This window comes from Eschrichtius robustus, chromosome 9, assembly GCF_028021215.1.
Source record: "Eschrichtius robustus isolate mEscRob2 chromosome 9, mEscRob2.pri, whole genome shotgun sequence".
NCBI lineage: Eukaryota > Metazoa > Chordata > Mammalia > Artiodactyla > Eschrichtiidae > Eschrichtius > Eschrichtius robustus.
The window spans coordinates 43,862,005-43,995,278 of NC_090832.1; the positions used below are offsets into that span (position 1 = coordinate 43,862,005).

The following is a 133,274-nucleotide window of genomic DNA, read 5'->3' on the forward strand; positions in this document are numbered from 1 at the left end:
TATTTCAGAAAATTGAGTTATGAACATTTAGAAGTATTTATTTTTTTGTCATTGAGTAACTTTGATTTAGTCCTAATACAATATGCTGTGTATCAGCTTCCAATTCACCAAGCAATTTGGAAAAGTCTTTTCCCCAGAATTCACCCACATAGGATATTGTTCTGTTTATTAAATTAAAAAGATTATTTTATTTAAGGGATTTTATAATTAACCTTTTTAAAAAAATTTTAGCTGAAAGGTATTATTGCAAATTACCATGTGCTGTTGGTGCTAAATATTTGTCTGATCACAAATCTTTTTCAGGTGTATTTTGAGAGCTACAGTCATGGTCGTGGCAGCCAGGAGAATGCACCCCTCAGCTCTCCAGCAGGAAGGAACATAAGGGACTGAAGGCCCTCCAGCCTCTGCACTCTGGTCATCCCCACATTAACGCACAGGCTGTGCCTCACGCTGCTGCCAGCCAGGGACTGAGCATGGCAGAGAGTTGACTCCTTCACTTTGGCTTGAAGACTACCTGACGGTCTTGCCAGACTCCTTTAGGATTGCGTTATCGTCTCTAGGTCACTTTCACCCATCCTTCCTTTTTTCATTTACCTGGGGTCATGCCTGCATCAGGGGCTGGTTGCCTTCCAGCCTCCCACCAACCCCAGCTCCCACCCTCTTTTTCCTCACCAGCACTGCCCCTAGTAAGTCGGTTCTATAGCTGATCCGTTTTTGGTCTTGGTGTCTGCTTCTTGGAGGACCCAGACTAACACAAGTGGACCAGGAGTGAGATCTGAGAAAACAGGTTAATAGCAGATTAGAAGCTGGTTCATCTCCCTGAAGAGGATGACATCCTGGCCGGTAAGTGGTGTACATATAGGCCTTGGCACAAGGTTATGGCTCAGTTACTAGATATTTCACAGATGGTGTGCAGAAAAGAGTTATCAAAGCAGGCCTGAACCTGTTATCCTTAGAAAGGCCTGCTTTTGAGGTTCACCTGTGGCTAGTGTCCAGCAGTTTGGACTTCACGGGTGTTCCCCCATTCCCTAATTGATAAGAGTGGTTTACTGTGCCTGAAATGTTTGTGCAGACAATAGGGTTTATGCTGAACACCTGCTTTCCTTTTGGGAATCATGGATTTTGGTACATGCTAGGCAAAGAGTGCCTACTTGACTGGGCACAATAAAAACCCTGGACTCCTATGCCCAGGCTCAGGCCAGCTTCCTGGTGGACAGTACTTTATACATATTATACATCATTGCTGGAGGAATTAAGCTCATCCTGTGTGACTCCATTGGGAGAAGACTCTTGGAGCTCGTGCTCATTTCATCTGCACTTTGTTCACGTGCCTTCTCCCTTTGCTGATTTTGCTTGGTGTTCTTTCTCTGTAATAAATCACAGTTGTGAGTACAGGTCTATGCTTAGTCCTGTGGGCCCTTCTAGCAAGTCGCTCAACCCGGGGGTGGTCTTAGAGACCCCAGAAACAGGTGGTAACTTAGGCAAATATCCCCATGGAGAGGAATTCTCTAGAAGTTCAGTGAGGCAGGCGTTTGATAAATATGGAAAGGACAGTGTCTACAAAAACAGCAGAATTGGCTGGTTACTGCTTGGTTGTATTGATGACCTATAGAAGGATAATGAGAGACTGAGGGATGTTACCAAGCTGTTAATACTGAAATGTGAGAGCCAAAGGACCTCTGGGGAGCTCATAAGGAGGCCTTTTCTCCTGCAATGGAAGGATTGAAACAGCCGAGATTCAGGCTGAACATCTAATTGTTACAGTCACAAAGCTTCAGAGACTTGACTTAAATGTTCAGCCACATTATATTTTGTGAAATTCAAGGTGCTGGTAGGGAAAACCTAGAACCTTGAAACATGCCATGGGGACACCTGGATGGATGCCCCTGAAGATGTTGACTCTGCAGTCCCTACTGCATCCTATAGTCTTGCAGAAGCAGCCCAGCCTTCCCTAATAAGTCACCTCTGCTTATGCTGGAAGATGCTGCGGAGGCTGCTACCCACCACTCCTCCTCCCACCCTTTTCCCCCTCTCCCCCGCAGCCCAAGACAGTAACTGCCACTCTCCTCTCTCTTTGCTGATAGGCCTATAACTAGGGTTAAATCCTAGCAAATCCTGGCTGCAGATGTGCTGGGCCTGGTAAGGGAGAAGAAAGACCACACATCAAAAAAGGTAAGATTTGGCTAGTGTATGCTGGCAGAAGCCAAGGAAGTGCTACTGGGATTAGATTTTTGACAGTGCTTGATAAAGGGCTAAACTCTCCAGTTGAAAGAAAGGATTCAAATTGGAAAAAATCCAGCAAAAAGTTCTTTATGAGGAACATACCTAAGGATACAGAAAGTTTGAAAGTGAAAAGATAAAGAAGATACACTAGGCATATATTCTCCAAAGGCAAGCTGAGATAGTTACATTCATATCAGAGAGAATAGACTTCAAGGAAAAAAAAAGCATTATCAGGCATGGAGAAAGCTACTTATATATATATATATTTTTTTTTTTTAATTATAGTAGGTTTACAATATTGTTTTAGTTTCAGGTGTACAACAAAGTGATTCAGTTACATATATTTTTTCTTCAGATTATTTCCTATTACAGGTTGTTACAAGATATTGAATATAGTTCCCTCTGCTATACAATAAATCCTTGTTGTTTATCTGTTTTATGTATAGTAACTTGTATCTGTTAATTCCATACTTCTAATTTATCCCTCCCCACTCCTTTCCCCTTTGATTTACCATAAGTTTGTTTTCTGTGTCTTTGAGTCTGTTTCTGTTTTGTAGATAGATTCATTTGTATTATTTTTTAGATTTCATATTTAAGTGATATCATATAATGTTTATCTTTCTATGTCTGACTTCACTTAATATAATATTCTCTAGGTTGTTTCATGTTGTTGCAAGTAGCAATAATTCATTCTTTTTTATGGCTGGGTAGTATTCCATTGTATACATATACCACATCTTCTTAAACCAGTCGTCTATTGATGGGCCTTGGGTTGTTTCCATGTCTTGGCTATTGTAAATAATGCCGCTATGAACATTGGGGTGCATGTATCTTTTCAGATTAGAGTTTTCATCTTTTCTGGATACATGCCCAGGAGTGGGATTGCTGGATCATATGGTAGCTCTACTTTCAGTTTTTTAAGGAACCTCCATACAGTTTTCCATAGTGACTGCACCAATTTACATTTCTACCAAGAGTGTAGGAGGGTTTCCTTTTCTCCACGCCCTCCAGCATTTATTATTTGTACACTTTTTGATGACATCCATTCCGACTGGTGTGAAGTGATACCTCATTGTGGTTTTAATTTGCATTTCTCTAATAATTAGCAAAGTTGAGCATCTTTTCATGTGCCTGTTGGCCATCTGAATGTCTTCCTTGGGGAACTGTCTATATCTTCTTTGGAGCAATGTCTACTTAGGTCTTCTGTGCATTTTCTGATTAGGTTGTTCGTTGTTTTGATATTGAGTTGTATGAGCTGTTTGTATATATTTTGGATACTAATGTCAGTCGGATTGTTTGCAAATATTTTCTCCCATTCCATATGTTGTCTTTTTCTTTTGTTAATGGTTTCCTTTGCTGTGCAAAAGCTTTTAAGTTTGATTAGGTCCAATTTGCTTATTTTTGCTTTTATTTCTTTTGCCTTGGGAAACTGATCTAAGAAAATACAGCTACAATTTATGTCCAAGAATGTTTTGTCTATATTCTCTTCTAGGAGTTTTATGGTGTCATGACAAACCATTTTAAGTTTAGTTTTGCATGTGGTGTGATGAGAGGTTCTAATTTCACTGATTTACATGTAGCTGTCCAGCTTGCCTAGCACCACGTGTTGAAGAGACTGTCTTTTCTTCATTGTATATTCTTGCCTCATTTGTTGTAGATTAATTGACCATAGGTGTGTGGGTTTATTTCTGGGCTCTGTGTTCTTTTCCATTGATCTATATGTCTGTTTTTGTACCAACACCACGCTGTTTTGATTACTGTAGCTTTGTAGTATTGTCTGAAGTCTGGAATGATTATGCCTCCAGCTTTGTTCTTTTTCCTCACAGTTGTTTTTTTTTTTAAATTTTATTTATTTATTTATTTATTTATGGCTGTGTTGGGTCTTCATTTCTGTGCAAAGGCTTTCTCCAGTTGCGGCAAGTGGGGGCCACTCTTCATCGCGGTGTGCAGGCCTCTCACCATCGCGGCCTCTCTTGTTGCGGGGCACAGCCTCCAGACGCGCAGGCTCAGCAATTGTGGCTCACGGGCCTAGTCACTCCGCGGCATGTGGGATCTTCCCAGACCAGGGCTCGAACCCGTGTCCCCCGCATTGGCAGGCAGATTCTCAACCACTGTGCCACCAGGGAAGCCCCTCACAGTTGTTTTGACATTTCTGGGCCTTTTGTGGTTCTGTATAAATTTTATTATTATTTATTCCAGTTCTTTGAGAAATGTCATGGGTATTTTGATAGGGATCCCATTAAATCTGTAGATTGACTCCCTCTTGCAAGAGCACGGGAATCACAATTAACTGCTGAACAATCATGTCAGGAAGACACTGGAGCTCAGCAAAAAAGATACCCCACATACAAAGATAAAGGAAAAGCCACAATGAGACAGTAGGAGGGGTGCAATCACAATAAAATCAAATCCCATAATCGCTGGGTGGGTGACTCACAAACTGGAGAACAATTATACCACAGACGTCCACCCACTGGAGTGAAGGTTCTGAGCCCCATGTCAGGCTTCCCAACCTGGGTGTCTGGCAACGGGAGGAGGAATTCCCAGAGAATCAGACTTTGAAGGCTAGCGGGATTTGATTGCAGGACTTCGACAGGACTGGGAGAAACAGAGACTCCACTCTTGAAGGGCACACACAGGGTAGTGTGCACATTGAGACCCAGGGGGAAGGAGCACTGACCCCATAGGAGACTGAGCCAGGCCTGCCTGTTGGTGTTGGAGGGCCTCTTGCAGAGGCGGGGGCAGCTCTGGCTCACTGTGAGGACAAGGACACTCACTGGCAGCAGAAGTTCTGGGAAGTACTCCTTAGGATGAGCCCTCCTGGAGTCCACCATTAGCCCCACCAAAGAGCCTGCAGGTTCCAGTGCTGGGTTGCCTCAGGCCGAACAACCAACAGGGAGGGAACGCAGTCCCACCCATCAGCAGAGAATCGGATTAAAGTTTTAGTGAGATCTGCCCACCAGAGCAACACCTAGCTCTACCCACCACCAGTCCCTCCCATCAGGAAGCTGGCACAAGCCTCTTAGATAGCCTCATCCACCAGAGGGCAGACAGCAGAAGCAAGAAGAACTACAGTCCTGCAGCCTGTGGAACGAAAACCACATTCACAGAAAGACAAAATGAAAAGGCAGAGGACTATGTATCAGATGAAGGAACAAGATAAAACCTCAGAAAAACAACTAAATGAAGTGGACATAGGCAACCTCCCAGAAAAAGAATTCAGAATAATGATAGTGAAGATGATCCAGGACCAAAGAAAAAGAAAGGAGGCAAAGATGGAGAAGATGCAAGAAATGTTTAACAAAGACCTAGAAGAATTAAAGAATAAACAGAGATGAACAATACAATAACTGAAATGAAAAATGCAATAGAAGGAATCAATAGCGGAATAACTGAGGCAGAAGAATGGATAAGTGACCTGGAAGACAGAATGGTGGAATTCACTGCCACGGAACAGAATAAAGAAAAAAGAATGAAAAGAAATGAACACAGCCTAAGAGACCTCTGGGACAACATTAAACACGCCAAGGTTCACATTATAGGGGTCCCAGAAGGAGAAGAGAGAGAGAAAGGACCTGAGAAAATATTGGAAGAGATTATAGTCGAAAACTTCCCTAACATGGGAAAGGAAATAGCCACCCAAGTTCAGGAAGCACAGAGAGTCCGAGGAACGATAAACCCAAGGAGAAACACACCAAGACACATAGTAATCAAATTGACAAAAATTAAAGACAAAGAAAAATTACTGAAAGCAGCAAGGGAAAAATGACAAATAACATACAAGGGAACTCCCGTAACGTTAACAGCTGATTGCTCAGCAGAAACTCTACAAGCCAGAAGGGCGTGCCATGATATATTTAAAGTGGTAAAAGGAAAGAAACTACGACCAAGATTACTCTACACAGCAAGGATCTCATTCAGATTTGATGGAGAAATCAAAAGCTTTACACACAAACAAAAGCTAAGAGAATTCAGCACCACCAAACCAGCTCTACAACAAATGCTAAAGGAACTTCTCTAAGTGGGAAACACAAGAGAAGAAAAGGACCTACAAAAACAAACCCAAAACAATTAAGAAAATGGTCATAGGAACATACATATCGATAATTACCTTAAATGTAAATGGACTAAATGCTCCAACCAAAAGACACAGGCTCACTGAATGGATACAAAAACAAGACCCATATATATGCTGTCTACAAGAGACCCACTTTAGACCTAGGGACACTTACAGACTGAAAGTGAGGGGATGGAAAAAGATATTCCATGCAAATGGAAATCAAAAGAAAGTTGGAGTAACACTACTCATATCAGATAAAATAGACTTTAAAATAAAGAATGTTGCAAGAGACAAGAAAGGACACTTCATAATGATCAAGGGATCAATCCAAGAAGAAGATATAACACTTACATATGCACCCAACATAGGAGCACCTAAGGCAAATGCTAACAGCTATAAAAGAGGAAATTGGCAGTAACAATAATAGTGGGGTACTTTAACACCTCACTTACACCAATGGACAGATCATCCAAAGTGAAAATAAATAAGGAAACAGAAGCTTTAAATGACACAATAGACCAGATAGATTTAATTGATATTTTTAGGACATTCCATCTGAAAATAGCAGATTACACTTTCTTCTCAAGTGCACATGGAACATTCTCCAGGATAGATCATATCTTGGGTCACAAATCAAGCCTTGGTAAATTTAAGGAAATTGAAATCATATCAAGCGTGTTTTCCGACCACAACGCTATAAGATTAGAAATAAATTACGGGAAAAAAACCGTAAAAAACGCAAACACATGGAGGCTAAACAATACATTACTAAATAACCAAGAGATCACTGAAGAAATTAAAGAGGAAATCAAAAAATACTTAGAGACAAATGACAACGAAAACACGACCATCCAAAACCTATGGGATGCAGCAATAGCAGTTCTAAGAGAGAAGTTTATAGCAATACAATCCTACCTCAAGAAACAAGAAAAATCTCAAATAAACAATCTAACCTTACACCTAAAGGAACTAGAGAAAGAAGAACAAACAAAACTGAAAGTTAGTAGAAGGAAAGAAATCATAAAAGTCAGAGCAGAAATAAATGAAATAGAAATAAATAAAACAATAGCAAAAATCAATAAAACTAAAAGCAGGTTCTTTGAGAAGATAAACAAAATTGATAAACCTTTAGCCAGACTCATCAAGAAAAAGAGGGAGAGGACTCAAATCAATAAAATTAGAAATGAAAAAGGAGAAGTTACAATGGACACAACAGAAATACGAAGCATCACGAGACTACTACAAGCAACTCTATGCCAATAAAATGGACAACCTGGAAGAAATGGACAAATTTTAGAAAGGTATAACCTTCCAAGACTGAACCAGGAAGAAATAAAAAATATGAACAGACCAATCACAAGTAATGAAATTGAAACTGTGATTAAAAATCTTACAACAAGGGCTTCCCTGGTGGCGCAGTGGTTGAGAATCTGCCTGCCAATGCAGGGGACACGGGTTCGAGCCCTGGTCTGGGAAGATCCCACGTGCCATGGAGCAACTGGGCCCGTGAGCCACAACTACTGAACCTGCACGTCTGGAGCCTGTGCTCCGCAACAAGAGAGGCCGCGACAGTGAGAGGCCTGCGCACCGCAATGAAGAGTGGCCCCCGCTCGCCGCAACTAGAGAAAGCCCTCGCACAGAAACAAAGACCCATCACAGCCAAAAAAAAAAAAAAAATCTTCCAACAAACAAAAGTCCAGGACCAGATGGCTTCACAGGTAAATTCTATCAAACATTTAGAGAAGAGCTAACACCCATCCTTCTCAAACTCTTCCGAAAAATTGCAAGGGAAGGAACACTCCCAAACTCATTCTATGAGGCCACCATCACCCTGATACCAAAACCAGACAAAGATACTACAAAAAAAGAAAATTACAGACCAATATCACTGATGAATATAGATGCAAAAGTCCTGAACAAAATACTAGCAAACAGAATCCAACAACACATTAAAAGGATCATACACCCTGATCAAGTGAGATGTATCCCAGGGATGCGAGGATTCTTCAATATACGCAAATCAATGAATGTGATACACCATATTAACAAATTGAAGAAGAAAAACCATATGATCATCTCAATAGATGCAGAAAAAGCTTTTGACAAAATTCAACACCAATTTATGATAAAAACTCTCCAGAAAGTGGGCATAGAGGGAACCTTCCTCAGCCTAATAAAGGCCATATACGACAAACCCACAGCAAACATCATTCTCAATGGTGAAAAACTGAAACCATTTCCACTAAGATCAGGAACAAGACAAGGATGTCCACTCTTGCCACTATTATTCAACGTAGTTTTGGAAGTCCTAGCCACAACAATCAGAGAAGAAAAAAAAATAAAAGGAATACAAATTGGAAAAGAAGAAGTAAAACTGTCACTGTTTGCAGATGACATGATACTATACATAGAGAATCCTAAAGATGCCACCAGAAAACTACTAGATCAGTGAATTTGGTAAAGTTGCAGGATACAAAATTAATGCATAGAAATCTCTTGCATTCCTATACACTAACAACAAAAGATCAGAAAGAGAAGTTAAGGAAACAATCCCATTTACCACTGCAACAAAAAGAATGAAATACCTAGGAATAAACCTACCTAAGGAGGTAAAAGACGTGTACTCAGAAAACTATACGACACTGATGAAAGAGATCAAAGATGACACAAACAGATGGAGAGATATACCATGTTCTTGGATTGGAAGAATCAATATTGTGAAAATGAATATACTACCCAAAGCAATCCACAGATTCAGTACAATCCCTATCAAATTACCAATGGCATTTTTCACAGAACGAGAACAAAAAATCTTAAAATTTGTATGGAAACACAAAAGACCCTGAATAGCCAAAGCAATCTTGAGGGAAAAAAACAGAACTAGAGCAATCAGCCTCCCTGACTTCAGACTATACTACAAAGCTACAGTAATCAAAACTATATGGTACTGGCACAAAAACGGAAATATAGATCAATGGAACAGGATAGAAAGCCCAGAGGTAAAGCCACACACCTATGGTCAACTAATGACAAAGGAGGCAAGGATATACAATGGAGAAAAGACAGTCTCTTCAATAAGTAGTGCTGAGAAAACTGGACAGCTACATGTAAAAGAATGAAATTAGAACACTGCCTAACATCATACAGAAAAATAAACTCAAAATGGATTGAAGACCTAAATGTAAGACCAGACACTATAAAACTCTTAGAGGAAAACATAGGAGGAACACTCTTTGACATAAATCACAATGAGATCTTTTTTGACCCACCTCCTAGAGTAATGGAAATAAAAACAAAAATAAACAAATGGGACCTAATGAAACTTAAAAGCTTTTGCACAGTGAAGGAAACTATAAACAAGACAAAAAGACACCCCTCAGAATGGGAGAAAATATTTGCACACGAATCAGCAAAGGAGTAATCTCCAAAATATAAAAACAGCTCATGCAGCTCAATATTAAAAAAACAACCCAATCAAAAAATGGGCAGAAGACCTAAATAGACATTTCTCCATAGAAGACATACAAATGGCCAAGATGCACATGAAAAGTTGCTCAACATCACTAATTGTTAGAGAAATGCAAATCAAAACTACAATGAGGTATCACTTCACACTGGTTAGAATAGTCATCATTAGAAAATCTACAAACAGCAAATGCTGCAGAGGGTGTGGAGAAAAGGGAACCCTCTTGCACTGTTGGTGGGAATGTAAATTGATACAGCCACTATGGAGAACAGTATGTAGGTTCCTTAAGAAACTAAAAATAGAATTACCATATGACCCAGCAATTCCACTACTGGGCATATACACAGAGAAAACCATAATTCAGAAAGACACATGCACCCCATTGTTCATTGCAGCACTGTAGCCAGGTCCTGGAAGCAGCCTAAATGCCCATTGACAGACAGATGGATAGAGAAGATGTGTTACATATATACAATGGAATATTACTCAGCCATAAAAAGAAATGATATTGGGTCATTTGTAGAGACGTGGATGGACCTAGAGCCTGTCATACGGAGTGAAGTAAGTCAGAAAGAGAAAAACAAATATCGTATATTAATGCATATATGTGGAACCTAGAAAATGGTACAGATGAACCGGTTTGCAGGGCAGAAATTGAGACACAGATGTAGAGAACAAACGTATGGACACCAAGGAGGGAAAGTAGAGTGGGGGGCTGGGGGGATGAATTGGGAGATTGGGGTTGACATGTATACACTGATGTGTATAAAATAGATAGTTAATAAGAACCTACTGTATAATAAAATAAGTAAGTAAATCTGTAGATTACTTTGGGTAGTATAGCCATTTTAGCAATATTAATTATTCCAATCCAAGAGCATGGGATATCTTCCCATTTCTTTGAATCATCTTCAGTTTCCTTTATAAATGTTTTCTAGTTTTCTGCTTATAGGTCTTTCACCTGCTTGGTTAAATTTATTCCTAGGTTTTGGGTTTTTTGTTTTTTTGGGTTTTTTGATGTGATTTAAATGGGATTTTTTTTTTACTTCCTCTTTCTGATATTTCATTGTTCGTGTAAAGAAATACAACAGATTTCTGTATATTAATTTTGTATCCTGCTACCTTCACATTCCAATGTGAAAATAATTCTAATCTTGTATATGCCAATTTAAACTAGCTTCAAAATTTATAAAGTAAAAATAGAACCATAAGAAAATTATAAAAGTCCCTCACAATAGTGGAGATTGCAAGAAAACTTTCAAAGAAACTAGGAGAGAAGGAAGATTTAAACAGCAAAAGTAACAAGATTGTTTTAAAGTTCAAGTTAAGAGGGTATTTGGTTATAAAAGAAAGCCTTAGCCTTTAAGTAGGATGATAGATGAATGGACTTTAAGAAGGAAAATTAGATACACAAAATGTAAAACAGACAACTAAAACTTAGACTCTATGCTTTGGAAAGGTAAAATTTGCAATTTGCTAAAATGCCAGCAGGGGGCAGAAGATTCCAAATGTGATATTTTACTGCCACCTATTGTTAGAGCTGGAAGGCTTTATAAAGATTATCAAATAAAATACTCTTTATTATGAGGATGAACAAACTGAGGACTAGGAAAGATGTTACTTTCCAGGGTCACACAGCTAGTAAGTGTCAGAGGCAGAACTCAAATCCATCTCTTGGTTCATCTTTAATAGGCCATATTCAAAGAGGGAAAAAGAAAATACAGATGAAATTGTTGGTTTTTCAGTCTTGCTCTCCCAATAATTATTTTTATTTTTCTTAAATGGTGCAAGGTTTGATGAAGCCTAGGATTGATTCTGTTTTGATTTTTTTTTTAATTAATTAATTAATTTATTTTTTGGCTGTGTTGGGTCTTCATTGCTGCACGTGGGCTTTCTCTAGTTGTGGCCAGCAGGGGCTACTCTTTGTTGTGGTGCACGGGCTTTTCATTGCGGTGGCTTCTCTTGTTGTGGAGCACGGGCTCTAGGCGCGCAGGCTTCAGTAGTTGTGGCATGTGGGCTCAGTAGTTGTGGCTCTCGGGCTCTAGAGCGCAGGCTCAGTAGTTGTGGCACACGGGCTTAGTTGCTCCGCGGCATGTGGGACCTTCCCGGACCAGGGCTCGAACCCGTGTCCGCTGCATTGGCAGGTGGATTCTTAACCACTGCGCCACCAGGGAAGTCTAACTGTTTTGATTTTTTTAAATGATGGTTGAGCTGGATCTGGATTTCAATAGAAATAGTTTCTTCGTAGTTGAGTGACTGTTAGAATGCAAGAACTTCTCAAGTTACAAGTAGAGTCCTCGATCCTTGAGACTGTAGCATTCCCCCTCCCCATACACACAAATGTTCTGTGTGTGTGTGTGTGTGTGTGTGTGCCTACGGTCCCCAATTCTTCAGTAAGCAATGTTTGTGACATTCAGGGAAGTGTCATTGTCACTAGGTGCCTTCCTATTGTCATCCTCACCATTGTTAAGGGCATTTTTACCTCTGCCTATGGCTATAACAAGTGGATTATCACCTTCTGAAAGTGGGAAAATAGTAGAACTAAAAAAAAATTAAAAACTGATTTTTCAGGGGAAAAAGACAAACTGTTGGCTATACCAGTCATGAAAAGGAGAGTACTAAAGGCAAATGCACAAAATAGGAAATAAGGGAGAAATAGCCATAAAAGCAGGGGGAAGTAAAAGGATAATGAAAGACTGTTTTGTTCAATTCCATATGAATAAGTTTGAAAACTTTTCTAAGAGAATACAGTCGACCAAAACTGAAGTTTTAAAATCTAAACAGATTTCCCTAGGAAAAAAATAGAAAAAAATTGTCAGATTGCTGCCAACCCTGACAAATTACTCCAGTATATAGTTTCACAGGGCAATACTACTAAACCTTTAAAGGGCAGATAATTCTAATGCCTAGCAAGCAAAGAACCCAGGAAGAGAAGAAAACTTCTAAATTGTTTTTGTCAAGCTAAAAAAAACCTGATAAGGATTGACACAAAGAACAAAATGAAAGGGTATCTTGAAAAAGAATATTAATGGAAAAATTCTAAATAAAATGTTATCACGTGAATTCAGCAGCACTTTAATAGACTCATACACCATAACCAAATGTTTAACGTTAGGGCATCTAATGGTATAATTAATCATTTGGCTGGGTCTAGAGAGGGATCCTAGGGAAGAAAATCATTTGCTTCTAATTCCATAGATGCTGAAAAGGCATTGGTCAAATTCAATACCCATTCTTGGTGAGGGGAAAAAAGGGACATAACCTAATAACATATACCCCAACATAATCTATGCCCCAAAGCCAGCATCATGTTTAGTAGGGAGATACTAGAAGCATTTAATATGGCACTGGAGGAATTAAATGTACATATAAGTATTATAAAGGAGGTTGCATCAGCACTATTTGCAGACATTATGATCACATTCCCAAAAAACTAAATCAACTAAAAACTACTAGAAGTAAGGAATTTAGTAAAGGAGCAGTATGTAAACAAATCAATCAGGACAAAAAATTAATTATATATTAAAATATATATGTCTGTAACTGCTAATACCAACATAGTGCTTATCATGGGTCAGGCACTGTTCTAAAGGTTTTACATGTATTATTAACTCTTGCAATGTTCACCATAACCCCATGAGGTATATATTATTATGATCTTCATTTAGAAATAAGGAAATGGAGTCAGAGAGAGGTAAAATAACATTTTCTTGGTCACACAACTAGAGCAGAATTTGAACCCAGGCAGGCTAGTCCCAGAATTCATGCTTTTTTCCACTAGGGCCATAGTGGTTCTTGATATATAAAAGGAGGGGTGTGGGATCATTTACAATGACAACAAAAAACACCTAAGCATAAATTAAACCAAAAATGTGTATTATTACATGAAGACCATTTAAAATGCCCTGAAAGGATGCAAAAGAAGGCTTGAACAAATGGAAAGGGTTATTATAGAAAATAAAAATTCCATTAGAAAAAAGAATGGGAGATAAAGCATATGAAAATTCTAGGCTTAGATCGTTCTTGGAAGAAAGAGGACAGGTAATTAGAAGGGCTTGGGATATTAAGGGAGAATTCTTTACATTTGTGAGAGATTTGAACAAGTTTATAGGTCGAGAGGAAGATACCAGTTCAGAGGGAGAAGTTGAAGATAAGGAAATGGAAATAATTGGAGGGAAATCAGAGGTGAGGGAGAGGCAGTGGGCGAAGGTTTCAAACACCTTTTCCATCGACACAGGACGGAAGGACTGGAGTAGATACAGCTTTTCGTGGGAAAAGGGATGGGCAGGTGGTTGTAGGATCTGGTTTTAGTGACTTTCTAGGTGAAGCAGGTGGCAAGATCTCAGAGCAAAGGGAAACTGCAGAGTGGCATTGCTTTGGAATAGCTGCTGAGAGAGATGGAAAAAGAAGTGGATCCAAGATAAGTGAAAGGGTTGAGGAGTAATGAGCCCCAGGTAAACTGGAAACTGGGAGTTGGTAAGATCCCCTGTGTGAATAGTTACGCAGTGTTTTTCTGCTGCAGTGATGGAGATGTGAAGATGGTTTCCTGAAGGGCGCTTACGTTGTCGGGGCCTCAGGTTTGGCAGTCCAGGAGAGACCATAGAATGAAAATGCTCAGACAAAACAGTTCAAGTGATGGATGGGGAAGAAGAGGCAACTGAAAAAGCTTAGCAGCCAGAGGAAAATGATGGGATCTAGGCATTAAAGAAATTAAGTTAAATCTCTTAATGAGATCAATGAATAAGTAGGATAAAAGGTGAGGAATCAGAAGAATTGGAGGTTTTGAGCAGAGACAGAATTATTATTAAGATTTCAAAGCTGGAGTTCTTGCTGATAACAAGTGTGGACGTGTGTGGAGGTGGTTTAAGTGAACTGCAGGTTTCTAGAGTAAATGTCAAAAAATCATAAAAGTGACCATGTTGGACACTGAACTGTTCAACATGATTAATAGAGGAAAAATGGAGAAGAATTGAGCTAGGTGACAGTCCTCAGTCAATGGGGAAAATGGCTTGGAAGATATTAGGTGACACACGGAGAAGAAAAGGTGGTAGAGCTAGCTGGCACGAGTATCATAAAGGCAGAGAGTTTCGCATGGGGCTGAAGGAGAGAGTGGATGGGGAAGTGGGAATCAGGAAGGTGTGCATTGTGGGATGGTTGAAGAGAAAAGGCAGCCTCCACTTGAAAAGGACTAAAAGAAATGGTGTTGCAAGACAATTTAGACTTCACATTGGGCAGAAAGAAAAGGAGGCAGTATTTATTGATCACCTCTTTATGCAAAACACTGATATAATTAGTCTTCACAACAGCCCTTTTATAATCCTTTCCACTTTAGGGATTAAGAAGTGGGTTTAGAACTCACCAGTGTTAAAAGATACACTGAGGCATATTAAAATTTTAAAGAGTTTATTTGAGCATTTATGGATTCTAATTGGGTAGAGACAAACTGGAAGTAGTTAGGAGCACTCCACCAAAAGAGCCAGAAGAAAGACTTAGAGAAAGTATGGAAAGTATGGAAGCAAAGAAAGGAAATTATTTGATTGGCTAGAGCGTAAAGACTAGTTCGCTATTTGTGATTGGTTGTCCTTAGGTTTCCATTTCATAACCTTGAGTTATTTACTTTGCTTACCTAGGCTGCCATGGCATTAGAGCCACATCAGTCTCATGTCCTCCTTGTTTAACTAATTTAACACCTGTATAATGTGCCTGAAATCATGTATTTAAAAAGATTAGGGGCTTCCCTGGTGGCGCAGTGGTTGGGAATCTGCCTGCCAATGCAGGGGACACGGGTTCGAGCCCTGGTCTGGGAAGATCCCACATGCCGCGGAGCAACTAAGCCCGGGAGCCACAACTACTGAGCCTGCGCGTCTGGAGCCTGTGCTTTGCAACGGGAGAGGCCGGGACAGTGAGAGGCCCGCGCACCGCGATGAAGAGTGGCCCCCGCTTGCCGCAACTAGAGAAAGCCCTGGCACAGAAACGAAGACCCAACACAGCCAAAAATAAATATTAATTAATTAGTTAATTAAAGAAACGTTTAAAAAAAAAAAGATTAAATCCCAGGTTAAACCTGAGTTCTATATGGTTCTAAAGCCTGTGCTATTTGCAATAAATATGATATCTTCTGTCTGTTGGGGAGGTATCATTCCAAGATGGCAGACTAGATAAGAAAAACTGTCTGAATTCCTGGGTAAAATAAAATCAGAATTCTTTAAAAGGCCCAGCTAATCTTAAGAAATAAAGGGAAATACCCAGGTATCAGAATCAAAGAAGAAACTGACAAGTAGAGTGCCAAGCACTGACTGGAGCTGAGGCTCTGGGCATCCTGGGGTTGGGGAGGGTTTCAGTTCCTTAGACACTGGGTATTTAACCTACAGGAAGGGATAGGAGACAAGATTTGCGGTTAGGCATGGCAGGAACAGTGAAAGAGTGAACCTGAAAAAATCTGCCCAATAAGACAACGAAGGATGAATGAATGACCCTGGGTGACAAGGGCAGTCTCCCCTGAGGAATTAAAACCAGAGGGCTGTGCTGCACACAGGCTTGGGTCTAAACTTTAAGTGTAGTCTAGGAACCACCAATCCAAAAGTTAAAATACAAACCGATGCTGGGTGGGTGATACTCCTGGTATTAGGGTTGCCAGATTTAGCAAATAAAAATTATAGGACATGAATAATTTTTTAGTATAAATCTGTCCCATTGCACAGAACATACTTGAACTAAAGAATTATTTGTTTTTTATCTGAAATTCAAACTTAACTGGGTATCCTGTATTTTATCTGGCAGACCCACCTGGTGTACCTGACAGATACAAATTCGAAACCCCTCAGAAAGGACATTATCATGAAGTTTTCACAAGGAGGAAAAAGCCCTGCTGAGGGATGGCTCACAATCAAAAGTCTGAGACCACACAAAGACACAAACCATCACAAACAAGAGTCGGTAGAAACAACAAACAGGACAGAGCCTCAAGAACTTCTACTTGTTCCTTCACTGAGCAAATACTTCTTGAACACTGTCCTAAGTGCTGGGAATATGCAGGGAATAAAACAGACAAAAGTCATTCCCCTCATGGGATATGGCTAGTGGGAGAGTCAGATAATAAGCAAGAAAATAAAACTGTGCCGGATTAGCGACACACATTAAGGAGAAAAGTAAAGTAGGAAAGGAGATAGAAAATGTGTTAGAGGAGAAATGTGCAGTTTTCTGACAGGGAGAGGAAGGAAGAGGTCATGGAGGTTTCAGTGGAGTACAGACTTGACAGAGGTAAAAGAACAAGCCGTGCAGCTCTCCAGGGGAAGAGCTTTCCAGGAAGAGAACAGCAAGTGCAGAGTGTGTCCCTGGCACATGTAGGTGACAGCCAGAGGGCCCACGTGGCTGGCATGGGGTAAACAAGGTGGGAGAAGTGGGAGATGAGGTCAGAGAGGTGACAGCACGATGAGGGGTGCAGATCACAGATTTGTCCTGTCCAACACAGTAGCTACATGTGGCCATCTACATTTAAATAAATGAAAATTCAAAAAAATTAAAAATTTATTCCTCAGCCACCCCAGCCACATTTCCAGTGCTCCACAGCCACACGTGGCTGGTGGCTACCCTACTGAGCAGCTCAGAGCGTATTTCCATTCTTGCAAAAGTTTTACTGGACAGCGTTGACAGAGCCTTATAAATCACTGCACAGACTTTGGCTTTTACTCTAAATGAGATGAAGATAACAGAAAAATCAAAGAGAATGTAAAATTAGTAGGTTTCAAATGATTAAAAGAAGGAATCAAAGCCAAAGAAAATACCAAGACAGTGTAGAAAAGGGAAGACTTGAAAAAGAATCAGTAGACCCTCCAGAAATTTTTTTATAATTGACATTAAAACCTCAATGAGGGGCTTCCCTGGTGGCGCAGTGGTTGACAGTCTGCCTGCCAATGCAGGGGACACGGGTTCGAGCCCTGGTCCATGAATATCCTACATGCCGCGGAGCAAATGGGCCCGTGGGCCACAATTACTGAGCCTGCACGTCTGGAGCCTGTGCTCCGCGACAGGAGAGGCCACGATAGTGAGAGGCCCGCGCACCACGATGAGGAGCGGCCCCCACTTGCCACAACTGGAGAAAGCCCTCGCGCAGAAACAAAGATCCAAAACAGCCATAAATAAATAAATAAATAAATAAATAAATAAATAAATAAATAAATAAAACTAAAAAAAAAAGTTTAAAAAACTGGAGTGTAATATGTAATCTTATACAGTGCATCATGTGGGCCAGACGGTGCTCTGAAAGCTTCATTTAATCTTCGTAACAGCCATAGGTAGGGGGAGAGTATTTTTTTTCCCCCAGGTAACAAGCAAGGAAACAGGTGCAGAGAAGTTCTGGTGCCTTGTCCACCATGCACTCAACAACTGTGCCATGTTGTCTTTCAGGAATTTACCTAGAACGCAGCACAGAACGATAAAGAGATGGAAAATAAGAGGGATGAAGAGACATGGGGGATAGAATGAGAAGGTCCAATGAGCATTCAGCAGGAATTCCAGGACTGAATAAAGACAACAGCAAAGAGGCAAGTAGTATTGGAAAAAAGGGGCTGAGACTTTTTCACAGTTGATAAAGATGAATGAATCCTAAGATTCTAGAAGCACAAGTCCCAAGTGAATACAAATGAATTTATAGCCCAACACAAAGTGGTAAAATTGCAGAATACCAAAAAGCAGAGTGAAAAATCTTTAAAGCCTCTAGGGGAATTTATTCCCAGAATAGGGAGAGGCTGGGTGAGAGACCCGTAGTGGGAGATGAGAGATCTGTAGCGGGCCATGAACGCAGCAGTGTGGCTTTGAGAAGGGCACTGGGTGACTGGATGGGCTGTTTTGGGGCAGGGACTGCTAGCTGGGCTGTATTCAACCCTAGCTTCTCATGAGTGGGACTCAGCTCCTCCCAGTTCCTGGCAAGAGCCTAGGCATGTGCTCTCTCTTAACTCAGGTAAGTACAGGGTGAGCACTGCTCTCAGAACCTTAGTAAATATTTGGTGCATGAATGAATGCAAGAGAAGCATTTTGAGAATAGTGAGGCCAAGCTGGTGGCTATACTTGGATTGCTGAACTGATGATGTATGTATTTATGAAAGGCCTTGTGGTGATGTTTTTTGGTTTTTTTTTTTTTTTAATTTATTTATTTATTTTTGGCTGTGTTGGGTCTTCGTTTCTGTGCAAGGGCTTTCTCTAGTTGTGGCGAGTAGGGGGCCACTCCTCATCGCAGCCTCTCTTGTTGCGGAGCACAGGCTCCAGATGCACAGGCTCAGTAGCTGTGGCTCACGGGCCCAGTTGCTCCGCGGCATGTGGGAGCCTCTCAGACCAGGGCTCGAACCCGTGTCTCCTGCATTGGCAGGCAGACTCTCAACCACTGCGCCACCAGGGAAGCCCTGTGGTGATGTTTTTATGAAAGGCTATTCATGGTGTCTATAGTTGTGCATATAATATAAATTTGATTTCAGTTTCTGCTAAGAATCTAAAGCAGTGTAAGATAAACACAGAAAGATCTCTAGCATCCTTTCTAGAGGTTTTCTAGGCTGATTATAAATATTGGTGCAAGTGTAAATCATAGTAGAACCCAGAGCACAGTTTCGGCAGCCTCTGTGGACAGCATAGTCTTGTCTGTCAGAGCAGATGTGTTTCCACCACAATTGTAAAAAGTGACAGAATGCAATCTTTGCCTCCCAATAGGATTTGATAACAGAAAAAAACCAGACAATTGCCTTATCTTATGTGCTAATGTTGCAAAACAATGGAAAAGAAAAACATAGTATTTTCCTGCTCTTATCCTCTAGTTTAGGCTTGGCTGTGTTGGGTGTATCAGACAGACTTTTCCACTGCCCATCCTGGGCTACACAGTAGGCCATTCTGAGGAAGCGGTGTTCCAAAACAAAGTCCTGTTCTCCCACTTTCTGTCATGATTAGATCATGTATACAGGGAAGAAATGTGATAGATGGACACAGCCCCACCGTAAAGAAGTCTGTTTTTATGGACTAATATTTTAATGTTAAAAATATATACAGCCCAAATGTTGTCACAATTAATTCTTATCTGTAAGCCTTGGAGGAAGGCACATTCACATCCTTGTTACACATGAGGAAACTGAGGCTCAGGGTTATGTAATGACCAACTGAATATACAAAGGGATCATGGCCATACCATAAGTAAAAACAGAACTCTGGCTGGCAGTGCACAGCAATAAGCCTAGGAAACCAACTCATTATCCATAGTCACCAGCCTAGAACCCGGACTGCTGTAAGTCAGACTTGTAGGAAGTCTACAAGTTGTAGACTGGATTGTTACTTTTTGTAACAATCCAGGAAGCCAAACTAAAATGCATGAAACAATCGACCCCAAATTGCTAAGATTTTATTAATAACTGACAGCTTCCATAATTTTTGTCCCCAGTTCCAACTTAGGACCAACCAGAGGAAGCCAGATATGCTCCTTCCACTGCACCACTTGCACTTTTACGGAGGCTGAGCCTCAAGTGCCTTCAGTAGCCCAGCAAGCAGGACACCAGTGAGAGACAGTGGTACGTACGTTGGTTTGGCATAGTTTATTGCAATTAGTATTCGTAGAAAACCATGTAAACTCACAAGGTAAATGGTTTAACCTCCACAATAACCACAGATAGTCTGCTGTGACCTTCCAGCACCTCAGTATTCTAAAATTTATGTTTCACAGAAAGTCAGTCATGCAAATAGGATTATAATACATTTTTAGGGAAAGGATCTTTTTGGTCCACATTTTCTATTAAAACAAACAAACATACACTTTCCTCTTTGGCAAAAGAGGTTAAATCCCCCCACAGTGAACTCACAAAGCAAACTCAGGTAAAAACCACTGAACATGAGGTACAGCTGAAGTCTGGGCTAATCTGGAATTACAGACACATACTCGAGGGGAAATTTTTTCTTACAAAATTAGTTCAGTTTCCAACCATCTCAGTAGAAAAGCCCTATGTAGATTGGGCCTCAGTCACTTTTGTAAGAACACATGTCAAGTAACTTTTTTGTGTTTCAGAGTACGATGTGCTATTTCTGAAGAAAGTCATGAAAGTGTGGGTGTCTGACCTCAGCAATATTTTTAACCTGAGGTACAAAAGCATCTGACACAGTAATTTACAGCGTAATTGCTGTGCTACCTTCATTCAGTTTGTTGAGAGAGCAGTTTTGGTTGCCTGTTAAGTCTCCGCATTTGGCTTTGCAGACAGTTTGAAAAGGCAGATTTGCATGTGAAAGCAAATGTCTGCCAGGCCTGAGGTGAGCAAGAAGCAAAGTGTGAAGGCCAGCTGCTCAGGAGCCAGGTCCCACAGGCTGCGGGCAGTGAGGCCCCCTGCAGGCTCCAGAGACCTCCTGCTCCTTGCACGCCTTGACAGGCCGCGGCACACCCCCACCTGAAGTGGAGCCTAAGGAACTGGCAGCTGCCGAGGTGGTGGATTTTGTTTGTTTGTTCTTTTTAATCTACAGTCATAATTGCAAACAAACAACCACCCTGGTGTGCTTTTCTTGCTTCAAGTAATTTCATTCCTTCCAGGAGAAGAATGTTAACAATGCTTTTAGTTCTCGATATCAAAGGAAAGGAAATGAGCCATAATAAGAACAAGATTAAGTTTAAACAGACCTGCTGCTAACACGCTATCAGATAAAATATCTTTAAAAAGTGAACATACTATTATATACGTTTTTGCAACAGCTGCATTCTCCTACATAGCCTCCGTGTAGAACCAAAATCTGCGCAAGCAAACTTAAGTTACTTTTATTCTTGTTAAATACAACTCTGTACAGATTGCACATTTTACACCGAAGCAGCTCGGTATCACAGTTAGAGGAATGAAAAAATGCCATCTGAAAACTTTCATTTCTCTAGCCCCACAAAACCCAACAGACGCTCGCCCTAAGGGTCAGAACAAAACCAGCTGCACAATTCTGTAAACAAACAGTGAGGGGGGGGAGTGCCTCTACGACTCCACCGCAGGATCCTGTTAAACCACACACGCGCGCGCGCACACACACGCGCGCGCACACACACGCTCAGTCTCTCGCGCGCGCATCTCGCCGCTTCCAGGGCCGCGCACAGCCCGGCGCTCAGTACCACAGCAGCTTTCATTCACAGTGTGTTCACAGAAGAGCGGTCACGGCCGTCTGGTTGAGGGGTCTGAGGCAGTCTCGGGGGGCCAAGTAGGCAGCGTTGGTCGCGGGGTTGACCTGCGGCTTCTGACAGGCGGGATCGGCGCGCCCCGCGGCTGAGCCGCCGCCGCCGCCCTTGGGCTTGTCGTAGCCCGGGTCCGCGGGCGCGGGGCTCTGCGGCAGCTGGTAGCCGGCGGCCGGGGAGAAGGCGCCGGAGGAGAGGGAGTGCTTGTGCGTCGGCCCGGGCCCCGGCACGCGGTAGCCGCTCCGCGCCGAGAAGGCCGAGAAGGTGTGCGCGCGGGCCAGGTGCCGCTCCACGATGGGCGTGGCGTACTCGGGCTCGGGGTTGGTCAAGGGCAGGGCGTACTCGTGGCGGCCGGCCGGGAGGGGGCAGTCGTAGTGGCCGCCAGCCTCGGCGGCCGGCCCCGCCTCGTCGGCCTCGGTGTCCATCGGCCGGAAGGTAGAGCCCTTCCTGGCGACCGTTCCGGTGCCAATCATGAGAGGCTGCTGGTAATCTGAAACCCAAAGGACAGACGTTTGTGCACCACCCCCCATACACCCACAAACCGGCTGTCTGTAGAGGGGGTGCTCTGCTGAGGGCCTGACGTGTACCGGGCAGGAAGAGAAAGATTAAGCTGTGAAAGGCACAGACGCCACACTTAGGGGTTTACATAACTACACACGTGCTTTAGGAAGCCTCAAGGCTCCCAGGAACCTAGCGAGGCGGAGCTAACCTCTAACCACACCTAGGGGTAGGAGGGAACAACTTCACGGGGAGCTCTTAGGCTGACTCCTGAAAGGCCACGTTTTGGAGGTGGAGGTAACACTGTCAGGAAAGGGAAAAGTGATTGAACAACCTGATAAACAGCCATGAACATAGAGTGTGATGTGGCCAGGGCATGAGGGACATGGAGGAATTTAATAGGATATGAAGACCAAAGTAATAGCTTGAGGGCTAATGATAACGATAAAGCTCAAATAAAGCTTTATTGAGTCCTTACTTGGTGCCAGGCACTATTCTATGACATTAAGATATCAATTAGTTAAATCCTCTGGAAAAAAAGTACTATGAGGTAGGGACTATTATTCCCTTTTACAAATGGAAAACTGAAGCAGAGAGAGATTAATTTTTCCAAGATTACACAGGTGGCAGCCAGTGGGGCAAGAAGTTGAACACGTGTCCCAAGTGTGAGCTGTTATCCATGTACTAGATCATGGAGGGCACTGAGTGCCTGGCTAGGAAGTTTGGTTTAACGCTGTAGAAACCTACAAAGTTTCTAAATTTAGAGACTGGCAGAAGAGGTAACTGTGGAGGGAGACTGAAGAGGGAAAGATAAAAAAACCCAAAAAGCAAAAAGCAGAGAAATGAGACCTGTAAGTCATAAATTAGGGGACTGGCGGCAGCTCTGGAAAGGCCACACCTTGGGGACAGGTATCAGAGGAATGTGTCACCAGTGATGTAGGGAGGGTATGACCAAAGAGGACACCGCCCAGATACTAAGCCCTGAAAACTGGGATGCCCATTCAGAAGCCACTTAGAAGAGGAATGCACAGAGCACACAGGTTAAGGTTCAGTTCTGGACCCCCTGAGGAACTGGTGACACTTGCAGGAGATGATGTCCAGCAGGCAAGAACTACTGACTTACTGGGGACCGGGAGGGAAGTCTGGGTGTGAGCTGCAGAGCAGATAAAAAGGAAAGGAAGGGCTCTGCCGGGAGCTCTGGAGTGTAGTGGGTGAGACTGCAGATGACTGGGGGCGAGAGTGGGACCCGGGGCCTTGCATGTTTCAGGTGCCCAGAAGGACCACGCAGTGAGGAAGGAGAAGAGGCTGGACCAGGAGCTGAAGGAGAATGAAGGGAGCGGGGCTCTCCACTCTCCTCGCCTTACCCCCAAGGCAGAGCTTGAACTGTCCGAGGAGAGGAACAAGACGACGGATTCTGAGTGGAGAATTGCTCCCTTTGCCCCTGAAGCAGGTCAAGCAACCTTTCCACTGGTAGCTTTCTGACTTTCATATATACACACACCACCTGGGAACTTCCGGTTCAGCAGCCCTGGGGCACGGCCTGGAAGCCCCCATTTCTAGCAAGCTCCCAGATGCCGCTGCTGGCCCTCAGAACACACTCTGAGTGGCAGAAAGCTAGAGCGGCGCTACTCGCAGTGGTCTGTGGATGCCTACCTGTCTGAGAACTGTTTGTGACAGATCTGTAGAGAGGGAAGTGCACAAACTGATAGAAAGTGTTCAGATCTTGCAGCAGTTTGAGAGTGATTTTATGTCCCTTGAATCTAATTAAAAAATTAGAGCTTTGTATTTTATGTCTTTTTAAACATTTCATTTACTAATTTATACTGTATTTTACAAAAATTTTAGTCCTTGATGGATTAAAGAAATAAAAGGCAAAAAATGGATCCTTCCTCACAAATCGTTTGAGAAGCTTGGCTCTCAGCAATGGTTTGTCAGGGACCTTGAGGCCATTCTAACAGATTCCTTCATCTCCCACCTCCAATTCGTCAAGGGCAGGAGCTATGCTCAATTCATCTTTCTAGTCCCTTTCTCCTAGTGCCTTAATCAAAACCTTAGTAACAAAAACATTAGTTAAGGGCTTCCAGATTTCATTGGTACTTCAGGACCATTGCTCTGGGTGTCATTAGAGGCCCTGCAGGTGTAAGAGCCTTGGCTGAATGGGGCTTTTGGGAAATATGTCAGTGTCACTCTGTAACTCTGTGCAGAGCACAGAGAGAAAATGTCACACATTACTGATTTACTAGACCCCATCTAAACAAAAGATTTTGGTCTTATTTCTCTCCCTGGTCTCCCCTCTCCCATAAGCAGCACCTCCTGGCTAACAGCATGGTCACAGAGACTTGGTACCTACCTGCCATATCACTTGTGATGAGATCCAACTTTTGTGTCATCTCCTTTTCATTATCGTAGCTGATGGTAAACTCAGCTGACTGATGCCTGGCAAAGGGATATTTGATCTGCTTCCAACAGTCTGGAATAAAGATAACATGAAACAAACTAATCTCTCAAAAGTGTAACACATTTACTACACCACAGGTTCCTGGTTAAGTCAGAGGTCAGGCTGCCTTTTGCCAGCTGACTGTGACAGATGCACAACCACAGCTCTCCAGGTGTGTGTGGTGGAAACAGCATGAGGAGGTCATAACACCACCAGCACACACCATCCCAACCATGCTTTCTACTCTGCGGGTAAAATGTATTTGTGTACCCATCAGGTCCCAGATTATCCCTAGGTTAGACCACCTGGGCATGGTTTTCCCTAATCTGCACTGACATGGTGTTTGTGACCTTGAGGAGTCAATGCAGCTGGCTGTTTAGAGCCTATGGAGGTGGAGTCCTAGGTTGTCCTTGAGATTCTCAGGGGTCCTGCCCTGCTGCTCTCGCTCTTTCTCTCTCCTCTCTCTCTCTTGCTCTCTCAACTGCAGCTGACTCATTGCTTGGGCATCCTGTGTCCTAAGGATTTTCTGAAACCCGCCCTGCCTAGTCCTTCCCTAGAGTGAAAAATACAATGGAGGCCTGAAGATGCTGGGAGTGCTGGGCAATGTCCAGTTCACAGATGGGGATTTTATAACTTCTCCCTGGTGACAGGCAGCGTGGTGACGTAAATTCCAGTTGCCAAAAGAAAATAATTAATTTTGATAAATGATGGGATGATGTTGAACAAACGTAAAAATAAACTGGCTATGAAGATTCTGAATTAAGAGACAGGATACAATATATTCCTTCCTGGTAGATTTGCTAACTTAAAGCTATTAGATCTTATTTCTTAAACCATGTAAGTGTGGGTTTTAATCAGGATCTGCTGATTAAAAGCGCCTAATCATGCTTTTAATCAGCAGATCCTGTCCCTTCCTCAAGGACAGAATAAAACTGTAGATAGTTTTTTCAACCAACCTGTTTTCTGAGCCTTAGCTGATCCATAAGGATTTCCTTTCTTCTTCCTCCTATCAAGACAAAAAATCCCACTGAAAAGATTTCTAAATGGTAAGTACTGTTCATAAAATAATACATGATATTTTCTACCTCTATCCAACTTGTTTTAAAAATATAAGTTAACATTTTATCTTGGCAGAAGTAATGCTGCTTTCTACACATGAACATACGAAGAGTAAACTTTTGTGATTGTTTACATAATTAGAGAAAAAAATTTTTTAAATGTGAAGTCACATACTTTCTAAGGACTACAAAGATTCCCACTCCAGCAACCAGCAGGACGAGGAGCACCAGGGGAGTGACAACAGTTATGACGTTTAATCCTAAGAAGGGGAAAAGACATCATATTACAACAGAAATGAACAGCCACCAAATTTCATGATCTAAAACTGAATTCTGATTTGAAAGGTCCTCAATGGTTTCACATGTGGGGGACAAGAATACATGCTAGGCATTTACTGATATTGGAAAGCAAAAAGGGAGGATTCAAAATCCCAGCTAAAGTTTAGGAAAATAAAATTTATCTTCTTTTTTTTTCTCCCAAAGGCACTTTCCAATGTTCCTCAGTTTTAACATTTACTCCAAGTTTGTCGCTTGGACCATATTGGACTCTAAAAATCAAAATTAATGGGGAGGTTTATAGCTGGCCCACCCAGCCAGGAGCTATTCAGGAAGGTAGACGATGTAAGCACAGTGTAGAACTCTCAGCTTGGCTCAGGCAACCATTTTCCCGAGATGGTGGGCGGGTTTGGACCTGTACAGTAACAGAGACCCCGGGAACCAGAGCCTTATAACTGTGGACTGAAAGGAAATGCAGCCTGAAGATCTCAACAGCAGATCCATTCTGCTGCATGACACATCAGACCATGTCTTCCCACAACTGTCTCTTTTAAGGAAGGAGGTCACTTTAACAGCCACTGAGGAGGCCCTCAGCTTGTGATACTATGAAAACTAAAGGAGAAATGTTTGTTCTTAACCCTTCTTTTTTCTGTGTTCCCTGGGAAGAAAATAAAGGAATGATCAGGAGTGGAAATGTTTAGTTCATGAAAGGGAGGACAAGGAACTTAGAAGGGAAAAAATTTTTTGTAAATAACAGTGGTGTTATTTATAAGAGTGGAAATTTGGGAAAAATCTAACAATTTAAACATCCAATAATAGGGGAACGGTTAACTAAATGATGGTATGTCCGTATGAAAAAAATACTATAAAGATATTAATAATTGTGTTTTTCAACTATTTAATAGCACTGGAAAATGCTCATAATATAATGTCAAGTGAAAAATATATGCTACAGAACAAAATATATGGTATGCTGCCACTTTGTCTCAGTTATAAATATAGTTGACTAGATACAGTGGAATATGGTGACCATGGATGCTGATTTATGCATGATTTTTTAAAAAATAAATTTATTTATTTATTTTGGCTGCGTTGGGTCTTCGTTGCTGCACGCGGGCTTTCTCTGGTTGTGGGGAGCGGGGGCTACTCTTCATTGCGGTGTGCGGGCTTCTCATTGCGGTGGCTTCTCTTGTTGTGGAGCACAGGCTGTAGGCTCGTGGGCTTCAGTAGTTGCAGCACGCAGGCTCAGTAGTTGTGGCTCGTGGGCTCTAGAGCGCAGGCTCAGTAGTTGTGGCGCACGGGCTTAGTTGCTCTGCGGCATGTGGGATCTTCCTGGACCAGGGCTCAAACCCGTGTCCCCTGCATTGGCAGGCGGATTCTTAACCACTGTGCCACCAGGGAAGTCCCTATGGATGATTTTTATTTTCTTATTTATATATCTCTAATCTTTCCAAATTTTGTAAAATTAATATGCAAATTATTTTATATTCTGAAAAAATAAATGTAGTTTTAATGTTTATTATTTGAATAGATTATATACATTTACATGTTTAAAATTCAAAAAGTATAAAAAGGTATGGAATGGAATGTCTCCCTTCCACCTCTGTTCTTCCTCTATGTGAAATTATGTTTCTTGACATTTTTCCAGATATACTGGGATGAATATACATATATATATTGATGCTGTATCACCCCCCCACCTTTTACACACATGGTCGAGTGCTATGTAAACTGTTCTGTACCATGCTTACTTTTTTAAGTTGTCAGCGTGTCTCAGAGAACTTTCTTTATTACTAACATTCCTTTTTTTATGGCTGTAGAGTATTCCATGGTATGGATGTGCTATTGTTTTATATTTCTATAAAAGACTTACATAGTGTGTGAAGGGTGCATATGTTTGTTTCCAGTCTTTTTCTATTTACAATAGTGTAATGAAAAGTGTGGACATATATTATTTTACACATGTGCAGATATCTCTGGACCATCTGCCCCCAGACACTTATATGACACAGAAAAAAAGAATGTTGTTGAAGCTACCGTATTATTGGCTGGAGTACAAGTTATATTCCTTAAGAAACCACAAAACGATAACTGCCCTACCTTTGGGCATTTCTTCAGAGGGGATGGGTTTTAAGATTGTCTCATCTTCTCTGTTAGTTGAACCAATAGTATTTAGACTTGTTTTGCTCCACACCAATGAGTCATTACCTGAGCGAGAAGAGATGTTAGAGAAACCACATTAATAACAACAATTTGTGAAAGGTGACGACCAGAATCCAGGAACTCACTGACTCACCCTGAGTCCTACTTGGTGCAATCTGGCAGCCAAGGAGCTCCACTTTCAAGGCTATCCTCTGGTGCCACGTCTGGGGGATAACACGCACATATCTGGCCACAATGGGAGGGATGAAATTGTTCCGCACAGGGTCCCGAAAATTAGAGTTGCCCTGAAACACCTGTAGGAACAGGTAACATTTACCTGAAGATTCTATTAGTTTCTAGGTCTTTATCAATCCACTCACACCTGGTTATATGAAATCAAAGCGAGGATTCTCTGTTGCTTTTTTATAGATATGCTTGATATTGAAGATACAAGGCTTTGCACTCAAAGGCTAAGTAATCTGGTGCTGTGCATCTGTTTTTGGAAACACACTGACGAACTGATGAAAATATTTGGAGGCCCACTCTCCTACTCAGTTCCTTCCTCCAGAGTGTCTCTTACCTTTTCTTCATTATTCACAATTCCTTTATAGGTCTCCCACTTGGAGTTGTTGTTTCTGAAGTTCATTACAAAACTCTTTACATAAAAGTTGAAATTTGACTGTGTGGATCCAGTGGTCCTAATTCCTTGTAAGAAAATATTATTTATGGGTTAGTTTTAAAAATATGTTATACAACATGTATTATAACTTCAGGTTTCTTTTCTTTTTTTCCCTCTCATTTGAAATTGCAAATCATTTTACAGGCCTGCTTTTCTTATCTGCATTTAGAAACGTGATGACAGATGAGTGTTTTCACACTGACAATATGCCATAAAAAGGTTTCAGCACGGAGATATCAGCTCTCTCACCCACACATCCATCCTTACCCCCTGCATACAGGTTCTTCCCACAGAGACAATGTGAAGATTTGTTACTTTTAAAAAAGACATGGCAACTGACAAAGGATTAATCTCCAAAATATACAAGCAGCTCATGCAGCTCAATATCAAAAAAACAAACAACCCAATTCAAAAATGGGCAAAAGACCTAAACAGACATTTCTCCAAAGAAGATATACAGATGGGCAACAAACACATGAAAAGATGTTCAACATCACTAATCATTAGAGAAATGCAAATCAAAACCACAATGAGGTATCACCTCACACTGGTCAGAATGGCCATCATCAAAAACTCTAGAAACAATAAATGCTGGAGAGCGTGTGGAGAAAAGGGAACCCTCCTGCCCTGTTGGTGGGAATGTAAATTGATACAGCCACTATGGAGAACAGTATGGAGGTTCCTTAAAAAACTAAAAATTGAACTACCATACGACCCAGCAATCCCACTACTGGGCATATACCCTGAGAAAACCATAATTCGAAAAGATATATGCACCCCAATGTTCAGTGCAGCACTATTTACAATAGCCAGGACATGGAAGCAACCTAAATGTCCATCAACAGATGAATAGATAAAGAAGATGTGGCACATATATACAATGGAATATTACTTAGCCATAAAAAGGAACGAAATTGATTTATTTGTAGGGAGGTGGATGGACCTAGAGTCTGTCATACAGAGTGAAGTAAGTCAGAAGGAGAAAAACAAATACCATATACTAACACATATATATGGAATCTAAACAAATGGTACTGATGAACTTAGTGTGCAGGGCAGGGATAAAGACGCAGATGTAGAGAACGGACTTGAGGACACAGGGTGGGAAGGGTAAGCTGGGACGAAGTGAGAGTGGCACTGACAATATACACACTACCAAATGTAAAATAGCTAGCTAGTGGGAAGCAGCCGCATAGCACAGGGAGATCAGCTCGGTGCTTTGTGACCACCTAGAGGGGTGGGATAGGGAGGGTGGGAGGGAGACGCAAGAGGGAGGGGATATGGGGATATATGTATGCATATAGCTAATTCACTTTGTTGTACAGCAGAAACTAACACAACACTCTAAAGCAATTATATGCCAAGAAAGATTAAAAAAAAAAGACATGGAGTACTCTGAGGTGGGGGCACCTGTGCAAATTCAAAACATAATTTCAACTGCAAGTCATCTTGTTTTGTGAAACTGCACTCGTTTCAGTACCTGTTATTTTCTTTTTCTCTCCCAAATCTATCCTCAGCCACTCTCGTTTGTGGTTCTTGCTCCTGTCCCCCGAAGCCCATGATGGGCCTTGGTCCTGAAGTCGGGCTTGGCCAGGAGACCAACGGACCTGACCTCCAGTCTCATTGATCCACTCCCAAGAAGAAGAAGCTCTGATTTGCCAGTCAGGTTCCAAACTCAAGGATCTGCTGCAACCTAGAAAAAAAGGGCAGGGAAATATTTCAGATATAGACACAAAATGAAAACTAAAAAAAAAAAAAAAGCAGCCCGTTTCACCTAGAATTATTCGGTTGATTTACTTCCATTCTGATATTGATTCAACTGTTTAATTACTAGTTTTTTAATGATTCAGACTTGCATTTGACTTGCTGGTGCTGTGGTATCTTGATACTGTTGCTGCTTTTCTTCTTAATGGACCTTATGTCCCCTATAAGTGACATCTCTGTCCCCACTGTAGATTTTCCTTTCTAATCTAAATTCACCATGATTTCAACGAAGTACAAGGTGTCCTAAAAGCTGAAAATGCTGAGGTTCTTCTCACTTGATCAGAGGGAGGACTCCACGCTCTCTACCCTTGAAGAGCAGGTACGTCAGGTGCTCTGAAGATCAGTTAATTGTACCCAACATCACCCCTGGGAGCTTAACTATACCATGTCCAAGACAATGTGGAGGTTGCAGATAAAGGCCAGTCCTCCTCCTGGGCAGAGAAGACATGTTTGTATTGTTCTCCTCAAAATATGTTATTTTATGTGAGGGAGAATATTTCCCCAGAACATATTCCATGACAGAGGGGCTAAAAAGCCTTTATGCTATTCATTTTCAATAACTTCATTCCAGATACACACAAATCAAATTGCACTGCTCAAAAGGTTTTTCTGTTAAAATCTAACATAAAGGAATTTATCTTAACTGTCATTTCAAATTTTCATTTTTTCTGGCAAAAGTTTTAGAGAGATTATAAAGAAAAATATTTTTTTCCTAATGTTAACTGGGTTTATTGTCTGATGTATTTTTAAGTCACAGCATACTTGGTGCTACATGACCTGAGGGGAAAAGAAAAAATTAATCTTTTAAACTATATCATCTGAGGGGTATGGAAGAATAAACTACCCCTGAAGATTTTAAAATATCAAATTCTTAAGGAAAGCATGATCCTTACCATTGGAGGTAAACAGAAATCGCTTGTCTGACAGGGAACCACTGAAATAATAAACACAAAGATGAGGAGGTGAGTTGCTTAACTGGATCTTAATGACTGGTACAGCGCTATAGGATGGGGCTCAGAGCCTTCCCACACCTCACGTGGTCCTCAGAGCACCCGGCAAGGCTACTGTTATTATCTCTGTCATTGGTATTTCATAGACCAAGAAACTCAGGCCCTTCGAAGGTAAGCAGCTTTCCTAAATTCATACAGGTGACAAGCAGCCAGGACTCTTGAGGTACTGCTTTTGAATAACAATCCTGTGCTGTTTCCATCACGCCACATTGTATTGGGAAGGAACAGGCACATATACAGTCTCCAGGACACCCTTAAATCCCAATTAATGAATACGTAGTGATGGAGACAGAAAGGATGACTGCCCTGAACACTCCCTTTGCTTCAGAAGGCACCCCTCCAGCGCCCCATTCGCTTCAACAATCAAGGACCACTGAGACATGAAGATGTCTGATCACTTTCAGAAGAACGAGCATGTCATTTGCTAGCTGCCTTCCCTACAGACTTCTCCGCTCCTTGCCTGAGGGGTCCTGCCCCAGCAGCGCGGCTCCGCGGAGAGCCTCCGCCCGGGTCTCTCTCTCTCTCCAGTCACACTCCTACCTACTGCAGCAAGGACACCAAACCATGAACCAGCTCCTGCTTCTGGATGACAAGGTGCAGCTGGAGAAAACTCAGAGCACCTCACTGACAGGTCCTGAACCGCTGCAAGACAGTCCTGCACATCTGGCATTGATCCCTGGGCCTCTGGACCCCCCAGTTCTGTACCTTGTATTACTCTCCTGGTGAACTTATCAAATCAGCCTTGCTCGGCAGTTGTCTCCTTCTGCAGAAAAGAGGTTCCTAAGGCCTAAGATCACATGTATCTTTTTGTAAATCCCTCACCAACTCAATGCTGTAACAATATGTAGAATGAATAGAAAACTTGGAAGTCTCAAGATTAATCTATGCATCGTACTTACTATATTAGATACTACAGGTAAACAAAAAAAGGTAGATGTCGCTGTCATGTTCAGTTATTTTACAGTCTGAGAGTACTCCTATTTTAAATGTTTAACTCTGAATTATTGTGGCAATAATGGACAGAGAGGGTACTGAAATGTGAAACCCACAGAGAACCCAAAACTAGTCTGGACAGAAGCATCTTCACAGCAACATTTTGTTTTTGTTTTAAGTAACAGGTTTTTCTTTCATATTCTTTGTCCACTCTCAGGCAGAGACTCTGTAAGCCCTGGTTTTCCACATAAAGATTCTGTTATAATCTGTGCTGAATATAACGCAGGCACCAATCATTTCGTACAGGAGAAAATGCAGACCCACTTGGGTCATGGGACCTTCTTCAGTTCACAGTTAGTGGCCAAGCAGGGGTAAGGACCCAGCTCTCCTAAGCGTTAAAGAAAGGTGCACACTGTTGCAATTTGTATTTAAATTTGTTAAGATTTTAGAGCCTCTCTTTGACTGATTTTTGCATTTTCTCTAATGTTCCTGCACAAAGTATTACACTTGAAGTTTGGCCCAGATAAGCCCAAATAATACTGCTGCAACCCTGATCGCCTAAACGCACTCCCACTGCCATGAAACATTAAAATATTTACTTTATTGTTGTTGAAAAAGAGAAGTTAAGGAAAGAAGGTTAGCTTTGGAGTTCATCCTGAGAAGAAAATGCTAGGTAAGGTTCTGCTTCTAAGATCTCTCTGCCTGGCTTTCCTGTATTATCAGCTGGAATATGTTTTTCCATTTCACCCAATTAAGCTAATTAAATACAACCACTAGAGAATTCTATAGGTAAATAAGCTTCCTCTTTGAAATCCCCCTAGGGAAAATGGGGTTCTAAGGCATTCACACATTAGGGTGAATGAATTCAATCAGATTCCAGGAACTGCCAGCCTTCCCAGAGGGCTGTAGAAGCAATCAGGAATAGTCTGAGGTAAACAAAGAAAAGCCTTCCCTGCAGATGGTTTGAGCCATCATCCTCTGTGTGAGGTCAATTGCTCTTCCTGATTCCATTCTGGTCTCCTCAGATCAAGGAAGTGACCTGACCCGGGATGAATCCCAGAAGAACCCTAGATATTTACTTTAGGGACCACTTCTTCCTCAGCTGCAATGCTTCCTTCTGTGTTTCTTCCTGAACGCCAAACAATCATGTGTGGGAACAGAAGTTCAATGACCGCATGTACAGTGCTTCCCCAACAGCGAAACAGCACAGATCAAAACAACTGCTCCCTGAAGATCTGGGAATGGAAACGAGTGGAAGAGACTGTATGAGCACACAGCTTACTCTTTTCTGTTCAGTACAAAAAGATGGTGCCAAACCACAGAGCCAGACGGGAAAAGGGGCCTTGATATAATTCTAGACTTTCTGACTACTTCCACCAAAACAAAAATCGGACAATTAGTTCAAATAACTATATGGAATGTGGAGCAAAACTTTTCCTAATTCATGAATGGTTTAGATTTCTGGACTCTTATTTTTGCATCAAAGTTTAATATCAAATTATATAAAGTGACTTCATACGTATTAAGTCCAGTTGATGTAGCAGAATTGAGAACATTATGTCTACTTTTACTTAGTAGTTTAAATAACTTTTCTTCAAAAGTAAAATAAAATCCAAGTAGTACAAGTTAAACTTTTTACTATCCTATTTTTCTACAAAAGAAGCATTCAAATGTATTCAAACATAGGCAAGAGAGTCCAAAAACAGATTTAAAGCCAAAGGCCAGTTCTTTGTTCCTATTTGGAGACAGCAGCACCTAACAAATCTAGGCCACAGCTTGATACCTTCCTGAAACAGCACCTTATTATAATAGAGCAAACAATAAAAATACATAAAGAGAAATAGATCCTCCCAATGTTCATTGCAGCACTATTTACAACAGCCAAGAGATGGAAGCAACCTAAATGCCCATTGACAGAGGAATGGATAAAGATGTGGTACATATATACAGTGGAATATTACTCAGCCATAAAAAAGAATGAGATAATGCTACTTGCAGCAATATGGATGGACCTAGAGATTATCATACTAAGTGAAGTAAGTCAGAAAAAGACAAATATATGATATCACTCATATGTGGGATCTGATTTTAAAAAATGATACAAATGTGAGATCTGATTTTTAAAAATGACACAACTGAACTTATTTACAAAACAGAAACAACCTTACAGATATCTGAAACAAACTTATGGTTACAAAGGGGAAACCTGGGGTGTAGGGATAATTCAGGAGCTTGGGATGAACAAACACACACTACTATACATAAGATAGATAACCAACAAGGACCTACTGTATAACACAGGGAACTCTATTCTGTGATAACCTAAATGAGAAAAGTATCTAAAAAAGAATGACTATATGTATATGTATAACTGAATCACTTTTCTGTAGACCTGAAACTAACACAACATTGTAAATCAACTATACTCCAATAAAATTAAAAAAAAAAAAAGAAACATCCTCAAAAGTCAAAGTCAAGCAGACATTTAAAGCTTACTGTGCATAAGCAATCACTCTTACTATAAATCAGGATATAAATATATAAATCAGTATATAAATTTTAATGTCCCAAAGAGTTTGAGGCAAGTACATAAGTGAAAAAAATGTAGGGCTTCCCTGGTGGCGCAGTGGTTAAGAATCCGCCTGCCAATGCAGGGGACATGGGTTCGAGCCCTGGTCCGGGAAGATCCCACATGCCATGGAGCAACTAAGCCCGTGCGCCACAACTACTGAGCCTGTGCTCTAGAGCCTGCAAGCCACAATTACTGAAGCCCGCATGCCTAGAGCCTATGCTCTGCAACAAGAAAAGCCACTGCAGTGAGAAGCCCGTGCACCGCAACGAAGAGTAGCCCCCGCTCACTGCAACTAGAGAAAGCCCGCGCGCAGCAACAAAGACGCAATGCAACCAAAAATAAATAAATAAAATTAAATTTAAAAAAATGCATATACATGTGTGTGCATATGTGTAAGTATATATAATACATGTGTATATATTATAAAATTGTATTTATGTAAATAGTACATATGTGTGTATACATACATGTGCATATATGTCAGCCGTATCTGCAGATTCTGCATCCCCAGATTCAACCAACCACAGAGTGAAAATGTTCAGAAAAAAAAAAAAAATTCCAGAAAATTCCAAGAAGTAAAATTGGAATTTGCCACATACTGGCACCTATTTACACAACATTTACATTGTATTTACAACTATTTACATAGCATTTATATTGTATTAGGTATAAATAATCCAGAGATGATTTAAAGTACATGGGAGGATGTGCATAGATATATGTAAGGATTATGCCATTTTATATAAGGGACTTGAGCATCCGTGGATTTTGGTATCCACGGGGGTCCTGGAACCAATCCCCAAGGACACCAACTGTACAGTGGCTCCAGGAGCACTGTTCCCTCACTAGGCAGCCATCCATTCCAAAGCCAGTGTCCCTCTGGACCATTCCAAGCTGCCTGTTTATACTGGTGGACAGCTGGATCACAAGGCTGGCCTATTTTAGTTCAAACAGCTCTAGTTTTCCACTCTAGAAGCTGAGGAAACCTGAAAGCATTAAAAGCTGAGGTTGAAGTGTTTAAAGCCATTGACATACTTTTTTCTTAGGAAGCTAAAAGATCAGAGGATAACACAGAACAGAGAAGTTAACAATGTTAAAAAAAAAAAAAAAAAAGCCATCTTTTTTTCACTTCCGAACTATTATTCATCCTTAAGAGACTGTCCCTAGGGATCCTCTAGGGAGTTCAGTGGTTCTGCTGGGTTTATTTCACTCCCTTATCTCCCCTTCAGTATCTTTGGTGATATTGGTGATGATCAGTAATTTACAGAATCAGGAAAAGCTAGAGAGGAATAAGCTTTATCCCCTCCCCCTGGAGCACCCAAGAGTAGAATGCTCCTCTGTCCTGGGGCTTCAGATGTGTGCTATTCTAACTTACTTGTCAGTGAGCTTTTTTATTGCTGCATTTGTCTTCCACACTGACAGCATAAATGCTGTTCTAAGCAGTCACACACATTTTTCCCAGTTGACATGCCCTTGGTATCACATGCCTGCAGCCCTTTCCAGACTGTGGGCTGATGACTTGTGCCTGCGGGGTTACCTTCCACTCGGAACAAAAGGCAAAGTACTTACTGCCTTGAGAGCACACCATTGGCCAGGATCCCTTCGTATCGACTCACGCCTCTGCGCAGAAGCACACCAATCTGACCGCCCACTTCATCTGCAATTACTCCTGCGTGGATGGCGGCTTTGCATAGTAAAGAGGTCTGAAACACAGCAACATCCCACTTACAAATGGCTCAACAATACATCTGAAATATAGCGGGAGCTTTACATTTTGTTACAACTTGTGCTCAGGATCCCTATTTGACCCCTGACATGGCTAAATTATAATTCATTTAAATAAAAAGTAGAAGGGGGTGGAAAAATTATTGGCTAACTATCTCAGAATGACATCAGAGTCATTCTATTTATGCTGACGAACCTGGGAACCCTTCCACTAGGGAGGAAGGAAGGGAGGTAATTTACAGTATTCATGGCTCCCCAGTGAATAACGCCTCCTGGTGGTGTGGTCATCTCCCACACCGACTCTGAACTGGGCCCTGGCACTTGCTTTGTTCTGCTGCAGGTAACATGGCCTGGCAAACTGCCACATATGTCAGTGAGGCCACCTTAGACTCCCACCCCAGATGACCTGCCACATGACTGCAGCTGCAGGCGCAATTCTAGGTAAAGGAAGCTTAAGAACCAACCAGCCCACGCTGCCGACCCACAAACTCATCAGCAAAGAAAATGGCTGTCATTCTAAGCCACTAAGTTTTGGGGTGACTTGTTCAGCAAGAATAGATAACATTAGTTTCTTACATTCGCTTTACTAAATATACATACTGAGGATCATTTGAAAAGGTGAACCTTCCATACCATAGCTTCATTTTAAAATTAGAGATTTAACAAGGCATCAAAACCAAAATGGTAGTGTCAGCCACAGAACACTGAATAAAACAGAAAACTTCATGAAGGTCTCAGTGATGACGAGCAACCCAGGGCCCAAGGCCTCCACCTCAATTCCTGAATCTCCCCTGAGAGGGTCAAACAGCTGGCACCTGCTCAGCCCTCCAAGGCTGCTGGCTGGTGTGACAAACCCAGCAGGGGTACCTGGCTGGCTCTGATTAGCAGGGGACCCCGTGGTTGAAAGTGCGACTGCAGGAAGAAGTAGAACTGTTCCACGGGGTGCCCAGGCCCGTACGTCCCCTCGAGCACAGACCCATGGGGGAGGGTGATTAGGTATTTAGCCCAGGACTGAGGGGCCGAGAGGATCTTTTCCTAAATAAATTTTAGCAATGCCTTGCTTCTCTGCAATGGCTAGTGCCGAAAAGAGAAAAGCAGCTCATGAAATTGTGTTTCAATAACTGAACTTGGGAGTTTCTCTTTGTGTTAATGACAACACTGTTTACCTTACTGCAGTGGAAAGTTTTCCTTAGATTTAGGTTACAGTATTAGGAGGACCAGTGAGACCAACTGTATTTTGCAACTAATGTGGTTGCAATAAAATTGAGAACTTTTGTGATCTTTAACGTAGAGAGCTCATACTTCCCAAACTAGATTAGATTTGGCAAAGGAAGTCAGTTTTGCAATGACTGCTATCATAGTGAAAAAAGGGGGAGGATTTCATGACAGAGAAGAAATATGAGAATGCTGAAACTGATGCAGATACTACCCTTCTTGATTTGGGGGGGAAAAAAAGAAGAATTAGAAGAGAAAGATAGTACTCTTTAAAGAGGCAGCTTGCATTTTCATTTTTTCTGAATTTTCTTAAAAGGTTTCTTATTACTGTTTTAGACTCTTAGGGTACAAAATAGAGGAGCTAGCTGTAAATCCTGGATTTAAATTCAGCAATTTAGCTCATCATCCTGACTCTGCCTCTAACTCTACCAGGTGTGCTTAAGTCACCTCCCTGCTCTGGACCTGGCTTCCCAGTTCATCTTCACAATGAAAAGGCTGGACTGGGTGATGTCTAGAATCACCTTGTGATTCTAAAGGGCACCCTGTGTACCTCTTATAGGGTCCATGCAGGCCTGCCTCCCTCTCTCAGCCCCAAATGAAAAACAAAGTGGTCGGCTGGGCAGCTATTCCCTTGTCCCTAGGATCACCTGGCTTCCTTGGAATTCAGTCTGGGGATGGGATGGTCTTCAGCCCAGCATCCCTGCCCTGTGTGTAGAGCTCTCACTGGACTTGGCATGTACAAGGGCCTCCATGGTAACAAGAGGACAGATTCACAGGCCAACAAGCAACACGACCTATCAGCTTCATTGCCCAACAGATATTCTCATTTCCCACAGTCCCCAGCATTGAGGGAACCCAGTGGTATGTGCCCCTTTTATGGAGTTTATTTCATTGCATTATTGAATGTTAAATTACACGTATTTATTTAATATTTTTTCATAATATTAAATGCAGGCCATAGGATACATCCCCAGGAGAATAACCACCAGATCTGGCTATCATATTATTATAATAAAATTATCAGCCCTTTCCTGAGTTATTTCCTTAAAAAAAATCACTCGCTCACCCACTAACTTAAATAAAATTGATGTTTTCTAAAGTTGGGGCTTTTTTGGTATCAATTTTTAAAATTCACATTCACTGAACCTGCTTTTTAAACATTTCCTTTTGAACAGTAGATTTATACTTTATTTTCTAGCTATTTTGAGGTCTAAACCTCAACGAAATGTAAATATAGGAAAGCCTATGTTAATTAGTGATTGCCTTAAACAAACAAAATAATTTAAATGTAATTCTTCAGGGAAGGGAATGCAATGGACAGGTGAGGAGTACACATGCAAGACTCATGAACTTGAAGGTTGATGGAACTAATAAACATCCCTGAAGTTCACTGAGCCACAAAAGATGGCCAAGCAGATCAGCATGAGAAGACAACTGTCAAAGCAGTTATCAAATCATCCCAGAAATGGAGTATTTTCTTAAGTCTTCCTTTAGGAAAAATCAATTTGTACGAAAAAGTATTGACAAAGTATTAAAATAAAATGTAATATAAACGTTTTAGGGGGAAGGCGCCTCTGCTAACCTGATAGTCGTGTTGCTGAATTGCCTGGGTCCACCTCTCCGTTCAACCACTAAGTCTCTCCATGACCTCCTCCAGCTGGATTTTAGCTTGGACAAACCACTCTCCCTGCCCCACTGTTGGTCCACCACGTGAAAGAATGATTACTGTGTGGCTGGCAGGGCCCTGGTGCTCCGGCCGCATGTCAAGCCTGAGCCTCTGACGTGGGAGAGCCGAGTTCAGGACATTGGTCCACCAGAGACCTCCCTGCCCCTCGTAATATCAAACGGCAAAAGCTGTCCCAGAGATCTCCATCTCAACGCTAAGACCCAGCTCGACTCAAGGACCAGAAAGCTACAGTGCTGGACACCCTATGCCAAACAACTAGCAAGACAGGAATACAACCCCACCCATTAGCAGAGAGGCTGCCTAAAATCAAAATAAGGTCACAGACACCCGAAAACACACCACTGGACACGGTCCTGCCCACCAGAAAGATGACATCCAGCCTCGTCCACCAGAACACAGGCACCAGTCCCCTCCACCAGGAAGCCTACAAAACACACTGTACCAACCTAACCCACTGGGGGCAGACACCAAAAACAACGGGAACTACAAACCTGCAGCCTGCAAAAAGGAGACCCCACACACAGTAAGGTAAGCAAAATGAGAGGACAGAGAAATACCCAGCAGATGAAGGAGCAAGGTAACAACCCACTAGACCAAACAAATGAAGAAGAAATAGGCAGTCTACCTGAAAAAGAATTCAGAGTAATGATAGTAAAGATGATCCAAAATCTTGGAAATAGAATGGAGAAAATACAAGAAACGTTTAACAAGGATCTAGAAGAACGAAAGAGCAAACAAACAATGATGAACAACACAATAAATGAAATTTAAAATTCTCTAGAAGGAATCAATAGCAGAATAACTGAGGCAGAAGAACGGATAAGTGACCTGGAAGATTAAACAGTGGAAATAACTACTGCAGAGCAGAATAGAGAAAAAAGAATGAAAAGAATTGAGGACAGTCTCAGAGACCTCTGGGACAACATTAAACGCAACAACATTCAAAATATAGGGGTCCCAGAAGAAGATGAGAAAAAGAAAGGGACTGAGAAATATTTGAAGAGATTATAGTTGAAAACTTCCCAAATATGGGAAAGGAAATAGTCAATCAAGTCCAGGAAGCGCAGAGAGTCCCATACAGGATAAATTCAAAGAGAAACACACCAAGACACATATTAATCAAACTATCAAACATTAAATACAAAGAAAAAATATTAAAAGCAGCGAGGGAAAAGCAACAAATAACGTACAAGGGAATCCCCATGAGGTTAACAGCTGATCTTTCAGCAGAAACTCTGCAAGCCAGAAGGGAGTGGCAAGACATATTTATAGTGATGAAAGGGAAAAACCTACAACCAAGAATACTCTTCCCAGCAAGGATCTCATTCAGATTCCACGGAGAAATTAAAACCTTTACAGACAAGCAAAAGTTAAAAGAATTCAGCACCACCAAACCAGCTTTACAACAAATGCTAAAGGAACTTCTCTAGACAGGAAACACAAGAGAAGGAAAAGACCTACAATAACAAACCCAAAACAATTAAGAAAATGGTAATAGGAACACACATATCGATAATTACCTTAAATGGAAATGGATTAAATGCTCCAACCAAAAGACATAGACTGGCTGAATGGATACAAAAACAAGACCCATATATATGCTGTCTACAAGAGACCCACTTCAGACCTAGGGACACATACAGACTGAAAGTGAGGGGATGGAAAAAGATATTCCATGCAAATGGAAATGAAAAGAAAGCTGGAGCAACAATTCTCATATCAGACAAAATAGACTTTAAAATAAAGACTATTACAAGAGACAAAGAACGACACTACATAATGATCGAGGGATCAATCCAAGAAGATATAACAATTGTAAATATTTATGCACCCAACATAGGAGCACCTCAATACATGAGGCAAACAGCCATAAAAGGGGAAATTAACAGTAACACAATAATAGTAGGGGAATTGAACCCCCCACTTTCATCAATGGACAGATCATCCAAAATGAAAATAAATAAGGAAACACAAGCTTTAAATGATACATTAAACAAGATGGACTTAATTGATATTTATAGGACATTCCATCCAAAAACAACAGAATACACTTTCTTCTCAAGTGCTCATGGAACATTCTCCAGGATAGATCATATCCTGGGTCACAAATCAACCCTTGGTAAATTTAAGAAAATTGAAATCGTATCATGTATCTTTTCCAACCACAACACTATGAGACTAGATATCAATAAATATCTGTAAGAAATACAAACACATGGAGGCTAAACAATATGCTACTAAATAACCAAGAGATCACTGAAGAAATCAAAGAGGAAATAAAAAAATACCTAGAAACAAATGAAAATGAAAACATGATGGCCCAAAACCTATGGGATGCAGCAAAAGCAGTTCTAAGGGGGAAGTTTATAGCAATACAATCCTACCTCAAGAAACAAGAAAAATCTCAAATAAACAACCTAACCTTACACCTAAAGCAATTAGAGAAAGAATAACAAAAAAACCCAAAGTTATCAAAAGGAAAGAAATCATAAAGATCAGATCAGAAATAAATGAAAAAGAAATGAAGGAAACAATAGCAAAGATCAATAAAACTAAAAGCTGGTTCGTTGAGAAGATAAACAAAATTGATAAAGCATTAGCCAGACTCATCACGAAAAAAGGGAGAAGACTCAAATCAATAGAATTAGAAATGAAAGAGGAGAAGTTACAACAGACACTGCAGAAATACAAGGGCTCATGAGAGATTACTACAAGCAACTATATGCCAATAAAATGGACAACCTGGAAGAAATGGACAAATTCTTAGAAAAGCACAACCTTCCAAGGCTGAACCAGGAAGAAATAGAAAATATGAACAGACCAATCACAAGCACTGAAATTGAAACTGTGATTAAAAATCTTCCAACAAACAAAAGCCCAGGACCAGATGGCTTCACAGGCGAATTCTATGAAACATTTAGAGAAGAGCTAACACCTGTCCTTCTCAAACTCTTCCAAAATATAGCAGAGGGAGGAACACTCCCAAACTCATTCTACAAAGCCACCATCACCCTGATACCAAAACCAGACAAAGATGTCACAAACAAACAAAACTACAGGCCAATATCACTGATGAACACAGATGCAAAAATCCTCAGCAAAATACTAGCAAACAGAATCCAACAGCACATTAAAAGGATCATACACCATGATAAGTGGGATTTATCCCAGGATTGCAAGGATTCTTCAATACACACAAATCAGTCAATGTGATACACCATATTAACAAATAGAAGGAGAAAAACCATATGATCATCTCAATAGATGCAGAAAAAGCTTTTGACAAAATCCAACACCCATTTATGATAAAAACCCTCCAGAAAGTAGGCATAGAGGGAACTTACCTCAACATAATAAAGGCCATATATGAGAAACTCACAGCCAACACTGTTCTCAATGGTGAAAAACTGAAACCATTTCCACTAAGATCAGGAACAAGACAAGGTTGACCACTCTCACCACTATGATTCAACATAGTTTTGGAAGTTTTAGCCACAGCAATCAGAGGAGAAAAAGAAATAAAGGGAATCCAAGTTGGAAAAGAAGAAATAAAGCTGTCACTGTTTGCAGATGACATGATACTATACATAGAGAATCCTAAAGATGCTACCAAAAAACTACTAGAGCTAATCAATGAATTTGGTAAAGTAGCAGGATACAAAATTAATGCACAGAAATCTCTTGCATTCCTATACACTAATGATGACAAATCTGAAAGACAAATTAAGGAAACACTCCCATTTACCAATGCAAGAAAAAGAATAAAATACCTAGGAATAAACCTACCTAAGGAGACAAAAGACCTGTATGCAGAAAACCATAAGACACTGATGAAAGAAATTAAAGATGATACAAACAGATGGAGAGATATACCATGTTCTTGGATTGGAAGAAGCAACATTGTGAAAATGATTATACTACCCAAAGCAATCTAAGGACTCAATGCAATCCCTATCAAACTACCACTGGCATTTTTCCCAGAAGTAGAACAAAAAATTTCACAATTTGTATGGAAATGGAAAAGACCCCGAATAGCCAAATCAATCTTGAGAAAGAAAAATGGAGCTGGAGGAATCAGGCTTCCTGACTTCAGACTATACTACAAAGCTACAGTAATCAAGACAGTATGGTACTGGCACAAAAACAGAAATATACATCAATGGAACAGGATAGAAAGCACAGAGATAAATCCACACACCTATGGTCACCTTATCTTTGATAAAAGAGGGAAGAATACACAATGGGGAAAAGACAGCCTCTTCAATAAGTGGTGCTGGGAAAACTGGACAGAGACATGTAAAAGAATGAAATTAGAACACACCCTAACACCATACACAAAAATAAACTCAAAATGGATTAAAGACCTAAATGTAAGGCCAGACACTATCAAACTCTTAGAGGAAAACATAGGCAGAACACTCTATGACATACATCACAGCAAGATTCTTTTTGACCCAGCTCCCAGAGAAATGGAAATAAGAACACAAATAAACAAATGGGACCTAATGAAACTTAAAAGCTTTTGCACAACAAAGGAAACCATAAACAAGACGAAAAGACAACCCTCAGAATGGGAGAAAATATTTGTAAACAAAGCAACTGACAAAGGATTAATCTCTAAAATATATAAACAGCTCATGCAGCTCAATATCAAATAAACAAACAACCCAATCCAAAGATGGGCAGAAGACCTAAATAGACATTTCTCCAAAGAAGATATACAGATTGCTAACAAACACATGAAAGGATGCTTAACATCACTAATCATTAGAGAAATGCAAATCAAAACTACAATGAGATATAATCTCACACCAGTCAGAATGGCCATCATCAAAAAATCTACAAACAATAAATGCTGGAGAAGGTGTGGAGAAAAGGGAACCCTCTTGCACTGTTGGTGGGAATGTAAATTGATACAGCCACTATGGAGAACAGTATGGAGGTTCCTTAAAAAACTAAAAATAGAACTACCATATGACCCAGCAATCCCACTACTGGGCATATACCCTGAGAAAACCATAATTCAGAAAGAGTCATGTACCAAAATGTTCACTGCAGCTCTGTTTACAATAGCCAGGATATGGAAGCCACCTAAGTGTCCATCGCCAGATGAATGGATAAAGAAGATGTGGCACACATATACAATGGAATATTACTCAGCCATAAAAGGAAACGAAATTGAGTTATTTGTAGTGAGGTGGATGGACCTAGAGTCTGTCATACAGAGTGAGGTAAGTCAGAAAGAGAAAAACAAATACCGTATGCTAACACATCTATATGGAATCTATTAAAAAAAAAACAAAAAACGAAGGTTCTGAAGAACCTAGGGGCAGGACAGGAATAAAGACGCAGACGTAGAGAATGGACTTGAGGACACGGGGAAGGGGAAGGGGAAGGGTTAGCTGGGACGAAGTGAGAGAGTGGCATGGACATATATACACTACCAAATGTAAAATAGATAGCTAGTGAGAAGCAGCCATATAGCACAGGGAGCTCAGCTCGGTGCTTTGTGTCCACCTAGAGGGGTGGGATAGGGAGGGTGGGAGGGAGACGCAAGAGGGAGGAGATATGGGGAAATATGTATATGTATAGCTGATTCACTTGTTATACAGCAGCAACTAACACAACTATGTAAAGCACTTATCAATAAAGACGTTAAAAAAAAAGTAAACGTTTTAGATTGACTTTAATAAAACATGAAGAAAGCACATGTTTAAAATGTTGTTGGAGGGCTTCCCTGGTGGTGCAGTGGTTAAGAATCCGCCTGCCAATGCAGCGGACACGGGTTCGAGCCCTGGTCCAGGAAAATCCCACCTGCTGTGGAGCAACTAAGCCCGTGTGCCACAACCACTGAAGCCCACGTGCCTAGAGCTCATGCTCCGCAACAGGAGAAGCCACCGCAATGAGAAGCCTGTGCACTGCAATGAAGAGTAGCCCCCGCTCGCCACAACTAGAGAAAGCCCACGTGCAGCAACGAAGACCCAACGCAGCCAAAAATAAATAAATAAATAGATTAAAATGTTGGTGGGATGATGGTCAAATGTTAAATAATAAAAATATATTCCTCATTCTATCTTATGAATTGTTTCAGTGTTGCTGCAGTCTTCATAATTACCATGATGATAACATTTTCTTTAGGAAAGCAATACATTCATTATAGAAATTTTGGAAAATAGGAAAAAAATAAAATCACTCCTATTGTCATCAGTCAGAGACAATCACTCACCAACAGTGTGCTTACCTCTGGCTTGTTGTGGGCGTAGGCGATGGACTGGGTCTCTCCCTTTCTCCCCTAAACCAGGAGCACACTTTTTACACTGTCTGCCTTTAATTTACAATACTCCTTGAACATTTTTGGGGGAATGGAGAATTACTGAAATGAGTGAGTTAAGGGATGTGTTCCACTTAGAAGCAGATGGTACAGTCAGCAGGCTTGGGAGAAGGTGCCAAGAGAAAACCTGTTCTGGGGGCTTTTTATTTCTGGTTTCCAGGTGAGGCAGAGCTTAAAGAGAAGCCCATGGTTCTTAACCGGCATGGTAAGCCTACACCATAAGATGCCTTAATTCAGCAGTCAAGGAGACAGACTCACAGCATCTTCAGAACTCTAAAAGATCTTTAAAGTTTTCTCTGACACCTCCCGACAGACTGTCCCATTCTCCACCCACAACACCTTCCATACACATACAGGCCGCCCTGACGAACGGCTGTAACCTCTACACTGGACACTTCCAGTGACTAGGGCCTCACTGTCCCTTGAGACGTCCCATCCCATTTTGCATTGTTCAGCTATTCCTTATATGCCACAGAAATTGGCCTCCCTGATCCTGGTTCTGTCTTTTGAAACAACACAGAATGAACTAATTCTTTAATTACTCTTTAATTACTCTTTAATTCATCCCATTACTCTTTAATTCATCCCATTTACTCTTTAATTCATCCCATTTCTTCCCTGTGACAGACAATCTGCTTCTTCAACAGCTTCTCTACTAACTTGTTTTACAGATTCTGTCATCCTGACCAAGAGGATATGCTTAGGTTTTGCAAAGACCTTTCCAGAAAAGACTTGTTACAACTGAACATATTCCCTAAGAGGAAGACACCCTCGAGGAGGAGAGACTCTAAGATAACCCACAAGATCTCTGCCTACTGGTATTCTCCCCTTGTGTAATCCCCTTAGGCGGGGGTGGGAGCTGTGGCTTTCTCCTAACTAATAGGATATGGCAAAGGTGATAGGACAGCACTCTCATGATAACATTACATAAGATTGTAACCTGTCTTGCTGGGAGACTCCCTGGTTAGGAAACTCTCCATTGCTGGCTTTGGTTAAAAAGCAAAAGCCTAAAAGCCTAAGCAATTGAAACTTGATCCTGTAGGCGGTGGTGACACCTTCAGAGTTTCTGAATAGGGAGAATAAGAACCTATCTAAATGAATCTAAGGGGAGGGGCAATATAGGGGTGGGGAATTAAGAGGTACAAACTATTAGGTATAAAATAAGCTACAAGGATATATTGTACAACATGGGGGATATAGCCAATATTTTACAATAACTATAAATGTAGTATAACCTTTAAAAATTGTGAGTCACCAATATCAAAAAAACAAACAACCCAATCCAAAAATGGGCAGAAGACCTAAATAGACATTTCTCCAAAGAAGATATACAGATTGCCAGCAAACACATGAAAGAATGCTCAACATCATTAATCATTAGAGAAATGCAAATCAAAACTACAATGAGATATCATCTCACACCAGTCAGAATGGCCATCATCAAAAAATCTACAAACAATAAATGCTGGAGAGGGTGTGGAGAAAAGGGAACCCTCTTGCACTGTTGGTGGGAATGTAAATTGATACAGCCACTATGGAGAACAGTATGGAGGTTCCTTAAAAAACTAAAAATAGAATTACCATATGATCCAGCAATCCCACTACTGGGCATATACCCTGAGAAAACCATAATTCAAAAAGAGTCCTGTACCACAATGTTCATTGCAGCACTATATACAATAGCCAGGACATGGACGCAACCTAAGTGTCCATCGACAGATGAATGGATAAAGAAGATGTGGCACATATATACAATGGAATATTACTCAGCCATAAAAAGAAATGAAATTGAGTTATTTGTAGTGAGGTGGATGGACCTAGAGTCTGTCATACAGAGTGAAGTAAGTCAGAAAGAGAAAAACAAATACCGTATGCTAACACATATATAGGGAATCTAAGAAAAAAAAAAAAAGGGTCATGAAGAACCTAGGGGCAAGATGGAAATAAAGACACAGACCTATCAGAGAATGGACTTGAGGATATGGGGAGGGGGAAGGGTAAGCTGTGACAAAGTGAGACAGTGGCATGGACATATATACAGTACCAAACATAAAATAGATAGCTAGTGGGAAGCAGCCGCATAGCACAGGGAGATCAGCTTGGTGCTTTGTGACCACCTAGAGGGGTGGGATAGGGAGGGTGGGAGGCAGGGAGATGCAAGAGGGAAGAGATATGGGAACATATGTATATGTATAATTGATTCACTTTGTTATAAAGCAGAAACTAACAAACCATTGTAAAGCAATTATACTCCAATAAAGATGTTAAAAAAAACGGAGTCACTATATTGTACACCTGTAACATATAATATCATACAGTAACTATACATCAATAAAATTAAAAAAAATAAAGATGGTACATAGATGGCAGAGAGAAAATAATCAGAGGGAGAAAGAAGAAAAAAAAAGCAAGTAGCCATGTTGGGGAGGTCCACATGGTAGGGAGCTGAGGACAGCCTCCAACCAAAATCCAGGAAGAAACTGAGGTCCTCAATCCAACAATCCATCGGTAACTGAATGCTGCCAACACCATGTGAGCTTAGAAACAAATATTTTCCTAGTCAAGCCTCAGATGAAACTGCAGCCCCACTGACACCCTTGTGTCACCTTGGATACACCCTTGTGAGTGTCCCTCACTCAAACTCAGCAGGCCACGCTCAAACTCCTGACCCACAGAACATGAGAGAATACATGTGTTGTTTCAAGCTTCTAAGTTTTTGGTAATAGTCATGTAGCAATAGATATCTAATATACACACAGTATCAACATATACCCAAAAAAGACACTAATCAGACTTCTTTGAAGAGATTAGTTTTCAAAATACAAATTTTCCCTCCAGATGAAATCATACTGGAAGCAAATGGTGTAAAACCAGTTAGTGCGTCAAATAGGAAACCAGTTTGTTAGCACTTCCAGATCACGTACTGAGACCTACCACCCAGGAAACCATTAACCTGTTACTCTGAAAGAGAGCTCTGTCAAGAGGAGGTGAGATCAACAAATAAAGCAAGAAAGAAACAATGCTATTTCTCTTTCTGCATATAATTCTTAAGTTTCTTACACAGGACAGGAAAATAATAAATTAAAACTTTATATTGCTGGGGGAGAAAACTATACCTCAACTTTTTAGTTATTTTGGTTAATTTCCTGAAGTCATCTAGGACTTCAGCCTGTGCCGAGTATATTTTCAAATTGAGGTAGTATAAATCATTTTAAGATTCAGTTTCTAGGCCAAGTAAATATCCTGTGTCAATCTTGTAAATTAAGACAACACAAGAAAAAGGAAACAAAGAGCAAAATCACAAAACCTGCTGCTTCCAGAGTCAGGATGTACTGAAAGCAAAATTAAAGCCAAGTTTTTTTCCTCCTGCTGGAGATATATGATCCATCTCCTAGAACATGTATGTTTTCCCCGTGCATAAAGAACTCTTAGAAAAGTTCCATCACTATATAGATTTTCACATTTCTAATAACTCAAGCCCCTTCCCATAAGCTATAAACCCAACTATTTTGAGTAGCAAATTTTTAAAAATCAGATATCAGATTTCCAGGATAGAAATCTGTAAACAGTAAGAAATGAAGGATTGTGTATCTGGATATAAGATATATACTTTGGAAAAATGATTTCTCGTGAATTTATTTTTTTCTGGGAACAATTTATATCACCCAGAGAGTTTCAATAGGCATTAGAAATTGGAGTACAAGGAGGGAGGGGAATAATATATATGAGCAGGGCATACGGCTTCACTGGTCCTAGATACAATGTCACTATTCTGTGATGTAAAATATTCATGTCCTTGGCTGTATTACATGAATCAATTGGAGCATTAAAATAAAGAAATAAATTATAACAAAATGATGATCTCTTATAAAAACTGGATGGAATTATACCCTTAGGTATAATTAATATAAATATAAATAATATAAAGGGTTTTGTTTACCATTTCATTTATAGTGTGCTTAACTGGAAATGCTAAAAATAGGAATGAATGCATGAATAACCTTGGTTTTTAAACTTATTTCATTTATTCTCAGAAAAGAGAACTGTGCATCTATCTACAAAGTTTTATATCTTATTTGACTTTACTTTGTAAAGAATTTAGGCAGAGCAACCAGCACTAACTCTTTTTAATTTCCTCCCTGCCATAAAATTACCCTCAATTACTTACATCTCTATATCCATGCACCACATTCCCAGAAATATCTCCTGCTATGTCTCTACAACCAGCTGGGCAGAACTTGCTGGAAAAAAAATAAAGAGTTTATATTTTATTAGGTCGTACTTAAATTAAAAAGTGTGAAATTATACTTAAAAGTATTTTCTCTCCTCTATACAACATGCAGGAATATCTTTCTTTAATGACAAATCAGAAACCTGATTTGTGAAAACACAGACTTATCTAAAATGTTCATCTGAAGGAAAGTTTTACACAATTATTTGTTTTATATCAAAATTCATTATAAACTCTATTAAACAATGAGCTTCCCTAAAGCATCTTAATTGATTTTAAGAGGTCCAAGAAATGTTAAGTAAAAAGGTAAAGTTTCTAAATACAGTATATATAGCATAATCTTGTTTTTATAAAAAGAAATGTTTAAATAACAATTTATGTTTTCTATGGATAAAAAGAAAACAAGGAAGAATATCTCTGGATTCTCTCTCTCTGAGTGTAGGAGTTTGAGAAACTATCACTTTCTGTGTTACTAACTCTGTAAATTTGGATTCACTCTACTAGCATTACCCAATTGGAACATAATGGAAGCCACACATGTTAATTTAAATATTCTAGTAGCCACATTAAAATAATCAAAAGAAACAGGCAAAATTAATATTAATATTACTCATATATTCTGTTTAACCTAATATATTCAAAATTTATCATTTCCACATGTAATGAACAGAAAAATTATCAAGATATTACCAGTCTTTTTTTTAAAATAAGTCTTCAAAATCTGCAGTATATTTTATACTTACAGCACACCTCAGTTTGAATTAGTCAAGTTTAAATGCCTGGAGAGTGATGGTCTACATTAGTTATAAATTACTTTTGCAATCAGAAAAAAAGGTGTATATTTTTTTTCAGCTTTACTGGGGTATAGTTGACAAACAAAATTGTAAAATATTTAAAGTGTACATCATGATGATTTGATATACATATACATTGTGAAAGAATTCCTCCCATCTAGTTAGTTAAACACAGCCATCACCTCATACACACACACACACACACACACACACACACACACGTACGTACGTATATATATTTTTTTGGTGAGAATATTTAAGTTCTACTCTCTTAACAAATTTCAATTACACAATATGGTGTTATCAGCTATAGTCACCATGTTATACATTAAATCCTCAGACCTTATTCATCTCTATAGATGAAAGTTTATATCCTTTTATCAACCTTTCCCTATTTCCCCTAACCTCCAGCCCCCAGTAACTACTTTCTGTTTCTATGAGTTTGACTAAAAGAGGTATATTTAAAATTAGGATTTCATTTACTTAAGAGTCATTTTTCAAGAATTTTTTCAGAAACATGTCATGGCATATGGTATGGTTGGGTGTGGCTTAGGGTGTGTTGACCCAGGCTCTGTTACTACCTAACTAGCTGTGTGACCCCGAATATTGCATATAATCCCTCTTAAATTCAGTTTCCTCTTCTGTAGTTCCTTCAAGCATCAACATATTAATAGGCCATGAGGGACAACCGTACACCTAAAAAGACGTGCAAAAGGAAACTCAAAATATTATGTGAACATTGACAGCTTTAAAGATGAATGCCATAGGCCCTTGTTTCTATATATACCATATTACAATAATGTTTGCTTGGTTTGTTCAAGAAGAATGTACCAGCCCAAGCAGATTCCAAAATAGCATTGCTTTTATTTCATTTCCTCCTGCTGACTTAGCAAATTAGATGTGTAACAGAATCTAATTATCAAAACTACCCAAATAAATGGTTCGTAATTCTTCCCCGTTGACCTAATGGAATCCAGCACTACAGCAATAATCAAGGAATTAAGAAACAGAAATAATGGAAATCCTATTACAGGTTTACAGTTCCTTGTCCTAGCCCTTAGAGCCAGTCGTGTTTCAGAATTCAGAATTTGGGGGATTTTAGAAAAGTAAAACAGTGCCAATAATGTATATGATGTACGACTCCACTGAGGTCTGCAAATATTAATCAAAACATTAATATCTCTGTATCAAATGTATGGATAGTCATATTAGGTCAAATACATAAAGACAAAATAGCCTCATGTTTAATTTAGTCCAGTTTTGCTGTCAGGTGAATTTAAGGTCACATTAATCAGGTACTGCCACCAAATGAGTTACAAAAATCTTTTGACTTTGAAAGCTTTCTGCATTTCACAATTATGGATGAAGGATTATGGCCCTGTACTAGTCATCATACCTCATCTTTAACTCAACACTACAAATAGGCTGGGCTACAGCTTAGATGATCTGACACCATAACATCACACTGTAGGGCTGAATATATTCCTTCCTCTAAGAGGATAGGAAATGACTATTGATGCCCAGAGGCCCTGTCACCACTGGGACTGTACATGTATGGCTGGAAAGAAAATGCTGCTGAATGTCTGCAATGGATGAACGGCAATTTTAAGGGCAACATTTAATTACTGGTCATTTTCATTTTTGTCTTTTCTCAACTGGCCTTCATATTCGTAAACACTAGAGTTGATTCTGCATATAAAAGAATCTCATTTATTAGAATATCAGATGGATAGCACCATGGACTCTTAAGCTTGACTTTTGGGGTATTCTCATTTATTGTGTAGCCCTAAGCAGGTTACTTAATTGCTTTGTGCCTCTGTTTCTGGGGTAAAACAGAACCTGCCTGGTCGGCATACTGGAACATTCACATGAGCTATCTATATGCTAACTCCAGAGAGCTGTATCTGGTACTAAGAAAACACTCTAAGGAGTTAGAGTTGTTGTTAGTGTTTTTGTTGACAATGACCTCTAGACCAGTGGTTCTCAACTAGGGGTGATTTCTGCCCACCAGCAGACCTTTGGAAATGTCTGGACACATTTATCATGACTGGCTCATATAGGCCAGGGATGCTGTTAAATACCCACAATGCACACAACAGAAAACCATCCAATCCAAAATATCAACAGTGCCAAGGCTGAGAAATCCCCCTCTAGACTTTTACTTCACAGATGAGAAAACGTACATCTAAGAGATTAAGTCATTTTTCCAGTTAAAGTAAAGCTGGGATGAAAATTTTCATCTCCTATTCTCAGTAGGTCTCTTTTTTGTGGGAAAGAGAAAATGAACCCCCTCCAGAATCACAAAAGTCACTCCCAAATGCTGGCCCGGTAAAAAAATGCACTCTAGACTCCATTTTGGCTCATTGGTACTAGAGTAGAACTCAAGGGTCAGCAAACTGTGACCCATGGGCCAAATCCAGCCAGCGCCTTTCTTTTTTTTTTAAATAAAGAAAGTTTTATTGGAACACAGCCATGCTCATTCGTTCACATATATACTGTCTATGGCTGCTTCTGCACTACAAAGGCAACAGAAACTGTATGAACAGATGCAAAAGAGGCTGCACGGCCTGCAAAACCTAAAGTATTTACTATCTGGACTTTGACAGAAAGTTTGCTGATCTCTGCTGTATAAGAAACCATTTCAAATACTCCTGATTAGTTACAACATAGATGATTTTTTAAAAAATTAAATTAAGTACAAATAAGGTACTTTATCTGGTTTAATGTCAAGGAAAACAAAATATTCAGCAACAAATGACTGCAGCACAGCTAGGACACTGTACTTACCTGTATTCTGTCTTCAAATAATGGTTAGCTCGTTCCAAACACGTTATTAAATCTGTCATAAATAAAGATAATTGCAATCAGCTCTAAAGACTTCTTTTAAAATGAAACAGTTTTTGAAAAGTACTTATTCGTTATCTAGTTATCTGAACTTTTCTGTTTAAAAATAAATAAAAACTGACACACTATCCCCAGGATTTCATCAGTTCCCTTCATTTTTCTTTTCTACCATCAATGATGGTTCTTCAGTATTTATCCAGCGAATGATAACAGAATCTATTTCCAACAAAAAACCCAACACTGGTTAGTTACTATTCACTAACATACCTACAAAGGTCATGTGTTTAACCTCCCCTGGCAGGAGGAAAACAATTTCAAGAACCCAATGTGGTTCACAGAGAAGGTACAGGAACATCTTAATTTAACAATTTAGCTAGTGGCAATCGAGCGACCACAGGGCCAGGTGTTTAGTGAGAACACAAAGAGCCTATCAGCTTTGATGAATGAGGACCAAGGACTTAAAAGAAGTGTGCTCTCTGGAGCAATTTATAGAACTGAACTAACACTCAGCAATGGAAACTCTAAGATACTGTGGATTTTGGTGCTTTTAGATGGACCTAGTATTGTTTCCAAAATATTCCGTACTTGCTGCAGAAGTTCTTTCTTTCCTTAATCTTTTCAGTAGTTCTTAGGGAGAAACATGCTGAATACCGGCCATGCAGGGGCCTGCTAGGATATTGCTCAGATCTGACTGGCTGAGTGAGAAATGAATGGAGTACCCCCTTCCCAGAGTATTTCCGCAGGAGGGGCCTGACAGCAGAAACTCTGGGCACCTCTGTGGCCCTGGCAGACCCTGGGCTGCATGGAAATTACCCTGGAGTTCGAGGCCTGGACGGGAGGCCACACTTTCCCTTTCCATCAATATTCATGCTCTCCTTCTCTCCTGCTCACGTGCTAGCTGGATGGGTAGGGTACTTGGTGACAGTGACTTCCTCCTCCTCACACTCGCATGCTCCCATGCTGGTGCAGTGGTGTGTATGGAGTGGGGGTGTCGCTGGTTAAAAGGCTTGTCCCCTAAGCTAACCAAGGGGTTGGTGGAGAGCTCCAGAGAATAGCCAGACCTTAGGAGGGTCAGGAGGGTAGCCCCAAAGATACACAATCCATGGTTTCTAGGAAAATGAGATCAACCCTCTCCCACATAAGTCAGCGGATCAATCTAACATGGGCTATGAAAGTATTCAGTTCAGACCTAACTACTTACAAAGACACTGCATTCCTCTCTTCCCTCACATCTTAATTCTGGATCTGAGGTCACAGTTCTGTCCGGAGATGGTGACTAGCAAGAGGAATTCTAAGACAGAAAAAGGTTTACAGGTTTATGTTGGTCCTTCTGCTGTACCTGGATGGTCGCTGCTGGCATAGGTTAGCAAAAAACCCCGCCCAGAAATGTGGGATCCACTCTCAAAGCGAACAGTTACTTCACTGGTGTTCAGCAACAGTTCTTTGGGCACAGTCATGCTTCCACAATACGGACCTAAAAACAAAGCACACTTGTAGCTCATTTCAAAATTTAGACCAGTACAAAGAATTGGTATATACATTTTTTCCCCTTAAATGGCAAACTTACCAGACAACATATACACATAAGATTATAATCTTTACCCAACTGAAATTTTGCTTCATACTGAGACTAAGAATTAGTGACTGATTGTAAACTTGATTATACAGAGAAACAAGATGGGGGAAGTGGCCAGTTCTAGATAAGCAATAGCTTGGAACTAGTTAATTGTGAACAACACAAGAGATAGGTTTCGATTTTTATAAGAAGGCGACTAACAAACAAAAATCAAATATATTTAGTTAAGAAAATGTTATCACAAAAGTGATATTCTAGGGACCTCCTAAATTTGCTTAAAGTATGATCTAAATGCTTGTGTCCCAACCAAATTCATATGTTAAAATCCTAATGCCCAATGTGACAGTATTAGGAGGTGGGGCCTTTGGGAGGTACTTAGTTTCACAAGGGCAGAGCCCTCATGAATGGGATTAGTGCCTTTATAAAGGAGGCCCCAGTGAGCTTGCTTGCCCCTTCCAGCATGTGCAGACACAGGGAGATGGCTATGAACCAGGAAGGGTGCTCTCACCATCCACTACACTGTATCTGCCAGCACCATGATCTTGAACTTCGCAGCCTCCAGACTGTAAGAAATAAATGTTTATTGTTCATAAGTTACCCAGTCTGTGATATTTTGTTATAGCAGCCTGGAGAGACTAAGACAGGTAGTAAAGAAAATGTTATCACAAAAATGATATCTCCTAAATTTGCTCAAAGAAACTCACAAATTCCCTTTTTCCAAGAAAGTTCCACTACTGTATAGCACAGGGAACTATACTCAATATTTTGTAATAACCTATAAGGGAAAAGAATCTGAAAAAAATATATATATGTATAACTTTGCTGTACACCTGAAACTAACACAACATTGTAAATCAACTATACTTCAATTTTTTTAAAAAGTGTAAAGAAAAAGAAAGTTCTAGAATTAAAAGACTGTCCAATACAGGGTAAAAATCTTATTCTCATGCAATTTGCACATTCCTCTTTCTCTTCTCTTCTTTACCACTCTTAACAGCAACTTCTGGTTAACTCATATAATTTATTTTGATTTGTAAAATGAAGTTTATAAAAAAGCAGAATAATTTCTAAAGGCTTTTGAAATACCACAGTATAAATTATACAATTAAGAGTATAACATACTGTTTCTAGAATACGTTGCTTGAAAAGCAATAGGAAGCTCTATGAACTTTCAAAAGACAAAATTAGGGCTTCCCTGGTGGCGCAGTGGTCGAGAATCTGCCTGCCAATGCAGGGGACACGGGTTCGAGCCCTGGTCTGGGAAGATCCCACATGCCACGGAGCAACTAGGCCCGTGAGCCACAACTACTGAGCCTGCGCGTCTGGAGCCTGTGCTCCACAACAAGAGAGGCCGCCGCAATAGTGAGAGGCCCGCGCACCGCGATGAAGAGTGGCCCCCACTTGCCGCAACTAGAGAAAGCCCTTGCACAGAAACGAAGACCCAACACAGCCAAAAATAAATAATAAATAAATTTTTTAAAAAAGACAAAATTAGATTTGGAGCTTAAAAAAAAAAAGACCTTCCTAAGAATACTCAAGTTGAAGTTTAGTTTGTAAACTGTCATCTTGAAAGTCAAGTATGCAAGACAGGATAATTTCTCTAAAAATAGGGGTTAGCAAGCCAATTTTGAAGAGAGGTATTCTTCATTAACTTCTCCCAAAATAGAACAGTATAGAAAGAGTCAATGGAACAACAATGACAACATCAGGTTAAGGGAAGAAAAAGATCACTCCAAGTCAATGTGAGTACAACTAGTCACACCAGCCAAAGCCAACATAGGGACCAAACTGCTAAAAGATGCAGAAGATCGTGAACCCAACTCAGCCTTCCTTTCCTGATAAAGGGATCAGATTTCTCTTCTGTCCCATCCAGGTGCCACGTTCTGAAGATGTGATAAAATGAGAGAAATGCTGTGTGTTTACATGCCCCAGATCTCAGTTGTTGCCTATTATTAAATTATAATGAAATCCAAATAAAAAGGATCATCTCTCTCTTTAGACACACTCATCATATACAATTACTTACATGAGTTAATACCTGCAAATTATTTAGAATGGTACCTAGGATACAAAGTGTTAAGTACTCATTAAATAAATACATTAAAACAAACAAACAAACAAATAAATAATGCCTGTTTTCCTTTTAGACAATGTTCCATGGGGTTAGGGACTTTTCTATATCCGTTATTATCTCAAACACCTTGTACGTGTGACAGCTTTCCAAATATTGTTTGAATCAAAATGAAGTTAAATGTTCTATTTGCAACAGCTGGTTTTTAAAAACCAAACATGATTATAAAGATACATAAAATATTTAATCCTGTCATTACAAAATAGCATGAAGAAGTAAGCAAGAAAAGTGTGGAAAAGCAAGAAAGGAAAAGAAAATCATTAGTGTGGTAGATACATGGATTTTTTGATCTTTAAGAGTGCTCACAAGCATGGAAGATAGGCAATTAATACTAAATCCATTTTTGTATAATAAAGTAGAATGATAAGCATTTTTGCAAAATTAAAGTGAGTCAGATTACTGTGCTTGACTTATGCAACTGATTCTCAGTTTGTTTTAAATAAGTTTCAAATTCATTTGTTCTTTGCACAGGTAAGTGAGATACTTACTTTGCAAACTTAAGAACAAAGATGAAATAACTAGTAACTTGTTGCTATTAATAAATCAGAATATTTTTCTAATCATATTTATTTCTTCCAAGAAGAAATAACAACATATATACTCTTCTCCAAATCATGATGACGATACCATACCAATCTCTCCTTAAACTTCTATTTGCATTCCAATGAGTTCTAACAAAAACAGTGTGGAAAAGTCTAAATTGATAATCAGTGAGAACTTGTTTGAAATGTTTTTAGTTGAAATATATTTGACATATAACACTATAATGTAAGGTATACAACATGTTAATTTGATACATTTATATATTTAATATGATTGTCATTGTAGGGATAATTAGCACCTCTATCACATTACATAATTATCATTTCTTCTTAGGGGTTGGAATAATTAAGTTCTAGTCTCTTGTTTGATGATTATAATACAATATTGTTGTCTATATTCACTATACTGTGCATTAAATCTCTAGGGCTTGTTACTCGTTGCAAGTTTGTACCCTTAAACAACATGTGTCCTATTCTCCCACCCTCCATCCCCTCGTGACCACCATTTCATTCTTTGTTTTTACCAACTTGTCTTTTTTAGATTCCATATGTAAGTGGAGATCATACAGTACTTGTCTTTCTCTGCCTGGCTTATCTCACTTAGCATAATGTGCTCAAGGTCCATCCATGTTATTGCAAATGACAGAATGCTCTTCTTTCTCGTAGTTGAATAACTGGAATTTTTTTTTAAGATTTTTATGGAACAGTTGAAAGGAAATGTTGCAAAATCATAAATATTTTACACAAATAGATAAGACTGTATGCCATTACACTAAGTTGTTGTACAATACATACAATTTCCTAGATCAAAACCACATAAATATAGTAAAACTCTAATTTGGTTGCATCCTCCCAAAGTCATGGTAGGCATGGTAGGTAAACATTTCTGGAAGAAGTTCAAAGAAAGAAAATGGAAACACACACACACTTTAATCACCGTTACCCCACAGGCACCATCCCTCTCACACTTTCATTGATGTGCTGCAAAAACGTAACTAAACCCTAGCAGGGACAGGGTATGCCCTGTGTATAAATATGCCATCATTAAAAGTTATTTGACAGGTTCATCAGGGCACAGCCATCACAACAGCAGGAGGCAGCTGTAGCCCAGGGTGGGGAACTGAAGCTGAGGGTTGGCTGCGGTATCACCTTTGGCAAAACACCCAAATTATTGCCTGTCTGAAGGTCTGACAGATAAAGATTCCTTTTCACAGACTAGAAGTTAATAACTGCATTCCTAGAATTAAAAGGGAAAAAGAGATGAAAATAGAAAAATGTGACTGGCAGTGAGAGGGAAAACTAATTAATGGGAAACCATGAAAGGAGTCTGTCCTAAGCAATGCTCTCAGTTTTCAGCAGACTCCCTGGAGGAGGATATCTTTTCTTATGAAAGCCTTTCACCACGCACACCTGTCCCAAAGGTATATTTACTGTTAGTACTCTCTGTCCCAATTTTTTAAAAGCATCTACACCTGTATTTGAACATGCACAATGCCATTGGAAACCCAAATAAGAGCTCAGAGGTGACTTCTAGCTTTGACCGTGGTTATATTTGCCATCCTGTGCAGTGTTCCTAGATTGGTAAACCTGTTTCAATTCACAGTCAGACTGAACCCCAAACCTTCTTGAGTGGTTCTTAAGACCTCTAACCTAAAAGTAAGACTCACAGTCTGCATAGATGTTTGCTTCACAACTGGCAGTGCTATGATGTTTCATAGAACTTGGACTTGCTGTCTAACAATGACCTTCCTCCTCACCTCTGTCCTTGTCTGGGAAGCAGGTTCCATCTTTGTAGTCTCAAATTCCCACCAGATTGGGAGACAGCAGAAAGGCAGTTCATCAAGTAGGCAGAAAAATCAAAAAAATAAATCCTCTACCTTTTGTGGAATGCAGTGAGTCACCCTGGATTGTGGGAAAAGCCATCAATGATACCAAATGGAATAGCATGTGGCATTTGGCACCAGACATGAGACCAAGAGCTAGCAGACAATGGACTGATTCCTTGGACAAAAGGAATAAAGGGCCAGGAACCCTAGGAGCTGCCTGCTTTGAGCACAGTAGGCCAGTTCCTCTCAACACATCCCCTGTTCCATGAGCAGCTGAGAAGGGAAACCCTTTATCTTCCCACATGTGAATAAAAGCAAACTGTCCTACAAGGAAGAATGAACTGCCTGCCTGGAGCCAGTCCTCTGGATTCTCTGACAATCTGTGCAGCAATTTATCCTCCTGCTGCATTCTCCATGGCCTGTCTGCCTAAGTCTCCAGACATTACAAGGTAATATTTTGTTTAGTAACTGTTCCAAGTCATTACAGATGGGTCTATGCTTTTGATGTTGAAACTGATGACACTAAGTTATTGTTTCATCTGTGAAAAAGATGTGTTTAAAAAATAGTATGCATGCTGTTAAAAGAAATCAAAGAGACCCATCCCTCTCCATAACCAGTGGTGAAAAACAGAAAGCAAATAAAAAACTAAGTCTTGAGAGATCTGTCATAAATCAAATTGAACAACAATAAAAAAACTCCTAAAAACCTTCATTAGCCTTACGAGCACCATCTTAAGCACACATTTAATTTCTCATGACAGATAAGAACGTGCCAATGAGATGAAGTGATGCTCCCTGGGAGAGCCACTGGCAGAGCCAACCACTCGGCACACCATCAGCCAGCGCCAGGAAAGTGGTACCTGGCACGGCCCAGATCTGGGTGCAGAGGCGTGCTGATAAAACAGTCTCCAGAAATGTTGAAGCTGCAAACGCCACTGGGACTTGTGTCCATTTTCCTTCTGTTTCTTTATTTTTTTTCCTATGCAGTCAAATGGCAGGGTTTGTCCTTGCTTGCTAATTGCAATAGGTCACTGTACAAAATTACAGAATTTTCAGGGCCATTTTCTTTGAAAAGGAGGGAAATTAGCATAAAAAAGGGATATTCCTGGACTGTATCATTAAAACCATAGTCACGTAAGAATGTAAGTGGTATCCCTGGAGAGTTTTGGTCTCTGGTTCCCAGACAAAAATCAGTGACAGATGATAAATGAACCAGGCGGATTCCTAGACAAAGGTGTGGCTTTACTTGGGGCTAGGGACTCAGGTCAAGAAGCGCTTTCACACCAGAACCCACCTAGGCCATTACTTCTCTCCCAACAAAAGATGGCAATTTGCTGAAATGAATCACAGTGCATCTCTGGGAAAGTGTTTGAGGAAAAGGAGGAGGTGGAGGAGGTGGAGGAGGAGAAGGCCAATACTTTTTCTCCTTGAGGATTATGGTTATGTTAATGAGACATCTAGCATGGAACTTTCTGGCTGATATAACCTTTTTTATAAGTTTACGATTCTTTCTGTATTCTACCTTGGCATAAAAGGCAAAACAAAGCAAAACAAACAAAAACCAGTCCTTCTCAAGCATTTCCACCAAAGTAGCCTCAGTCATAGAGGAGAACGCACCTCTGGGGTGCTTGAGGCTCAAAACAACTTTCCATAAGCTCCTTCAAAGGCTTTTGTTTTATCATTAAAAGTCCTAAGAATTTTGCATTCTCCATAATATGGCTGTGAGACATAAACCATGTATAAAATAGAGGCTGCCAATCTTGCATTTTTTTCTATTTGGAATTTTTTTAAAAAATCAACAGGCAAGGCATAATGATTAGATCTTACTGCAATATGCCAGATATTGCATATTGCAATTAGTATCATTCTAAACCATTATCACAGAAATCTTGTTGCAATTATGAGTCAAAACACTTAGTATTATTTCCTACTTTTCTCATTTCTCTTGTTCCTGGTGTAATATAAATATTAACGGTTGACTTCATATCGTTGTACTTCTAAGTCACTGACAATGGTTAAAAAAATACTGGGGGTGGAGGTGGAAGTACAGGAAGTGTAAGAGAACAATTCTGGAACTTCCTGGCTTTTCTACAGTGCAAATCATTTAGCACAACACAGCTAATTTAACTGACTACAATTAGGTTCACTGACCATGATGTCTCCCTTAATTTTTTGACTAAGATGCATTTTTTTAAACCTTGAATTCATACTAGCACTCTGCGTGTGAGTGACTTCTCGGAACTCCATTTGGTTCTCAGACCCCTAGGGGAAGGCCTGCAGAGGTCTCCATTTCTTGTTCATCATTCAGCAAATAACGAACAAGAACTACAGCTCACTTCTGCACAAGCCACAGGATCAGATGGCTTTTGTCACCCTGAATGGGAATGGCACAGTGCTTAAAAGTGGGGTCCCTGGAGTCAAATGCCCAGACTTGAATCCCAGATCTAGTTAAGTGATTGTAAGCAAATTACTTGACCTCTTTGAGCTTCAGTTTCCTTATGTGTGGAGGCTAATAAAAGGCCCCCTCTTACAGGGCTACTACGAGGGTTAAGTGAGTAACTCTGGAGCACCAAAGCACAGTGTACAGCACAGATGAACGCTCCACTGCAGGCACCTTCTTTACTGTTTCATGGTCTTCTCTATATGATAAGTAGAGTCCGAAAATTTTAGGTAAACCAAGTCTTTCTTTAAATGAGGAGGGGATATTTATTGATAGAGGAATCTTACTGTAAATCTTCCTACAGTGTGAAAAAAGACACTCAAATTTATAAGCTTATAGATTTTTAAATATATAAAGTTTGCCAAGATCAAGCTACATGCAGCCAGACTCATTAAACATTGATTGAGCATCTGCCAGTGTAAGACTACGCTAAGCAACAGAGGATAAGCGAAGGATGAATAAAATGCAATTCCTTCCTCAGGAAACCCCCTATCTGGTAGAGAAGCTAAAATAATGATCTCAACCTGAGATTGGTGTTCCACTGAAGGCTTAGAAAAACAACGTGAGTCCAGACGAGGGAAAGACTGGAGCTGCTGGACATCAGAGGAGGTTCTAGGGTAAGTGGCATTGGATTTGCTTTGTCTTTGTGTGTGTGTGTGTGTGTGTGTGTGTGTGTGTGTGTGTTAGAAGGGGCAGAAAAGCATGGGAAGAAATAGAGGAAGAAATAACACATGGAAGAAATAACATCATCAAATGTACCGAACATGAAACTGTGTGATGTGTTTAGGAAAAGGCATAGAGATGCGGAGACTCAGAGATGTGGCTGGAGGACTTCCCTGGTGGCGCAGTGGTTAAGAATCCGTCTGTCAATGCACAGGACACGGGTTCGAGCCCTGGTCCAGGAAGACCCCACATGCCACAGAGCAACTAAGTCCGTGCACCACAACTACTGAGCCTGTGCTCTAGAGCCCGCGAGCCACAACTACTGAAGCCTACGCGCCTAGAGCCCGTGCTCCGCAACAAGAGAAGCCACCACAATGAGAAGCCCGCGCACCGCAACAAAGAGTAGCCCCCGGTCGCCGCAACTAGAGAAAGCCCACGCGCAGCAACGAAGACCCAATGCAGCCAAAAATTAATTAATTAATTAATTAATTAATTAATTAATTAAAAAAAAAGATGTGGGTGGGGAAGAGAGTGAGCGAGCGAGCCTTGAACCATGCTAACAAGTGTCTATGGACAGTGGGACACAATTAACAATTTTTGAAATAAGGAAAGAAAGAAATTATTACAACAATATTTAACAAGATAATCTTAGATGGCCCGGAGGGAAAGGAGACTGGTGAAAGGAGAGAGGGGAAAATCGGGAAGCTCTTTCTATAAGAAATAGATACAAAGATGTGGACCGGTGGTGGCAGTGAAAATAAAAAGCCAAACTGAATGCACTATGGGCTTAGGGAACATGGGCTCTCGGCTCATCTCATGAAGCTGGATGGAGAAAATCTGTCCACGAAGCTCTTTCTGGCTCAGGGAACCCCTGCCACAGGCTCGGACTGATTTGGGTAACTTTAGGTCACCAGGAACGCACCAGGAGGGGTAGGGTGGGGTGTGCTGCCGCAGCTCACCCTCTGCTGGGTGGAAGGAGCGTGCTCGGGGAATTGAGAGGCACCGATGTGTTCTCTGCTCTTAGACATCTTAGACAAAGAATCAACTGTGTGCAAGGCCACTGGGGAGGAAGAGGGGGTGGGAAGGGGGGAAGGGCAAGAGGAGGAAGGGGAGTAGGGAGGGAGTGATGATGGTGGTTAATGAATGCTTATTATGTGCCAGACATCATTCTTGTAAGTTATGTATACATGTGCCTCAATCACCCATATGTGGCGGATACTATCATTTTGCCCAGTTTAAAGATGGGGATACAGAGATACAGAAAGTTAAGTAATTTGCTCAAGGTCATGTAATTAAAAAATGAGTAGTAAGGCAGGAATTTGGAGCCAGGCAGTTTAATTCCAGAGTCCGCACTCTTAAGCCCAAGTGAAAACTCTGCCCAGAAACAGAAGTGCTCATCTCAATCCATGCTGATCCACAGTGACCTAGGCGGGGAAGTCTCTGAAACTACATCAGAACAAGGTCCTCTGAGATCCCGAGGAACCAGTATCTGGCTCCCACCAAGATTCCTCCAGCAGGTCCCTCAGGGGGTCTAGGAATAGCCCTAAACTTTGCCCACTAGGAGAAGATCAACTTTCATGGAAAACTGGGACCTAGTCAATCTTCTTGAAATATCAGGAAACAGAAATGACAGTTTCTCTGGGATCCCCACAAGCAGTCGTGACAGAAACAAACCTCTGGGTGAATTCTTTGCGGTCAGTAAGACTGGAAATGGAACCTAACCAGTAAAGGTTAGAGGGTCCCTAACAAGTTTTAAAGTTGAGAATAATGACCTTCAGTATGAATTCATAGCCTTCCCTCTTCAGTGTCATAATTAAAACAATGTGAGACGTTTCATGTTTTAAATGTAGGTATACTGGTATGACACAATGCCTGAATCAGCACCTACTCTTCCCCCAAGTTCAAGATATTTTAATATTTTATATAACTAACCTCTTATTATTTTACGTCACAAATATAAAAGGGAGGAGATTGAGAATCAGTACCAAAGCAGCAATCTGAACTGTACTATACAACAGCTAAGTGCTTCACGATCCTGATTGGATTCTAGACCAGAAAAGGGACATGAGTGTTTCTTTTGAAGGGAGGCTCTGTTACTTTGGTCTCTTAAACAAAAATGCAGAATACCCTTAGTTATAGTGAAAACAATCTCTACTAATCAAAGTATGATACTTCTTAAACATTTTTTTTGGCCAGGATATTAGTACACATGATCTTAAAAGTCAGTGTATATGTTTACAGCCAAAAACTTTTATATGTTTAAAAGTATCTTTAAAATCGGGGCTTTCCTGGTGGCGCAGTGGTTGGGAATCTGCCTGCCAATGCAGGGGACGCGGGTTCGAGCCCTGGTCTGGGAAGATCCCACATGCCGCGGAGCGACTAAGCCCGTGTGCCACAGCTACTGAGCCTGCGTGTCTGGAGCCTGTGCTCTGCAACAAGAGAGCCCTCGATAGTGAGAGGCCCGCGCACCGCGATGAAGAGTGGCCCCCGCTCTCCGCACCTGGAGAAAGCCCTCGCACAGAAACGAAGACCCAACACAGCCCAAAATAAATAAATTTAAAAAAAAAAAAAGTATCTTTAAAATCGTATTTTGTTCTTAAACAACATATATTCTAAAGTGAGGTTGATCTAGTTTATCAACTTTGCTGCATCCTGGCTGTTTCAAGAGTATTTTAAAAGGGAGAGTCAGTGTCTTAACTCAGCCATAGATATGTAAGTACATTCTTTCAACTGATGTTTGAATCTGAAATATCAGCCCTCATTATAATATATGACAAACAGAAGAATAATAACCCCATCTTATTTGTATCAGGTCTCTTAACAATCAATGAGATCAGGTGCATATTTTGCTTGATCACTGTGAAAGCTGGTGTGGGTCACACTTGTTTATAGTATTATACGTTTTGCTACCATGAATGAAAGCACCCAAAGTATATGAACCAAACATTTAAAACAAAATCGGCATGGGAGGGTGAACCATTACAAATGAACTGCATAAGGATTAAAAAACTATATAACTTCAGCATATTCACAATGGTTAATGCAATCACATTCCAGCTATGTCCACTCTTGGCAGAGCTTATAAACAGGGATGCCAGAAAACATTATTCTTTTTCCAAACATTAACTCCACATTTAAAAGTCTGATAGTGTTGAGTCTTAAAATCTCTTGGCAACGGGTTTTAGCAATTAATTGAAAAAAACTGAGCTGGATAAACCAAAACTATTCAGCTGTTTCAGCCATACATGTAATCTTTAGAGCCCTGTATACTGGAATTGCAGGAGGTATTCTAGAACATATGTTCCCCCCGGGGGGAACTGCAGTGGGCACTTCCCTCAACTGCCGGCCCAGGCAACAGCGTTTTGGATCCCTGAGACCCTCCCTCCACAGTCCTGTGGCCACACTGGCTGCAGAGGGGCCTTCCCCACTACAGGGAGCTGGGTGACAGTCCCAAAGGCAGGCCCACTCCCTGAGCTCGCACAGGCCAGCAAAGCACTCCTCCTCCTCTTCCTTCTCTTTCTCCTCTGCAGATGCTACACTCCTCCAGGAAGTTCAAACTGACCAGGGGACTATTTTAACTAAATTAAAATGTAGGTCTAAAGTTAGTGTTCCTGGTCAAAGAAAATCTACTTTTTTAAGAAACGTACATTTATTAAAGAAAAAAATAGAGAGTAGAGAGAAAATATAACAATACCCAGAGTTGAACCTTTTAAAGTCCTCCTTCTAATATTTTGCTACAATTATGTTCTGTCTTACTTTATTCAGAGGCTTTTTTCTATTATTAGGACATTACTGTGTATTCATATTTTACCTAACACTATATCCTAAGCAGCTTTCTATGTTAACAGTCTTTTCAACAAGTAGGGGCTTAATATTGCAGGTATTACATGTTTTACTGAACTGGTTCCTCGCCATTGAATCTGCCAATTCACCTTTAAAACCATTTATTCACGGCGTATCTACTACGTTCAAGTCACTGGATTAAATATTGTAAGTATACATATATGAATAAGTGGCTCCTCCCAGAATGCTCTTCAAAACTACAAAAGACACAAATATATACATGCAGCATACACACATATGCATGTGTACACCTGCTATACCTGGCCCTAAGCCACTTAATTTTTTTTTTTTTAAGGGCACATTAATTTTACTCAGGGTGAGATAGAACTTTTTCAGCCTATATGTAATAAAGATTTTCCTAACAAAGAAAATCTGTAGTTCTGACTGCAAGAAAATTTAGAATGTAATTCTTTTTAAATATGCTTATAGGACTGAAATATTCTAATTTCCTTTCCATGTATCCCTTTTATTGCTAATTTCTGTTATTCTTGTCTGCTGGATTTTTGCCTTAACATGACTGATGAGGGAATCTTTTACATAGCCTCAAAAGAAAGAAGTTCTGAGCATCGTTAAATATTTTATCTTAAGAACATCCCCAACCCAAAGTATTAACTACACCTGTGTTTTAGGCAAAATTGCTGTATGATGTAATACTGGGCTGGTCCACCTGGGAAGGGTGATAATGCACTGAGTTTTTCTTTGGGTGTTGGTACTGGGAGAGGAACAGACATCTGGAAACATGTTTTGGAGCCACAAAGACATAGATATAAATTTTCCTTTCAGCCCTTAACTAGCTTTGTGATCTTCAGCACGTTCCTAAAATAAAATAAAATAAAATACTCACCGTGCCTCAGTTTCCCTGTTTGTAAAAAGGAGTTAATAATATTTACCTTGCAGGGTGGACGTAAGGATTCCAGAAAATCTACGTGAGGCCAAGCATGTGCCTGACATACAATGAGTCTGCTTATTTCTATAATGAGTATATACTTTGTTTTTAAAAGACAAACATAACTATGTAGGAAAAAATTTAAAGAGAAAAACTAATTTACTGGGCTTTATTGAAATGAACTGCAATTCATTACTCACTTCCTAGTGAAGAGTCTAAATCCTGAAAATTCAAGAAGCTGGAAATGTGGACTAGAGTGCCCTGAGGCCAACCATGATCACCTCGCAACCTGGCTCCTAAAACGCAGTTAATCCCAGGCTTTTCCTCCTTTTTGTGTATTTGCGAATATACATCAAAGACAACGGAGTAAACGCCCTGGCGTGGGGAAGCCACATCCGTTCTCCAATCCTGTTTCAGGACGATGTGCTCCCCTGTCTGGTTCTCACCTCAGCCCCCGAGGTGAGACCCAAAGCAACAGAGGTGACTACGCGGCTGCTCTGTCAGCAGGTGGAATTAACTGCTCAACTTCTGGAAGAGTAGACGCTTCCCCGCAGAGACTAGGGTGGAAAAGCCGTTTCTGGCCCTGCAGCACTTTCCCTCGTGTTTTACACAGGAGCTCTGACACTCAACGCCCTCCTCTGAATCTGAAGGAAATTTCCTGGCTAATGAAGGACTCCCTGAAGAGTGGCTCCACAAATTACCACGCATTCGATTACCAGAGCTAACAGAACAGTAAGTGTTCCCAGGGGCCTCAAGCATCCCTGGAATTCTCATTTTTCCCATTTGAGTCAAACTGGAGTTAAAAAGTTGCAACTAATTATATGAAATCAACCAACTTTACTCTGTCAGAGTAATTCAACCAACATTAAAATACAGGTAATATTCCCAGGGATAAAAAAAATAAATCTTAAGTTTTTTCCTCCATGGGGGCTAGATAGGTTTAGACCTCTGAACTCTCAGGACTGGTCCGGGCTTCCACCCTGGGAGAAGTGAGGAAGCTCTGGATGCAAAGGTAAAGACAGCCTTGAAAGCTGTGTGTTTGAGAGAAATTACCTATAGAACTAGCAGGAGGACAGGGTTTTGCTTAAAACCTGTATCATTTTTGGAGTTGTAACACACAGAGAATTTCAAAAAATCTCTAATCTCAGAAGAATCTGTATGTAAGTTCTGTCTTTGTTTTCTAATCGATAAAACCCAAGTTGTTTCCTTGGGCTAAGGATTGTAGGGTCAGTGCTAATGGTGATTTCAGACACCAGTGTGCTAACAGCACACCCCAAACCACAAAAAGCTTAATTTCAGAAGGTTACTCTGAAAACTGTCCTTTGCACTTGCCCTTCCCCTACCCAGAAAACTGACCCCAGACATATGTGTACAGTCCCTTCACTCACTCCATTTGGGTCTCTGCTCAAATGTCTTCTTATTGGTGAAGCCTTCCTGACCATCCCATCTGAACACACACACACTCAGAATCAGACTTGTTATCACCTTAGGATGACTCTTTTTTCTTATTCCTTATTTTTCTTTCTCACTGCCTCTCATATTATAGATGTACTTGTTTGTTTTCCACCTGCCCCTCTACCAGTGTAAGCACAATGAAAGGAGGAACTTTGTTCTTTCACTGCTGAATCCCACCCAGTCCTCCACAGAGCACTTGAACACATGACCACTGTTCAATAAATATTTGTCACACAACAAATGAATGCACTGTAGGTGTTTTAGCCAAATGCTATATATCTCCAGTTGTCTTCCCGACAAGATATAAACTCTAACTAAGCTCCTGAGACCCACGCAAGCCTACTATCTCCTCAGATGTCTTTGCGCAGCTTAGGAAACAAGTGTATCCGTGTGAGCTACCCTGAGAGTCTACAAAGAGCAAGTTCCTCTTCTGATCTTCCCAGGCGGTAACACTGATGAACGTGCCACTTGCCTCCTCCCTGCATCTCAAATTGTCCCACGCTCAGTGAAACCTAGATCTCTTTTCTTACCATATTGATCTGAAGAGCTAGTGAACAGAAGGTAGTCAGAAGCACAGGTCTGGGATTCAATATCCAAATCGCCCAACCTCAGAATCAATCTCTTCCCCTTCGGTACTGTGATCGTCTTTTCACAAACAGTGTGATTGGGGTAAGTCCCTGGATAATTCTTAGATGTCATGGTGCCACTGTCCTTGTACGTCACTATGTGCCCACAGCCATCACCTGTTAAAGAAAAAAGAATACAAAAAGTAAGTGAAATTAATTTTTACTGAGGACAGAAAACGTCCAGTATAATCTTCATCTTAGGTACTCTACTCCTTCTATGGAGAGAGAGGGAAAAGCTAAAAAAAAAAAAAAAAAAAAAAAAAAAAAAAGGATTGAATTATAAAACAGTATTTATTATTCCAGGTTATTTCATCTCTATTTTCTCAGTTTAATCTTCTGAACATTGTTGATCAAAATGTTTCATGTATTAGTACGGTAAGCCCTTTGCAAATACATCATTTAGTCAAATTACTTTTTCTAATCATCTATCCATCTACCCATCCACACTTGCACAGCGGGCCCTTGGCATTCTCAGATTTGCCATTTGTGGTTTTGTCTACTAGCAAGCCAATGCCATGAAATAATTTGCAACCGAGAAAATACTACTACTCATTTCAGGGGTTACTGTCCTGATTAAATGGGATCATGTATGCAAAATGCTCCTGGTAGAATCTGAGGCTTACGCTGAGAGGACTTTGTTTAAGAGCCTGTCATTCAACTGGGGACTAACAAGCATCTGACATTCACATCTCAGTTAGTAACAGTCACAGATTTGGAATTTCCTGATAGACTCAAGATGTATCATGAGCGTCAAGGATCTACTGTATTGAGTGCTTGCCACCTGCCAGACATGGCATCGTTGGAGACACATAAAAGCAGCAATGGCTGCTCAGGACTCAGAGTGAAATGGGAGAGTTCCATGTTCAGGTAACTATAACACTAGGTGCCCCTGCCATAGCAGGAGCTTAAACAAAGGGCCAAAGAGGGCAAGAGAGAATCTATTTCAGTGAATTCTCACTACTTCACTAAAACAAGGAATTCTCTTAAGACTTTCTGAACAGGGAAGTTAATCAACTGACCAACAAGTTGTTCCAGTATATTAAAGTGACCAGGTTAATCACCCAAACATCTAACAGCATGAACAACTGGGTGGACTGCAAGGTTAGGAGCAAACACTGCATGCAAAGTACGAAGTACAAAATGCCTGTGGTTACTACGCCTTCAAAGAAACAAAGCCAGAATTTTTGCCCTTCACTGGAGGGAGAGAAAGTAGAAGTCTGTTGGAGAAGGAACTCTCTGAGGTGGTAACCAAAGGCATCCCAAAGCCTCCTATGGACAAGCCCCAACTTGGGCATCGTGGGAATCTGAAGCCCAAGGCAGCCTTCTTCCTTCTCCAGGCTAGTCCCTGCTAGAGGATTCATCTGGGGTCTTCCTTTATTCCACCTCCTTCTTGCCCTGAGGCTTGCAGCCCAAATGGCATGGGGGCCTAGTTAAAATAAGGGGCTGGGGAAAACTGCAGAATCTATTCCAAATCAGCAGTCAAGCTCCAGGCAAGGACCCACCCATTATGCAGAAACTCTCACAAGATTCCAAGCAGGGAGGTTGCATTGGGGGAGTTGACCTATAGAAGCAATGAGTTAGTACCAGAGGGAAATGGAGATAGACAGCTAAGATAAAACTACTCTGAAACCTGGAGGTCCAAGCAGAAGTTGTGGAATTTATACAGAAGGCAATAGGGGCCCACAGAGGTTTTTGAGAAGGAAGATAATGAAAGAGGTATTAGAAAAAGTTTCGATTCAGGAACTAGAATGCAGGAGAATCTGCCTCAGAAGAGCAATAGGAGGGCTAGGAATGGGGTGGCTGGAATGGAAAGGGAAAGAAAAACAGCGGGAAGTTCACAAGAAAAAAATCAACAGGCTCAGGTTTCGGTTAATTATAGTGGGAAAGAAAAGAGGAGAAAAAAATAAAAAAACTTTGAGATGTTGAGTCCAGAAATGACTGGAACACTGAGGCTAATATGACAGAAAGGGAAGCCCAGAGGGCAAGCAGGTTTGGGGACAAAGGTTGTAAGTTTGGTTCTTAAGTTTGAGGTGATAGCTATATTCCTTGGGCTCTCTGGCAGTAAGTACAAAATTGTTGAGAATTAAATGAAAATTATACTAGAGTAAAGCATACGGTGCAGAAGTACATAGGGGTTTTGATTTAAATTTAGAATTATTTACCTGCTCTTAAAGGCTTTTGTAAAAAAAAAAAAAAAAAAATCCAATTGACAATTTCTCTTGGAAACTGGAAGACAGGGCAATCATACCAGCAGGTGTTCTCACAGGGCTGAAGGCAGTGGCTGCCCCTTTAAAGGAGACAAACGCCCTAGCTCCCCACAAGGTCCTGTAACTCGTTTCTAAGACTTGCCCACCTTAGAAGGCAGTGACTTTGAGCACCCTGATGGAACAACACTAGGGTAACTAGTGTACAACTATGCATATAAATATACACATAACTAACCCCCTCTAAGCCACCAAGATATCACCGGTGAAACCTTTAAATGTCTCTTTTCTTAGTACTATGAAATACTGCTTTTATAAGAGAAAAGAAAGTGAAATCTTTTCCTAGAAAACATCCCTAGACATAAAATGAGGCTCAGTTACAGGTGAATCAGCCCACACATGATTACTGTATTCGAAGTTTTAAGCGACATGTCATGACAAAGGAAAATTCCGGGGTGTCACTTTTATTCAAGCCTGTAATTATGCTTCTTTTCAATGTCTTCTACTCTAACGCCCAAGAGGAATCTCATTTCACCCAGCGACACTGGCAGAATGTGAGCAGGTTTAAGTCTTCAACACTCCCATCCTTACTTTACGTGGGGGATTGTGCCTCAGATGTGGAGAAGCTTCCCTTTTCCATGAACTATCAGAATGAAACTAGGTCTTTGCTCTGCCAAAAAACCTGAAAGGAACGGCTGAGTCCTAATTTATTACAAAGCAAACTGTCATCAGAAGTTGCAATTTCACTCCGGCCTATGGAAGACTACTTATGGAGTCTTCTGTGGCAAGCACTAATATAATAAACTTATTCCCTGGGTACTACTGACATCAGGAATTTTCAACCTACTGTCTTTCCACAGTTTTGATGACTTCAAAGGACTAGATATAGTTAACAATATTATAGTATATAATTGGAAGTTGTTAGGAGAGTAGATCTTAGACGTTCTCACCACAAAAAGGAGACAGTAATTATGTGAGGTGATAGCAGTGTTAGCAAATGCTACGGTGTTAAATAACTTTGAAATACATAAATGTATAAAACTAATGCATTGTAGACTTAAACTTACACAGCGTCATATGTCAATTATATCTCAATAAAGCTGAGGAAAAAAAAGAACTAGAAATATGCCAAAGAGCAAATGGAAAATGCCTAGGGAGAGAAAATGCCTATGGTATCATATATTGAATAAGGCATATGCATGCAATTGAAAACAACAGAGAAGCACTATTTCCACGACCTCATCCTAATACTTTTGTAGCTTAACTCAGAGCCCAACTCTAATTAAGAAACACTGACAAGGAAGACGACAAGAGTTATTTAAAAATCTACCAGTTCACGTTCCATATGTAATGTATCAACATCAATATCGTGGTTGTAATATTATACTATAGCTTTGCAAGATGCTATCACAGGGGAAACCAGGTAAAGGTACACAACATCTCTCTGTATTATTTCTTACAACTGCATGTGATCTATGATTATCTCAGAATAAAAAATTTAATTAAAAAATTTTGAAAAACTCTGTCAGTCTGGTTAAGTTTTGCTGGCAGGGGGTGAAAATGAAGGGGCTTTTTCTACTTTATACTTTTTATACTATTTGGATTTTGTGATCCTGTATGCTCTTCTACTTAAATTATTTTTAATTGAAGAATTTATACAGGCTTGCATTAAAAAGATCACCATGGAATGACAACAAATAAAGGAGGCCACTTTTATTCTAAAATCTCTGTGTACTAAATCCATTAACCAAGTTCTCACATTTGTCTAAAGAGCATAGGGTGTTGAGTCTGGGGAGGTTCATAATATATGCCCCAGTTTACAGATGAGAAAACAAGATGTATATGACTTTCCTTAAGGCTACTCAACCAATGGTACATACCAGATGACAATTCCAAGATGATCTAGTTCTAGGATTTTAAAAACACTTTTGTCACCTCTTTATTTGATTTTGTAACACAAGTGTATTTGTGTTTAATTTTGGAAAACCACCTGCGCTGATGCCTTACCAGACCTCTTTTTAGATACTTTCACAACATCTGTCTATTAAAATGAACAGCTCCCTAATAAGATGGAGCTTATCTGGCAATGGTCACAAATAGATGGAAAACCTTTGGGTGGAAGGTTGAGGAAGAACTTTATTTTTTTAAACTAATTTTTATTGGAGTATAGTTGCTTTACAAGAGGAAAAACTTTAAAATGAAAGGATCAGGCAGTTCACCATCTAAACTTATTAATGGATCTCAGCATGACTACAAGTGAGAAAATCAGATATTACAAGTCTCCTGCTAGGATAAAATGTGCTCTACATGCCAACACCTATGAAGCACTCTTGCCAAAAAGCAAAACATTTGAATTGATAATTGACTCTGAATCTCATCAAGCCTTTATGTCTAACTTCAGTTTACAGGAAACACAAGGGGTAGAAACACAAGTGTATTGACACCACAAGGAAGTCATTAGCTGAATCCAGGTGATATTCTAGGTGCAACTGACCCAGTTTCTTCAACAATGAACTGTATAAAGAAACGTTTTAAAAAGTGTTTATTTTAGATTAAAGGAAACTTAAACACTAGAACAACCACATGAATCTTATTTGGACCATGACTTGAAAAACCAATCTTACAAAACCATTTAAAAAAGATAACTGGGGGCAATCTACAGATTCAGTGCAATCCCTATCAAATTACCAGTAGCATTTTTCACAGAACTGGAACAAAAAATTTTAAAATTTGTATGGAAACACAGAAGACTCTGAATAGCCAAAACAATCCTAAGAAAGAAGTATGGAGCTGGAGGAATCACACTCCCTGACTTCAGACTATACTACAATGCTACAGTAACCAAAACAGTATGGTACTGGCACAAAAAACAGACACATAGATTAATGGAACAGGATAGAAAGCCCAGAAATAAACCCACACACTTACGGTCAATTAATCTATGACAATGGAGGCAGGAATATACAATGGAGAAAATACAGTCTCTTCAATAAGTGGTACTGGGAAAACTGGACAGCTACATGTAAAAGAATGAAATTAGAACATTCTCTAACACTGTATACAAAAATAAACTCAAAATGGATTAAAGACCTAAATGCAAGACCACTCCTAGAGGAAAACATAGGTAGAACATTCTTTGACATAAATCACAGCAATATTTTTTTTTTGATCCATCTCTTAGAGTAATGGAAACAAAGGCAAAAATAAACAAATGGTACCTACTTAAACTTAAAAGCTTTTGCACAGCAAAGGAGACCATCAACAAAATGAAAAGACAACCTACGGAATGGGAGAAAGTATTTGCAAATGATGTGACCCACAAGGGTTTAATTTTCAAAATATACAAACAACTTATACAGCTCAATATCAAAACAAACAAACAAACAAAAAACAGCCCAGTCAAAAAATGGGCAGAAGACCTAAATAGACATTTCTCCAAAGAAGACATATAGATGGCCAACAGGCACATGAAAATATGCTCAACTTAGCTAATTATTAGAGAAATACAAATCAAAACTACAATGAGGTACCACCTAACACCTGTCAGAATGGCCATCATTATAAAGTCTACAAATAATAAATGCTGGAGATAGTGTGGAGAAAAGGGAGCCCTCCTACATTGTTGGTGGGAATGTAAATTGGTACAGCCACGATGGAGAAGAGTATGGAGGTTCCTCAAAAAAACTAAAAACAGAGTTACCACATGATCCAGTAATCCCAGTCCTGGGCATACATCCTGAAAAGACGAGAATGTTAGTTCAAAGAGACACATGCACCCCAATGTTCATAGCAGCACTGTTTACAATAACCAAGACATGGAAGCAACCTAAATGTCCATCAACACATGAATGGATAAAGAAGATGCGGTGTGTGTATGTAAACACATATATATAATGGAATATCACTAGTCATAAAAAATAATTAAATAATGCTATTTGCAGCACGATGGATGGACCTAGAGATTATCATACTAAGTGAAGTAAGTCAGACAAAGACAAATACTATATGGTATCACTTATATGTGGAATCTAAAAAAATGATACCTATGAACTTATTTACAAAACAGAAATAAACTCACAAACATAGAAAACAAACTTATGGTTACAAAGGGGAAAGTGGTGGGGGAGGGATAAATTAGGGGTTTGGGATTATCAGATACACAGTACTACATAAAAAACCGATAAACAACAAGGTTGTACTGTATAGTACAGGGAATTATATTCAATATCTTGTAATACCTATAATGGAAAAGAACTTGAAAGAGAATATATAACAATCACTTTGCTGTACACCTGAAACATTGTAAATCAACTATACCTCAATTTAAAAAAAGCTGGATTTTCAAATGCAATATATTTACACTAATAAATACCAATGCTAATTTTAAAAAAGATAATTGGGGTATTAAATAATATCAGGGGAGTATTATTCACTTTTTTAGGTGTGATAATGGTATTGAGGTTATGTGAGAAAATGTCTTTACTTTTAGGGATGCCTACTGACATATGTAGGGCTGAAATGACATGACGACATGTGGTCTGGGATTTGCCATAAAATACTTCAGCAAAAAAGGGAAAGAGGAAAATAAGTAAAAAAGATGGGGAAATGTTGATGGTTACCATAGCTGGATGATGAGGGTTCACAGGTTTTTTGTGTTTTTTTTTTAAATTAAAATGAAAAGAAATAAAGGTCAATCTTGAAGGCAAAAAAATACAATCTTGGTTTTACGGTTAAGCTCCACGTGGTGTTGGGAGGACTCAAGGGCAGTGAGCCGCGGTGATGCAGTAGTGGGAGGTGACAGGGACACTGAACTGTCACCACCTACCATCAAGGGGGGAACATGGCAAGAAGGGGGATGGAGGAAGCTTGGCCACAGGGAACTTGTCTACTCTTCACAAGTGTCTACCACACACCATTTATCATCTTCTTCCTTTGAACTGTAAGTTAATTGCCAAAGCACATGATGACTAAACTGTGTATCATTTCCTCCTCTCCTCAGACTGGAAGCTTCTCCCCCTGTAGAACAGTTGAAGGGTCCACGATGGGCCTAAACCCCGGGGTTTGCTCGGAGCCATAGCTCGTTTGTGGGACTGACCCACCACCTCCTCAAAACAACTTACAGAAATTAAACTGGATGGAGGAAGTTTAGATTTTGGAAAAAGCTGCAAGTACTCATTAATGTTTTATAACTCCCCAAGTGATCTCTACCCCAAATTTAAGCATTTTAATTCTGAGCATTTGGAAACAAGCTAAATTAGAAAAGAGACTATGACACCTCCGCGCAGATTGATATTAAGGAAAAGTTAAGGCCATGTTTTAGAAAACGATTTAATTTTAAAACAGAATATAGACCACATATATAGACATGAAGGGAAAAAGGTTTAAACTGTATATTTTTATGGTGTGGGATTAGAATTGATTTCCATTTTATTTATATTAGTTTTCTAAATGTTCTACAGTATGAATACATTATATACAAACCAGAAAAATAATATAATTAAAACTACCAAATCCACCTAATGTGCTTTGTAACATTAAAGGCTACTTTCAGCATTGGTCTTAAGGTATGCAGACGGGAAGAAGTCTCTAAACCAACATACCCAAACTGGCATTAAAAACTTACTCAACAAACAGCTCGGAATTTAGGATAATGTAGTTCCCATTTGAAGGAGATCACAGTCAAGGGGAGAGAGACGTAAGTTAACAAGTAATTCCTGAGAGTAAAGTGACAGGTCCAATGGACTCATTATCTGTTCCCCCAAATGCCTGAAATGAATGGATATGCGTTTATCTTTCAGACTTTTACATCAGCTATTTAGGAAGTATGGATATACAAGGTATTTTCTAAATAAGCTTAAAACAAATCCCCAGATGCTTGTCTACACGAGTCAACCATTTATTTAGTCTACTCGAATTCCAGTCACTAAGAAAGGAAAACAATAACTTCCTTAAAAGACTACTTCCCTTTGATAAGTAGTCACATTCCACTAACAGCAAAGTGAAATTAAGATATATTTGATACGGACTAAGTTCTGCAATACTACAAAGAATGATTTAGGCTTTGAAAAATTTTTTAAACTTAATTGCACTTGGAAAATTATTTGAAGTAAAACAACTAGTATCTTTACTAGTTGTTTAAGATTAATTCTTTAAGATTAATATCTTTAAGATCAATTATTAACTAGTCCACAGAACAAGACAGCAACCTTCAAACTTGTTGAACACCCATAGTTAGAATATAGATTTCTCATCACAACCTAAGCAAGCACACATGCATACACCCACATAAATAATAAACAAAAATCTAATGTTATAATACTTTTTATTATATGTAATGCACTGTGATATTTTCTGTTCTATCCCATTTCATTTTTAAGTTAAGAGTGTGCTGGCTGTGCCAGATGAACTGCCTGCCTACAAATGGGTCACAAGCTGCAATTTGGAAAATAGTGCTCTAAAATATCACGAGTGAAACCACTTCTAGAAACATGATTTCATTACAGTTGTATCCTTGCTCTTTCTAATATTCAAGTTATAACAGGTCTCAACACACACACCATTACCCCTGTGTGGGTGTGAGAAAATTTCTTCCCATTTCTGAGAGCAAGTGAGCTCTTGATGACTACAATCTTTTCAACCACAAAAGGGAGCTTGCAATTATTACAGAGCTCTTTGTCTGATGGTAAGGCGAACAGCTTTCCCAAGCTATTACTAATTTCACCGTCAGCCATCCTCTCTTATAAATGTTGTTCTTCTCCAGTTGTGCTTAACTTTTTCACTGCCTGGAAAGGAATGGAAGCACAAGGGCAGGAGAGCCTTTTTATTCCATGTGAGAATAAAAAGAGTAAAACAGAAGTTATGATGGTAAAACTTCAATTATTCAAAATCTTTAGTTTTCCTGAAAGGAAAATGGATAATAGTCACAGCTATAGACTAGAAAGACATGACCAAGTTCTGCAAAACTTAGAATCTCTTTAAACCTTACTCTCACTGTGTATAAAATAGATGCTACAACACAGTGTTTCCTATCAGCTAAAAAAATCACTTAAAACAAATCAATTTGAATGCATGAAAATTAAACAAATCATTTCAAGAGGTCCTATACAAGAGTCCCTACATAATGGGAGACTATTTCCATCAGTGTGCAAAGACATCAATAATTTTAATATTAACATATTAAAAAGCATCATTTATGCCCAATGGAGATAAAAATCTCAAAACCTAGTTTAATGCTATTCTTTAATGTGCTATAAGTAAAATCAGTGAAAACTCTATAGTTCTTGGTCACTCTCTAGTCTATGAAAAGGAAAAATGATCACTGAAAGGGCTGTGGATGTGGCGGAAGAGGGTTGCGCACACGTCGGCTTCTAACTTCATAAACTATTTCCATATACTTGGGAGGTGACAGAGCACAATGGTTATGACACTGGGTTCCTGTGTCCTTGGGAGCTGTGTGGGCTTGGGTGAGTCCCTTTACCTCTCTAATCGTCAATTCATCATCTGTAATATAGAGATAATGATAGTGCCCAACTCACAGGAACATTAAATAATATAATGCTAGTAAAGCACTGAGCATAGAGGCTAGCATACAGTGAGATTCAATACATTTTAACTACTATATTTCTATTTTAAAAATACTACACATATTAAAGTATCAAGAATATTGCTTTGAATTAGCTGACTTCTTCCAAATTCCATCACTCTTTGGCTCTTCGATTCTAAGAAGTTACCTGTTTTGTATCAATCTTCCTCATCTTCAAAACGACCACCCAAAACTGGGTGTGGTAAAGATGAATGAGGCTGTGTGTGTTAAGTGCTCAAAACTGCTGGGAAGTCTAACCGGAATTCATTCCCCAAGATTTATCTAGGGCCACTAACTGCTAGCTCAGCATCTCTCAAAATAGGCACTGGATCCCTCAGTCCTTAGAAGGCTTACAAAGAGACCACACCCTTGTTGCCAAAAGAGGCAAATAAGCTTCCAGAATCCCGCCTTTTTCTTCACCACAGGACATCTCAAAGCCCTTGCAGTGCATGTGAAGCTTTAAAGGAGGATGCATGCTCAATGGGCATCTCCTGGGAGTAGTGTTTTGTGGGACACACTGGCCAACTCCTGGGCTGGGCTCACAAAAGGGGGGTGCACAGAGAGATCCCAAAACGGGGCTTCTGGGATCAAAGATCAGATGTGGTGAGGTGGATTTCGGTCTTTAGAGCTCTAAAAAATGGACACTGAAATTGTAACCTGTCACTGATATTCAAAAGCAAGACTTGCCACTGTTGTTATTAACTTACAAGTGCTTAAGTTACAAGGGGAATTGGCAACAAACTGGACACGATGTTTGAGAGAAGTGTCCTAACTTCACAGATAAAAATGTAAAACAAAACAAAACAAAACGAACCCCTTGTTTGTAAAGCAAAACAAGTCTAGGATGACTGTGTTATCCTTGTTGAATAGATGCTCAGGATACGGAAGTTGGAGAAAAGTGGCTGCTGACCTTTATTAATAATGTCAGGATGTTGATGTCATGTCTACGTTGCAACTGCTGAAGCTGAGGATAAACGCGAGCAATCCTTCCTGTCTCTACAATGTGCTGTATTTTCTAACCTTGGTTCCATGTTAAATATGCATATCACCAATATTCACATAATGTGTAACTGGATGTTGACTTTTCTCTTGGCGTCCAAAAATTCCAACATTACCAAGTACAGACAAAGTTCATCTGAGTTTCAGAAGTTAAAACTGTGGATAAACAACAAGGTCCTACTGTAAAGCACAGGGAACTATATTCAATATCTTGTGATAAACCATAATGGAAAAGAATATGAAAAAGAATGTATATATATGTATAACCAAATCACTTTGCTGTACAGCAGAAATTAACACAACATTGTAAATCAACTATACTTCAATAAATTTTTTTAAAAAGTAAAACTTTTAAATGTTTCTCTCTTGCTCCCTCATATACACAGATATTTTCACTTTGACAGATTTTTTTTTAATTAATAAGAACCAAAAAGTTATTGGAACAGGAAAAAATCATAAAATTGTGAAAGTGCTCTTACTAACTAACCAACCATTTATTGTAAAAGGTGACAGATACTGAGTGTTCTAAGGGACTTTATATTACCTTATTTAATCTTCAGGACAATCATATTTGATGGATGGTATTATTAGTTTCCTTTTTAAAAATTATGAAACATTTCACACACACATGCGTACATACAGATAGCTGTGTATAAAGAGTACTATCTCAAACATCCAAGTATATACCCCATAGCTTATAAGACAGGACATTTCCAATACAGCCCAAGAAGCCCACAGCACCCTTTCTTTACCACATGTCCTTCCTATTGTCCTTGTTCTATGTGTGAAGAAGTTGAGGCTCTGAGAAGCTGAGTCATCAGCCCTGGTGGCGGAGCTGGCATCTGAACCTCACCTGTCTGACTCCAGAGACCATGAAACTCAAGCACTGAGGGGGCAATTGCTGAAGTCACCCATTTCAGAAGTGAGGACGCTGAGTAGAGAGATTTCAGAAACCTCCCAAGATCACACTACCAGGGTTTTAATGCCAGCACAACCGGCATCAAAACCCACATTACGATTATTTATTTATAGTCCTACTCTTTTGGTCTTGAAATTAACATGAGTAAGATAGCCATATTTAATTCAGGGTTTCTTGTAAAACTTATGAGGAATCCCACCACTCTGTTTTTCATCATTTGAGTAAGTGCTTTTTACTAGCCTGTTAAAGCAATAGTCTGAGAGGTGGCTAGTTTACTTCCCACAAAGGCTGTTCTCTTTGCTTCGCACCAATGGAGCTCCTAAAAGCTGCTCTGTAAATGAAGGGTCAGTAGATTCAAGTGCTGCTTCTCAAACTTCAGTGGGTACAGCAACCACCCGGGGATCTTGTTAATGTGCAGGGTCTGAGATTTCTGCATGTCCAAAAGTCTCTTGGTAATGACTCTTCTGCTAGCCTTTTTAAGACATACTCTGAGTAGCAGGAGACTAAAGGGCCCTCATTATTAGGAGGGATCTTGCAGTGAATTTTCTTAAAAATGAAAAATGCTTGAGATACCAGTTTTGTATGGTTTTACTTTAATATCTATTCCTAAAATTGGAACACATCTATATTTTCAATTCTCTGACACATTTTTACTCTCGATTTCATTTATACATCCAGGACAGAAAATAATAAATTTCAGGATCTATATTTAAGCCAGAGTGACGTTTCTGACACCTGGACAAGAGCGTCAATTTAGGAATTATCTGAGCACAGAATGAAAAATACACAAAGAAATAGGATGAGAAGGTTTGCGGGAACATACATGTACGTACCACATGTAAGGAAAAAGCAATCTATGTTAACTAATCAGAAAATAGCAAATCTCAGTTGGGAAAGAGATGGCATTTTATCATTCATCGAATGAGGTACAAAACATAAGAGTTGAGAGAAAAATAAATAAATCATAAAATTCATATCACATTGCATGGTCCTGAAAATCGTATAGCCTTTGCACATTCTGTATTCTGCACTGCTAAATGTATCACAGTGGATTAAAGCACAATAGCTACTAATTGGGAGTTTTAAAAGTCTTAATATTTCTGTAGCAACTGTAATCATCTCTAAGAGAAGCCAAAGGCTATTAATTTAAAACTTTATTGCATAAATAACCCCCTGAAATTGTGTTCCTCCAAGGCTTCTTTTCTTGAACTTGATCTCACCTGGATGAACGCCCCTTGAAGATGAGGGGCAGAAGACCATCATACGGCATTTAGAATTGTAGGACAGGCACCTGAGCCCCTCTTTAGGCACATAAAGTGAATGCATCTGGGGTAAATGATTCACTCTCTCTGAATCTCAGTTCCCTCAACAGCTCTCAGAATTGTCGGGATTCAATTCAATTCAATTAGATGCAAAAAAAAAAACCCCAAAAAACAAAAAACCACCTGATAAAAAAATATAGATGAAGGTTTTAAAATGTTATTTACATAAAAAATATCTGATTGGTCAAACAATAATGATCAATAGATGCTTAAACCACTGAGTGAAATGTTGATGGGGAAGAGTAGTCTGAGTGAGCGCGAGACTATTATCCCACAGACTACTTCCAGGTCATATAGGAAAAGGCAACTTTATAAAGGATGGATTGAGTTGTCACTTCCTGAAGTCACTGATCATTCTCAGCATCACTGAAATGCGGGGGCAATAATAATAACAATCATAATATATGCATCTTGTTGTGATACAATGAGCAGTACATGGCACCTTGAGGTACTTTTACCAAAAACACTTAGCCTGAATCTAATCAAACCTGTAGGTGTAATTCAGGTTTATACGTTAGGGGATGGTGCAAGTAAAAGAAAGACACACCACTCAGAAGCAGTAAGTCAATTTAGGATGTGAGCTGTGTCACCAGACAATTGAATCTGACTTCCTTGCAGGAAAATAAAATGTATGTGGGTGGGGATCAGTGGTAGATCAAAAGTGACTTAAAGAGACGTAATAACTAACTGCAATGTGTGGACTTTGTTTGAACAAACCAATAGTCAACAGACATGTTAAGGTTAACTGGGGAAATATGACTTGAGTATTAGATATTAGGGGAGAAATGCCATGAAGTCTTCAATATATTTTAAATACCTCAGGGGAAAAGCAGTGTGTTTGTTAAGATCTTAATAATATAGCACAGTAACTGTAGCAAAGAGGATGAAAAAGGAAAAGGAAGAAGAAAGATGGGCGGAAAAAGAATTTCCTACCCAAAAGGCAAGAGGGTCTCAAAGATTTTTAGACCCTTTTGAGCTAGCACTAACAGCAGGTACAGCACCATTTCTCTATCTGTAGAGTAGGCTATCTTCTATTTTAGACTCTTGGCAAAGCAGGGGCTTTCTAGGGGGAAAAAAAAGGCAAATCTTGGTCCATGTAATTCTCACAATAAGCAGCCTCCATTCTAAACTCGGAGTGGGAGCAATTCAATAAACAGATCTCATGTCCCAGTGGGCTCATGGGCTATTAAGTCTCAAAAGTTTCCTCCTTTGGACTGAAATCAACCACATTTCAATCTGCTTTTGTGAAAAGCAATAAAAAAAAGCTGAATTAAATCCACTCAGCCAGTTAAAAATTAAGTGAGACCCACGAAGATGTTTACCACTTTCCCTGTAGGAAATTTTATGTACTGGCACTTTGAATTTAACTGGACTTCTGACCTCTGTCAGACATAACAGTGAAATAAAGTGTTTTTTTCCTTTTTCTTTTTTCAAGAATAGAGTGCTCCATAAAAATCATTTACACACAACCTCTAGGTACATCCACTAAACACTCTCAGTCATGAAATGGAGCCATACAAAATTAAAATGACCATATGTAAGCACATATCAATAAAAGACAAAGACATTTCTGTAAATATGGGGTATTAGAACACCCAAGGAGATAGTCTATGAAAACTAGATGAACAGATTAAACAGAAATGGCATTAAACAGTCAAGGCATACAGGACTACATGGCTCAACACAGTGCTAATGTCACAAATGCCTAAACACTGTCCCCAAGGGATCTTCAAGGTAAAGCAGGGTCCTGCTGCCCTCAATGTATAAGCACCTGCAGATTTTAGGGGACCAAAGACCACCTGCTCCTGTATTCTCAAGATGGCCAGCACCTAACTTATGGCAGCTTTGCTAGTATTACCTGGAAAGGAGTCTCTGAGATTCCCAACTCTTTTCAGAGTTGAATTTAGTTATTTTCTTGAATACATGTACAGTGTGTCTAAAGACATCACAATAGTCATGTATGCAATTTCTGTTTAAAACACTTTAGTGACTACTACCCTTCACCTCATTCTCTCAAACCTCAGCCACAAGCGTTCATGCACCGACTCAGGAAATAGTTATCTGGAGCCTGTTATCAGCCAGGCACTATAACCGGTGCTGGTGGTGAATAAAAAAGCTCTCTTTCATTTTGCTCTCGCAAAGCTTTAGACTTTCCTTCTATTTTCCTCCCATTCCCCGCCACCCCCCCCCCCCCACCAAGAAAACACCCTATCCTCTTCAACTCCCACTGAAAGGCAAGCTTGGCAGTTGGTTCCGGATCCAGCATACTAGGGGTCATAGTTAGAATTTATTTCCACATTGGGTTAAAAATCACCATGTGGTTGTTTTTCCTCATGAGTTAAGTCTCTCCCATTCCTGCACCCCCAGGACAAACAACTATTTTTTTAAATTTTATATACAAAGCAGAGAATGAACATCTGGAAGATGACATCAACACGACTCTTCAGTTGCAAAAAGGCAAAATTGCTCCGTAGTCTAACGAAAAAGAATCTGAAAGTCTGGCAATATTTTTCCTTTCATCTTCAATGCCAGACTTTGAATATACCAGAATGAGTTCCTCTATTTTAAATCCATATTTTCAGACTTTTTGTTTACAAACAACACTTGGACTAGACATACAACTTCATTACTTTGTCTTGTTGCGGTTGTGATTCTCAACTAGAGTCAGCGCTGAGTCTTTAACAACAGGGCAGGAGCTGTGTTTTCACTGTCTTCTCCCCCCATCCTCACTGAGGGGGGAGAAGACACCCATTCCCTACTGAGCACCCATCATGTGCTGGCCACTGGTCAAGGCACATAGCTTCTCAAGGACCTTAACTTCTCACAGTGGGGAGACAGACAAGAAAGATAAGTATAAATTATAGACTCTGTTGGAAGGTGGTAAACGCCCAAGAGAAAACTGCAAGCAGAGAGGGGGAATGTGGAGTTCTGGGGAAGGCGAGAGGGTTCCAGGTGGTTAGGGCCATTCTCCCTGTGAAGGCAATATTTGAACAAAGATCGAAGGAGAAGGGAGTCACGTGGACATTTGGGGCAAGCCTGTTCCAGGCAGAGGGAATAGCACATGCAAAGGCTCTGAGGTAGAAGGGTCCCTGATACCACTGAGAAATAGCAAGAAAGTCAGTATGCCTGGGGATGCGGGGGAGTGTGGTAGAGAATGAGGTCCGAGAGGCAGTTGGGGAGGCAGAACAAAGGGGTCCCCCTATTTGTCAAATTAAGAGTAATAAACAGTAATGATTAGGAAGAGAGCTGGCATTTATTGAGTTCTTTGTGCTAAATGCAACTCCAAATAGGTATCATGTATTATCTCCTTACAAATTCAAAGCAACTGCTCGCTCTAATAGGCACAGAGTTGCATTTACGCTTTAGGACATGCATGGCAGTAAGTGCAAAACTCCATAGGAAGTATTTCCCTTAACAAGCCCTCACCCCACCCCTGCCTTAACATGACTAAAACCATCACTAAACGCTGCAATTAATCTCCCCTTGCATCTTAAAAATAAAAACATAGTTTCTTATAAATGTCAAATGTCTTGCTTATTTCCAAGTTGTGGTTTTTTTATATGATTTTCAAGTCTGTTCCAGTACCCGAAGGTGAAAGGGTTCAACTTATGAAAAGTTAATAAGTACAGTTTGAGACACTATTCAGAGTTCAAATCCTGCTTTAATAACATCCTTTGATGTGTTTAATGAATCCTTTAGCACAACTTTTTTTCCCCCTGTAATACTGTATATGGTATAACTTCATGTTTCAGAGTGTGTTACAAATTACATCTAATAGAGCCAAAAGACATGGTACACATTGTTCTGCTGGCCATGTTCCCTTCTTTCTGCTGTACTTGCATTTAAAAGGCATCCTGACATATAGAAATAAGCATGCCAAGAGAGCTGGGCTTGCTAAACAAAGTTAGTTAGTGGAAGTACCAGATGTACCTTTATAAAGAACTTTGGTAGACTCTATTACTTAGTTTCCACTAATTAGGACATAATTTGAAAATATCTCCTAATACAAAAAGATTGTTCAGTTCAACTCAAGAAACATTTATTGGTCAGGTGCTCTGAAGATAAAGGCAACCCCAGTGGCTGCCCTCAGGAACTTACAGTCTCCCAGGCTGACCGAATCGCAGGCCTTCAAGATGAAGGAAAATCTGGGGTGAGGGCAAGCACTGATGCAGAAGGTGCCAAAACAAACTTGTGACTACTTTTTAAAAAGCCACTCACCCCAAACATCAGACATCAGCTGTCCCCTGTTGAACCAAATATAAAGGAGTGATAGCTTAAAAACAGAACTTCCGAAAGTAAAAAGTTAGAGGCGGGCAGAATTTTTTAATCCATTTTTCTGTGTCTAATTCTACGCTTAGAAGTTTCCTCAGAGATTAACTGCTTATTTTTATTCTTCTAATACTTAAATCAGAAGGAGGAAATTTTAAATATCCATTTCCAAATATTTTGGTGAAGAGAGAATCAGGGATTTTTAGTTAGCACAAATTCCTCACATGAATTAAGGGTATTTTATTCCACAAAACTTATAATCAAGGGAATAAGACCTAAGCCCAAGCCTATGGATTTATACAAATCTAATCAATGCTAATGATCAATTTACATGTGATATTATGTAAAGTCAAAATCATGTGAAACAATCTGTGTAAATATCTAACTTCAGTGAAGCGGATCCAGAGGAGCAGGGCACAAGAAGGAGCTAAAATCAGCCCATATTCTGCTCATCACGCCCTAATGCCTGGGGCCTGGCCGGCTGTGAATACAGGAAGAATGGACTTTTTTTAAAAAAAAATAAATTGAGCAAAAATACCACATAGGCAAGTAGCAGCCTTAAAAAGGAACTAGTATAGCTTCAGGGGTCACCAGACTCTGTCTTTAAAATTTTGAATAATTTCATTGACTAGGCTTACCAATATTCAGATTAATGTATCACATTTGCTTCCCGAAACATAATACAATGAATAAAAGTCTAATATTAAATTGTCTATGACACAGACAGCAGTAGCACTTTACCATAACCCTAACATTATCAGATGTTTCCACCATCGCAACGCTGATTTGAATCAGAATTACCTGTGGGCACTTTTTAAAATCGCATATTCCCAGGCCCCACTCACTGGATGGTGTGATTCATAGTATGGGTCTGGGGCTTTATAAAGCTCCTGGAGAGAGTGGTGATCAGCTAGGCTGGGGAGCCAAGAAGCAGCAGACTAAGCTGACTCCAAGGACAACGGAGGTAAAATGTAGTAAATGGTGTCTTCTCACCAAAACCAGACTGCTATGCTAAGGCTACCCTCTTGCCTTCTAAACATTGAGAGCACTAATATCACGGATGACCACCAACCAACTGTACATCCAGTAGCATATTTCAAAGCCTAAAATGGTTCTGCATGCTTAAATTTATGAAAACTTGAAAAATAAGTGACCAAGGGCTAATTGGGAAAACCACAGATGTGAGAAATACTCAAAAAACACTGATTATGCCTCTTCACTCATGAGGTATCAGAACTCGAGTTCGTAGATTTTTTTCAGTAAATGTGCCAAATCTAAGTTTTACTTCTTTTGCGATCGGTTCTTTTAACATCCTAAATATATAGGATGCTTCACCGAAACATGACATCTTCTTCCATCAATCATGTGCAGTAAAGTCTCAAATTTGAAGCTCTAAGAATCTAAGCAATCACACGTCTTCCCAGAGAACTGCTTTATAAAGTTAACAGCCTGGATGCCATATAACATCTAAAACTTCATTTGGAAAGATGGGTGACAGCTCTGGCCAGATTAGTACAGGGACACATTGTTGGATCTATTCATAGATGTACAGTATTGAAGGTGCCTCTTCAAACAGTGACCTGAGAAACATTTAAGCGCTTAAAACACCCATGATCAAAATCGTACATTTTAAATAAAAGCATACGTATTTATATTTTACGATATTCCTAGCATTCTGCTACAGTGCCAAGATACAGTTTGTCTAAACTTTAGCTTTTTTTTTCTTTCCTAACAAATCGGTATGCACGCAAACTTAGGAACCACTACCAACATCTTGAGTATCAATGTTTCAGACTGGGAATACATGGTTCAGTGAAAAAAACGCCAGCATTTGGCTTAGTTTTGATTCTTGTCTCATTAGAAAACACGGGGCGGGGGCACGGGGGCAGTCAAAATATTCTGGCTAGATGCACTGCCATTAAGTAACCTCAGTCGTAGAGGGGTAAAAGTAAGGGAGGAGGGAAACAAGAACTGAAAAAAATCCGCAGAAAGCTGCCCCTTGCGATCAATAAAGAACTAAATTACAAGGATTTGCCTACAGCTGGTAAAACGGCTTACTGCTCTCATCTGGTGGCTATGCCGCAGTAAACTCGGTTGTGGGCTAATTAGGTCCAACTTGAAGCCAAGGACCAGGTCCAGAGAAAGATCAGCCTGGTCGGGAGTCGACTCGCTCAAACACCCAAGAAGGAGCCGAGCCACAGGGTTCCAAGTCGGGGCGCAAGCAGCTCACTCGTGACGGGAGGCGCGGTGGGACTGCCGGCTTCCCAGGGGGACCTCAGGGAAACCCTTCCCGACCATCCGTGCAAGCCACAAACTCACACGCTACGATTCCAGCCGCGCAGGGAAGCGAGGCGACCGGGAGGGCCAGGCCGCCCAAATGCCGGGCAGCTCTGTTAAAAGGAGGCTTGAGAGGGGCCTCCCCGCACAGGACTCTCCCCTAAGCCTGGGGTCGTCAGCTCGCGACCCCTGGGCCATGTCACTTCAGGAAGGAAGTCTGGAAACTAAGTGAGCGGGGCTGCGGAGAGAGAAAGTGGGGAGGCGCCAAGCTGGTCCTCTTGTTTGGGAGCGAACGGAACGCAGTTAACTTATTTTACACTCGAGCCGCCATCGGCCAGAGACAGCCGGACTCCGCAGGGCGCAGGCTGCGACCCCGACCGCCTCCCGCGCGCGGTCCCCTCCAGGCCCAGTGCGCCGCCCGCCGGACGCGCTCCACTCACCCAGCTCCTCCGCCTGCAGCCAGAGCGGCGCGGAGACAGCGAGCAGCAGGGCCAGGAGGCCGCGCCGAGCAGCCCCCGCCTGCGCGCAGCCGCCGCGGGCGCCGGCCACCATGGCCCCGCCGGGCACCAGCTTGGCAGGCTCGGCTTCCCCTTGGCGCGCGTAGCGCCGCCGCCGCCCCGGCCGGCCGCCTCCTCCGCGGCCGAGCGCGGCGCCGGGACTGGGCATAGCCGCGGCCCGGCACCGAATCTCATTGGGGCGGCCCGGGGCCCAGCCCGGCGGGGGCGTCTCCCGCCCCGCCCCGCCCCGCGCGCCGGCCCCCAAGGAGGAAGTCGCTCCGGGGCGGCGGCTGGCCGCGGGGGCGGGGGCGTACCGGGCGCGGCCCGCGCTCCCCTCTAGGTACCCTGCGCTCCCCGCTCGCGCTCTCCTTTTCCTCCGCCCCTCCTCCCCCAGTGCACGTGAACCTGGGAGCCCGGAGGACTCCTGGCCTTGAGACCTGCCCCCAGCCGCGCTGTGCCCGGGTCGTCCCCAGAGTGCCTGAGAGAGTGGTGGGAGCGCCAGAAAGCCTACTCTCCTCCAGGGCTTTGCCAACCCTACAGGGGTGGGCATGCCATAGACAGTAGCACTGGGGGACTCGAAATATTGTCACTGTAGGATGATGGTGGTGACAACATCCAGTTCAAGTTCCTTCCTTCATTCATTCAAAAGTTACTAGGTTCCAAAAGTGTGCCTCCCAGGCACAGTGCTAAACCCTTGTGACACTTGCAGACATTAAAAATAATAAGGCAAGTATGCAAACGCAAATCGCAGTCGGTGACGAATAGCGCTAGCGGAGCCCATTCAGGAAGATCTAATTAGATGGCGGGTGACGAGACTGCAGGTAGGAATCAGACAGGAAAGGCCTCACTTAAAAAGTGGCGTCTAAGCTGAGACTCGGAGAGTGAATGGGACTTGGGAAAGCGGAAGGCGGGGGACAAGAGAACGGACAAGGTGCGCAAAAGAGCTGAGGGAGGAAAGGGCCAGGGTGGGGGGAGTTAGGCGAACAGGTGGGTTCATGGCCGGAGGTGGAAGCCGGAGCCCTGAGCAGGGTCCGGAACGTGGAGGGCCTGGAAGGTCGCGTAAAGGATGTTTAAACTTTATCCTCGGAGCTAGGAGCAGCCAAGAAGTTGTTCATACGATCCGATTATCTGGGGGGTGGAGAAGGGCTTGGGGGAGGGGAGAATTACAAGGCTACTAGCGAGTAGCTGGATGGGGAAGTGGCAGTGGAAATAAATGAGGGCAGATTAGATACATATTTTAAAGACTCTGACGTCTCCAGATCGCTAGTCCTCCGCTCACTGCCCTAACCTTCGCGCTACCGTTCGGCGCCCTGCAGTTTTCCTGGGTAACACGCAGCAACAGTTAACACCTGCAGATGCCGAGAAGGGGAAGTGTTAGAGGCGGGAGGAAACAACAGCCCCTACAAGGTCCAATACTGGCCCGTCACTTGCTCTTTGGATACCCCCGATAGACTCTGTTCACACATACATTCCTTTTTTCCTCTGTCTTTATTTTTTAACTAAATACAAACGCTGTTGAAACTTCCAATGAGATATCTTTGGGGCTTTGCTTTCTCGAAGGCGGCAGAACTTAGAGGAAAGAACTTGGGCTTTAGAAATGAGGCTGATCCAACTCTGAATCTAGGATCAACCATTGACTGGGACTGATTCTCTCTGGGACTCTCTTCGTTGAGGAGTATAATACCTAACTTTCCTGGCTGTCACAGAGACAAAATAAAATATGTATAAGAAGTTCTAGCATGTAAGAGGTAATCAATAAATAATAGGTTTAGCATATTTGTATTGAAAGCAAAGGTCACACCCATGAAAATATTAAATATTCTGACACAAAACATAAAAAGATACTTTGACACATTGAATCATTTCCTAACTCCAGCTTGCCCTATTTCTTCTTTTCATTCTTTCCAAGAAGGTGAGTATTGGCAGCTGCTGGCCTCTGACAGGTGTGGCTCCCTGAGCAACGAATGAAGAAAGACAATGGGAGCATTGTTCACTGTGAGGAATTCATAGGGTGGGGCAGGTGAGCTCCCAGGGGGGACCTTTTCCATCTCAGGTAGTACCTTGATGGGAATCCAGGAGTTTATTCTGCACCAGAATCCTGAGCCAGATCAGGAGAGAGATTTAGGATCTGGTAACAATGAGAAAACCAAAAGGCCAGGTGGATCCTAGTGCTTCGTATGCCATTTCTTCCTTGCAAAATAAAAAAATCTCTAATCAAGAAAAGCATAGTGAAAGAAAAATGTGAAAATACAACAGATTATCAATTATACTTTTGTATATAATACAATAAATAAGCCTCATTGAATTGATATACTTCAACCACACAGACTTTTGTGTTAGGCATGTGTACCTGTTTTATTCTTGAGTTGATACCATTTTGATCTTTTTTTAAAATAATGCATTATGGAATCTCAGAAGTTAATGTAAAGTTCCAAGATTCTATTAAAAATTATAATTGTTAGAATCCATCTGCAACATCTCACAAACTAAGATTTAAAAACTGCTTATCATATGAAACATCTCTCGGAAGGGGCTCTCACAAGGCTATCTAACCCCAACCCCTACTTACCATTTAGTCTTTCCGTATTTTGCATATCTAACTACAATTTATGCTTACATCTGTAGCCGTTCTGTAAAAATAGAGAACAGCTGGTCAGGGCTGCCTTGTTTTATATATAAAATATGTATTCTGTATTGCTTAGGCAAGACAGAATTTAAACAGAACTGCAAGCCTAGTATTATTCTAAAGTAGTTACAAAGCTTCAGATTGTAGTTCAATTTGACAACCTAATCAATTTTGTCCTTAACATTTAGTAACCCCGATTGTGACTCTATGAAGTAGACCAAATGAGAAACCCTTACAGGCTTCTGAAACCCTTACAGGCTTCTGCTTCCTCAACACTCTCCCTTTTCTGGTTCAACTCAATAAACATATTTTAAATATTTTCTATATGTGAGACAATGTGATGGAGATACAATGAAAACAAATACAGGTACTTCTCTCCTTCTAATGATAGAAATTTGAGAAAAGTAATGATATAGGTTGACAAGTACAATAAATGCAAGAGGCTCAGGGTGTTATAGAATCACAGAGGACAGGTACATAAATGGATTTCAAAAGCCTGGGAGGGCGTGGGAGGGGTGAAGATGGGAAATAGAAGAAAAATGTTTGTCAGATGAAGAACTTGTGAGAAAGCAGAGTAGAGATGACAGTTGCTTATAGGAATCGAGCCTAATTCATCGGGGCTGGAACAGTGAGCTTGAGACGGGAGGGAGAGCCTGGAGGTGGGGTAGGAGGCAGGAGAAGGATCTGAGGGCTCTAAGGGCAACGGGAAGCAGGGAAACTGGCAGAACTTGTTCAGATTTGCATTTTTGAAAGACCATACTGGCTGCAGGGTGGGGAATGGGTTGGAAAGGGAGGCAGGGAGACCAATTACGAGTTAGCGGCAATACTCCAGACTAGAGATGACGACACCTCACCTCCTGTACTCAAAGGGGGCGGCCCCCAGACCACCAGCATCTGCAACACTTGGGAGCTTTCTAGAAATGCAGACTCCTGTCCCCACTCCCACCAGGAACTCTGAACCAGAATCTGCATTTTAATAATATCCCCCGGTCAGGATAAAGCCATGGGCAAATCTGAGCAATAAAGGATAAAAACACAGGACACATATTGAGTCTTAGAATGTAAACAGTGAGAAAGAAGAAAGATTAAATTTTGAATGCAAAATAATTTGTATCACCCACATTATTTCCTCATCTGTAACTCCCTACTGACTTTTTAAAAAAATTTATTTATTTAATTTATTTATTTTGGCTGCATTAGGTCTTTGTTGCTGTGCACAGGCTTTCTCTAGTTGTGGCGAGTGGAGGCTACTCTTCGTTGCGGTGTGCAGGCTTCTCATTGCAGTGGCTTCTCTCGTTGCGGAGCACGGGCTCTAGGTGCGTGGACTTCAGTAGCTGTGGCACGCGGGCTTGGTAGTTGTGGCTCGTGGGCTCTAGAGCGTAGGCTCAGTAGTTGTGGCGCATGGGCCTAGTTGCTCCGCGGCATGTGGGATCTTCCCAGACCAGGGCTCGAACCCGTGTTCCCTGCATTAGCAGGTGGATTCTTAACCACTGTGCCACCAGGGAAGTCCCTCCCTATTGACTTTTCAAAAACTTTGGTTGCCGATGTTCACTAGGTAGCTGTGTCATCTAAGATCCAGCAAGAATTCTTAAATGCTGTAGCTCACAGTGGCCAGGTCTCACCTTCTGGTCCTCTCTTTTGGGGGCCCAGAAACTTGATTTCTGTCAGTGTGCTTGACCTTGGGGATACTGTTCCATGATTAACGTAGTCACGGAAGTATACAAACCAGCATCAGTGCCAGTTTATTAATTAATAGTGAGAACTATAAAATGGTGAGGGACATTCTCTTCAGCCTGAAAACAACTTTGGAAGCTAGACTCCATCAGAGGTTGTTAGGTGAACATAAAAGAAAAGCAAGGCTGATTATTTGAGGGGTTCTAATGTTCGAAGGCAACACAGTAAGAATACTTATCCTTCCCACCTCTCACCCCTAGTAAAGTAAAAACTTATTCTGACACTTATTAAAACTGTAAGGAAGACTTTGTTCAGGGCTATCTCAGTAGGGGTTAAGACTATGCCAATAAAGGGAGAGATCAGGTTTACCTCTGAATATGGCAAAGACAGCTGGGGATTTCCAGCCAGGGAGCAGAGTGACAGGGGAGTGGATGGGACATGACTAAGAGGAGACATCAAGGGTAGGAGGATTCTTGTTAAACCCACTTAACTTAACCCACTTCAGCAGGATTCCTGCTGAAGGCAGGTCAGGGATTTATATATCAACAGTGGGGAATGAGGAACTCGATCAGCTATCAAGGGTAATCAGATATCAAGGGTGGGAGAGCCTCTCTAAACTGACTTAACAGGAACCTTACTAAAACCTAACTACGCAGGCCAGAGAGGGCCCAAAGATGAGGCCTAATCAAAAAGGGGGCTCGGAGGAGCTTGACTTTATTTTGGTCAAGGAGAGTCTTTGTTACACATGTGTGTGTATTTCTGCCACCAGCACTAAACAGCTAGAATAAGCAGGTCAAACCCTCTCCCACTGCAGAGCTTAACAGAGAACTGACCTTTCTCTGATTTCCGTTTCTTCTTTAGATATTAATGTGAGCCAGGCTTTCTCCTGCCTAGACTTTCTCCCATGTTCCCTCATTCTGTTTCCAATTCACTATCTATTGATTTATGGTGTTCACTTTCAAGGAATAACCCTGTTTTCAAGTTCTAGTTGCCTGCAACACATTTGTGTAATTTTATTTATTTATTTATTTTAAATTTGGTTTTCCAGTTTTATTGAGAAATAATCGTCTGCATCATTGTATAAGTTTGAGGCATACAGCATGATGATTTGACTTACATATACTACTGTAGAATGATTATCACAATAGGTCCAGCTAACATCCATCATTTCATACAGATACAATATAAAGAAAAGAAAAGAAAAAAAAACTAAAGAATTTTTCTCCTTGTGATGAGAACCCTTAAGATGTACCCTCTTAACAACTTTTCTGTATATTACACAGCAGTGTTAACTACAGTCATCATGTTGTACATTACATCCCTAGTGCTTATTTACATTTGTGTAATTTTAAAATATAGTTTTTGAAGAACGTTCACATACTTGATCTGAATGGGTCCTTAGCTCTGGGGTGGTTGTTACCTAATTGCAGGATGCTCACGGAGCCCACTGAGGCTGGAAAAGCTGTGAAGCCAAGAAACTTATTTATTTTTTATTTTTTATTATTTTTTTATTTTTATTTTTTAAATAAATTTATTTATTTATTTTTGGCTGCGTTGGGTCTTCATTGCTGCACAGGCTTTCTCTAGTTGTGGTGAGCGGGGGCTACTCTTTGTTGCGGAGCTTGGGCTTCTCTTGTTGTGGAGCACGGGCTCCAGGCAAGCGGGCTTCAGTAGTTGTGGCTCGCGGGCTCTAGAGCGCAGGCTCAGTAGTTGTGGCGCACGGGCTTAGCTGCTCCGCGGCATGTGGGATCTTCCTGGACCAGGGCTTGAACCCGTGTCCCCTGCATTGGCAGGCGGATTCTTAACCACTGCGCCACCAGGGAAGTCCCGAAACTTATTTATTGAAACTACTGTTTCCCAAATGGATCTGCAATTTCGTTTTTGTTTTCTGTGGTGTGTTGGGTGGGATTTAGGGTAACTGCATAGTTTCTCTTTTGTTCTGTCTTTTTCCAAACACATTCAGAAGAGGCACAGTGGGGCAGCTTCTTCCCCCAGGCTTAAAAGAGCCCATCACTAACCAGTGGCTCATTCCCACTCTCTCATGGGAGATTGAGATGGAGGGGACAGACCAGTGTGGATTGCTGGAGGAGAGTTCTAGGCTCTGCTGTCTTCACAGTTGCCACCTTCAGTCCAGAGACCTGGGCCGTTTGCCTGGGTGAGCAGGGGAGGGAGGAGGAACTTTGAGGCTCACTTCTGCGAGCAGGCTGAGCCAGGGCCCTCGTACTCCTCCTGGAATTACATGTCTTTAACAGCTGTCATTCAGAACCCCCAAGGTAAAGGAGAGCCCTCCACCTCACTCATAACGGCCACAAACTGTTGATATGAGTGTCGGGATTGGGCCTGGGAGCTGAGTGTCCGGCTCAGCTGACAGGCTCCAGTGCCTCCCCCTTTCTCCTCTGGCCCCTCCATCTGAGCCTAGAACCCAGGGAGGAAGCACTGGAGAGGAAGCTTGGGGAGCAAGGGCTTAACAGGGAGACGACAGCAGGAAGCAGAGGGTACCAAACTGGGGAGCCCTGGGTGTGGGACTGTAGGTTATCCGAATTCTGAAGCTGAAACTGACTTTTAGACCTTTACGCTATGACCTCTGAGATTAAATCCAACGTGCTCAGAGCTGGGGAAGTAAGAGGAAGGGCTAGGGGAACTGAGCAGCCCCTAGCACAGCCCGACCCCTGCCCGCTGCTCTTACGCTCTTGTGATACAGGGGGCAGGGGAAAGGCTCTGGACAAGGAGTCAGGGAGAACTGGGTCTAGTCCTGGCTGCACAAACTCTGTGACCTGTGCAAGTCGCTCCCCCTCTTGGGGCCTCATGTCTACAGGGAGGAGGCTGGACTGACTGGAGAATCTGTGATACTTCCTGCTTAGACATCCGGGATGCTGTCCTGATGCTAATGTGAGCCACTGGGGAAGTGAAGGTGATCCTTTTTGATCTCTGGAAGGCATTGTTGGAAGCTTAAAACATTGACAAGCAAATGAAAACTTTCAAGGAGAGGTGGCTCCCATCCTCTGGCCTCCCCCCTGTGACTCCCAGATATTCAGACCTGAGGACTGAGGGTTTCAAAGAACAGGTATCTGGTGTGGAGGGGGTGAGAGCAGAACATCTATGGAAACATACATGACCACCTCGCAGTGCCTACAGCGAGAGAAATCATGAAGCTGGGGACAAATGAGGGCTCTCTGTTCAAAAGCCTGGGCCATTTCTATCAACTTCTGCTAAGAGATTGGGTTCTGATTTCTTTTTTTCCTTCTCCCTACATTCCAACACGTGATTTGACTTTATAGTTTGAAGAAAACAAAGACCATTAGTAGCCACCAGTCCATTTAAACAGGAGATGCATTTCTTTTAAGCAAAAGGATGAACGTTCCAGCAGGAAGACCTCAGCAGCAGTGTCTGGTCTTTCTGAAGATCCCTTCTGCCCTGTCCCCACACAGCAGTTTGTAATTTCCATGCAAATTACCAATTCTTATCCTGATAAACGTCTTGAATGCAGAAACTCAATGAGGTTTAAAATAAAAAGTCCTAGTGATGAGTAAGAAATCGGACTATTCTATTAAAAACTATTGTCCACCTTTTTTTTTCTAAAGCCTTCTATCTCCTACCTTCACATGCTTTATCTCAAGAAAGATCCTCATTTAGTAAATATGTGAAGGATTGAATTTCAGCTTGTTTGTCAAACAGCTTTGCCTTTTCAAAGAGGATGTTTTCCATTTTCTCTAAAAATCTTAATGTTTGTGCCATATGACTTTAAAAAAATCGTGACTACATACCACATGGAGATGATCATAGGTCAGAAAACAGAGAGATAAAAATCTTAAAATCAAGAAGTTTGAGTAATTAGCATAGGGGTTCCTAAATAAACAGAGAGCACTTTATGGGTTTGATTCTGAAATCTTCGTTTAGACAACAATTCTCTTGGTTAATGGAATTTTTATTTGACTAGAAACACAGAATTAGGAGATTGAGAGGCAGGTTATAAGGACTCCAGAAGGCTTGATAGTCCGTGAGCAGAGCCACTGTGGGAAGCCAGGCAGTCTGACACCAGTCTCTCCCTGTCCCCTCTCCGCCCCCTCCCTGCACTTGGCTACTCTGTGTCAGCTTCTCAGACTCACCAAATGAGATCTTTAAGGATACAGGGTTGGCAGTCCATGGTTAAAATATGAGCTAAGATTGGGATTGACATATATACACTAATATGTATAAAATAGATAAGAACCTGCTGTATAAAAAATAAATAAGTAAAATAAAATTCAAATCAGAAAAAAAAAAGAAAATGTTCTAAAAAATTGACTGTGGTGATGATTGGACCTATCTGGTTGTGACTATACTAAAGAACCATTGAACTGTACACTTTAAATTAGTGAATTGTATAGTATGTGAATTGTATCTCAATAAAGCTGTTTAAAAAAGAAAAAAAAAATGAGCTAAACAGTTTCTCTTTCACTCCTTCTATCCTTTCCCTCTTTGCAGCTTTCAAGGGTCTTCCACACTTCTATGAATCTTTTTTTTTTTTTAATTTATTTATGGCTGTGTTGGGTCTTCGTTTCTGTGCAAGGGCTTTCTCTAGTTGCGGCAAGTGGGGGCCACTCTTCATCGCGGTGCGCGGGCCTCTCACTATCGCGGCCTCTCTTGTTGCGGAGCTCAGGCTCCAGACGCGCAGGCTCAGTAACTGTGGCTCACGGGCCCAGTTGCTCCGCGGCATGTGGGATCTTCCCAGACCAGGGCTCGAACCCGTGTCCCCTGCATTGGCAGGCAGACTCTCAACCACTGTGCCACCAGGGAAGCCCTGAATCATTTTTACAAAACTTTACTCTCTTCCTGTAGCCCAGAGGTGTCTTTGGGGATGTTAACTGATCACGTTTTAACAGAGTTACAGATGGTCCCCAACTTATGATGGTTCTACTTATGATCTTTTGACTTTATGATCAGAAAGCGATACACATTCTGTAGGAACTGTACTTCAAAGTTTGAATTTTGTTCTTTTCCTGGGCTAGCAATATGCAGTACCAGGCTCTTTTGTGATGCTGGGAAGTGGCAGCTAGCTAGAGCTCCCCGTCAACTACACGATCAGGAGGGTAAACAACTGATATACTTACAACCATTCTGTACCCATAGGACCATTCTCTTTTTCACTTTCAGTACAGTATTCAATAAATTACATGAGATATTCAACACTTTATTATAATATAGTCTTTGTGTTAGATGATTTTGCCCAACTGTAGGCTAATGTAAGTGTTCTGATCATGTTTAAGGTAGGCTAGGCTAAGCTATGATGTTCAGTTAGATGTAGTAAATGCATTTCGACGTATGATATTTTCAACTTACGATGGGTTTATCAGGACATAACCCCATCATAAGTTAAGGAAGAGCTGTATTTTTTAAGAGGATAGCTTAAACAGCTCAGGCTGCTGTAGCAGGTACCCTAGACTGGGTGGTTTAAACCATAGAAATTTATTTCTCTTAGTTCTGCAGGCTATGAAGTTCAAGATCAAGGTGCTGACAGATTCATTTCCTGGTGAGAACCCTATTCCTGGTTTGTAGATGGATGGCTTCTTGCTATATCCTCACATGGTGGAGAGAGAGAGAAAGAGATTATCTCTCTCATGTTTCTTCTTATAAAGATACTAATCTCATTCATTAAGGCTCCACCCTCATGACCTAATTACCTCCTAAAGGTCCCACCTTCAAGTACCATCACATTGGGGACTGGGGCTTCAACAAATGAATTTGGTGGGGGGACACAAACATTCAGTCCGTAGCAGAGGAGCTATTGAAAAACAACAATATCAAATTCAGCTTCCTGGGCCAATGTTTTCTGTCCCTACTTGAAGGTGAACCCAGCTGGCTTTATCCCTAAGGCATTTCTTGAGGACTGAAACACACTCAACAATGGAACTTGAAATTATGTACCATTTATCAAATTTGGGGGCTGGTGACTGATCACATCTTTACACTCACATTCTTAAGTTTTCTCTTCTGTTGAATGTAACTGGGATTCAAAGCACCAGCCTGGAGTCATCAAACTTTCCCTGGGAAGCCAAGTTGGTCCTACTTTTCATTGGAAGGAGGCAAATATACCTGATTTCCAGCTAGAGACATGACAAGGTACTATCAAAGACAAAAAGAGAACAATGTTGGGATCACTGAGACCAAGCAAAAGGTCAAGACTACAAGTCAGAAGTACTGTCAGGATGAGGGTCTCAGAGCCAAGCCAACAAAACAGCCTGGTTTGAGGACAAGGTCTACCTATGAGGCATGGCAAGGTTCCCATAATGCTCTTCATGCCTGTCTGACTGAGGTGTGAAAAACAGCTTCAATGCCCAAAGAATAAAAGTACAAAGTGGATATGACAGGCTGAGGAACTGAAGGTTTTGTTGGGGTCTCAGCCGTGTACTTCTGCACAGTATTTTAGGTCAGTGGCTCACTTCTGTTAGTGTACACCATTGACCAGATTATTACCCTGGAGAAAACTGTCTCCTTTCCACCTGTTTGGCTTTCATGACAGTAAGGTTTATTTCTCCCTTGTTCTTCTGCATGTTCAAATATCACAGAAATTCCATAAGCCTCTTAATTCACTCTGCAGAAAATCTACTCTAGAATGTACTATGTGCTGTGTTATCAAAATGTGTTATTTAAAAAGAAGCAATTGGGGACTTCCCTGGTGGTCCAGTGGCTAAGACTCCATGTTCCCAATGCAGGGAGCCCAGTTCGATCCCTGGTCAGGAAACTAAATCCCACATGCATGCTGCAACTAGAGATCCCTCATGCCGCAACTAAAAAAAAAAAAAAAAAAAAAAAAGATCCTGCATGCTGCAAGAAGATCCTGCATGCCGCAACTAAGACCCAGCATAGCTAAATAAATAAATAAATAAATAAATATTTTTAAAAAATAAAAAGAAGCAATTGGACTTCTGCTTCTGGGAAGACGGATTGGACATACTTTTTCTTATTCTTCTTGCTAAGTACAGCTAAAAACCTGGAAATTGCATATAATACAAACATAAGAAGACTATGGAGGAGGGAGATGCCTAGAAACATTGGGACCCAAGGAACAACATGGTGGTGAGTTTCTTTTTGTGTTACCCATCACAGACTTGGAACTGCAGAAGGCTGCAACCAGGAAACACCAATGGGTACAGACCAAAGAACACACACACACACACACACACACAAAACAACCAAAGCCTGTTCTCTCTAGCCAAAGGACCAGAGAAGGGGCAGCATAGGAAGACAGAAAACTTTTAGACAATCACTTCTCTACTCTAGCCAAACATCACAGATAAAACTATAGCCTCATCCACACCCACACCAGCAAAGGTGGAGGGGGGAGCCTAGACTTCTGTCCTCATGAAGCTGTAATGATGGCTGCCAACACCCACTCTGGGGTGGTGTTAGAAAACCAAGTAGGGAGCTGGGACTTTCCTCCCCATTGGTCACTAAGGAGGTCCACCTCCTGCACCTATAATGTCAGTGGAGACCACATGGCAAGTCAAAATTCCCATCCCCACCCAGGAGTAACGAGAACTCCACCCCCCCCACACACACACCTTGGGTGTCACTGGAGGCCAAGTGGGGAACCTGGACTTCTCCCTCCATTGGGAAGTGATCAGGCAGCACACCACTCTTCCCCTGCTGGAGGTGTGTCAAAGAAACCCAGCTAAAACAGGTTTAAATGAGATCCAGAGTCTCATAACATAATGTGAAAACATTCAACTTTCAATCAAAACTCACTCACTATATCAAGAACCAAGAGGTTCTCAAACTGAATGAAAAAACAAAGTAGATGCCAATGCCGAGGTGGCAGGGGTTTTTTAGAATTACCAGACAAATATTTTAAAGCAGTCATGATAAAGTTGCTTCAAGGAGCAATTGTGAATATGCTTCAAACAACCACCGCAAAATAGAAAGCCTCAGCAATAAAAGACATAAAGCAGAATCAAATAGAAATTGTGGAACTGAAAATACAATAACAGAAATTAAAAGCTCAGGATGGGCTGAACAGAATAGAGGAGGGAAAAGAGGAAAGAATCAGGAACTGGAAGATAGAACAATAGAAACTACCTTATCTGAACAATAGAGATAAAATAGACAGAAAACCAGGAACAGAGCCTCAAGGACCTTTGAGGTAATAGCAAAAGATCGAATAATATTGTCATTGGAATCCCAGCAGGAGAAGAGAGAGAGGCCAGCACCGAAAAAGTACCTGAAGAAATAATAACTAAACCTTTCCAAATTTGGCAAGAGACATAAGCCATGAGATTCAAGAAGGTGAATGAATCTCGAAGAGTATACACCCAAAGAAATCCACAGAAAGGCACATCATAATTAAACTTCTAAAAACTAAAGACAAAGAAAAAAATCTTGAGAAAATAGCCAGAGAAAATAACAACTTACTACGGTGGGGGGAAAAAACAGAATGATGGGAGATTTCTCATAAGAAATCATGGAGACCAGAAGGAAGTTGCACAATATTTTCAAGTACTGAAAGAAGTCAACCAGAATCCTACACCCAGAGAAAATGTCTTTTAAGAATGAAAAGGAAGTCAACACATTCTCAGAAGAAGGAAAAATTAGAGCTTATCTCCAGCAGATGCACCTGAAGAATGGCTAAAGTAGTTCTTTAAACAAAAAGGAAACATTAAAGGAAGAAACCTTGGAACATCAGGAGGGAAGAAAGAAAACAGTAACCAAAAATATGGGTAAATATAATAGACTTTCCTTTTCATCTTGAGTGTTCTAAATTATGTTTGTTGGCTGAGGCAAAATTTTTAACACGGTCTGATGTGGTTAAAAAAGTGACTTGAGAGCTAAGAAGACAGAGACAGAGACAGAGAAGGGCATTCTATAATGATATAAAGGTCAATCCATCAAGATGACACAGCAATTCTAATTGTGCAAGAACCAACCACATATGTAAAATGTTTTAAGCAAAAACTAAGAGAAGTGAAAGAAGAAATAGACAAATTCATAACTATAATTAGAGACTTCAACATCCCTTTTTCAACAGTTGATAGAACAACTATATAGAAAATCAGCAATTACATAGAAGTCAACCCCACCATCACTCAACAGGATCTATGTGACATTTAAATAACACTCCACCCAACAACAGCAGAACACACATTCTTTTCAAGTGCCCACAAAACTATACTAAGTTAGACCATATCCTTGGCTATAAAACTAATCATACAAATTTAAAATAATTGAAATAATACAGAATGTGTTCTTTGACCACAGTTGAATCAAACTAGAAATAAATAATGGAAATACCTCAAGGACTTAGAAAAAGAAACAAACTAAACCCACAGCAAGAAGAAAGAAGGAAATAATAAAGATGAGAACAGAAATCAATGAAATTAAAAATCAGAAAACAATAGAGAAAATCAATAAAATAGAGAGTTGGATTTTTGAAAAAAATAACAAAATTTGACATACCTCTAGCAAAACTGATAAAACAGAGAGAAGATACAAATTATTTACCAATATTAGGAATGAAAATAGAGATAGCACCACAGGCTCTGCAGACATCAAAAGGATCACAAGGGAACATTTATAATACAAACAACTCTACATACATACATTTGACAACTTAGATGAAATAGACCACTTTTTTTGAAAGACATGAAATACCACAATTTACCCAATATGAAGTAAGTAATTTGAAGAGCCCTGTAACTCTTAAGGAAATTGATTTCATAAGTAAAAATCCTCCGAAAAGAAATCTGCAGGCCCAGATGCTTTCACTGGAGAAATCTACCAAACATCTGAAAAATTAATATCAATTATATACAAACTTTCCAGAAAATAGAAAAGGAGGGAACACTTTCTAATTCATTTTATAAAGCTAATTTTACCCTGACACCAAAACAGACAGCAAACAAATAAAAAACACCCCAGAAACATACAGACCAATATTCCTCAACACTACATATTCTAAAATCCCTAACAATATAGAATTAGCAATATATAAAAAGAATTATATTCCATAACCAAGTGGGGCTTATGCCAGATTTGCAAGGCTGGTTCAATATTTGAAAATAACTGTAATCCACCATATTAGGAGGCTAAACAAGAAAATTTACATGCTCATATCAATTGATGCAGGGAAAATATTTGATAAAATTCAGCATTCACTCACACACAAAAAAAAACATAGAAAAGAAATCCCTCAACTTCATAAAGAACATCTACCAAAAACCCTACAGCTAACATCATATATAATGTGAAAGCCTGATGCTTTCCCCCTAAGATTGGGGACAAGGTAAGAATGTCTGCTCTCACCTCTCACCACTCTTATTCAACATAGAGCTAGAAGCTCTAGTCAGTTCTATAAGACCAAAAAAAAAAAAAAAAAAAAAGGAAATAAAGGACATACAGATCAGAACAAAAGAAAAAAAGAAATAAAACTACCTTTGTTTGCTGAAGACATGATTGTCCATGTAGAAAACCCCAAGGAATCTACCAAGACTTTCCTAGAACACATAGGTGAGTTTAGCAAGGAGTGGCTTGATTTGTGAGTTTCTGGGCAGGTCCAGACAGCCCGCTTTCTCTCTTCCCATTTATTAATCTACTGCCCGGAGTAATTCGGTTTGTATTCACTGTAGGATTTGGGAGTTATTTTCATTCAACTCATATTCTGTAGTTAACAAGTCTGTCTGCCCAGATTAAAACAAAACAGCTTTTCTATTGAAAGCAAAAAGCTACTATTTTTATGTAGCTAAAATAAGTCGTATGAATCTTTTCACCTTGATTGTGCGGGGAACAACACATGTGAGTAGCCTAGCCTAAACTGTCATAAGAAGAAATATGGGCTCGTTTAGGTTTCAGAAAGAACAAAAGTACAACCATAAAGCAAAAATAATTTAGGAGTTTGAAAAAAAATAAGGATTTCTATTTCACAAAGGACATTCTGAAAAAAATTTATAGGTAGATGAAAGACTGGGGAAAGATATTCGCAACTCCTAAACAGACAAGGAGCCAACATTTGGAATACATTCATATGTTCAAATCATCCAGAAAAATCCAGGACATGTTTCAGAAAATAGGCAAATTATATGACATACCATTTACAGAAACCTAAACGCCTAACACATGTATAGACAGCTGTCCAAACTTATTAGTGAATTTTATGTTATTTTATTATTATTTTTAAACATTTTTATTGGAGTATAATTGCTTTACAATGTTGTGTTAGTTGCTGCTGTATAACAAAGTGAATCAGCTATACATATACATATTTCCCCATATTTCCTACCTCTTGCATCTCCCTCCCATCCTCCCTATCCCACCCCTCTAGGTGGTCACAAAGCACCGAGCTCATCTCCCTGTGCTGTGCGGCTGCTTCCCACTAGCTATCTATTTTACATTTGGTAGTGTGTATATTGTCATTGCCACTCTCTCACTTCGTCCCAGCTTCCCCTTCCCACTCTGTGTCCTCAAGTCCGTTCTCTACATCTGCGTCTTTATTCCTGCCCTGCCACTAAGTTCATCAGTACCATTTTTTTAGATTCCATATATATGTGTTAGCATACGGTATTTGTTTTTCTCCTTCTGAGTTACTTCACTCTGTATGACAGACTCTAGGTCCATCCACCTCACTACAAATAAGTCAATTTCATTTCTTTTTATGGCTGAGTAATATTCCATTGTATATATGTGCTGCATCTTCTTTATGCATTCATCTGTCGATGGACACTTAGGTTGCTTCCATGTCCTGGCTATTGTAAATAGAGCTGCAATGAACATTGTGGCACATGACTCTTTTTGAATTATGGTTTTCTTAGAGTATATGCCCAGTAGTGGGATTACTGGGTCGTATGGTAGTTCTATTTTTAGTTTTTTAAGGAAACTCCACACTGTCCTCCATAGTGGCTGTATCAATTTATATTCCCACCAACAGTGCAAGAGGGTTCTTTTTTCTCCACACCCTCGCCAGCATTTATTGTTTCTAGATTTTTTTGATGATGGCCATAACTTACTAGTGAATTTTAAATGCAATGAAATGTCAGTTTACACTCTGTGAGAATGGCAAAAATAGAAAGTTAGATAATATAAAATTTGGTGGGGATGTTGGATAATAGGGACCCTCCTGCACTGCTGGAGGGAATGTAGACAGGTGCCGCCATTCTGGACAGTGATTTGGCAGTGCTCAATCAAATTAGGCACCCACAGCTCTATGATCCAGCCAGGACCATAATGGGACATGCATGAGGATGTAGAGGAGTCAGGATGTCCATTACTTGGGGGAATGAGCAAGTGAAATGTGGTGTTTGCACACCTTGAGCACCATGCAACATTTAGAAGAAATGAACTTGATGTGCATATAACAGCATTGATAGATGTTAAAAACATGGTATGGAGTCAGAAAGACTCAGATGGGACCTTGTGTGTGCAAATTTATATAAAGGTTTAAAACACACACTCAAAAAACAATGCTTTTTACAAAGTTTCATCTTAACTCAAGACCACACATAAACTACATTACTTTTGTTGCCTGTAGTGGGGAAGAAAACAAGGGTAGTGTATATATAAGTAAGCAAAAGGGGTTTTGTATGGACTCGTGACATTGATGATGCTGTGACTTGGAATGAGTGATTAGCTAAATTCTCTGAATCTGAGGTAATTAAGGAAGAAGAGATGAAGGAGTAATGGAAGATTGGGTGTATAGGAAACTGAAAGCTGAGATGATTTCATGTCACATCAGCTAAGTGGAGGTGATAAATTGGGAAAGACACATTAGGCATGCACAGCTCAGTTCTTTCCTCTTTTCTTGGGAGGTGGCCTCCATTGCATAGGCCTGCTTAGGTCCAGGGCTATCTAGGATTGGGTGGGCAAATTTTCTTAATTTTGTAGTTTAGTCAGTAGGCCTAGTTGGGTCTCACACTTTCAACCAAGGACCATTGGTAATGGCTTCCATTTTTACTTTATTACTTACATTGTTTATAATGGGATGGGGGAGAGGGGTACTACTTATTGGGAGCTCACCAGAGACTGCAGCTGTCACAGGCACTTGAATAACCTGGGTTGTGTTGCTTTTATTATTTGGCAACTAATTTTTCTACATCTTACCCACCCGGATCAACATACAGCATGGACTTGGCAAAAAGCATCTTACTGAGTTAAGTAGTAGAGGTCATGGTCTCACCACTCACTGGAGAAGAGTGAAGCCATTAACAGAACTTGACATTGATTCCAGCGTGAAAAGCTGGAAGAAGGACCTTGGTTCTTGTCTTCTTTGAAGAAAGAATTCAGAAGAGAGATCAAGTTGGTGAAAAAGATAAAAGCATTTACTAGAAGGAAAGTACCGTGTGGAAGAGCACACAGGTGAGCTCAGAGTGAATTGCCTGCAGTAGGGGCAGCTTAGGTTGCTTATATAGGGGCAGTTTTTTGGGTTGTCTCTGGCCAATCATCTCCATATTTGGTCCTGGTGTGGGCCCACATCTCTCAGCCAAGATGGATTCCAGCTGGTATCTTCTCCCTCCTTTTGTCCTTCCCCTAGACTGAGGGCCTTTTCTGTGCATGTCTTGGGTCAGGAAATACACAAGAATGCACCCAATCAGGGGCCAAGGCTGGTATCCCATCTCGAAGCATCAGCAGGAGACCAGCTGCAGCTGATCAGCCTGGGGAAACCAGTTGCAGCTTCTCAGACTAGGGCCTATATCTCTCCTACCTCAAGATCGGAGCTTGTTGACTCAGGTATGCTTGTAAAATTAACCAAGCTTGCTTATCAGGCTTTTGCTGGCTACTTTCAATTATTACTGTGTCCCTAGGGTGTGGTGTACTAGGAGGAAAAATGAAAAGGGGGCTGCGGCATGCTGGGAACAACAGGCAGCAAAGGAGGTAGCAAGGGAGCCAAACAGCATATAAAAACCTTAGTCATCATGGAGTGCCTTGTGCAGCACAATCCCTGATGTCCCTGAACCTTAGGACAAAGGTGATGTTTTCCTCAATATATTGTGTTCAATTACACAAGAAGATATCTGATACAACTTTAATAGATTGCTGTTAAAAATAAAAAGACATTTAAAATGGTTAACTTCAGCTTTCTTAAAAATTGCTCATGTACCACACCTAATTCTCCAATCTTGTTTGATAAATGAATTATGACTTGATATTACTATTTTAAAATAATTGTTATATTTACTGAGTCTACTTTTGGTACTTTTCTAAAACGGTATATCTTATCCTCTCTGCACTTATCTAAGTAATAAACCCAAGTTCATTATTATGGGTTCCAAGTCCTTTTCTTTTTTGTGATGTTTATTTACTTTATTTTTAACATCTTTATTGGAGTATAATTGCTTTACAATGGTGTGTTACTCTCTGCTTTTTAACAAAGTGAATCAGCTATACATATACATATATCCCCATATCTCCTCCCTCTTTCGGCTCCCTCCCACCCTCCCTATCCCACCCCTCTGCTGGTCACAAAACACCGAGCTGATCTCCCTGTGCTATGCGGCTGCTTCCCACTAGCTATCTATTTTACGTTTGGTAGTGTATATATGTCCGTGCCACTCTCTCACTTCATCCCAGCTTACCTTTCCACCTCCTGGAGTCCTCAAGCCCATTCTCTACATCTGCGCCTTTATTCCTGGCCTGCTCCTAGGTTCTTCATAACCACTTTTTTTTTTAAGATTCCATATATGTGTGTTAGCATATGGTATTTGTTTTTCTCCTTCTGACTTACTTCACTCTGTATGACAGACTCTAGGTCCATCCACCTCACTACAAATAACTCAATTTCATTTCTTTTTATGGCTGAGTAATATTCCACTGTATATATGTGTCACATCTTTATCCATTCATCTGTCAATGGACACTTAGGTTGCTTCCATGTCCTGGCTATTGTAAATAGAGCTGCAATGAACATTTTGGTACATGACTGTTTTTGAATTATGGTTTTCTCAGGGTATATGCCCAGTAGTGGGATTGCTGGGTCGTATGATAGTTCTATTTGTAGTTTTTTAAGGAACCTCCATACTGTTCTCCATAGTGGTTGTATCAACTTACATTCCCACCAACAGTGCAAGAGGGTTCCCTTTTCTCCACACCCTCTCCAGCATTAATTGTTTCTAGATTTTTTTGATGATGGCCATTCTGACTGGTGTGAGGTGATACCTCAATGTAGTTTTGATTTGCATTTTTCTAATGATTAGTGATGTTGAGAATTCTTTCATGTGTTTGTTGGCAATCTGTATCTTCTTTGGAGAAATGTCTATTTAGGCATTCTGCCCATTTTTGGATTGGGTTGTTTGTTTTTTTGATATTGAGCTGCATGAGCTGCTGGTAAATTTTGGAGGTTAATCCTCTGTCAGTTGCTTCATTTGCAAATATCTTCTCCCATTCTGAGGGCTGTCTTTTCGTCTTGTTTATGGTTTCCTTTGCTGTGCAAAAGCTTTTAAGTTTCATTAGGTCCCATTCGTTTATTTTTGTTTTTATTTCCATTTCTCTAGGAGGAGGGTCAAAAAGGATCTTTCTGTAATTTATGTCATAGAGTGTTCTGCCTATGTTTTCCTCTAAGGGTTTTATAGTGTTTGGCCTTACATTTAGGTCTTTAATCCATTTTGAGTTTATTTTTGTGAATGGTATTAGGGAGTATTCTAATTTCATTCTTTGACATGTAGCTGCCCAGTTTTCCCAGCACTGCTTATTGAAGAGGCTGTCTTTTCTCCATTGTATATTCTTGCCTCCTTTATCAAGAACAAGGTGACCATATGTGCGTGAGTTTATCTCTGGGCTTTCTCTCCTGTTCCATTGATCTATACTTCTGTTTTTGTGCCAGTACCATACGGTCTTGATGACTGTAGCTTTGTAGTATAGTCTGAAGTCAGGGAGCCTGATTCCTCCAGCTCCGTTTTTCTTTCTCAAGATTGCTTTGGCTATTCGGGGTCTTTTCTATTTCCATACAAATTGTGAATATTTTTGTTCTAGCTCTGTGAAAAATGCCATTGGTAGTTTGATAGGGATTGCATTGAATGTGTAGATTGCTTTGGGTAGTAGAGTCATTTTCACAATGTTGATTCTTCCAATCCAAGAACATGGTATATCTCTCCATCTGTTTGTATCATCTTTAATTTCTTTCATCAGTGTCTTATAGTTTTCTGCATACAGGTCTTTTGTCTCCTTAGGTAGGTTTATTCTTAGGTATTTTATTCTTTTTGTTGCAATGGTAAATGGGAGTGTTTCCTTAATTTCTCTTTCAGATTTTTCATCATTAGTGTATAGGAATGCAAGAGATTTCTGTGCATTAATTTTGTATCCTGCTACTTTACCAAATTCATTGATTAGCTCTAGTATTTTTCTGGTAGAGTCTTTAGGATACTCTATGTATAGTGTCATGTCATCTGCAAACAGTGACAGATTTACTTCTTTTCTGATTTGGATTCCTTTTATTTCTTTTTCTTCTCTGATTGCTGTGGCTAAACCTATGTTGAATAATAGCCACCTATGTGGCTAAAAACCATGTTGAATAATAGTGGTGAGAGTGGGCAACCTTGTCTTGTTCCTGATCTTAGTGGAAATGGTTTCAGTTTTTCACCATTGACAACGATGTTGGCTGTTGGTTTGTCATATATGGCCTTTATTATGTTGAGGTAAGTTCCCTCTATGCCTACTTTCTGGAGGGTTTTTATCATAAATTGGTGTTGAATTTTGTTGAAAGCTTTTTCTGCATCTATTAAGATGATCATATGGTTTTTCTCCTTCAATTTGTTAATATGGTGTATCACATTGATTGATTTGCATATATTGAAGAATCCTTGCATTCCTGTGATAAACCCCACTTGATCATGGTGTATGATCCTTTTAATGTGCTGCTGGATTCTGTTTGCTAGTATTTTGTTGAGGATTTTTGCATCTGTGTTCATCAGTGATATTGGCCTGTAGTTTTCTTTCTTTGTGACATCGTTGTCTAGTTTTGGTATCAGGGTGATGGTGGTCTCATAGAATGAGTTCGGGAGTGTTCCTCCCTCTGCAATATTTTGGAAGAGTTTGAGAAGGATAGGTGTTAGGTCTTCTCTAAATGTTTGATAGAATTCGTGTGTGAAGCCATCTGGTCCTGGGGTTTTGTTTGCTGGAAGATTTTTAATCACAGTTTCAATTTCAGTACTTATGTTTAGTCTGTTTATATTTTCTATTTCTTCCTGGTTCAGTCTCAGAAGGTTGTGCTTTTCTAAGAATTTGTCTATTTCTTCCAGGTTGTCCGTTTTATTGGCATAGAGTTGCTTGTAGTAATCTCTCATGATCCTTTGTGTTTCTGCAGTGTCAGTTGTTACTACTCCTTTTTCATTTCTAACTCTATTGATTTGAGTCTTCTCCCTTTTTTTCTTGATGAGTCTGGCTAATGGTTGATCAATTTTGTTTCTCTTCTCAAAGAACCAGCTTTTAGTTTTATTGATCTTTGCTATTGTTTCCTTCATTTCTTTTTCATTTATTTCTGATCTGATCTTTATGATTTCTTTCCTTCTGCTAACGTTGGGGTTTTTTTTTTTTTGTTCTTCTTTCTCTAATTGCTTTAGGTGTAAAGTTAGGTTGTTTATTTGAGATGTTTCTTGTTTCTTGAGGTAGGATTGTATTGCTATAAACTTCCCTCTTAGAACTGCTTTTGCTGCATCCCAAAGGTGTTGGGTCATCGTGTTTTCATTGTCATTTGTTTCTAGGTATTTTTTGATTTCCTCTTTGATTTCTTCAGTGATCTCTTGGTTATTTAGTAGTGTATTGTTTAGCCTCCATGTGTTTGTATTTTTTACAGTTTTTTTTCCTGCAATTGATATCTAGTCTCATAGCATTGTGGTTGGAAAAGGTATTTGATACGATTTCAATTTTCTTAAATTTACCAAGGCTTGATTTGTGACCCAAGATATGATCTATCCTGGAGAATGTTCCATGAGCACTTGAGAAAAATGTGTATTCTGTTGTTTTTGGGTGGAATGTCCTATAAATATCAATTAAGTCCATCTTGTTTAATGTATCATTTAAAGCTTGTGTTTCCTTATTTATTTTCATTTTGGATGATCTGTCCATTGGTGAAAGTGGGGTGTTAAAGTCCCCTACTATGATTGTGTTCCTGTCAGGTTCCCCTTTTATAGCTGTTAGCATTTGCCTTATGTATTGAGGTGCTCCTATGTTGGGTGCATAAATATTTACAATTGTTATATCTTCTTCTTGGATTGATCCCTTGAGCATTATGTAGTGTCCTTTTTTGTCTCTTGTAATAATCTTTATTTTAAAGTCTATTTTGTATGATATAAGAATTGTTACTCCAGCTTTCTTTTGATTTCCATTTGCATGGAATATCTTTTTCCATCCCCTCACTTTCAGTCTGGATGTGAGCCTAGGTCTGAAGTGGGTCTCTTGTAGACAGCATATATATGGGTCTTGTTTTTGTATCCATTCAGCCAGTCTATGTCTTTTGGTTGGAGCATTTAATCCATTTCCATTTAAGATAGTCATCGATATGTATGTTCCTATTACCATTTTCTTAACTGTTTTGGGTTTGTTATTGTAGGTCTTTTCCTTCTCTTGTGTTTCCTGCCTAGAGAAGTTCCTTTAGCATCTGTTGTGAGCTGGTTTGGTGGTGCTGAATTCTCTTAGCTTTTGCTTGTCTGTAAAGGTTTTAATTTTCCCGTCAAATCTGAATGAGATCCTTGCTGGTAGAGTAATCTTGGTATTAGGTTTTTCCCTTTCATCACTTTAATTATGTCCTGCCACTCCCTTCTGGCTTGCAGAGTTTCTGCTGAAAGATCAACTGTTAACCTTATGGGGATTCCCTTGTATGTTATTTGTTGTTTTTCCCTTGCTGCTTTTAATATTTTTTTTGAATTTAATGTTTGATAGTTTGATTAATATGTGTCTTGCCGTGTTTCTCCTTGAATTTAGCCTGTATGGGACTCTCTGTGTTTCCTGGACTTGATTGACTATTTCCTTTCCCATATTAGGGAAGTTTTCAACTATTATCTCTTCAAATATTTTCTCAGTCCCTTTTGTTTTCTCTTCTTCTTATGGGATCCCTATATTTCGAATGTTGGTTCATTTAATGTTGTCCCAGAGGTCTCTGAGACTGTCCTCAATTCTTTTCATTCTTTTTTCTTTATTCTGCTCTGCAGCAGTTATTTCCACTATTTTATCTTCCAGGTCACTTATCCGTTCTTCTGCCTCTGTTATTCTGCTACTGATTCCTTCTAGAGAATTTTAAATTTCATTTATTGTGTTGTTCATCATTGTTTGTTTGCTCTTTCGTTCTTCTAGATCCTTGTTAAACGTTTCTTGTATTTTCTCCATTCTATTTCCAAGATTTTGGATCATCTTTACTATCATAACTCTGAATTGTTTTTCAGGTAAACTGCCTATTTCCTCTTCATTTGTTTGGTCTGGTGGGTTTTTACCTTGTTCCTTCATCTGCTGTGTATTTCTCTGTCTTGTCATTTTGCTTACCTTACTGTGTTTGGAATCTCCTTTTTGCAGGCTGCAAGTTCGCAGTTCCCGTTGTTTTTGGTGTCTGCTCCCAGTGGCTAAGGTTGGTTCAGTGGGTTGTGTAGGTTTCCTGATGGATGGGACTGGTGCCTGTGTTCTGATGGATGAGGCTGGATGTCGTCTTTCTGGTGGGCAGGACCATGTCCAGTGGTGTGTTTTTGGGTGTCTGTGACCTTATTATGATTTTAGGCAGCCTCTCTGCTAATGGGTGGGGTTGTTTTCCTGTCTTGCTAGTTGTTTGGCATAGGGTGTCCAGCACTGTAGCTTGCTGGTCATTGAGTGGAGCTGGGTCTTGGCATTGAGATGGAGATCTCTGGGAGAGCTTTCGCCATTTGATATTATGTTTTGCTGGGAGGTCTCTGGTGGACCAATGTCCTGAACTTGGCTCTCTCACCTCAGAGGCACAGGCCTGACACCTGGCCAGAGCAGCAAGACCCTGTCATCCACACAGCTCAGAAGAAAAGGGAGAAATAAATAAATAAATAAATAAAATAAAATTAAACGTTATTAAAATAAAAAATAATTATTAAAAATAAAAAAAATTAAAAAGTAATAAAAAAGGGAAAGAAAAAAGAAAGAAAGAAGAGAGCAACCAAACCAAAAAACAAATCCACCAATGATAACATGCGCTAAAAACTATACTAAAAAAGAAACAACAACAACAACAACAAAAACGGACAGACAGAACCCTAGGACAAATGGTAAAACAAAGCTATACAGAGAAAATCACACACAGAAGCATACACATACACACTCAGAAAAAGAGAGAAAGGAAAAATATATATATATTGTTGCTCCCAAAGTCCACCGCCTGAATTTTGGGATGATTCGTTGTCTATTCAGGTATTTCACAGATGCAGGGTAGATCAAGTTGATTGTGGAGATTTAATCCAGTGCTCCTGAGGCTGCTGGGAGAGATTTCCCTTTCTCTTCTTTGTTCGCACAGCTCCAGGCGTTCAGCTTTGGATTTGGCCCCCGCCTCTGCATGTAGGTCGCCTGAGGGCGTCTGTTCTTCGCTCAGACAGGACAGGGTTAAAGGAGCAGCTGATTCTGGGGCTCTGGCTCACTCAGGCCGGGGGGAGGGAGGGGTATGGAATTCGGGGCGAGCCTGTGGCGGCAGAGGCCGGCATGACGTTGCACCAGCCTGAGGTGTGCTGTGCGTTCTCTCAGGGAAGTTGTCCCTGGATCACGGGACCCTGGCAGTGGCGGGCTACACAGGCTCCCGGGAGGGGAGGTGTGCATAGTGACCTGTGCTCGCACACAGGCTTCTTGGTGGCGGCAGCAGCAGCCTTAGCGTCTCATGCCCGTCTCTGGGGTCCGCGCTGATAGCCGCGGCTCACGCCCATCTCTGGAGCTCGTTTAGGCGGTGCTCTGAATCCCGTCTCCTTGCGCACCCTGAAACAATGGTCTCTTGCCTCTTCGGCTGCTCCAGACTTTTTCCCGAATTCCCTCCCGGCTAGCTGTGGCGCACTAGCCCCCTTCAGGCTGTGTTCACACTGCCAACCCCAGTACTCTCCCTGGGATCCGACCTCCGAAGCCTGAGCTTCAGCTCCCAGCCCCAGCCTGCCCCAGCGGGTGAGCAGACAAGCATCTCGGGCTGGTGAGTGCTGGTCGGCACCAATCCTCTGTGCGGGAATCTCTCCACTTTGCCCTCCGCACCCCTGTTGCTGTGCTCTCCTCCGCAGCTCTGAAGCTTCCCCCCTCCGCCACCCCCCGTCTCTGCCCACAAAGGGGCTTCCTAGTGTGTGGAAACCTTTCCTCCTTCACAGCTCCCTCCCACTGGTGCAGGTCCCGTCCCTATTCTTTTGTCTCTGTTTTTTCTTTTTTCTTTTGCCCTACCCAGGTACGTGGGGAGTTTCTTGCCTTTTGGGAGGTCTGAGGTCTTCTGCCAGCGTTCGGTAGGTGTTCTGTAGGAGTTGTTCCAGATGTAGATGTATTTCTGATGTATTTGTGGGGAGGAAGGTGATCTCCACATCTTACTCTTCTGCCATCTTGAAGGTCTCCCCCCCAAGTCCTTTTCTAAAGCCAATGAAACATGTAAGAGTTTTAAACAAAAGAAGTATCTGTAATTTAAACCATTTTTTTGAGTGCGCTATTGCTTTACAGAATGTTGTGAAATTGCAACATGTATATTTTGTGTTATGTAATTGTAGACTTTGATCAGAAACACACAGAGACTTCCCTGGTGGTCCAGTGGTTAAGACTTCACCTTCCAGTGCAGGGGGTGCAGGTTTGATCCCTGGTCCAGGAGCTAAGATCCCACATGCCTCACGGCCAAAAAACCAAAACATAAAACAGAAGCAATATTGTAACAAATTCAATAAAGACCTTAAAAATGGTCCACAAAAAAAAAAAAAAAAAGGAACACACAGTTAAATAGTAACCTGTAATAAATTTATATTACATATGTAGCTGGGTTTGCAGATTCTCTGTCCAACTTAGAATGATAATAATGACTTTTAATTTCTTCAGTTCCATTTTGAGGAAACTGCGACTATGTCTGACAACTTGGGCTGGCAATAACGTTTCCAACAAGGCTGGAAACACACATTTTCCCGTGTCTGTACTCTGATCTCTGCAGTCCTCATATTCACTCAGATACTTAAATCTTCATGTGCACTGAATCAGAAGGAATCAATATGAATATGAGAAGACATCTTTATAATGCTGAGTAGAAATTTGCTGGGAATTATTTATCTATCACATAAACTCCAGAAGCTAAACATAAAATTTTAAATTATTTTTCTGCTTAAAATACAGTATGTGATTATTGTAAAAATGTAAAACATTCCAGAAGTAAAGGACAGAATTAAGGTTTTTTGTCTTCCTAATTCCTTTTCCTCACCCACACCAGGAAACCACTGTTATGTTTTTGTGTGAGTTCCTCAAGAATTTCCAAAATTGAGCTTTGATTTTGCCACAAGAACATCACTGTTTAAGTACAATTATTATTTTGTGACTATATTGACATCACATGAATAAAATTTTTAAATGCAGATAAAATTTGGTTTACTATGTGTAAACTTATGATAGGAACTTTGAGGAATCACTTCACAGTGTTAGATGTGATTCATTTTAGATTCCATTCTTTAGAACAAGAAGAGCTGGTTAGGCCTGTTTCTCTTGGCTCCCACAATCTTTTCCTGGCCCAATCCAACTTTATCTCAAATTGTTATATACCCAGTAAAAACTTGTTTTCACACTATTAGTATATGTTACTTTTAATAGTTCTTGGATAAATTATTTTTTTGCTTCTTTTCTTTGTAGGAAAAAAGTCAGCTAGTATAGGCACTAGTAGCTTAAACTCTGCTGAAAGCAATAGCTGCCTCTGTCAAAGCAAGGAAAGCTTTTGGGACAGTTAATACCAAGTTCTTTGCATCCTGGATAGATACAAAAGCTTAACAATTTGTAATTTTACACTTTCCAGTACATTAAAGAGGTAGATAATTGACCTCTGTTGATTTGCAACCAAAATTCTTGGGATATCAAATGGGTGAATATAAGTAGGAGAGTAATTCTCAATTTTATGTTTCCAATTATTAATGCTTAATTAAAGAGACAAAATACTTATTAAATAAATGGATAAATTGCTTTTAAATTAATGGATAAATACATGGCTTTAACAAAGATGTGGTAATATTTTCTCATAATTGAATAGCCAGATGGTTCTAAGTCCATTCATTAATTTATTCACTCATTTGTTGTTTGGTTAGTGTATCCAGCCATCTATCCATCTATCTATCCATCTAGAGAGGTTAAGTGACTTGGTCAAAGTCACACAGCTAGTTAGTGGCAGGGACACATGATAATTTGACATGAGCTGATTTGATATGGGGTCATTTTAGATTTCTAAAACATAAATTATTGAACTTCTATTTGTTCTTATTTGATTTATTTTTATTTACTTTAAATTAATGAATATATTTATCTGCTTAACAAAGGAAACTAATTTTCACTTGACATTCTAGTGCATGGCTTAGTTGACTATAGGTTTTCTAACAATGCTAACCTTACTTGAGTGGGTATAGAGAAGACAGATGATGATGGGAGGGATATTTGGACCATAGTGTGATACCCTAGTCTCCATTCCACACTGTTCAGTAAAGTCCACAATTCAATTTTTATCATTTCTTTCAGTACTCAGTAACACATATGTTATACTCAAAGCTATCAAATGCCTCTATAATGTTGGTTTTGGCCAAACTTTTTGCAGAGAACAGATTTTTAAAAAATGTATCTTCACTGCCTTAATGATTATAAAAATAATAGATGTATAAAAAAATCCAGACAAATAGAAATAAAGCAGAAAGAGCCTTGAAACGGGGCATGGTTAGGGAAGGATAAGAGTCAGGGATATCTGTAATAAAAAATAATGTGGCCACTATAAAAAAAAAACAGCAGAAAATAAGTTTTGGTGAGGATGTGGAGAAATTGGAACTCTTCTGCACTGTTATTAAGAATGCAAAATGGTACAGCTGCTATGAAAAGCAGTATGGAGTTTCTTAAAAAAAAAAAACAAAATGAAACTAGAATTACCATATGTTCCAGCAATCCCACTTCTGGGTATGTATCCAAAAGAATTGAAAATAGGATCTTGAAGAATATTTGCACATCCATGTTCATTATAGCATTATTCACAATAGCCAAGAGATGGAAGCAACAGAAGTGTCCATCCACAGGTAAGTAAATAAAACGTGACATGATAGAGGTGGTAATGCTACAGTGGAAATCATATTGCAAGATATAAATGTATCAATCAAATCAACACATTGTATACCTTAAACTCACCACAATGTTATATGTCAATTATATCTCCATTAAAAAAGGGAAAATGTGGTATATATTGTACATATAATAAAATAATGTTTAGTTCTTAAAAAGAAGGAAATTCTGTCATATGCCACAGAATGTATGAAACTTGAGGACATTATGCTTGGTGAAGTAAGACAGTCACAAAAGGACAAATACTGCATGATTTCACTTAAATGAGGTATCTAAAGTAGTCAAACTCTGAGAAGCAGAGAGTAGAATGCTTGTTGCCAGGGGTTAGTGGGGAAGGGGAAAAGGAGAGTCGTTGTTTTATGGAGTTTGAGTTTTGCAAGACGAAAATTTTCTAGAGATCTGTTGCACAACAATGTGCATACAGTTAGCACTTAGAAATGGTTAAGATAGTAAATTTTATGTTACATGCTTTTTTTTTTTTTTTTTTTTACCACAATAAAGAAATAGAACCCAGATGTCTTAAAACAAACAAACCCCAGTGATTATATTTTGATCAAGGGCAAGTTTTCTGTCTTAGTAGTTCTGGGGCTGGGACTAGAGTTCTCCAGCTTTCTAACTTGTGAGATCAGATCTGTGTCACTCTGCCACGTTGTCTCTTGGGCTAGGGATACAGATGTTTCCCAGAGAAGCCCCGTCATCCCTGTGAGGAGGCCCAGGACAGCAGAGTGCTGCAGGGGAATCAGCCCTGGGTTCAGACTGCTCTCTGCACTGGGTAGGTCACTGAATCTCCCAGCCTCGATTTCCTTGTCTACAGCTGTGCATAATATCTATTTTGCTCTGTAGTGAGGATTACCCGTCGAGCCTTGTCAGCAAAGCATTGTAGCTATTTTGACTGCCACCTTCAGGCCTTTCTAGTTTGAGTTTCAGGGCCTCTCTGTCAGCAACCCAGATTCTCAGTACTCCGAACCGGCAATGCCGGGGCAAGCTCCTGGGTACAAACCTCAGTGAGCTCAGAAGGGTAGCATTGTGTTCCAGAGCAATGCAATTCTGGAATGCAATGCCAGAGCAACCAACAACAGCCAAGTTATCTGAATGGACCTTTGAAATCTGTTATAAAGGTAAGCAACCATCCCTAAAAGAAAGGTCAGAGACACAGCTTTCAAAATCATCATTCATATCAGAAGAGTGCTTGTAGTGCCTATTCTATCAAACAGGAAGTTATTATGTAAACTTCAGGATCTATTGAGAAACTGTAAGTGGGACGTGCCTGGCCTTCTGTGGAAGAGAGTAAATGGCATTAACTAATTAGTGACCGATTCCGCCCACATATTAGGCAATATGATTTAGAGAATGTATTATTTAACTCAGACAATATATTCAGTTTTTGAGGAAAGCAGCTTTCATAGCCCTAGATATATATTTTACACCTCAAAGATCCTCTGCCACAAGTGGATTGCAGTCCTGGAGGGCTCTCATTAATATTACTATTTTTTCTTCTTTTTTTTATTGGAGTAAAATTGCTTTACAATGTTGTGTTAGTTTCTGCTGTACAGTGAAGTGAATCAGCTATATGCATACATCTATCCCCTCCCTCTTGGACCTCCCTCCCACCCCACCCCCCATCCCCCATGTAGGTCGTCACAGAGCACTGAGCTGAGCTCCCTGTGCTATACAGCAGGTTCCCACTAGCTATCTGTTTTACACATGGTAGTGTATTTATGTCAAACCTAATCTCCCAATTCGTCCCACCCTTCCTTGCCCCCGCTGTGTCCACATGTCCGTTCTCTACGTCTACGTTAATATTAATTCTCTACGTCTCTTGTTAATATTAAAAACTACATTAAAAACAAAAATGACTCTGTTTAGTCAGTCTAATTATAGTTATTCAGTGGTTATTTTTACAAGAGTTGTAGAAGCGGGCATTTAGAATCTCAAAACAGAAGTTCACAGACAGAGCAGGATAAGAATTGAAATATATGATACCTTCTCTCTTAGAGAATTAGATAGAATTAGAGAGAGTTAGATAGTCACTGTTTACCTATTCAAATTTCAGCAATGCCATGATAAATATCTGAGTCAACATGGGCAAACAAAAGACAAACAAGTAAGATTAGGACTGAAGACTCCTAGAAGAAAACAAAGTCCAGCATGAAGAGTCCTTAGAGATCAGATTGCTTTTTATTCCATGGACATTGTGACCTGACATTAAAAAAAAGAGAGAGAGAGAGAGAATATATGCCACTAGATTCATATTTAGGCTGGTTTTTTTTCTCCTTTGCTAATTATTTTTACTCAGCTGTTGAGTCTATAGTGCTGCTTTATTAACAGGAGGTGAACACTGGCGTGGTGCGTCACTTAGAAACTATAACAGGGAATTGCTCAGTAATTTCTCAGTAATTTCAGTGTTGTCTTTTTGTCATGCAAAAGAAAGTAGCCCATACTTCCCTTTACCCCTACTTTTTTTTTTTTTTTTTAAATTTTATTTTATTTTATTTATTTATTTATTGGCTGTGTTGGGTCTTCGTTTCTGTGCGAGGGCTTTCTCTAGTTGCGGCAAGCGGGGGCCACTCTTCATAGCGGTGCGCGGGCCTCTCACTGTCGCGGCCTCTCTTGTTGCGGAGCACAGGCTCCAGATGCGCAGGCTCAGTAGTTGTGGCTCACGGGCCTAGTAGCTCCGCGGCATGTGGGATCTACCCAGACCAGGGCTCGAACCCGTGTCCCCTGCATTGGCAGGCAGATTCTCAACCACTGCGCCACCAGGGAAGCCCTACCCCTACTTTAATGATGTGAACAAAGAGTTTCCAAATTGCAAGTCTGTTGTTGTTTGTAGTAAAAAGTATACATTTTCTTCTAGATTCCTTCTTTAATGAAAATAAGGAAATATAAATAATTTGTCTGCAACATTGGATTTATGCTAATGGAGCCAATGCAAATTGAAGGTCATTGTTTTGGTGCCCATTTCCCAGATAGATAATTGTTAAGAATGTTCAAGAAGGGGATTCGGCATTCAATGAAAGGTTGGACTAGAATTATGTTTTCTCACTTTAAGAATTTTAACACTCTCATGTGTCCAGATTTGGTATTAAGCATGTAAAAGTAATTTATTTCTAAGACTCAAGTATTGAAGCTAGTAAATGATTAACTTAAAAAATAGAGAAGATTCAAGATTATCCTTATAATATCCCTGTCACTCACCTGAATTTCAAAATTCTTTCTTAAGTTGAGGAAAAGGAGTGAAGTTACAATCCATGAAATGTCATGGGCGTGTATAGTGTCTGAAAATGTGTTCTGTGTTTTTTGGTGGAGAAAAGGTGGAAAACATTGAATTTTGTGGTTTCTAAGTCCCCTAATATTCTACGATTTTGCCAAAAGCAAAAAAAAAAAAAAAAAAAAAAAAAAAAAAAAGCCTTAAAAAAGGCATGCATTGATAGGCTTTGAACTGTTTGATTAAATTTGTATTTCTTGTCAGGGCTCCAGGGAGGTTTGGAAACATCAATCGTTAACCATCCGTGTCTGTTTACCAGTATAAAACAAAGCCATTGATCTCACAGGGAGTTGATGGGCATTAGCATTTCCCCATAAAGATAAAGATTAGGTTTTATTAACATAGCTTTTACTTAAATTCTATTTGGGTTTATGGGGTGTCACACTGCCACCCTGTGGACATGAGGCTTTTCAGCTTTTAGGGAGGTCTTTTAATTACTAATGAGTACTCTGCCTAAAAATATGCAGGGCTATCAACTGTAATAAACATACCACTCTGGCGGGAGATTTTGTTTATGGAGGAGGCTATGCGTGTGTGAGGGCCGGGGATATATGGGAAATCTCTGTACCTTCCTCTTAATTTTACTATGAACCTAAAACTGCTCCAAAAAATAGTCTTAAAAAAAAAAATCACATGAGAAAAATAAAAAACAAAATGCAGGGCAGGGACTTCCCTGGCAGTCCAGTGGTTAAGACTTCGCCTTCCAATGCAGGCGGCGCGGGTTCAATCCCAGGTCAGGGAGCTAAGATCCCACATGCCTCGTGGCCAAAAAACCAAAACATAAAACAGAAGCAATGTTGTTAACAAATTCAATAAAGACTTTAAAAATGGTTCACATCAAAAAAATCTTTAAAAAAAAATGCAGGGCAAATAGCATCTATTTATCAGTCTGTCTACCTAATAGATAGATATGTAATAACTTTAAAATTAGTATATGTGAAATTGTGAAATTTTGGAGCATTGTTCACCATGCAGGAATTAAAAGAATAATTGTTTTCTGCTCAAATGAAACTATGTAAAATGATAGTTACTACATAAGCCAGTTTTTAAAAATATAACTATACCATCACCAGAAACCACAAAACTCATCCCAGGAAAGTGGGCTTCTCTTCTGAGCTAAGTCCCAGTCGAGGTTTGCCAACTGTCCTGGTTTGCCTGGAACTAAAAGTTTTCCTAGGGTACAGGAATTTCCATGCTAAAACTGGGGAAGTTCTAGGCAAACCAGGAAGAATTGATCTCCCTAAGTATGACTCACATATTGCTGTCTTGCCCAGGGATTTTAGCCTTGTTTCTAGTAATTTGTCACAGACCTAGGGGAGCTCACTGTAATCTCTATAAAGTAAAAGGAGAGTATGATGAACTAAAAGTAAACAGAGCCAATGTCATGAGCAGCATAATTCATAATAGCCCAAAAGTGGAAGCAATCCCAGTTTGTCATCTGTTGAGCAGATAAATGAAATGTGGTGTATTCATACAATGGATATTATTCAGCAATAAAAAGGAATGAAGTATTGATACAGGGTACAACATGAATAACTCTTGAAGACACTATGCTAAGTAAAAGAAGCCAGGCACAAAAGGCCACATGTATGATTCCTTTTACATGAAATGTCCAGAATAGGCAAATCCATAGAGACAGAAAGTAGATTAGTGGTTGCCAGGGGATGGAGGGAGGCGGAATGAAGATTGTTAGTGGGCAATGGGTTTCTTTTTTGGATGATGAAATGTTCTTAGATTAGATAGTGGTAATGATTGCACAACTCTGTAAATATACTAAAAGCCATTGAATAGCACACTTTAAATGGGTGAATTGTGTGGCATGTGAATCATATTTCAATAAAGCTCTTTACAAAAGAAAATAGCTCCTTGGCGTCATGCTTCCACTATAGCAGACTGTCAGCAAACAGGATGATGAATAATATAGAAATATATGAAAAATTAATGTATGTGTAAAAGTTTCCATGATTAACCCCTTTCAGGTCTATAAGCTATGGAATCAATTAACTTCTAAATGACTTGAGAGAGTAAGGAAGCCATCAATTTCAGATGCAACTTTGCCTATATAGAGATTTGGAGATTTAGTGTCAAATACATCTATCTGGGTTTGACTCCTGGCTCAAGCACCTAACTGCTCAAGCCTCAGTTTCCTCACCTGTAAAATGGGTTTGATACCATGTTCACTGAGTTGAGTTGCTGTTAGGACTGAAGGCGTGCAGGTCTTGAGTGATCTGGTTGGCCTTCTGAGGCAGGATTGTCGTGGCGGTTCATGCACATCCTACTTTTCCTGTTGTTGTCACCCCAGGTACTGACTAAGTGCTGGGTTGGGTGAATTGCCATTCTGGGTGAAGGAGGGAAAGCCTCCCCTCTTAGGCCACACAGGGCTTTTGTCCTTTGGGAGGTGGCTGTGGTCTGAATATGTTGATGAGCTCCTCAGAGCTGCCATTCATTAGAAAGTCAAGTCAGCAGATTGTGACTGGGAGAGCTTTTCATTCCAAGCTCTATGAGAGAGTCAGGGCTCCAGGGTGCATTGGACCTCAAGCAGCTCTGGAGGCTGGATGATGGACAGGGTGTGATAGCCTCAAGGATCTACTTCCCGAAGGACCTGTTCCTATCTTCTTAGACCATTTGTTCTTCCTTCATCTTGCTTTCCTTCTGGCCAGTCACTAGGCATTATTTTATTTTACGATTCATACTACTATCTTTCGCCTTATATATAAAATGCAATAGTTTCTCTAGTGCTCCAAAGCTTGGGCAATTATCAAAGGTTTTAAGCTTTAGTAACAAGGTGTTTCAGTTGACTATTTTTCTCAGTATGATTAAATCACCTCTTCTTTTCCTGGCTTTGCTAGCCTTGGGCTCCACAAGGTAGGGGGCCAATGCCTGTCAGGCATCGGCCCTCACGGGGCTGGCACACAGGATGTGCCTGCTGAATGCTTATGTGAGGTGAGCAAACCAGTTAATTTATAACAATGAGTGGGGCTGGGGGAGAGAATTCTATGCAGTATTTGTCATATCCCCGTATACTCCCTTTCCCCACTCTCCCGAATGGTTTCTTCCCTCAATATTCCCCTCGTCCAAAGTCTCTTAGGTGGAGAATCTATGAGAGGAATAAAATTGAATGGACTTAACTCAGGTGCCATAGACTTGGCATCACTATAAGTTTTGGTTGTGCTTGAATCAGAGGAGTTCTATGGAGTTATAAACATTAGGGGAGTTTGGGTGAGGCATTCCTGGAGAGCAGCTCCTGGCTGAGAGAACTGGTCTTGGTTATAAACAGTTAAATCCAACTCAGGGAAGGAAAGTGAAGAAAGGTGTCTGATGCTTCGGGTGGGGTGGGAGGGTGACAGTGCGAAATCTAGATCCCGTCCTGGTTCCTCCTTCCGTCGGTCGGCAAGAAATCATGCAGAACTCACCTGCAAGGCCTCAAGGGGTGACCTTTTGAGCTAAATCTCAGAGAAGAATGAAGAAAACTCAGGAGAATAGAGAACTGACCTAAGATTAAAGCAGCAGAGGGAAACTACTGATGTTGTATTTCAAATAGGAACCATTTTTTAGAATTTATTATTGTATTTAATTTTGAAAAAAATTTCTGTGAAACCCAATTAAATTTTTCAAAATTAGCATAACTTACGAGATTCTTTTAATAACAATTAACACTAATAGCTGATCTCCCCCCACACACATACACATACACACACACACACACACACAGAGAGAGAGAGAGAGAGAGAGAGAGGGAGATCCTAAAACCACAGTGAAAGGCTTTTTAATGTATTTGCTTAATAAGTATTTGTTGAACAGGTATTAGGTTGAAACATGTGAAATTGATGTTCGGATATCAGCCATTTCACATGCTTGAACCTATTGGCTAAAGTAGTCGTTCAAGGAATCAGCAGTGAAAACTCTCCTACTCGCAAGGGATTGATAATCTAGTGTGGAATACAGCCTTTATACAAATACCTAAAGAGTAATTAATCAGCAAATAATTACAAGTGTGCCAACTATGAGCAGAAAGAGGGACCCAGGGGACTCTGGAATGAGGGAACCAAAGCTAGTCTTGGAGGGGGTGGGTCACTGGGAAAGTGGTGTGAGGGATGGGTAGGATGAGTCAGATGGGGAAAGGGGTGGGTCTTCCAGGCAGTGGAGACTGATGAAGGAAGGCCCATTGGTGAAGGAAAGAACCAGGAGTTCTGGCCAGTTGCAGGTGATGTAGGAGGAGATCAGAGGGAGAGAAGCTGAGCAGGTAGGCTGAGGAGACCCTTGTAAACCACCTCTGTTTTAGGGATTTTAGATGTTGAACTGTTAAAGGGTAAACTGAGGCACATTAACAATTTTAAGTTTATTTGAGCAAATATAGGTTCTAATAGGGCAGTGCCAAATCAGAATCCATTTGGAGCGAAGTGTTTAGGAGTGCTCTGTCGACAGGAGCTAGGGGAAAGACTTACACAGAGAAGGTGAGAGAGAAGCAAAGCAAGGAAATAATTTGATTAAGCAGTTGCCTCATTTGGGAAAAGCCTAGTTGGCTGTTCGTGATGGATTGTCCTCAGGTTTCGATTTCTCAACCTCGAGGCATTTACAGGCTTAGGTTTTGGTTTGCTTACCTAGACCACCACAGCATTAGAGCCAACTCAGTCTAATGTGTTCCTTGTTTAATTAGTTTAACAGTCCAAAGGGAAATGGGAAGGCAACAAAGTGTTTTAGGCAGGGGAGCAGCTGATTTTTACACCTTGTGTTGGTATAGAATTAGTCTCAGAGACTGTCTAGTTGACATTTCCAAGTCTGAACAGAATGAAGCAACCAAAGTCTGAATTGGTGTCCAGCAACCCAAGTCTTAGGAGTGCCAAATCTGTGCACCTGTCTCTCTAGACAGTGTCCACCTGTGATGAGGGCAGTGCTTGTCCTGGGGAGCAGTGAGGCAGCTATCTCACCACGGCCCTCACAGCTGGGTCGCTTGAGATTCATTTACAGGCTTTCTTGTTCCTCTGGGAAACTGTGACTATTCAGTTTCCAGAGGAACAGATGGAAGTAAAGATTCAGAAAGGAGGTGGCATAGGAAGACATCATAGTTCTCTTTTACACTTGAAATAAATGGCTTGGGGTGGATCAGCTGCTGGGGAGTCCCTTCAAAACAATGGAGCCAGGGCTTTGAAGGGACTATTTCAGTGAAAATTCAAGGTAGGTAAAAAAGCAACTGAAAAAGTACAATAATGACTACAGTAGCTGATCTGCTTACGATATTGGAACACACAGCCATGTTGGCTGTAGTTAGTGCACCATGTACGGTAAGACTGTTTAATATCTGGAACAAACCTTACGAGTAAATAATAGCCCTGTGCTCCTGAAGCTTAATTAGGACCCATCCTTCCCATGTGATTGGGATAAGCTACCGGAAAAAAAACTGGAGTTCTTATTTTGAATTTTTGATGTTAAATCTTTTCTTATTTGATACCGATATTCATCACCCATAAACATTTTTGTATCACCTGCAAGGTGCTGGGCTTCATCGTTATCTGTTATCATTTTATATTTTTTTTGTTTTTATTGTCATGTATCACTTTAGAAGCTCTTGACTAAGAATCAGAGTAACAAGTTGAAAATGTCTTAAACAACACAAACATGATCTCATTTAAAGAAGTCTGGAAGTAGGTGGGTCCAGCGTTAATTCAATTTTTCATTGATTTTTATATTAAAACATGTTATGGAGTAAAATGCTAAATTTGTATGAATTTAAAAACCGAAACTAGAGATACAAAGAAAATTTGAGCTCATGAGCAGCTCAACGCTCAAAACTCAAACCCAAGTCCAGAGATGGCCATCATCCTCGCTTAACTCATTAATTCTCCTTTGCTGTCAGAGTTCTCCCACGGAGAAGATTCAAAAGCACAGGGCACTGTGATCTTGTGAACATAGAGGTGTTCATGATTAGAACAGACCACTGAAGTCTAGCTGTTTCACACACGTCAAAGGGATTTAGTTGGATCAACTTTTCACAATTCTAGAGACCAGGGAACAGTCTGAGTAGTCAAACTGATTGACCTAATGACATGTTAAGTTCATGAGGACATTCTTAGTTCCCAATAAACCAAAGCTTAGTCTACTGTCCAAACCCTATTCAGTCTTAGTTCTTTGTCTTGGTAACTCCTTTGAAAAATAGGTAGTATATTTCATATATTCTGAGAAATATCTAGTATAATGTAAGTATTATATAAGGAATGTTGCTATTACAAATGATAATAATACACTTCAAATGTTGCCATTCCCGCCAAGAACTTTATTCAAATCTAAAAACTGAGAAATGATTAGTTATTGCAACAATCGGAATGCAATATCTTATAGTTCAGGGATTGTGCCTCTCCTGTTATTATTATTATTATTTTAAGTTTGGGGCCAGGAGTGGGGAGTGGGAGCTACTCTAAACTTTAAATTGATAGTGCGAAATAAAATACATTTCCTCTTTAAAAGGAGCAGGCTCATTCTAATTAGATATTCCAGTTCAGAGAGCTGAAAAGAATGCTGATGACCCACTGAAAACATTACCTGGCTAAAGGCAGTTTAATGTCAAGGTTAATGTGAAGATTACAGTTAAGGTTATGGAGTTTAAGGTCAGATAAATATGGATTTCAGTCCCAATTCTGCTACTTCCTATCTGTGTGAACCCAAGAAACTTTGTTAACCTTCTCAGGCCTCAGTTTTCTCAACTGTGAAGTGGATATGCTAATAATATTTTATCGAGTCTTAGACTGGAAGGAGATAATACACATAAACCATTTCTCAGTGTGCAGTACACAGACATTGCTCATTTAGTGTGAGTTAATCACAACAGCTATATTTGTATGTTGATAAAAAACTCATGGTAGAAGAAAACCACCAGAACCGTTCTGAATCATGCGTGTATTTCAAAACAGGGAAATTAAACTTGGACACGTAAATATAAACATTCAAATAACATATTTTCAAAACTCCAATCTTTTTTTCTTAATGATTACCTTTTAAATGGGAACCCTGATTGAGGCCCCCAAAGCAATTTACCTCACTCTTGCCAGAGAGATAATGGGCACTCACGCTTCCTTGATGATATGGCAGCTTGACACTGATCTCCACTCTCTAGGGTGTTGGCTATTAATGTCTGGATGCCTGTGGTTTGAACCAACTTCCTTCTGCAAGCCCGGTCTTTGAAATAAAAAAGAAAATATATTATTTTAAATTACAGTGTTAAATATATTTTTAGTGATACTAAATTACATTATTTAATATATTTAATAATATTTAATTATATTATATTATAATCAATAATACATTATATTATTACTTATATTTAAAATATTTAATTAAAATTTAAAATATCTAAAATATTTAAAGGTATAAATATTTTAATAATATTTAAATAAATATTAATTATTTTAAATACAAAATTATATTATTATAAACCCCCATCTTAGAGGGGCTTTGTAACAATTTTGTGTCATAAAATTTCTTTCTAGCAAAGGATTCAATTGGAACCTTTGTCTGATGTATATGTTGCAATATTTGCAAATGCAGATCGGGTGATTTGATAAATAGAGAAACTTGCTAAGCCTGAAGTCATGGTTTCCTAGTTCTTCATCCTCTCTGAGTTTAAACAGTGTGTCTATCATCACAATAGCAATAAGAGCTTTTGAAAGAAAGCACTTTGCTCTCAGCCCTGATCTTTACTTGTAGGTGGCCCAAGTGCTGTTGTTGAAAGTATGTGAAAGAGATTGAGAAATCTGTTTACTAAATACAAATAGCTAAAGAAAACAATGTTTGTGCAGATGTTTTTGATTTGTGAGCAGGTAACCTTGTTATATTAGCAAAGACTAGTTCACTGTTCCAATTAAAATCACAATTTTATATATCTTTAAATAATAAACAAAATTATATAGAGTTTACTCAATGCTATAATCTAATATAGCAGCCTGCAAACTTAGCCCTCTATCCCCGCAAATCTGTCCTTTTTCCTCTTTAGAACTTTCGGCATATAATAACTTAGCACGCGTTTATTTTTTTGAATTTTATTTTATATTTTTATTCAGCAGGTTCTTATTAGTTATCTATTTTATACATATTAGTGTATCTATGTCAATCCCAATCTCCCAATTCATCCCACCACCACCCCCGCCACCCCCTCTTTCCACCCTTGGTGTCCATACATTTGTTCTCTACATCTGTGTCTCTATTTCTGCCTTGCAAACCGGTTCATCTGTACCATTTTTCTAGGTTCCACACATATGCGTTAATATACGATATTTGTCTTTCTCTTTCTGACTTACTTCACTCTGTATGACAGTCTCTAGGTCCATCCACGTCTCTGCAAATGACCCAATTTCGTTCCTTTTTATGGCTGAGTAATATTCCATTGTATGTATGCACCACATCTTCTTTATCTATTAGCAGGCGTTTTACTTGTTTATGTCTGGTGTGTCTTCCTCTGGTCCCTACCCAAGTGACGACTGGGATTTTTATCTGTTTGCTTCAGTGTTGTCTTCATAGTTCTTCGTATGGTCTTTGGCACATAGCTGGCAGTCAATAACTGTTGAAGATTCATTCAGCAAATCATTAGGACTAATTTAACCTCAACTGGAACAACGTGGATACCTAAGTGACAAAATTCTTAAACATGAAGAAATTGACCAAGAATGTACCAGGTGGCAGGTACTAAAACTTTGTGATTGAATCTATTATTATCTCCGTTTACAGATGAGAAAATTGAGGCAGACAGAACTGAAGTAACTCTCAAGCTCATAAGTGGAGCCAGGATTAGACACAGGCTAATATGGGAGTCCATGTTCTAACTACTGTACTATTTCCAGGAGACAGAAAAGGTGAGGGCTCTGATGTCAGAGACATGTTGCAGGAGGGGGTGGGTAAGAGAAATAAAGTGCTTTGAAATCTAATACCATGTCTACCACCTAATAAACGATCTCTCCATACATGTTAAGGGTGAAGAACTGTTTTCTGATGTACCAAAGCCTCTCTTTACCACTGCAACAATTTTTTTTTTTTAATTTATTTTTGGCTGTGTCGGGTCTTTGTTGTTGCACGCAGGCTCTCTCTAGTTGTGGCGAGCGGGGGTTACTCTTCGTTGCAGTACTCGGGCTTCTCATTGCGGTGGCTTCTCTTGTTGCGGAGCACGGGGTCTAGGCGCGCGGGCTTCAATAGTTGTGGCACGCGAGCTCAGTAGTTGTGGCTCGCAGGCTCAGTAGTTGTGGCTCAGGGGCTCTAGAGCTCAGGCTCAGCAGTTGTGATGCACGGGTTTAGTTGCTCCACAGCATGTGGGATCTTCCCGGACCAGGGCTCGAACCCGTGTCCCCTGCATTGGCAGGAGGATTCTCAACCACTGCGCCACCAGGGAAGTCCACCACTGCAATAATCTTTGAAGCAGAGAAAAGTCTAGAAGATTCCCTTTTTTCTCTTTCCTAGGTGAACTTTGGTGTATTCTTGGAAAGACATTTTTAAGTCTGAAGTCCGTATTCAAAGCTAATTGGTTTTGTGCTCGGACTAAGTCATAAATGGTAAACAATAATAAATGATGTAATTGAAAGAGGAGGTAAGGGGGCTGGGCACACCCATTAAAAGAATGACACAGCCATTAAGGACACAACAAAAACTGGTTAGACTCTACTAGGCCCAAGATGGCAGAAGATTCAACTTCCGGTAGACCATGAGCCTCATTATATGCTCATTGTAATGCATTAGCACGCTAGATGACACACCCACAGGCACCATGACAGTTCCGAGGCTGACCGTAAAAGGCCAAAAAGTGGGTGGTCCAATAAAGATGTTAAAAAAAAAAAAAACAGTGGGTGGTGTTCCAATTCCTGGAAATCCCTGCCCCTTCTCCAAGATATTTAGTTAGAATATTTCTCCCACTTGATAGCCTATGAAGTTACCCAGCCCATAAAAACTAACCACCCCTGCACCCCGGGGCCGCTCTCACCTCTGCGACGGGACCGCATCCTGTCTATGGAATGTGTATCTCTCTAAATAAACTTTGCTTTCACTTTACTATGGCTCACTCTTGACTCCTTTCCTGCGCAGAGCCAGGGACCCTCACTTGGTGGCCCATTCCAGGAACTCGCCAGAGACCTGGGACATGACCATCCTCCATGCCCCGTTCTCCTGCAACATAATTAGTTATTAGTAAGGCTTCCTATTCTGCCCCCCCCACCTTTTTAAAATTGGTTTCTCAATATCTGTAATAATGCCAATGCTGGAGTTTTTCCCACGTCACTCACGGCTTAATAATTACGATTATAATCACACATTTCTTAAAGTCCTTTATTACCAGATAAAAGTCCCCAGCTTGGTTCTCATGGGTCAAAGTCACTGCCTCCCTCACCTGCTCCCATTGCCCATCGAGGTTTCCTACCTCAACAAGATGCATCTGTGCTTTCCTGTCCTCTGCCCACCGTCTGTCCTTCGGCAGTTGCTTTCTTTGCTCTGTCCATATATTTCATGCCTGGAGTAGGGTTTGAAACAGCAGCAATTCTGGCCCAAGATGGGGTGCTGGTGGTGTGTATGGCAGTCTGCAAGGTCACTGGTGGTGCCATGTGATACTGTGGGGTTCCTGGGCCCCAGCTCCTCAGGGGTTGGAGAAGCTGCATTAAGAACCAAGGTTGGGGCCACTCTTGAGGGAGAGGAATGTGAAAATCCTGTTATAGATTCTGGGTCCTCTGATCTGGAGGCTGGGAGAAGAGGGCCTGATTTTGCATTTGAAAACCTCTCAACTTTATTACAAAAGCAGTTTTCACTTGAGGGCTAGCTTTAGGTAAAATGGTTAAGTGGTCATCTAGTATCTAGTTTCAATCTCTGGAAGTATCTTCCATGAAAACACAATGCCTTTTAGTCTCAATTAGATTGAAAAGGCTCAAAAAGTGCAAATACTCGGGAGAGTTGACAAATAAAAAGCAATGCTTTTGTCAGGACATAAGAAGGCCCTGGGTGGCTGGAAGGAGTGCTCAGTGGAACACAGGTATTTGCCTTGGAGGCCACTGGCTCTGACTGGAGAAATTTCAGCCAGCAGCCCATTCATGGGAACCAGGTATCAAGACACAGATTATTTGTGAAGATACAAATTCGGAGTTGCTACCAGAAGTTTATGGAACCCCAGACTCTGGCAGAAACTCAATAAATGGAAGTGAATCACAAAGTTAAAGTGAGAAATCCAGCAAAACTGACTTGGTGCCTACTTCATCTATGAATGAGGGTGTCTTAAATTCTGGCCAATGGTAGGATTGAGAGCCCAACCTGGGGGTACTGGTGAGTCAGTTCACCTGTGAGAAGCTGGGGGTCATGGGTGCAGGGGGTCAGGGGAGCAGACAGGGAAGATGCTGT

General features: G+C 40.3%; 1 protein-coding gene across 1 annotated transcript; it reads right to left on the bottom strand.

Annotated features, from left to right (window-relative positions):
- Positions 1-20,302: 20,302 nt before the first annotated feature.
- On the bottom strand, positions 20,303-90,311 carry DCBLD1 (discoidin, CUB and LCCL domain containing 1). The gene is made up of 15 exons (XM_068551325.1): positions 90,112-90,311; positions 70,004-70,216; positions 55,451-55,585; positions 54,055-54,106; positions 50,411-50,483; positions 36,854-36,987; positions 31,663-31,703; positions 30,486-30,698; positions 28,907-29,031; positions 28,481-28,640; positions 28,285-28,392; positions 26,084-26,168; positions 25,807-25,856; positions 24,764-24,883; positions 20,303-22,405 (listed from the first exon to the last, which is right to left on the bottom strand). Exons 1-15 carry the CDS (start codon positions 90,221-90,223, stop codon positions 21,882-21,884), a joined length of 2,145 nt encoding a protein of 714 aa, XP_068407426.1. The 5' UTR covers positions 90,224-90,311; the 3' UTR covers positions 20,303-21,881.
- Positions 90,312-133,274: the final 42,963 nt, after the last annotated feature.

Excerpts from the sequence above, each read along its gene's own strand:
- DCBLD1 (XM_068551325.1), bottom strand. The coding sequence starts at position 90,223 with ATGGTGGCCGGCGCCCGCGGCGGCTGCGCGCAGGCGGGGGCTGCTCGG. Across the intron at positions 50,484-54,054 it reads TATTTGAAGACAGAATACAG|CAAGTTCTGCCCAGCTGGTT; the intron begins GTAAGTACAGTG and ends TTTTTTTTCCAG. Across the intron at positions 36,988-50,410 it reads TGGTGCATGGATATAGAGAT|ACCTCTTTACTATGCAAAGC; the intron begins GTAAGTAATTGA and ends GCTGTGTTTCAG.